Genomic DNA, 144179 nt, shown 5'->3' on the forward strand with positions numbered 1-144179 from the left:
TTTTGTTTTAGTTACGATTACTACTCCCGATGTCATTCTGTTTACATAATGCTTTTGACAGGTTTATTACCATCACCTCTAATCTTCTTTGATTTTTCACAATAGTCTTGTATTGGTATTTCCACTTGACACATGAAAACCATACTTGGTCATTTATTTTAAAGACTGAAGTCAACATTTTGTCTATTTTAATGAGGAGAATTTTTGAGAGTTCAAGATAATTCAAACTATTCTTCTTAATTACATCTCCCCCACTACACACTCTATAGCCAAATCAAACATATTTGGTTAGGTCATGCTTCTATCTGAATACCATACTCCCAGCTGGACATTAAGGCACAGATAGACTCTTAACAGTCTGACTGGTTAGTAGCAAATTTAGCTCAAAGAAGTCGATATAGTTTATAACTAGTCAAATGCATTTCAGATTCTACAGGACTAAGAACCTGAACCAAACACATCTAAGTAGAAATTCAACAATTATCCATTAGTACCTCTTTATGGACAAGGTATTGTGTTAGGCCATGAAAGACTGATAATAAATAAGGTAGTGCTTTTATCTTCAAGATGTTTTACAAACTCATTGAAAGAAATGTATTAATTTATTAAAGCTCACGTAGAACTTTTGCACTGAAACATCATTCTAATGTAAGCATTTTCAGGAAAGATAGAAGTAATTACTACATTCAAAGTTGAATGGAGACCACATGATAAATATGTAGTTATACTATTCTCTAAGTTACAGGATCCAGGATTTGATCATAAAAGACTCATCAGACCCCCAGAAAGAGATCTAAATAATATGTGTAAAAACTTCAAGACAATACAGTGTGTGGGGAAATTAACAAATTAACATGATGGCACCAGTCAGGCTCTCACTCCATGCTCTCACACCCTCTCAAGCCATGTTTTGTAAACAATGACTTTGCATGGTTATGTAACAGCTGAGATTACTTATAGCTCTGTGCATGTGCATCATGAGGTACTTGTTTGGTTGCGGGTTACTTTGTACAGTATGCCTGTATAAGCTTCACTTGGAAAAGCCAGGAAGGGTTGTGTGCATGTACATTATGTCTGCTGCTATGGCTGCTGTGCTAGCCAGAAGAGAATAAATGTGTCTGCAGTTCCTATGGCTCCTTGCATTTCCTTCCAGGCTCTTAGCTCAGCACCTTGCCTACCATGGGTTCAGTGAACAGAGTGCACAGTGAGATACAGTGAGACAGTTGGTGCTGTGAGCAGGATTAGCAATACATGGTAGAATGAGAACAAATTTTTCAAACAGAATACCTGGATCTAATTCTGTTTTTGTCATGAACTAGTTTCATCTTTAGGAGAAGGCAATGGCACCCCACTCCAGTACTCTTGCCTGGAAAATCCCATGGATGGAGGAGCCTGGTGGGCTACAGTCCATGGGGTCGCTAAGAGTCAGACACGGCTGAGCGACTTCACTTTCACTTTTCACTTTCACGCATTGGAGAAGGAAATGGCAACCCACTCCAGTGTTATTGCCTGGAGAATCCCAGGGACAGGGGAGCCTGGTGGGCTGCCGTCTATGGGGTCGCACAGAGTCGGACACGACTGAAGCGACTTAGCAGCAGTAGCAGCAGTTTCATCTTTTGATCTTGAGTAAGTTACTTAACTAATTATCTTTAAAATAGTTGGGATATATATTGAACTAAAGCTGCTTTCACCTTAATCCTTCATTACCTTAAAAACATATTGAATTACTATTAATTACTAAGTATTATCAGATCTATGTATATGCTAGTCCCACTCATGATAAATGACAAATCCACCAGTCACTTTCCACTGTAGAAAGCACAGTGTAAAATTTTCCTAGAAGTATGGCTTGGTTTCTTTAGATTTTCTGAGAGTTCTCTTTTATTTTGGTAATAGGTATGAATGATTGGTTTTCATTATCACATAGATTAGAATGTTGTTATTCAGTCATTCAGTCATGTCTGACTCTTTGCGACCCCATGGACTGCAGCACGCCAGGGTTCCCCATCCTTCACCATCTCCCGGAGCTTGCTCAAACTCATGTCCATTGAGTCAGTGATGCCATCCAACCATCTCACCCTCTATTGTCCCCTTCTCCTCCTGCCTTCAATCTTTCCCAGCATCAGGATCTTTTCTAATGAATTGGCTCTTTGCACCAGGTGGCCAAAGTATTGGAGTTCAGCATCAGTCCTTCTAATGAAATTCAGGATTGATTTCCTTTAGGATTGACTGGTTTGATCTCCTTGCAGTCCAAGGAACTCTCAAGAGTTATCCAACACCACAGCTCAAAAATATCAATTCTTTGGCATTCAGCCTTCTGAACACCTTCAGAATTTAGAATAGATGATACTAGAAATGTTGAAAATCAAAGCAGGGTGGAGAAGTGTAGAGAAATGAAGCTTATAGAAAGACTTTATTTTTCAACTCATAGTGAGATAATTTTAGCCACTTTATTGGTCCTTTTGCACTAAGCTCTTCAATCAGAATAACAAATGCATATGTTCTCATGGAAAATGTCCTGTTAAGAGAAAATTCACCACATTATTTCACTGAATTGGAAGTATAAAAATAGATAACAGTTCAATAAATTAAAACACCATCCTAACAAATATTTACTAAAGACCCATATAGTACTACATCATTATCTAAAATGGCTAATAAGGATTTTCAACTTTGCTCAGCTTAGTTCTTTGTTGGAGGCAAAATGATCATGAAATATCAGCAAGAGCTCTAATATTGGAGCTTGAAGGAGTTTTTATCTCGGTTGCTTTTTGACGGTGTTAGGCGTGCCTATCCAGAGGAATCAAGGTAGAGGATCTTACGAGGATTGACTACTGTTGGGGCCCCAACTAATAATTCCTACTGTGATACACTTCAATGCCAGTCCACAACAAGAAGCTGAGATTGGATTTAGAGCCAATGTAAGCTCTAAATGGAATTTAACTGTGAAACAAAACACCTGTCTTTCATCCCAAGCTAAATTGACAAGCAATAATTTAGTTGTCTAAACTGAGAGCTTTCAGGATTCCCAACTGCATAATGTCAAAAGACAATGTATGAAGTTGCATTTGGAAGGTTCAAAGGTAGAATGCCATGTAGGCAAACACATTAAATAACTGGTCTTTTCCCCTCTCTGTCTAATTCTTTCTTCTGTTCTCTCTCCTTTCCTTTGCTACTTTTCCTATGTGTGTAAGGGGTGGGGAGTGGTGGGATGATGAGAGGGGTGGGCTAGGGTGGAAAGGTTTTAACTAACTATAGAACTTGGATGGGTGTGAAACAAAGGAAATCCTAAATCTAAAAAGCAATTTTCCTTTCTTGTGCTTTCCGCTAGGTGAGCATTTTCAATGATCAGCTGAACTAATCAGAGATTAAAATAGTAGAAAAGCAATAAAGAATCTTTGGGCCATTCAAAAAAAAAAAAAAAAAAGAATATTTGGATGAGATTACTAAATTCCTACACAGCTGCTTATATAAATGCAAAATAATAAAGCCAGGATTTTGTAGTAACTTTTCCCATACAAATTATTCAGATTCCTCTACCTTCCACATCAGCTTTATTTGTTAAAAATCTGAATACCTGGCATCAGAACATCCAGATTTAGACCCCTCCACTTGAGTAGATTTCCCACTTCTCCCACAAAAATTTTAGGATAAGTAGAAGAAATAGCTATAGCGTTTGTTTCCTACAAACTGAGACCACATATGCACACCCTAAGCATTTTCTGTTTGTTTTGTAGGCTCACCTCTCACCTACTATCTCTTCTTCTGTTCTCTTTTCCAGAGAGCAAACAAAAGAAGCAGGGTTGACTAGCAAAATGTAACAGATACTACAAAAGTTGTCAGTTTTCTGCGGAGGTAGCTGATTGGACTCTGCCAGCTGTCAATTAGCATTTCCATGTTTTGTTGATGAAGTGGTATTTACTTTTTTGGACTTCCATTGGCTAAGATGTTTAGTGTAATGAATGCTGAACTGAGCCTAGATAATTTTTTAAATAATAGCTTGGGGCTTAACAGCCCTTTAAATGAATTGTATAAACAAGATAGCCGTTAATTCTTAATCAATGTATCATTAATCATCAAATAGTATTAAAAAATAGAAACTGTCTTTAAAAAGCTCAATAAATTCTATTCAACTTACTGAATTATCCATTCAGGGGCTGTTTTCTCATTCAGAAAGTGTTAGGATTTTAACAGATTTATAATTGAAAATGCGTATTTCTGTGGGCTAGTAACTGGGATATATATATATATATATATATATATATATATTCATATATATATGTCTCATATGTGTCTCATGTGGTGGTTTAATTGCTCAGTCGTGTCTGACTCTTTGTGTCCCATGACTGTAGCCCACCAGGCTCCTCTGTCCATGGGATCCTCCAAGCAAGAATACTGGAGTAGGTTGCCATCTCATTCTCCAGGGGGATCTTCCCCACCCAAGGATTAAACTCCGATCTCCTGCATTGCAGGCAGATTCTTTACCCACATTTGTCTTCATAAATTAACATGGCCTCAAGAAATAAGTTAACTACTATAGCTTTAAATCTGTATTCATTAATAAAATTGGAAAATATATCCCACGGTTGAATCCCATGTGTCTTTAGATTGTCAGCACCCACAACAAGCATTGCACTAATCTCATGTTAGGAAATTGGGTGTGGCAAAATATAGAAATTATGTGTAAGCTTTTCTGTCCTGTAACATACATGCAGCAATTTAAAATCTCATCTACAATTGCATACACTCAACCTTTGGGAAGCAGTCTAATGATTCTAGCTTACCCCATCTTTTTCACTGGACTGTAATTCTGCCTCACATGTTCATGTGATCCTAGCATAGCATCTGGCATTTGTGCATGTTTAGTCTCTCTGTCGTGTCTGATTCTTTGCAACTCCATGGACTGTAGCCTGCCAGGCTCCTCTGCGTATTGGATTTTTTTCCAGGCAAGAATATTTGAGTGGGTTGCCATTTCCTCTTCTAGGGGATGCTCCTGACCCAGGGATCAAACTAGTCTCCTGTGACTCTTGCACTGCAGGCAGACTCTTTATTGCTGAGTCATTTGTTTCATGAATGAAAAAGTGAAGGATGAGGTTGTAAAGTGAGTCAGTTCAGTTCAGTCCAGTTGCTCAGTCGTGTCTGACTCTTTGCAACCTCATGAATTGCAGCATGCCAGGCCTCCCTGTCCATCACCAACTCCCAGAGTTCACTCAAACTCACATCCATTGAGTCGGTGATGCCATCCAGCCATCTCATCCTCTGTCGTCCCCTTTTCCTCCTGCCCCCAATCCCTCCAAGCATCAGAGTCTTTTCCAATGAGTCAACTCTTCGCATGAGGTGGCCAAAGTATTGGAGTTTCAGCTTTAGCATCATTCCTTCCAAAGAACACCCAGGACTGATCTCCTTTAGCATGGACTGGTTGCATCTCCTTGCAGTCCAAGAGTCTTCTCCAACACCACAATTCAAAAGCATCAATTCTTTGGTGCTCAGCTTTCTTTACAGTCCAACTCTCACATCCATACATGACCACTGGAAAAACCATAGCCTTGACTAGATGAACCTTTGTTGGCAAAGTAATGTCTCTGCTTTTGAATATGCTATCTAGGTTGGTCATAACTTTCCCTCCAAGGAGTAAGCGTCTTTTAATTTCACAGCTGCAGTCACCATCTGCAGTGATTTTGGAGCCCCCCAAAATAAAGTCTGACACTGTTTCCACTGTTTCCCCATCTATTTGCCATGAAGTGATGTGACCAGATACCATGATCTTCGTTTTCTGAATGTTGAGCTTTAAGCTAATTTTTTCACTCTCGTCTTTCACTTTCATCAAGAGGCTTTTGAGTTCCTCTTCACTTTCTGCCATAAGGGTAGTGTCATCTGCATATCCGAGGTTATTGATACTTTTCCTGGCAATCTTGATTCCAGCTTGTGCTTCTTCCAGTCCAGTGTTTCTCATGATGTACTCTGCATATAAGTTAAATAAGCAGGGTGACAATATACAGCCTTGACGTACTCCTTTTCCTATTTGGAACCAGTCTGTTGTTCCATGTCCAGTTCTAACTGTTGTTTCCTGACCTGCATATAGGTTTCTCAAGAGGCAAGTCAGGTGGTCTGGTATTCTCATCTCTTTCAGAATTTTCCACAGTTTATTGTGATCCACACAGTCAAAGGCTTTGGCATAGTCAATAAAGCAGAAATAGATGCTTTTCTGGAACTCTCTTGCTTTTTCCATGATCCAGTGGATGTTGGCAATTTGATCTCTGGTTCCTCTGCCTTTTCTAAAACCAGCTTGAATATCAGGAAGTTCACGGTTCACATACTGCTGAAGCCTGGCTTGGAGAATTTTGAGCATTACTTTACTAGTGTGTGAGATGAGTGCAATTGTGCAGTAGTTTGAACATTCTTTGGCATTGCCTTTCTTTGGGATAGGAATGAAAATGGACCTTTTCCAGTCCTGTGGCCACTGCTGCATTTTCCAAATTTGCTGGCATATTGAGTGCAGCACTTTCACAGCATCATCTTTCAGGATTTGAAATAGCTCAACTGGAATGCCATCACCTCCACTAGCTTTGTTTTTAGTGATGCTTTCTAAGGCCCACTTGACTTCACATTCCAGGATGTCTGGCTCTAGGTGAGTTATCACACCATCGTGATTATCTTGGTCATGAAGATCTTTTTTGTACAGTTCTTCTGTGTATTTTTGCCACCTCTTCTTAATATCTTCTGCTTCTGTTAGGTCCATACCATTTCTGTCCTTTATCGAGCCCATCTTTGCATGCAATGTTCCCTTGGTATCTCTAATTTTCTTGAAGAGATCTCTAGTCTTTCCCAGTCTGTTGTTCTCCTGTATTTCTTTGCATTGATCGCTGAGGAAGGCTTTCTTATCTCTTCTTGCTATTCTTTGGAACTCTGCATTTGGATGCTTATATCTTTCCTTTTCTCCTTTGCAAATAGCTGTAAAGTGATGTCAAGGTATAAAACACTTTTTGTCAGCATTAGGCTGTGTTTTTTGTACCTATTAACTTATATAACCCTTATAAAAATGTTACTAGGTGGGTGGTATCATTCTCATATGTATTATTTATTTTGATATGAATTTACCTGCAAATAGATATTTAATATTATTTATACATTAAATTAAAATAAAATAATATATATATATAATGATATTTAATATATCACGACCATATTTTTAGAATTCGAATGACAAAAAGCTTACAATGATAGGTGTTTTTCTTTCTGAGGTCATTTTCTCCAAGGGAGTATTCTTCATTCTCTTTTCTGGACATATTGTGATGCCTGGATGCCTAGAGTAAGTGACAAATTCAACCTGTGGCTTCAGAGTGGAGGTAACAGTAAGAAGTATGTCGAAGGATGGGGCGTCCCAGGCGGTTCAGTGGTAGAGAATCTGGCTGCCAATGCAGGAGATGCAGGAAATGCAGGTGCAATCCCTGGGTCAGGAAGATTCCCCTGGAGGAAGAAATGGCAACCTACTCCAGTATTCTTGCCTGGAAAAATCCCATGGACAGAGGAGTCTGGAAGGTTACAGTCCATGGGGTCTCAAAGAGTCAGAAACAACTGAGCACACATGCCTATTGAAGGATAAATGAGATTTAACCAGCTGGATGCGGATAGAGAGGACACTACTGTAAGTAAAGGAGAAGCAAGTAGAAGGCTTGGAACTGTGGAAGTTGCTGTTGTATTTGTGTAACTGAAAGTGTAAGGTGCCTGTGTGTGTTTGAGTAAATGGAGCAATATAGGCATCAGGAAGCTGGAAATAAAAGCTTGTACTGTGCATAAGGGACTTACACTGCTATGCTGATGAATCTGCATTTTGTCATGTATTTAGAAAGACAAGTGAAAGTTTAAGGAGGCATCAAGTGTGTATTTTAGAAAGACATGGCAACTTTATTGAAAATGGATTGGGGAGGAAAGGAAGCAGGGTTAAGCCAGCTAGTTCAGAGTCTATTGTGGTCATCCATACAGGAAGCAATGAAGACCTGAACTACAACTATGTACTTATTGTGGTCACTGTTAACACCCTGCCCAGCAGCCCAATTCTTACTTTCATCCGTAATGAAATTCCAGTTGTGTTTGCGCATCCACTTCTCAGTGACGCACCCCCCATTTGGGAATAAATCCTGATTAGTTAAGGCATTTGTGGAAAATCCACTTAATTTGCTAGTGACTGACTAAGGGTATATCACGGGACATAATCTGAACAATGGGATGCAAAGAGAATTTTGCTAGGAGTTTTTGAGAAAAATGTTTCTTTCCTTTTATAAAGAGATACTGGGCTGGACAGCTCCTTCCACTAATTATCTTCATGCTCAGATAAGATGTTGCAAAACATCTGACCATGTGGAAGAGCAGAAAGAACCTAGACTTTTTATGACATTGTTGAGCTGCTGAGTTAATTCTTATTTTCCTATTGTAAGAAATAATAAATTTTCATTTATCCAATAGGTACAGCATTTACCCACCTCCTCCCTCTGCTACTGCTGCAAAAAATACCATGTGTTTAGGAAGTTTACCACATACCAAGCACTATCTAAGACAACTACTGAACAAAGTGAATTCCACTGTCATCCCTGTTCCACAGATGTGGACATAAGTTCAGTGAGGTTAAGTCATTTTCTGAAGGTCACACAGCCATTGAAGCATAGGGTCAGGCAGACTTTGAATTCACACTTATATCCAGACTATGAGCTTTTAACCTCAATGTCACATTGCCTCTCAAGATAATAGTCAAGGATGGCAGGGTGGACTTTTGAAAAATATATGAGGTTATATTTATATGTGTAAGCTTAGGGACTTGACATAGTAGATAACAGACAAGCTATAAAAGATAAATACAAGAATTTCTTTTAATTGAGATGAACACTGTTAAGATGAACTGAGGCTTGGACTTAGGGCAGAACTTTGGGGTTAGGAATTAGAAATAAAATGTAGCTGAGTTTGGGACCTGTTAAAAGAATAGTATATGGAATATATTGAATAGGCTGTTGGCAATGTGAGAACAGGATTTTTAGTTACTATTGCATTACCTTGTCTGGGGGAAGGGGGTTGCTTAGTACATGTTTGTGTAATAAAAGCAATTAATACACAAATCACCTTTGAATATGTATATAAGCTGCTCTTTTCCCTACTTTCAACTTCCACCACCTCACTCAGATGGATATATAATCAAAGAAGCAAAGGGAGAATGTAAACTACCTCCACTGGAGCATGGACGATGTATTTCCAAAAGACTCATTGGTTATATTTCTTACCTGTTCAGTTTCAAATAAAAATTCCAAGTCAAATACACATCATAAATGTTTTCATTCTTTCACTGGTATTTTCAGTTATCTAACTAACAATTATATCATCCCACAGTAGTTTTTCAAGTGCTTTGTGTATTTGTTTCCCTGAAAGCATTAACAGCAAGGGGCAGCAGCCCTATGATGGTTTTTGAATGAAAACCAAGTGACAACATATTGCACTGAGGCCTCTCTTGCCATCCATGTGGTTGAGGTGCATGTGGCAGAGATATCAGTGACACAATCAGGCACTATGTTCTTGGACAGGAAAGTGTTTTCTTCTGAGAGCTATTTTTTCTTGCAATTATTACTGCAAAATCAAATTGAGGGAGAAATAGCTAGTTGTAGCAGTTAGACCGGAGAAGGCAATGGCACCCTACTCCAGTACTCTTGCCTGGAAAATCCCATGGCCGGAGGAGCCTGGTAGGCTGCAGGCCATGGGGTCGTGAAGAGTCTGACACGACTGAGCGACTTCCCTTTCACTTTTCACTTTCATGCATTGGAGAAGGAAATGGCAACCCACTCCAGTGTTCTTGCCTGGAGAATCCCAGGGAAGGGGGAGCCTGGTGGGTTGCCATCTATAGGGTTGCACAGGGTCAGACACAACTGAAGCAACTTAGCAGCAGCAGCAGCAGCAGCAGCAGTGAGGCACTTACCAAAGCCTTAAGGGTGACACAGTGAGAATCAACTACTGAAAATAAAACAAAATCTAGTCAGCCAGCTGTTTTGCCCATTTATTAATTTATTCCAGTTATTTATTCCTGCAATATTTATGGATTACCTCCAAGGTGCCAGGCATGCTACTTATGCATGTATTTGTTTCTACAGCTAGACTGAAAACAACTCGAAGACAGGGAGTGTCTGTAGGTCAATTTTACATCCTCAAGGCAAAGGTGAGATGGTTTTTTGAACTGAACTACACAAGACCCAGGTAACAGGATATCAAAAGGAAACATGGTCCATAGGATTCCAGTCTTGCAATGTACAACAGTCTTCATGGGTATGGTCCCTTAGTTGAACAACTTTGATGAACTTGGTTTTCAATGGTGTTCATAGTTTATTCAGGTAATCAATCAATAAAAGACATCCAACCATTGGTGTGACAATCATTTCATTGATTTATTTTAAAGATACCAGGTACCTTTATGATAAGAAAGACCTTTATTTAAATCCTGACTGTACCACTGGACATCTGTGGTTGCACCAGTTACTACTTTTAAGCTTTACTTCTTGTCTTTTAAAATAGTGATTGATATATCACCTAAAAGTGATATTCAAATCAAATAGTAAATATAAAATGCTAAGCATGACATGGAGTACAGGGTAGGTACTCAACTAAAGCTAATTCGTGTAATTAGTTCTTTTTGTCATAATGTTGATGTAATCTAATCTAAACATTGCCTATGTAGTACTTGACCAGGGATTCCTGGTGGCAGCTTACTTTTGTTTTCCTTTTACCTTAGAATGTACTCACAGTTAGCTATCACCAGTGCTGTGGCATATCATCGTTTCTCAGCCATTCCTCTAAACCAGAAAGTACTCTGCAACAAAAAGCTGAAAATTATTGATTAGTACAAGTAAATCCTGGGTGATGAGCTACCTTTGGTGGATACAATCTTTGCTCTGTTCTGCAACCACAGGCAAGACCATCAGCTTTATGCCTTAGTTAGGGAAGTATTCAATGGCAAAAAAGCGAGCAAAGAAAACCTAGCAGCAGACTTAGATAGCCCAAGTTTAGTGCAGTGACTCAGAAATGTCAAAATGGGCACAGGCATTGGTTGTGTCTCTTTATTCTCTGTTATCTTCTGTCTATTGGCTTTGGGACTTGCCTCCTATGGTTGTTATTTTAGGACCAGAAGATGGCTGCCACAGCTCCAAGTCTTGCCTCTGCTTTCCAGAGGGAAGGCTGGCAAAGGTCTTGTCCTTTTGAAGGTTTGTGTTTTTTATTCCAGGAGTATTGTCCTCCTCAGCAGACCTCCAACTTTACCTTGTAGGCCAGAAGCAAATCAGTCATATGCCCATCTTTAGATCATTTGCTGGCAAAGGTAATGAGATTTCAATGATTAATTTGATCAAGAGGATAGACAGGGACATATCTAGTTTTCACCTCCTCTCTGAATTCACAGGGAAGAAACGCAACAAATATCTATTGGAAAGGAAACAGGGCCTTCCACACACTCTTCGTATTTGGGGAGAAATTGTATTTGGTTTAAATGAAGGACAACTGGGGCATTTGCATTACAAACAGGATGACCTTGGGCAAGGTACAGAGCTCCTTGAACTTTATTGTGAAATGGGGAAAATAATATCCATCTGAATGTTTGAAAGCTTCTGGCTCAGTCCCTGGTTGCTAGCAGCTTCCCAATAACTGTTGATCTCACTGAGCTGTTGTCTGAATTTACTGCAAACTCAGTTTCTTTATCAGCAATATGGGTATGATAATAATGAGTTAATTCTTGCAAATCAGGCAACCTAGCTTCAAAATGGGCTCGGTGATTGTTGATAATGACAATGGAAGACAATAAAGATGATGTAGACCGCTCAGTCTATTTGGGTAATGTTCTTTGAGAATATGTATATATATGTATGTATATGAGTGGTCGTGCTGTTACTTCAGTCTTCACCATCTGAGGGAGACTCCAGGGAAGCCCATACATATATATGGTGAGTAGGTAGGTAAAGAATTTGCTTGCAATCCAGGAGATGCAGGAGAAATAGGTTTGATCACTGAGTCAAAGATCCCCCTGGAGAAGGGCATGACAACCCACTCCAGTATTCTTGCCTGGAGAATCCCATGGACAGAGGAGCCTGGCGGGCTACAGTCCATGGGGTCACAAAGAGTCGGACAGGACTGAGTGACTAACACACACACACACATACATCAGTTCAGTTCAGTCGCTCAGTCATGTCCGACTCTTTGCGACCCCATGAATTGCAGCATGCCAAGCCTCCCTGTCCATCACCAACTCCCGGAGTTTACCCAAACTCCTGTCCATCGAGTCAGTGATGCCATCCAGCCATTTCAACCTCTGTCGTCCCCTTCTCCTCCTGCCCCCAATCCCTCCCAGCATCAAGGTCTTTTCCAATGAGTCAACTCTTCACATAAGGTGGCCAAAGTATTGGAGTTTCAGCTTCAGCATAGGTCCTTCCAATGAACACTCAGGACTGATCTCCTTTAGGATGGACTGGTACATACACACAAATAGGCTGAACATACTCACTTTCTTGAAGCTCAGCTCTAAAAGGGAGATTCAGTTGGGCCTTGAGGGATCCTCTATCATTGAGAATTTCTTCATTTAAATTCAAAAGGAGCGCTGATTGTAGGTAGTCCTTAATTGTATTAGCTCTTGTCAGCTAACACTTTAAAAACAATGAGTGAGAAGTATCTGAGTCTTTCTGTATTTATTTACTGGTTTAGTAGGGACAGATATGAAATATCCTTTTTTTCCCTCCCCCTTTCTCTGCCTCTAGATTTAAAAAAATTATTTATAGTTCTTGTCAAACAGACTCCTCCAAATCCAATTTCTCTCTTAGGATTTTAAAAAGTTGTTTCAGTATGGCCAACAGGACTGGCTTCTGCCTCAGGCTAGACAAGCCCACCCAGGAATTGTCAGGGGTTAAGCTTTGGACTGCAAACCCTTCCCAGGGGGAATTCAGCAAGGAGGGGTGAACATCTTGGCCTCCTTTGGAGGCTCTGAGAATTCTTCTCTCACTTGGCAGGAAGCTCTGGAGAGTGTTGTTTCCCTCCTTTAGCCCTGCTCTCCCTTTCCTCACCTAACAATTATGCCATGTTTTAAATATTCCAAATGAAAAGGCCTTTCTCATTCCTCTTAGGGAGATAGATTATCTTACCTTCTTCATGCTTAGTGAAGGATTTCTCTAAGTAAAATCCAGGAATCAGGAGAGATCCCTCAAACTCCAAGACTTCTAAAATAAGAAGAACCAGATGGGATTAAAAAAAAAAAAGTAGCAAGAAAATTGAACTAGTTGGGCTTGCTAATGTCTTAAATCTCATTGTCTTGTGACCCCTATTTTATTTTCTTTACTACTCATCCCTCTCCAAGCTTACAACCCAAACTCAATTGGGTATGTCAATTTCATCCTAGAAAAGTCTCTCTCAAACCCTGTAGTTTTTGCTTCTTGACTGAAACTAACTTTAGTTCAGATATGAAGAGAACCATTGTAGCAGCCTCACTCCCAATCACCACCAGCATCACTCTGCTGTCCAGAGACCACATCCTGTTAGAAGACATTGTTCTCCAGGGGCAATCAGGTTATTTCCCTCCTGCAATCCTTCAGCAGCTCCTCACTGCCTGTGCAATTAAGCCCAAGTTCCTGAGCTCTGCATGTAGGGTACAATATAATATAGATATGGCACTATTCTGCTTCTCTTATTATGCTCATATCCTTCTCTTTCTCCATCTGTGATATTGCAATTTATAAAAAGATGAATATATTTGGTCTTTATCCCCATTTCTGGCACAGAGCTCCTAAGATCCTTGGGATTTCCTAAACGATAAGAAGGATAAAGGTATTTTTGATAATCATGACAACCCCTTTCAACCATACCTGAGTTGATGTTAATGTGAGAACTCCTGGAAGGACCTAAATGGGGATCCTTTGCCAAGGAGTCACAGGATTAGAGGGTTGGAACTTTTAGGCCCACCCCCCAGATCTCTGAGGTGGAGATTGAGATCAGTCACTAACGACCAGTGATTTAATCAATCATGTCTATGAAATGAAGCCTCCATAAAAACCAAAAGGTAGGGTTTTTGAACGCTTCCAGTTTGGGGAACATGGTGATGTGGGGAGACTGGGTTGCTTGGAGAGCGTGTGGAAGCTCCATGTCCCTTTCTTCGTGCCTATCCTCTGCTTCTTTCCTATCTTGCTCTTCCTGAGTTATGTTGTTTGCTAATAACCAGTAATTTAGTAAGTGAACTGTTTTCCTGGGTTCTGTGAGCCACTCTGACAAATTAATTGAGCTCCAGGAGAGGGGTATGAGAACCTTCAGTCTATAGCCAGTTGGTTAGAAGATAGGTGACAACCTGGACTTGCCGTTTGCTTCTGAAATACACGTATGTGCTGGGGGACGGAGGCGGCAGTGAGTAGGGTGCAGTTTTGTGGGAATAACTGAGTTAAATTGTAGGACATCCAGCAGTGACACAGAATTGCTTGATGCAAAAACCTCACACATTTGGTGTCCGAGTGAGGTAGGGTAGTCGAGGAGAATGATGATAAAGGACAGACATAGAGGAATGTGTTTTTCCCTTACACCATCTTATTCCTGGCTGCTGCCATGCTCCTCGTCTCTCTTAATGCTTCCTTCCATTTAGAATTGAGAGCTGGAGGAGAAGGGGGTAACAGAAAATGAGACGGTTGGATAGCATTGCCGACTCAATGGACATGAGTTTGAGCAAACTGTGGGAGAAAGTGAAGAACAGGGAAGCCTGAAATGCTGCAGTCCATGGGGTCGCAAAGAGTTGGACAAAACTTAGTGACTGAATAACAACGGGACAGCCCTCAGTCCAGGGCATAGGCACCAGCTTGTTCATCTGTCAGAACCCACATGGCTCTGCTGGCCTCTTGCTTCTGTGATTGTGCTCAGTCTCTCAGTTATGTCCAACTCTTTTGGACCCATGGGTTGTAGCCTGTCAGGCTTCTCTGCCCATGGGATTTCCCAGGCAAAAATATCAGAATGGCTTTCCATTTCTTCCTCCAAGGATCTTCCTGACCTAGGGATTGAACCTGCATCTCCTGCTTTGGCAGGTGGATTCTTCACCACTGGGCTCCTCTCTTTATTTAACACGCCACACCCCGTCCGTTAGGAAATTAGAACATTTCCTTCAAAACATGTCCAGAATCTGAACTCCTCTCAGCACCTGGTCTTAGGCACCATCACTACTGACCCGGGTTATTGCAAAATGTGCCTAACAAGTCTCCCCACTTCCAGGTTTGTCTTCTAAAGTCTGTTTTCAGTACAATAGCCAGAGCAACGCTTTAACAGTGTCAGATCATGCCACTGCTCTATTCCTCTCCTAAAGGGCTCTGATGGCTCCTTATCCACACTCTGGAGTGAAATCTAGAGATTTCATTAGTGACCTCCCGCTCTCCCCTTGCTCACCCCATCACCCCAGCCACACTAACTTCCTCACTGTTGCTTCAACAGCCTAGACCCTCTCCAACCACCTTAGAACTAGCCTATCATCTGTTTCCTCCCCAACTCCATCCTTCTCCTACACACACACCCCAAATCTGCTTTCTTCCCTCTAGCATCTCCTTCTACTGTTTGATCTAAAGTCTCCTTCTCAATGAGCCTGGCCTGATGATCTCGTTTAAAATTGCAACTCTGTTGCTGCGCCACGTTCCTGATCCCCTTACCCTACTGTACGTGCTCTTGTTTCCATAGCACGTGTGTAACTGCTTGTCTACTACGCTTGCTGTTTGCCGCTGTCTCCTTACCTCCGCATCTTTCATGCCCCCAAACTTGAGACACTATAAACATTTTGAGATTGGGGATCTCTGTGTGGATCTACTGAAGGATTGTCAGAAAAGATTACCTATTCATTTATTTATCTGTACATACTTCTATGGTGATTACCACCTGCCAAACAACTTATTTAACCCAGTAGCACAATTCTTTTGTTATCTTCAGTACACAGGTGAGGAAACCGAGGTGTGCATGCATGCTTAGTCACTTCAGTCGTGTCCAACTCTTTGCGACCTGTGGAATGTAGGCCACCAGGCTCCTCTTTCCATGGGGATTCTCCAGACAAGAATGCTGAATTGCGTTGCCATGCCCTCCTCCAGGGGATCTTCCTTACCCAGGGACTGAACCCACCTCTCTTATGTTTCCTGCATTGGCAGGCAGGTCCTTTACCACCAGTGCCGCCTGGGAAGCCTGGAAACCAAGGCATGTAGAGGTAAATATTCTGTCAGGACACATAGCCAGCCAGTGGCACAGCCAGGATCCAAACACAGGCAGTCAGGCTCCCAGGTTCTTGCTCTTCACTACTGCATCTTTTGGCCACTTATTATGCTATGCTGAATAAATTAATCAATGGCTGTTTTCAGACTCAGCTCCAATTCTAAGCAGCTAAAGCTCTGTTCACTACTCTTTTTTTTCTCAGGAAGAATTAGTTGCTGTGCCTTAGTACTTACCATATGGTATTGTAATGCCCCTCCACTGTAGGCTGTAAATCCCTGGAGAGAGAGAATCTAGCTTAGAACTGACCCACTGAAGAACACCCATCAACATTTGCTGGTCCAGTTGGAGTTGAAAGAGAAGAGTCACGAATTGTTGCTAGAGTTGAATGTTAAAGACTACGGTTTCCAAAATACTCCAAATGTTACTATTAGCCATTTGGAAAGATAGAATGTTACCCGATACTAAAAGAATGATCTTTCTTTGGCCGACAGATCATTTTAAAAACACATTTAATACACATTTCATCACATTTATGGTTTTGAAGTCAAGATCATTGAAACTTGGATACATTTAAATAATGGCATTATCACTGATTAAAGAGATAAAATAGGGGAAAAAAGTAAATCTCTCCAATAGTACACACCTTAAAACTTCTTTTTCTTTTTGTATGTGTTTAGCCATATTAGGTATATATTTGATATTGTAAAGAAACATAACCAGCAGGGCCTAAACATGAAATACACCATGCTCACTCTTTTTTTTTTTTTTTTCCTTCACATTTTCAGCTACCCAGGGTGCTTTGCTGGGCACTGTGAGGAGCACAGAGAAGGTTATGAGACTATATTTAAACAGATAGTCCTTATAGTCCTTTAATGGGGAAGGTGGAATAATAGGAATTGAATAGAGGAAATTCTAGTAATAATATCAATAACAAACTAATACTAGTGGTCATGGCAATAATAACAGTTCAAAACTCTTCTGATTTAACAGGCATTGTGCTAAAAAAGATTCATACAATTTTTTCCATTTAATTTTCACAGTGATCCAACAAAGAGCCTATTAGTGCTCCCATTTTATAGAGGAAAAGACTGAGGTTCTACAGAACTCAAGCAATATAAATAGTCACACAGTTTGTGCCAGAACTGGAAATTGACCCCAAATCTATTGAACACTAGAGTCTACATTCTAGGATTAAATCTAATAATGGAAAATTCAGGAGCTGGAGGGGTAGAAGAATAGTTTCTAGGTCATCCAATATATCTAAGATCTAGGAATTGATAACAGCTGTGAAAGGAATTAGTAGAAATACTCTGTGATTTTTATTATTAATTACATATTCATGGTGGTGATAATGTTGAAATAGTAAACCAGGATTTCTTATATATTTACCTTCATGGAGGAAAGGTGTTTAGTGTCATAGTTGTAGATTATCCTTTTAGATCCTTTTTTATTCTTTCTCTCCAGCTTTTCTTCTTTCCTTCCTTTTGCTGTCTGATATTGATGTATCACAGTTCCATATCAGATCAAAAGCATATGGGATTTTGAACTTATTGACACTGTTCTGTTAAAAATTACATTTAGAAGCATGTTAAAAGGTCACCTCTCTGGTTACTTATTTCTTGACACTTTGCAAGCACAGACTGTAGCCTTGGTTCATTAGTCAAGGATATTAACAGCCAGGGTTCGGCTTTCTGAGGTCACATGATACAGCCCAGGCCCACACATATTTCTAAGGCTTGTTAGAGTCTTTATTCTTTAAGAATTTCCCATTAATCTCTGCCCAAGAAGTGCAATAATAGGTTAGTTAGTCATCAGATACAAATCAGAAGCATTTCTAGAAGTATCTTTAATAGGATTCATTAGTTCTGCACTTATGTTTTAAGGGAATAAAGGTGGGGGAGGCAAATGCCCCCTCTTCAACACAGAACCTTTTCCAGCTTCAAGAGCATCTCATTTGGGAACCATTGAAATTAAGACACTGAGAATGTGCCAAATGATATGCAGACGATGTGCTTTCCTGTGGAAATGAGGGCTCCTACAATCCTGATTTTTTTTTCCCCACATAGAGGCATCATCTTTGATCATTATCAGATTTTACAACTCATTGTTCCCTTCCAGTCCTCAGGGTGAGAGGATCACGTAAATGGACAGGCAAACATTTGGATTATAGGAGGCATCTGATATTAATAATGGCAATAAAAAATGTTTACCTACCTTGGATAGACTGTATGTATAGATAGGATTTGTGTGTGTGTGGCATGTGTGTGTGCGTGTATTCCCCCCCCCCCAACTCAGAAAGGAAATATCAGAAAATCAGGAAATGCATTATAGAGTTTTGTATGCAATATTAGTCCATTTCTTGGCGGAAACCCAAATCTATTGTGGCGAGAAAGTAATAGATGAACTAACTAGGGACTCAGACATACTGGCTAGTGTCCAAGAAACATTAAAAAATTGAGTACTGAACATAATAAGTAGGATGGTGCATGCAAATTTAGATGTCTTATTGAAAACAGCACATTTATTAATATATTAGACTTGTAGACGTGAAGGTATTTTAATACCTACTCAGAAATTACTCATGGGTCAGCTTCACAGAAATATCACTTGCCTAAGTGTAAGTTTACAGAAGTGGTGCCAGGGATGAGTGATCATGGCTGGACTATTCTAAAGAAAACTAGGAAATAGGCAAAATATGTTATTATCATGATCAAGGCATCATCTTTCTTCTTAATTAACTCAGTACTAATTTGTTGAATGCCTACTATGTGCCAGGCCCTATTCTAAGATACTGGGAATTCCCATATTAAAAAAAATGTGTATATATATATACACACACACATATATATATAATTATCACCCAGGAACTTTTTTTAAAAGCCAGAGTTTATTAAAATGGAGTTTATATACAGTTAAATTTATCTTTTTTAAAAGTCCAGTTTGATGAATTCTGATAAAAGTGTACAGGCATATAAACACATCACAACTAATGTGAAGAACATTTCTGTCTTCCCAGAAAGTTTCTTATTGATCCTTTGTTGTCAAAGTCCTGTTCTCATCCCCATCCCCAGGTAACCAGTAATCTAATTTCTTACTCTCTAGTTTTACCTTTTCCAAATGATACATAAATAGCATCAAACAAATTATAACCCTTTGAGTTTGGCTTCTTTCACTTAGCATGATGTTTTTCAGATTTATTCTGTTTTATGTATGACAAGTACATATCTTTTAAATTGCAGAGTAGTATTCCATTTGTTTGTATATTTACTAGTGGATAGATTTTTGTATTGTTTCCAGTTTTGATGATTTTGAGTAAAGCCACTACAACTATTTGTGTATAGGTATCGTCCATTGTGTGGGTGTATATTTTCACTTCTCTTACATAAATATCTAAGACTGTAATCACTCGGTCATATAGTGAGTGAATAGCTTCAAAAGAAATTGCCAAAGAATTTCAAAGTGATTGTACCATATTGTTTTCTCACCACAATGTATGACACTTTTAGTTGATCAACATTCTTTTTTTTTTTTTAATTTTGTTTTCTGTCAAACCTCAACACAAATCAGCCAGTAAGCACTGAGTGTCATCAGTCATTTTTAACAAGTCATTTTAATAGTTGGGTAAAGGTATTTCATTATGGTTTTATCTGAATTTCACTAATGGGTAATAATGTTGAGCTTCTTTGCACCAATATCTCTTCAATAAATTGCCTATTTAAATCTTTTCTCCTTTTTTGTGAAATTGGTTTTTAAAGCTGTTTTGTGAATGTAAATATTCAGTTTCTTCGTCTGTTAAAGGGAGAGCATGCCTACCTCACTGTACTTTCTTGAAAGTAAATGAAATATTGTACATAAAAATATTTAACATAGTTCCTAATATATTGTAGACAAATAACTATTACCCTATTATTATTATTGTCAGACATAATTCCTATCCTAAGGTGCTTGAAGAGTGAAAGCAAAAGCAAAAGTTGCTCAGTTGTGTCCAACTCTTTGAGTGCCCATGGACTATACATACAGTCCATGGAATTCTCCAGGCCAGAATACTGGAGTGGGCAGCCTTTCCTTTCTCCAAAGCAACTTTCCAACCCAGGGATTGAACCCAGGTCTCGTGCATTGCAGGTGGATTCTTTACCAGCTGAGCTGAGGTGCTTGCCATCTGGTTAAAATCAATGCCTTTTACTTTCTTCTAAGTAACATCCCACCTCATCCTATTCATAGTCTCACCCAATCTCATCAATATCTGATGTCAGATAAAATACTACATAATAACTAACATATAGCATGGTAACAGATAATTATATGAACTTCTAGGTTGTCTTCATTGCTTAAAGATAGAAATGTCATCTAAAACTTGGAAGACTGGGGCCATGTTGGTGGAATGACAGATTGATTGGTTAACAGGTTGGTGGACTTGTCTTTTGGTGCATGACAGTTGACTAAATAGTTTGATTCTCAGTTCAGTTCGGTCACTCAATCGTGTCTGACTCATTGTGACCCCATGGACTGCAGCATGCCAGGCCTCCCTGTCCATTGCCAACTCCTGGAGTTTACTCAAACTCATGTCCATTGAGTCCGTAATGCCATCCAACCATCTCATCCTCTGTTGTCCCCTTTTCCTCCTGCCTTCAATCTTTCCAAGAATCAGGGTCTTTTCCAAGGAGTCAACTCTTCACATCATGTGGCCAAAGTATTAGAGCTTCAGCTTCAGCCTTAGTCCTTCCAATGAATATTCAGGACTGATTTCCTTTAGGATTGACTGGTTGGATCTCCTTGCAGTCCAAGGGACTCTCAAGCATCTTCTCCAACACCACAGTTCAAAAGCATCAGTTCTTTGGTGCTCAGCTTTCTTTACAGTCCAACTCTCACATTCATACATGACCACTGGAAAAACCATAGCTTTGACTAGACAGACCTTTGTTGGCAAAGTAATATGCTGTCTAGGTTGATCATAACTTTCCTTCCAAGGAGCAAGCATCTTTTAATTTCATGGCTGCTGTCACCATCTGCAGTGATTTTGGAGCCTAAGAAAATAAAGTCTGACACTGTCTCCACTGTTTCCCCATCTATTTGCCATGAAGTGATGGGACCAGATGCCATGATCTTCGTTTTCTGAATGTTGAGCTTTAAGCCAACTTTTTCACTCTCCTCTTTCACTTTCATCAAGAGTCTTTTGAGTTCTTCTTCACTTTCTGCCATAAGGATGGTGTCATCTGCATACTGAGGTTATTGATATTTCTCCCTGCAATCTTGATTCCAGTTTGTGATTCATCCAGCCCAGCGTTTCTCATGATGTACTCTGCAAATAAGTTAAAAAAGCAGGGTGACAATATACAGCCTTGACGTACTCCTTTTCCTATTTGGAACCAGTCTGTTGTTCCATGTGCAGTTCTAACTGTTGCTTGCTGATCTGCATACAGGTTTCTCAAGAGGCAGGTCAGGTGGTCTGCTATTCCCATCTCTTTCAGAATTTTCCACAGTTTATTGGGATCCACACAGTCAAAGGCTTTGGCATAGTCAATAAAGAGGAAATAGATGTTTTTCTGGAACTCTCTTGCTTTTTCCATGATCCAGCAGATGATAGCAATTTGATCTCTGGTTCCTCTGTCTTTTCTAAATCCAACTTGAACATCTGGAAGTTCATGGTTCACATACTGTTGAAGCCTGGTGGAGAATTTTGAGCATTACTTTACTAGCATGTGAGATGAGTGGAATTGTGTGGAAATTTGAGCATTCTTTGGCATTGCCTTTCTTTGGGATTGGAATGAAAACTGACTTTTTCCAGTCCTGTAACCACTGCTGAGTTTTCTAAATTTGCTGGCATATTGAGTGCAGCACTTTTACAGCATCATCTTCCAGGATTTGAAATAGCTCAACTGGATTTCCATCACCTCCACTAGCTTTGTTTGTAGTGATGTTTTCTAAGGCCCACATGACTTCGCATTCCAGAATGTCTGGCTCTAGGTTGATGATCAAACCATAGTGATTCTCCAGGTCATGAAGATCTTTTTTGTGCAGTTCTTCTGTATATTCTTGCCACCTCTTCTTAATATCTTTGCTTCTATTAGGTTCATACCATTTCTGTCCTTTATTGTTCCCATCTTTGCATGAAATGTTCCCTTGGTGTCTCCAATTTTCTTGAAGAGATCTCTGGTCTTTCCCATTCTATTGTTTTCCTCTATTTCTTTGTATTGGTCACTGAGGAAGCCTTTCTTATCTCTCCTTGATGTTCTTTGGAACTCTGCATTCAAATTGGTATATCTTTCCTTTCCTCCTTTGCCTTTCACTTGTCTTCTACTCACAGCTATTTGTAAGGCCTCCTCAGACAACCATTTTTGACTCTCAACCCTACAGAAGTAATTGCCTTTAAAGGCCACATGCTGAGAAGGCAGAGCCCAAGGCTTTTCTAGGCTTCTTGAGGAGGGCAGTGGAGACTAAGCCAAGGTAATTTCATTCCTCTGAAATTTATAAGACTAGAATGAAAATGGAAGCCCTATTTATCACTGAATAGGGGGGAAATGTTTCCATTAGTGATTAGCAGATGTAAATTATAAAAATAAGGTAATGCCATTTTAAAACTATTAGGCAAAAGCTGAAAGTCTGATAACATCAAGGATCTTGACCACGTAAGAACACTTTTAAAATCATTTTGAGAGAAATTTGGCAATAATGAGAGACATTGAAGATGTCCATTTCCCATCACCCAGCAATGTCACTTTCTGTGTGTGTGTGTGTGTGTGTGTGTGTGTGTTAGTCACTCAGTCATGTTGAACTCTTTACGACCCTATGGCCTGTAGCCCACCAGGCTATTCTGTCCATGGAATTTTGCAGGCAAGAATACGGGAGTGGGTTGCTATTCCATTCTCCAGGGGTTTTTCCCAAGCCAGGGATTCAACTTGGGTCTCCTGCATTGCAGGCAGACTCTTTACTATCTGAGCCACCAGTGGTGGTCACTTCTGTGTGTTTACTTTAGAGAAATATTCTCATACTGTAAAGAGAAATGTTCAAGGATGTTCATTGCAGTGTTATTAACATGCAAAATTTTTCACCTATTTTTCACTCTTAATCAATATTTATATAAGCAACCTCTAATCTTTAATTAGACCTTTAGCTCTTCCTTTTGCTAGGAATTACTAGCAAAAAACCTTTCTCCAGAAAATGTGACACACTGCTGTAATGAACTGGTATTCTTGTCTGTTATATGTTGGGAGCATTGGAATCACACAGAGGTATTTCTACTACCTGAGTAAATTCAGGAATGTGCCCAAGACAGTCTGCACTCTACAGGTAAATATGAAAAGAGCCTGCAAGAAGACTTTAAGGAGCAAATTGGGAAATTTAGATAATTTCTTGCTGAAGTGCTTAATATCTGGTAATATGAGTACTTGAAATGTCTTTGAGATGCCAGTTGGGAAAGGAAAAAATTTCATTTTCTAGAGTAAAACCTTGATTCACTAGAGCCCTCAAATGAGAAGTTTGCACCCTCTGGTTTCTTCTCAGAAAGGGGGAAATAATCATACCATGAGTTCATATTAAGTACAATTTAAAATATAAATCAAAATACCTCCATAAACATTTTCTGTGACTTCTACACTTCCACTAGGAGTATTAGATGATTATTGGTATTTAGTGATTTAAGAGTAAGCTTGAGGTCTTAGAAGCACCTTAAAGATGAAAAATATTTGGTTTTGCTCAAAGTAATGTCTAATTATGAAAAAGAATCAAGCTTTTGATAAAATGATTTTAAACAATTCTAGATTTGGGAGTATAAGCTAAGTTACTAAGAAAATGTATGTGTTCAACTCATATCCGTTTAGCACAACTTCAAAAATTTAATTTTTTTTAAAATGTGCATCAAAGGCAAGGTTACCAAACTAATGCTACACATGGTTGGGACAAAAATACACTGTGAAATATTGTTACCAAATAGAAAGAAATGAACATATTGCTTCACTCAATAATTCTACTCCTATGGCAAAAAATGGACAAGATGTATTCTTCAAAGATGTTTATTGCAATATTACATTAAATATCAAAACATTATAAAGAGTGTGTGTGTGTGTATGTGTGTGTGTGTGTGCACATGTGCATGTGTGCACACGCTCAGACATGTCTGACTCTTTGTGACTGTAGATTGTCAGGCTCCTCTGCCCATGGGATTTCCTAGGCAAGAAAACTGGCATGGGTTGCCATTTCCTCCTCCAAGGGATCTTCCCAACCCAGGGACCAAAACCTCATCTTCTGTGTCTCTTGCACTGGCAGGCAGATTCCTTACCATTGTGCCATCTGGGAAGCCCTATAAAGAATATGCTGCTGCTAAGTTGCTTCAGTCGTGTCTGACTCTGTGCGACCCCATAGATGGCAGCCCACCAGGCTCCTCTGTCCCTGGGATTCTCCAGGCAAGAACACTGGAGTGGGTTGCCATTTATAGTACCCCCCAAATGGAGCTGATTGAGTTACTGAGCAATCCAATTATTTGAATACTCAGCACCTACCCAATATGACAGATTGGAAACAATATATCAACAAAAATGAAAAGCATACTATACATAAAAATACTATTTCTATACTATGATTATACTTATGCCAAATTTATGAATTTCTATGGATAGAAATTTAAAAGAAGATAGCAAATAGTCATTTGTTTTGTTGGCATTTGTGGGTTATAGATGAAATTTTTAACAGTTTATTACTTTTACTTTTATCCTGTTATTTTAAAAGAGAAAAACTTTAACACTTCGTTCCTTAAGTATACTGATTTATTTAGAGCTATGCCTCACCCCTGTAGACAATGGTTAATATTTACATGAATTTTCTGAAGACATTTAAATGAAAAGAAATCCACATTCTTTGCAAAGTGGCAACAGTTCTCCTACATAAATCACATCATTTTTCTTTTTCCCCAAAAGAAGGAATATTTTCCTTCTTTTCCTCTGGGCTCCAGCAGAAGGGATCACCTACATAGGAAGTGTCTGCAGTAACTTATTCCCCTACTGCTTCAGCTAAGCTTTCCCTGAGTTTGTATAATCAGAACACCCTTAAAAAACCAAATAAATAAAAATCAGCAAAACTGGACTTCTGAGATGGAAGAGTTTTCTTAAGCTCTCATGGCTCTAATTGTTACATGCAAATTGTTCAATAAATAACGTTAGCCATAAAAAGAAAAGATATTAATTAAGAAAAGGATTTAGGCTGACTCAGTCTCATACATGAGACAAAAGGTTAAGTAAATGCCAAGGCCGCTGTGCCTCTTCAAACAATGAATATTAGTTTTAGAATCATTAATGTCTGCTTAGAAAACAGAGTCATATTGGAGACTTGTATGCCAAAATAGCCAAGGCTGGAGCTGTTTCTTTCAATATGAAGCAAAATTATTCTACAGTTGAGGGCTAAATGTATGCAATTAAGAGTACTAGGTAAGACAACAGGGACCTGCATTTTTAATATGTAGCCAAATTGAGATCATGTTTTTCCCTGAGTATTGTAACTTCAGCCATTAATATGTATCAGTAAGGTTGTCTGGATCGACTTTGGTGAGGAAAAGCAGGGTTGACTAGTTGTGGGAAGCCATTCCAATCTCTGAAGTGGTTGCAGTGAAGCACAGTCCCAGAGCAGGTCATTAAGGGACAGGAGTAAGGACTTGGTTGGGATAGCTGTCTGCCATGGCTATGCATGCTTCCTTTAAGAGCATAAATATGTAGGCATCTTCAAAGCAAGATATTTTGCAGACTCACCTCAATATCCCCAAATGGTTGAGCTTTTGATAGTTCCTGTGACAATCTGGAAATTTTGCAAGTTAACTTTATTTTGCAGTGAATTTTTTTTTTAATTAGGGCTATTCTTTAACCACTTTTTACCTTCTTGCCAGGTAGGTACTCTGCTGAAATTAAAGTGAGTGGGAAGGAGAGCTTTTAGCACCCATTGTTTTGGTGTAGAGTTTATAAATAAAACTTGTATTTCTTCTATTTTTATTGTTTCCCATATACCTTGTGGATTCCAGTGCCTCTATTAAGCCAAAAGTCTCAACATCAATACTTCCAAACACAGGCATAAATTATCAATATTTATACATCTTGGGAAGTGAAGTATGACAATTCAGATTCTAAAATTTAGAGAGATTTTTCTGTGGTAATTTATTTTATAATTATTGCTAAGATTGATTTATATGGAAAATATATTTAGTATGTAATGTAAAGATTCCCTTTAAATTCCTGCCATGTGAAATATCTGTGGTATTGAAAATTACTGGGCTTCAACAAATGCCTTTTGCCTCAACTCCAATTTTGCTGAATGTCTAAACATAGGTATTTGAAACACAACTCCATCCATTCTATCTCGTGCATTTATCTTTGTGATTTTGGCTTCTAAAATCAGATTTTTGTTTAGCTAAACTTGGAAAATAAAATCCTATAATTCCAGTCTGATCCCAAAATGGATCCCAAAGTACACTTTGAGTTTGGGTGATTTCTAAACTGGAGCAACAAATTTGGATGAAATGTGATGTGGAAGGTGAAGGAGGAGCATTGGTTAGGCGTCAGCTCCCCACATGTTTGATAGAGCAAATTCAGTAAGTAATTTTACCAGGTCCTGTCCTTATTTCTCCACTTTGAAAATTAGATAATACAACCTGCCTTCATTCTACCCTGCTGGTACTTTTCTCAGCTCACAGGAATATATTATGAGATTGAAGAAAATGTGTAAGGAAACAGAGCAACAGTGAAAGAGCCAGTTGGTAGAGATAAAATAATTTAATGTGAGGTGGTGTAAACATCTTTAAAGTATGATAAAATTTCAGAGCATTGTTAGTTTTTATTCTCCAAATAGACAATCATGAATTTGATAGAGACTATTTCTTTTTCTCATTATAAAGCTCTTACTGAATGCTTAACTCAATTATTATAATTTCAAATACAGGAAACATATATATATAAAACATTATGTATACAATGCATATGTGTGTTACGTATGTGTGTATTATATATGTAATACGTATCCATATGAATATTCAATGTGTATATATATATACACTTTAGATATGTTTATTTATATATATGTGCATATGTGTATGTATGTGTGTGCACTTACACAAATAACTACACACATGGATAGAGAGTGAAGTCCCATGCCGTATATATGTATGAATGCATGTATGTATGTTTGTGCGTGTGTGTGTGTGCACATTACAGTCACTATAGGACTAACGAGAAGACTCTTTTCTTTGAAGATGTCTCCAGAGGTAGCTGGCAAACCAAGAATCTCTGTCATAGACAGGACAGCCCAACACCGAGATTTTTTTCTTAAACTCCTCTGGGTTGAAATTCAAAACAAATTGTGCCTGCACTGAATTATCTTTGCAAAAACTGCAGCAGGGAGGTAGACCTGGCTTTGGAGGTGATAGATGGTGGGAATCTTGCGTCTGAGATTGACCTTGCTCATCAGGTCCTGAGCCCTGGATAGAGACAAGGGTGTAAAAAGTGAAGTCTCCTGTCGGTCTTCCTCTATGCTGAAAGCGGTGAGAAGCTTTATGTGAATGTGGCCGAATAAACAGAAAGGTAACATAACGGGATGGGTGAAGGGAGTGGCACAGAATGGGAACAAGCAAGTGAAGTGCAGAGAGGAAAAAATAAAAATGGAGATCGTGTGTATGTAGAGTGAGATAAACAACAGAAGCACAGAAGGTGACAGATGCAGAGGCAGAAACAAACAAACAAAACTAGGGACCCCAATTAAGGAGACAAATGGGCTAAAGCATAAAAATATAGAGAAAGTGGGAACTGAGCCAAAGTTAGAGACTGTGAACTAGGGTGGGGAAAGGAAATACAGAAAGCAAGGAGTGACTGGCTTAAGGTAAAATAAGCATAAAGAAACCATAGCAAATGAGAAAGTAATAAAGACACAGGGAGCTCTGAGAGGGGACTGGAGAGTCTGGAGTGTCTGCAAAGTCATACACAAAGGCACAGAGGCATAGTGAAAGGAGGGAAAAGAGAAGTGACCTGAAGATTAAGACATTCTATTTTTAAAACACAGGTGAAATAATTGTATTAGAAGCCCCCTTTTCCAAGAACGACAGGTGTCCAGAATGTGGTGGAGGCGAGGGGGACAAAATTATTGATATCATATTTCCCTCCCTTTAGGGGAAGTGAAAAATGATTAAACATGAAATAGCTGTGTAATACACAGGAATCAACTATTGAGCAAAAGTACTAAATGTGTGGTAAGGACAGTTAGTGTTATAGCAGTCTGGAGGCAAAGAAGGCCAAGAAGCACAGGTAAAATTTTGATTTAAAAAGTCTTAAACTAGGGCTTAAAGGAGAAGCAATTTTCCACAGTAGTTGAGAACTGTAGAGATGGCTGTCTATTTTGTTCCCTCTAAACCTATAGGTAGATTTGACCTTAGTTAGGGAAGTTTTCGGAGAAGGCAATGGCAACCCACTCTAGTACTCTTGCCTGGAAAATCCCATGGACGGAGGAGCCTGGTGGGCTGCAGTCCATGGGGTCGCGAAGAGTCAGACGCGACTGAGCAACTTCCTTTTCACTTTTCACTTTCACGCATTGGAGAAGGAAATGGCAATCCACTCCAGTGTTCTTGCCTGGAGAATCCCAGAGACGGGGAGCCTGGTGGGTTGCCGTCTATGGGGTTGCACAGAGTTGGACACGACTGAAGTGACGCAGCAGCAGCAGCAGCTGGGAAGTTCTGGGGCTCTGACCACCATCACATATAATGCCTTACATTGCTCTTCTTGGACCTGGACCAACATGAGAAGATGCCACTTCAACTCCAAATGTGTCCCTTTTAGCATTAAGGGCAATAATGTTACTTCCTTCATTTGGTTAATCCATCCTGTTCTACCCTAAAACATCTTCATGCATAAATCATCTATATATTCTTCTAGGCCTAAACCAAACAGCATTTGCTGCTCCTCTAACTAAATGAAATTAAAGTGTTTCAGTTAAAGTTTCTGGGGCCCCCCCCGCCTGAATATGGAAGACCACAAATAGTTGCTAGTTTCCAATTCTCTGGAAGATACAGAGGACTGGACCACTAAGACTTTGTTTCATCTTTCTCAAATTTGAAACATGTTGGAAAACTAAAACTATGTCCCCTGTTTACCTTGCAGTTAGAATTCAGCATAAATTAAGTTCAGTCAAATCTATACCTATGAGATTTACCAGGGAAGAGGTGAAGGCCATGAAAACACCAGGCATTGCTTGTCCATTTTCCAGTTTCCTGAATATGTTGACAGGCACTGAGGTGTTTACAGTGGTACCTCCTTGACCCCAGTTCCTTTCTTAGCTCTACAGGTGGCTTTAGAGGGTATAACTGCTCTAGAGAACCCAAGTCATTCTCAGAAATATTCCTGAAAGCTCAGTGTAGAACCTAGCTTTGACTCTTCTACTATATTTTAAGTACCCAGTTTCCTGTATTTAATTCTACTTAAATTAATTTTATTATCTTCTCTTTCCTTGCTGATAAAATAAATTCTGATATAAACAGCTATAGACATTTGGAAACTCACTTGTAAGCCAGTGATAATATACTGCTGCACATCATAGTTAATTACACATGGCTACATGTGTTTTCTTGCCCATGGTGCTATACACCATGCCATATAGGACAGAACCAAAAGTACAAGGCAGGATAGCCACAAAAATGGATTAAATGACTGTATTCAGTTTTCCAAATAGGGTCCCAGGCAACATGAAAATTACCTAAACTCTTTAATTCTTGTTCCTCTCCTGGGCCACTTGTTTTCTACTCTTCAACCAATAATTTGATAGGGGAACTAAATACACTGACACATCATACCATTTCCAATCTGCCAATATGTTCCTTCTTATTAATGTGCCTTTTAAGGGTTGGGTGGGGTCGAGGGAGGAGCCTTGGTTTGTGTGTGTTTATGGGTTTTCTATTACCCTGAGAGCTTCATTCCAATGACCACAGTAACCTGAAAATGAGATTTCATATATCAGTTTGCTGGAGGAGAAGCCTTTATGCTGATATGAAATAGGTAAGCAAGAATCAGGCTGGTAATTTGATAGTAGTGCCTACACGTGAAGTAATAAGATGATGCCAAAGGATTTTATTGTTGTTGGCCATTTCTGCAAGTCTCATCGTAATTTCTATAATTAAACATGTTTGTATTTGTAGTTAAAATATAAGCCAGTTAATAGGAGATCATAAGCTTGAATTTTGTAAGCTGCTTCTACACACAAGCTTTGGGAATTTTGAGACATTTTAGCTATTTTGTGATGCAGTTATTATCCTCCTCAGGCTTCAACTCACAAATATTAGGTTCATTTTTGGTTTTCTTACCCAATTTGCAAATTATCTAGCTCTTAATCATTATCAATTAGCAAAGAAAGCAGCTAAATATTTTTGTTAGTATTAATTTCCTTTCCTTGTATTACACAGTCCTAATCCGTTCCAAGTACTTGCCTAAAACATGTAAAAATAATGAACAGTGAGAAAGTAAAAAAAAAAAAAAAAAAAACCAAAAAACCGAGGATATCGATTCATTGTTGAAGACCAGCCCTAATCTAAAACAAAAAGAGGAAGCATCATGGTGTATAAAAAGGCCACTCCTCAGTCTTGTATATGGTTTTCAGAATGTATGACTAAGAAATAGTTTTCAGACCCTTCCATTCCACTACCTCCCACTTAGCCCCACTCTGCAAAAGTCCACATGTCATTATATTCCAACATTTAAACAGCTGCCTGGCAAAGATATATTTGGCTTTCCCCCAAATGCCCATACATCCATGTCATGCAGATGCAGATGTTACTGGAAGAAGGTGTGTCATGCATTAAATGCCTGATGGTCTAAGTATATGGACATGTGCTCTTGATGGCACTGTTACTTAACTGGGTTCTTCTTTAGCTCAGACCTAATTTCTAGTCCTGTCCTTTAGTGAGGGTAGTATTGAAATGCACAAGTGTCACCTCCTTTCATTTAGTGAGAAGCTACCATATTTATAATTAAGAAAAAGGAAAGGATCAGGAGGAAGCAACCTTTTCCAGTTGCCTTGTGTTTCTCTCAGAAAGGGGCTGAGCCCATAGAAAGGAAGCCAGATTTTTAACCAAGGGGGTTCTACACCCTACACAGTGAAATAAAATACATATTTCACTCCTTAATTCATTCTTTTACTTTCTGTGTGCTAAACACAAGGATTATTGAGATGAAGAAGTATGATCCCAACCTTCAAGAGCTCACAGTCTCCTGGGGGAGACAAATACATCAAGATATCTGCCCTGCTCAGTGGTACTTCCTGCCTCTCAGGCACCTGCAGTGCACTCTGGGAGGATCGAGCAGGTGCAACCGGAAGAGAAGCCTTGAACATGTTCTCAGTAAATACGTGAACTTCTCTCAAAATGTGTTGCAGTGGCAGTGGAGGACAAGTTGATGTCATTATATTCCTTTTAGAGAGGAAAAAAAAAAAAAACTGGAAGTAAACTTTTCCACAGCCATCATACAGAGCTGAGATTAGAACCGTTTCTGAAAGCACAGTGACTCAGCCCAACAAAATAGATGTGCTGTTCCAAGCATTGCTTGGCAAAACGCCCTCCTTGCCATGAGTAGAAAAGATGCTACATCTTGTTTCATATTCAGAATATGTTATATAACCCAGTTGGAATTCACTGAAACTATGTTCTCATTTCATTCCAGACCCTTTAGGGACACCTGGAAGTGAACTGTGGGCAACAGAGCACCTGTTTCTGTGTTTATAGTTTTTTTTCCCAAAGGCATTTCTTCCTCTTAACCCCCCTTGTTGTGTTAAGGTAGCTACCATTTCCTGTTATGCAAAAGCAAAGGGTTAGAATCAATTGTGACTCTTGTCTTTATTCCTCCTACTCCTATCTACTCATAACCTAAGCTTTACTCATTCTTTCTGAGGGTCACACACCCAGAAATACACTTACCCTTTTTGCTATCCCCTGCCCACCGACTCACATAACAAGACACACCACCTCCTGATTCTGCTCATGGCACCCCTCCTACCTGCCTATCAGCTGTCCTGATTTACACTGTCTGATTTGTCCTCCTACATTTCTCCTGTCATCAATGAATCATCAACCTCATGCCAAAACCTTAAACACTCTCTTCTTCGTACAAGAAGTAATCTTAGCCCAATCCCTATCTGCTTTCCAGACTCATGTTCATTGGTCTCCTTCTCAATTCCTGACCCAATCATTTTCTCGTTCTTGTCCATATTCACCTGGAGTTCCGAGTTCCATTGTGGATCATGCCACTGGCTTTTCCTGGATTACTTTATGTATGTGCGTGTGTGCTCAGTCACATCAGTTGTGTCTGACTCTGTGACTCTATGGACTGTAGCCCACCAGTCTCCTCAGTCGATGGAATTCTCCAGGCAAGAATACTGGGGTAGGTTTTCATGCCTTTCTCCAGGGGAACATCCTGACCCAGAGATTGAACCAGTATTTCCTGCATTACTGGCAGATCCTTTACAGACTGAGCCACTGGGGAAGCCCTGGATTACTTTACATCTAGTACAAAATCCCACTCTTTGACTCTGCCTCAGCCTCTGGAAATCTTTCCTTATTGCTAATTACATTTTCCTTCTACTGTGAGCTCTCAAATGCCTTATAAGCCATACCCTTAATCTGGACTTCACCTTAGCAGGGTTGATTGGGAAATGCTGTCTCTTTACACCTATGCATCAAATATTCCTACTGAGGGCTTAATGTATGCAAGTCATTGTGATAAATGTCTTCCTTATTTCATCTTAATAAAATCTTGCAAAAGTCTCATCAATAAGATAATAAATAAATAAATCCCTGCAGGACTTAGAGCCACACAGCTAGCTAGCATTCTGTCTGGACTGGGAGCTCAGATCTGTCAGACAGTAGGTCCATACAGTTTCCCTTGTGATTTTACACCAAAAGTTGTTTGATTAAAAAAAAAAAAAAAAGATACTATGCCTAGGACCTCTTTAGAACTCACTGGCCATTGAAAGTGAAAGTTACTCAGTCATGAACAACTCTTTGTGACTCCATAGAATTCTCCAGGCTAGAATACTGGAGTGGGTAGTCTTTCCCTTCTCCAGGTGATCTTCCCAACCCAGGGATCGAACCCAGGTCTCTCACATTGTGGGCAGATTCTTTACCAGCTGAGCCACAGGGAAGCCCAAGAATATTGCAGTAGGTAACCTATCCCTTCTCCAGGGGATCTTCCCAACCCAGGAATCGAACCTGGGTCTCCTACATTGCAGGCAGATTCTTTACCCACTGAACTATCAGGGAAGCCCATTAATATAAGGCGTAATATTTTAAGGGTGTTCTGTAACCTCAATTTTGAGAAAGAATCACTGGAGTTTAAGCCAACTATAGGTTTTATAGGATTGGGCTTCCTTGGTGGCTCAGCTGGTAAAGAATCCACCTACAATGCAGGAGACCTGGGTTTGATCCCTAGGTTGGGAAGATACCCTAGAGAAGGGAATGGCTACCCACTCCAGTATTTTGGCTTGGAAAATTCCGTGGACTCTATAGTCCATGAGGTCATGGAGTTGGACATGACTGAGAAACTTTCACCTTCACTATACAGGCTCTAAGTGTCTAGTTACATTTAGAGTCTCAAGAAGTACATACCTGAATCCAAGCCCACTAGAAGTGTACAAATGCAGATTTGGCCATTGTTGGGAGAGGGAAGATCTTAAAAATCACTCCCGTAAGTGAGTAAACAGAAGGTTCAATGTGTCTCCCAGACCTTTCCTCCTTGCCATTAGATTTGAAGTTACGATGCTGAAACATATCCTTCAGTTTATGCTTTGACACAGAGGATAATGACATCAAATTTGTGAATTTATATAGAACTGCTCTTTGTAAACTGGTCCTCTGGGAAAACCTTCTGCCATTTATCTCCAATGCAATTAGGCCATCCCAAGCGGCCCCAGTGAGAAGTAGTGACCAGTTATATTGTCATTGTTCCAGAGAGAGTGGAAAATCCATCTTGAGACAAATTTCCTTCATATGTAGAAAATTCTTCATTATACCAGATCAGAAACAGGAGTATCAAGCATCTGAGGTTCCTTAAAACACTGAGGAGAGATATGATTTGTTTTGAGTTCAAAAAGTTGGTGTCTGCACAGCCAGTGATTAAGGAAGTTTTTTTGTAAAACTCAGAGGTTCTGTGAAGATTCTGGCTACTAAGAATATCAGTCTCTGAGAGGAAAGATAACTAGAGTCAGGTTAAAGAATAATATTTGCATCTTCACTGTGGGTGCATGAAGCTATACACCACTAGAGTTAGCTAATATTATGCAGGCTTTGAAAAGAGACGTTTTGTGACTAGGACAACCTAGGGAGAATAAAAAGTCTGATTTGATGAGAAGCCTGTGGTAAAATTAGAACCTGTTTCTATGCTTATTCACAGAAAATAGAAAGTAATGAAAATTGAAAGAGTGGCAGAGGAATCTTGCAAAAATCTTGACAAGATGGCAATCTAGAATTCAATAGAGCTGATTTTGTCTTTCTCTATAGTTTCTTCAATTTTTTCCCCATCCTTCCCATTTCTTTTTCTTTCTTTCTCTCTCAAATAGAGACACATTTCTCAGTATATTCATTATATGCATAAAAACAGTATTTTCAGAGTGCATATAAGCTTTTAAAGAAGAGACTCTTGCATTGAACAACAGGGAGACTATGCTCATCAACAACCCATCAAAAACATTTATATTCTGGTGTGAACTCTTAACTAAAGGAGCAGAGTAAGGTTCTAGAGAGGGAAAGTGGTTGATTATAGGCAAGATTCAAGGACTAGGCTGTCAGATGGCACTTGTCTGATATCATGATTTAGAAATGGTTTATTATATCAAGAGCCAGGTATAGAACCTGGACACCAGCATGTTTAACAAGGCAGGGTCAAACAGAAGCTGAAGCCAGAGCACAAAGCATGACTGAAGTGTGTTGCCCACAGAGGACAGTTAATATCCATGTCAGGAGACATGGAATTAACCAATTTGAATCAGCACAGCATTCATTAATTGCTTTGATCTAATGGGTGCCATACTATGCTCCACAGGCTTCAGAGTGTAAATACAGCCAGGATCAGATTCCGAAGACCAAAGCACACTCTTAAGTCAAAGATGGGGGTACAAAAGAAGAAATCATGAGAGGAAAGTGAAGTCTTAATCCCAGGTCCTTCAGAAAAACACCTGTAAGTTGCTATTGAATCAACCACAATATGAAGTGGTCTGCTTATTTCAGAGAATCAAGGTCTGATCCCTGGGCATGTTTGGGACAGGCCAGGGGTTCAGTCTGATTCTGCAAGGTAGGAGAAACTCAGGTCAGTGATGACCTTTTCTCTTGTGGCCCACTTTTACATAAGAGAAGAAATAGTATCATGGAAGTGGGTGGGGCTTCTCATAGACGTGTTGTAAGGGGTAGTGGTAATTATACACATGAAGCATGGAGTACACTTCCTGGTGAATAATAAAGTACTCAGATATTCTGAGTATGTGTGGTTGTCAAAGGATGATCTGCTGTACATTAATCCCTTGGGCCCCTGTTTTAGTCTCCATCCCCAATTCTTCTTCACTGTGCCCTTATGCTATATGAAACAAAATCTGTTTTCATAGCAACACAAATACACAAACACACACACATATGGCTTTGCATGTGAAGTTAGATAATTTTTTTAAGTTAATGTTTTATTCTTTTCATGGTCATAAATGTGCTAGGAAGAGCAGGCCCTGATGAAATACTTGTGTTCTGGAAGAAAGCCTTAATGTTCCAATTACTTCTTTTTCCACTCTCAGGGTAGTTTGTTAGAATACCGTTTTTCCCATGTGGTCTGTGTCTTGGCATAGTTTCTTGGAGTCCATCTGATGTTTTCTCACATAGCCTGGGAGTCTTGTGCATGAGCCCATGGCAGCTGTAACAGGTCCTGAAATTCTATCACAGGCCAGGTTTTCTTGGCCACAGTGTAAGCACTTGGGTGTCCAGCTAGAAGAATGAGTAGTTCATTGAAATTGTTAACTACAGATGTATTTTCCACCTATGGGCTACCATGCAACTTCTTGCCTAGAAGTACAATTAATATGTCCTTATAGATGTGTAGAATAGACCTCTCAATCACCATTTATCAAGATGAACTTTTTTTTTTTAATTGTGATACTGATTCAGAGACACTCTTCTGTGTCATCTTTGGCATGATATTTAATCTCTTTCAGCCATAGTGTCCTCATCTATGATACTGGCAAAACAGCAAATTCCTAATATGAATTTTTTCAGACTTAATAAGTATACATGAAAGTGAAAGTTAAGTTGCTCAGTTGTGTCCGACTCTTAGCGACCCCATGGACTGTAACCTACCAGGTTCCTTCATCCATGGGATTTTCCAGGCAAGAATACTGGAGTGGGTTGCCATTTCCTTCTCCAAGAGATCTCTCCAACCCAGGGATTGAATCCGGGTCTCCTGTATTGTAGGCAGACACTTTACCATCTGAGCCACCAGGGAAGTCTACATAAGTTGTCTTAAAAATCAAGGGATCAAAGGGTTACAAGACCAGTAAGTGGGGAAAAGGTAGTTTTCAACATCTATGTGCTGGAAAAACTCAATCCACATGAAAAGGAATGAACCTGGACCCTTATCTAATACCATATAAAAAATTAACTCAAAATGGGTCAGAAACTACAGTGTAAAACCAAAAATCTATAAAAGTCTTAGATATAAATACACGGCAAAATTTCATGACATCATTGGTTTTGGCAATTATTTCTTGCATATGATATGAAAAGCACAAGCAACAGAAGAAGAACAGACAAACTGAATTTCCTGAAACTTTTAGAATTTTGTGTGTCAAAACACTATCAGGAGAATAAAAATTAAATCCACAGAGTGGAGGAAAATTTTGCAAACCATATGTCTGATGAAGAGTAATATCCAGCATATGAAGAGAATCCCTAAAACTCAATAACAAAAAAAGCCCAGTTCATAAATGAGCAAAGGACTCAAAGACATTTCTCCAAAGAAGATATATAAATGACTAATAAGCACATGAAAAGATTCTCAACCTAACTAATCATTAGGAAATTCAAATCAAAACTACTTCCCTGGCAGTTCAGTAGTTAAATCTTAACCCTCCAAAGCAGGCGGCACAGGTTTGATCCCTGGTCAGGGAGCTAAGATCCCACATGCCCTGTGGCCAAAACATAAAAAAAGAAGCAATACTGTATACTAAAATAAATTCAATAAAGACTTTGAAGATGGTCCACATCAAAACAATCTTAAGAAAAACACAGGGATACCAAATCATATTCATATGGTTACTATCAAAAAAATAGAAAAACAAAATGTGTTGATTAGGATGTGAAAAAATTAGAACCCTTGGACACTGTTTGTAGGATTGTAAAATGGTACAGTTGCTGTGGGGAAGAAAAAAAAAAGTTTAGCAGTTCCTCAAAAATTTAAAAATAAAATTACCATATGAACCAGCAATTCTACTTCTGGGTTTGCACCCCACAGAATTGTAAGTAGGGCCTTGAGTAGATATTTGTACACACATGTTCATAGCAGCATTAATAATAGCTAAGATGTGGAAGCAATCAAAGTGTCCATCAATGGAAGAAAGGATAAGCAAAATGTTTTATGCATATGTAATTGAATATTATTCAGTCTTAAAAAAGGAAGGGAATTCTGACATATGCTTCAACATGAAAGAAATTTACAGACCTGCTAAGTGAAATAAGCTAGTCACAAAAAAAGACAAATTTGCATGTTTCCTCTCTTATATGAGATCTTAAAGTAGCCAAAATCAAAGGCATAGAAAGTAGAATGATGGTTGCCAGTGGTTGGCAGGAGGAGGGAATGGGAAGCTTTTATTCAATAGACAGGGAATTTCAGTTTTACAAGATGGAAAGAGTTTTGGAGATGGATGGTGGTGATGATAGTACAAATTATAAATGTACTTAATACCACTGAACTGTAACTTAAAAATTGTTGAGATGATAAGTTCTGTGTTACCACAAAAATTTTAACCCCAGTGGATCCATGAAGTAGCAAGTCACCTCAGAATAAACTGGGGACTTGGGGATTGACTGGATGCATGAGTTTGAGTCTAAGAGCTTTGTAGAATGAGTCCCTTGGTCTCCAGTGGCTCTTGAGTGATCATTGTCCTTTGTCTTATGTTACCTAGAAAACCAAGACATGCAGCATTTTAGGCTCTGTGGAAGGTATGTAATTAGCATAAAACAGCTCTTGTCCTCAATGAGGTTGTAGTTCAGTTGAGGAGAGAAAAATCATACTTCCTTTCTTAGTCCCCTTCAGCTCTTCTGTCTTGTTTAGCTGCCTTAAAGAAAGCCTCATGCCTTGCAAAGTTTGACCTATTTTTCATAGGGAGAAGCCTGCAGATCAGTGGCAGCAACTATTACTCTTGCTAAAATTTCTCATATAATGGAGGAAAATTTAGAGTGTGAAGTAAAACACATCCCAAGCTAAATTGGGAGCCCCAAAGCAAGCCCATGTAAAAGCTTATCCTTTAAGGTTGAGTTCTCAGTCTCCCGCACTGACTCACCAAACAGAACTTACCCTAAAGTGAAGCCTCCTTCCTTTTCCAGTAATCAGCTTTAAAAATCTTCCATTTCTCCCCTCTTGTTTCTGTACTACTTAAAACTCTGATCTCCAAAGCTTTGTTGAGGCTCTGGAAAAATTGGAGATCAATAATTTAGGGACCCAGTGTCTAGTGCTTCTTTCTTTGATTCTAAGTAAGAAGCAGGAAATTTACCTGTAGGAAAGTCAGCACCGAGAACATTGCTATGGGTGCTTATCTTCACGTCCTTTAAAAGAAGGGACTTCACAACATTATATGGCAAACTTCAGAGAAATCAAAGGCAAATGGGTATGCAAACAATGGAGGTTCTCATTGTTGGGGGTCTCTGATTTTGAGAGCTCAAGCCTAGATTAATAAAAAAAAAAAGTGGAGCATTTGTGGAATCAGCAGATAGTTTGGATAGGGAAAGGAATGGGGGCTGGGAAATATGCCTTTTCTATTGCCAGCTCCACAGCTTTTTCTAATTTAATGACCCAGTTTTGTTAACTTTTAGTGGCTTTCATTTCCCACCACACCATTTCTTTTCTTTCCCTTCTCTCCCCCTTCTTTCTTGCTCTTCATGTTGCTTCTGTCTGTAACACCAACAATAATCACTGTGGTATTGTTGGCGTAGGCAGTTTTTAAGAGTCAGAAGTGTGCTGTAATTGAAGAGTTCATTACCAAGATCAGTTGGTTCCCTGATTACAGTGGCAAGGTGAAATATTTATCCTCACCAAAAAGCTCCCCCACAACCATTTCCGAAGTCACCCACTTTTCACTCTTTTTTTTTCATTCGAACCCCAATGAGCTTGTCAGCAAAATTAAAGGTATGTCATTCACATCGTGCCTGCATTGCAAGGACTATAAACCTGCCAACCTCTTTGATGAAATAAAAGGGTTTTATTTATGATTCATGTAGGAATATGAGGTTATTTTTATTCCGTCAGTACACTAATAATCACACTAGGGCTCGGGAAATGAGGAGCCCAACTGACAGGGAAGGTTCTGATAAAGGGGAGCCCTCTAGGGTGTTTGCCCCTCTTTGTAATCTCCTTTCTAGTGTGAGGTTATGAGCATGGCAGAGTGTGAGCCAGATATAAGGCTTGGCTGCAGGAACAAAGACAGTTGCAATCCATCAGGACTTGGGTTGCCATTCGATGAAGGAGAGGAAAGAAAAAAAAAAAACAAAAAAACAAAAAAAAACATGCAGTCCCTTCAACGAAAAAAAGTTTTGCTCTGGCCTCAGGTTAGCAATTTGGAGCCTCCCCAGTTTCCTGTGATGTCTCCAGTTCAAAAGACAGCCAGTCTTCCAGTCTGCACTCCTACTGGGCATTCTAGACAAAGTTAAAAAAAAATAATAGTATAAAAAGATGAGTAAAAGAAAGAGAAAGGAAGAAAAGCCAATTGGCCAGGTTCCTTCCATAATCATTAACCATTTGTTCCTGCCACCCAATGTCCTTGGTTAAGGTGATCTGACTTAAAGGCAAACAAATGTGGCTGAGTCTATTTCAAAGGACACCCTTTTCTTGCGATTTCAAACACTTCCATAATTTGGGGTTCCTTTCATCTTTGTTCCTGCTCTAGGAAGTACTTGGAAGTTATTTTAATTCAAGTTGGGGGTAAATTCTCATTCCTGCCCAGTCCTCCCATTGAGATGACCTCAAGCAATTCTGAATAAAAAGTTATCACTGCATGAACTGGGCAGCATTAAGACCTGTGATTTGTTCAACAGTGACATCTTGGCAGAGAAACACAAAGGCCTACAATCTACTGACGATAAAGTGCAAGGAAGTTCGCTGGAGGAAGGAAAATAATACTAATTCTTTATTCAATAGACAGTGAGTAAAATGAGGTGCTTTTTTTTAAAAGGTTAAGTAAGTGAAAATTAATAGAGGAGGAAGTGGCAACCCACTCTAGTATTCTTGCCTGGAGAATCCCATGGACAGAGAAGCCTGGTGGGCTACAGTTCCTACAGTCGCAAAGAGTTGGACACAACTGAAGTGACTTAGCACACATGCGTGGAAGTGAAAAGTAAATTTAAAATGGCAGTATCTGTTCAAATGAGGCAGGGTTGGTTATCTAAAGGGACCCACTGAAAGAGTCGTTTTAATGGCAAAGTGCCAATCGGTGTTACCTGCAGGTGTTTATGTAAATATATATGTGTGTGTCATTCTAGGGAAGTCACACCAGCAGGGACACTGATTTGAAAATTAGGGGTCCTGGCTGTTCCTTCAGAACTGAGATTTCAGTTCTCCAGTGTTTGTCTTCCTTATTCTACAGGACAGGGCACCGATTCCAAGGATTTGATTGCAGTTGTCGAACCATGGTTTGTGAGATAATGAAATATTCTTCCAGGATGGCCAATTACCTGGAAGTATTATTTCCAGAAGTAAAACTTTGACTGTACCCCAAAGTAACTACAGCTTGGGCTATACTTCCTGTGAGAAGGCATAAACGATGTTTCAGCCCAGGACGTCTGCTTGGGCACTTGGGACAAGTGATTGAAGTTTCACCTGTCACCCTGCACTATTATGAAATCAGAGAAAAATGCTTTTCTTGGGAACTGTCTAGTTAAAATCATTAATCTCTTCAGGGAGCCAATTTTTTCTTTCAGTTTCAATGCATAAGCTAATAAGGGAACCCTTAGTTTAACAGACGTGGCATGTTTGAAAGCAGCCTTTGCTGGAAGCCCAGGAATCCTGTACATCATTCTAGTCTTTGTTCCATGGCTCAACTTCCGTGTGGGCTTTAGCAAGTGGCCTAATATCTGTGTGTGCCTTAAGGTCAGCATCTTCAGAACAGGATTCTCCTACCCTCTTGATTGACTGTTTAAATGACAAATGGGTGTGAGTATTTGGGAAAGGATAAAGCTTGATACGGGCTTCCCTGGTGGCTCAGATGGTAAAGAATCCACCTGCAATGGGGGAGACCTGGGATTGATCCCGTGTTGGGAAGATCCCTTGGAAGAGGGCATAGCAACCCACTCCAGTATTCTTGCCTGGAGAATTCCCATGGACAGAGGTGCCTGGCAGGCTATAGTCCATGGGGTTGCAAACAGTCAGACACGACTGAGTGACAAAGCACACACACACATACAAAGCTTGGTAGGTACAGAGTCAAGCTGTTTCAAGTGTGAAATTCTAGTTCAAAAATGGCTCTATCATAGTGTATGCCAACCAGTCTTACATCTGGGTGCTAGAAAGTGTTCCTCATCTAAAGATAGAAGCTGTCATTTCTCTTGTTGACTTTGGATGGGGAAGAACTATGAATGATGGAGCCCAGATGGGCAACTGTTCCATCTTACACTGTCCCACCCACCCCCCCGCCCCCGCAACCCACAGAATTTATTACAGAAAACAGCTGCCAAGTGGTCACTGTCAGAACAAAGTGGGAGAATTGCTGAGCCCCCAAATATTCTAGAACAATCTAGTTCATGGCGTCCAGAGATTCCAGTTCAGTTCAGTTCAATCGCTCAGTCGTGTCCAACTCTTTGCGACCCCATGGACTGCAACACGCCAGGCCTCCCTGTCCATCACCAACTCCTGGAGTTTACTCAAACTGCTGTCCATTGAGTCGGTGATGCCATGGCCTTCTTTATTTTTATTAAATTTACACAGAAATGATGCATCCTCCATCTTGGTAGCATTAGATAATGGACAAAAACAGTTGCTATGGAAGTATTTAAGAAATCACAGCACTTCTCTAGTCCCAAAGAGTGATCTTTAAATGCAGCCTCTTTCACCCTGGCAGAGAAAATACTGAGATGTCTGAGTAAGTGGCCCCGCACCTTCATTCCCACAGCCAGAAAGAACACCTGCCCCAGTGCCAGGAGGTACAGCAGGTAACTTCTCCATCAGCCCTAGATTTCATTTTCCTGGAGCAGGGAGGTTCATTACACTCCCTTTATCAGCAGTGAGGTTTACAGCTGAATCCATAAGGGATATCCATGCGAAACACGAGCCGAGAGAGAGGCACTGCGTCTCACCATTAATAAGCCCTCTTCTGGGATCCGGCATTAGCAAGATTCAGCGGATCATGGAGCACAGGGGTATCATTTTTACATGATTACTCTAAATTCTTAAACCAGAGGCTTAAGAGAGAGGCTTCTTACAAAAGCAGCCGTGGGAATTGTTGAGTGATTGGTTACAACACTTGCAGTGGGTTAAACCACTTCAGGTAGCTCCACTTGTGGGGCTTACAACCAGGTATTTAGCAACCTGCTTTCTGAAGGAAGGGGTGAGGGTGCAGAAAGAAGGAAAGGGATGTCATGAGGGGAAGGGGAAAGATTTACTCTGTTCGCCTTGGTGGGGAGCCCTCCTCATTCACAGCACCTGCAGCCCTGGTGAGCCCCACTCCCGCCCCTGCTATATTTTCCTGGTTACTCACCAGTTCCAAGTTTGGAATTATCTGCTTTTAGATCACTAATGCCACTGCTTGTCTTTAAAGAGGCTGACACTTGTCTCCATAAATTCACTTCTTCCTTCTCTGAAAAATGAGAGGCCGGGTTAGACTGATTAATTCAGACAACCAGGAAACTGTCCTCTTGGCACATACTGATATTTTCTAAAATAACATTGATCTGCTGAAAAGAAAGACCTGATGCTGTTTCTTTTATTGGTCCAAATACCAATGACTCCTGAAATCTACAGAGAAAACCTTCCCTGAGATGCTGTGCCAAGTGTGCTGGGTGGTACTCCGCTGGACCTCTCTGTCTGGGCATTGACTGAAGCTTGATTCCATCAGCTCAGGTCAGGGGCTACCAGCCTCCAAATAGAAGAAGCCAACACTTAAAACAAGGGCACTTTCTCAGAGGAAATGTGATGCATCTTTCCGCTTTGCCTCTGAATGTAGGAAGTCCTGAGGGCAGGGCCAAAGTTTCATCACACTTTCAGTATTTGAACCCTAAAGATGCAGCTTGTATCTTGCAAGTATATTGTTTGAAGCCTCATCTTACCCTTCATCAGAGTGGGCTTTGTGCTATTCTCTCATTGTTTCAAAGTTGGTGTCACATCCCATATTGAGAGACTAAGCGGTTGAAGGGTCGGGACTGTGCTGTACACTTCTTCTGAACACTTGATGGCTTCTAGCACAGCCCTGGCCATATTTGACATACTAAAACCAGACTGTTTTCAATGGAAATTCAATTTGTGTTTTAGAATCTTTCTCCTGAAGCCTCTGACACTTATTTGAAAAGTGTTTTCAAAATGTTTACATCTATCGGAGATCTAGTTATCTATACTGTTATGGGCTGAATCATAACCTCCCCAAAATTTATAAACTGAAGCCTTAACTCCAATGTGACTGTCTTAAGAGATAAGGCCTTTAAGGAGGAAGATAAGGTTAACGAGGCCATAAGGGTGGAAATCCAATCCAAGAGGACAGGAGTCTTTGCTGGAATTCCAGGAATCCTGTACGTTATTCTAGTCCTTGTTCCACAGCTCGACTTCTGTGTGGGCTTTAGCAAGTGGCCTAACATCTGTGTGCACGTCAGTGTCAGCATGTCTAGAACAAGATTCTCCTAGCCTCTTGACTAAGTAACAAATGAAATATTGGGTGTGAGTATCTTAAGAAGAGGAAGAGACACCAGAGATCATTCTGGGTACAATCTCAGGGGAAATGCCCAAGGAGGATATAACAAGAAGCTGGCTTTCTGCAAGCCAGGAAGACAGACCTCAGCAGAAACCAACTCTGTTGGTACCTTGATCTTGAACTTCTATTCTCCAGAACTGTGGGAAGATACACTTCTGTTGTTTAAGCCACCCAGTCTATGATATCTTGTTATGGCAGCCCAAGCAGACTCACACACACACCTACCCATTTTACAAAGGATTCAGAGAGATGAGTGGTCACACTGTGACAAAGCCAGGGTCAAAACGCACATCTGCTCTCACACTGTGCTCACTTCACTCTCATGTTGCAGTTGAGGAGTGTGGAAAATACTGGGAGGGAATGGAAGGGCATTGAAGTCCACAAACGGAATCTTGGCATTAAACCATACTGGGTTGCTTTTGTTACCTTCTCCTTTGCGTGTCGATTGATGTGAGATACAACAGCCTTTGGAAACCTACTGACCTGCAGATAGTGGGAAGGGATGGCTGGTAGCTTCTTCTGGAAGTCATATACCTTAGCAAATCTCAAAATCAGTTGCAAGAGAAACTTTTCCATGAGCTCGTGTAAGGAAGCACCATCTAAAGAGATATTTTGTTCTGTTTCTCCCAGATCATGCATGTGTATATTCAGATTGCTGTTCAGAACTTTTCTCTCATAAAAATGAGGGGATTGACAGCTGTTAGGACAACAGACTGACAATTTGGAAAATAAAATTAACCTTTAGATCTAAGACGGATTAAAGATCTATGTATTAAATAAGCCATAAATATACTGGAAGAAAATTTAAGTCAGTATTGATTTAATTTTGAAGTAGAAGTCTTTCCACATGTGAAGTTGAAGACAAATTCCAAAATAAAATATATTTTTTTACCTCATAAAAGTCAATATCTGTATAATAACAAATCAAACTATTGATAATTAAAAATCATATTTCAAGAAATGTATTTGAAATACATAGCCATAAAGAGTTAATACACTTAATATGTGAACAGTTCTTAGTTAATAAGAATAAGACAAACGTTGCAAGAATACAATGGGCATAAGCAATTCCTAAAATAGAAAATTCAAAAGGCAAGCATATAGTTAAAAAAGTTCATCTTCTCTATGAGCCAAATAAATGCACAATTAAAAAAGAAAATATTTTTATATCAGAACATATGGGTAATAGTTTTCTAATTATAATATCTGGGTTGGCAAGAATATGTTTCCTCACTTGTATAAAGTGTTACTAAGAGGGAAAATCAAGATACATTTTTGGGGGGACATTTTTAAACTTATCAAAAGCTTTAAAATCTATTACCCTTTAGCTTGACAATTCCACCACTAGAAATTTGTACTAATGAAAATTTGAACAAATAGGCATATACACAGGAATGTTGATCAAAAGATTGTTTATAAGGGTAGAAGTTTTGGGAAAAGCTAAACATTCATCACTAAAGCACTGACTAAATAATCATACATATGGCTAATGGAACAGCCATTAAAATGATAATGAAGATGGTATGGATCTGCCAATATGCAAATGTATTGATGTATGATGGTGTATTGATAAGTGAACAAAACAACCTATAAATTATATATATGTGCTGTGCTTAGTCGCTCAGTTGTGTCCAACTCTTGTGACCCCATATACTGTAGTCCATGGGATTCTCCAAGCAAGAGTACTGGAGTGGATTGCCATTTCCTCCTCCAGTCCAACTCTTTAGGAACCCATAGACTGTAGCCCTCTAGGCTCCTCTGTCCATGGAATTTTCTCGGCAAGAATACTGGAGTGGGTTGCCATTCCCTTCTCCTATATATATATATATATATATATATATAAAATGTGTGTGTATACAAAATTTCTGAAGAATACACAACCAAGGCTAATAGTTTAACATGAGTTTTCTCTCTGGGTATCAGTTCCAATTATGCTATTTAATTTTTCTTTGTATTCTTCCAAATTTCCTAATAATAATCCTGCTTTTCTTGCAAAAAAAAAAAAGAACAGCCACAACAAAAAGGATGAGACAAAAGGACAGAAGACATAATTGGAGAAATACTTTTTGAAGTGGAAGTAATGAGAGAATTCTTACTCTACTGGCTGCTCTCAGTGTTTCTAAAACTGTGGTCTGAGCATCAGGACCATTGGGAGGCCTTGTTAGAAGTGTAAATTCCAGAGTCCTACTCAGACTTATTAAATCTGGATCTCTGGGACAAAGCCTGAGTATCTAACCATTTAATAAGCTCCCCAGGTGGTTTTTATGTACTATAAGGTTTGAGGACTATGGCTGCAGAAATCACCTAGATCCTTTAAGTTTCAGAGTTACTGAATAACGGTCAGTTGCACTGAGTGGCAATCACATGCTAAGTGGCTTCTGGTAGCTCTTATCTGAGCAATGACGGCTGGATGTTCACTAAGCCCGGGAGTGGTGCAGCTCAGGGTATCCTGGATACAAGGAGAAAAGCTCCTCTTCTAGCTTGCACTGATTCTTGCTTTCTCTAGACCTTCCCCTTCCATGATTTGTGGACCACAGAAATCCCTGATCTCTTAAGTCTCTGCAAGTATCAAATGTCTCAGGGTACTTTCAAGAAATGACAAAGTAGACATTATTCTCTGGGAAAGAGCTCCAAGGGCTAGAGAAGAAAGAGGCCACTTAGGAACCTGCCCAAGGAGGCAGAGTTGGAGTGGAGTGAAGAGAGGCATCCAAAGAGACTGAAGTCCTCCCCAGGCTGAGGTTCTGTTAGAGTGGATTGAGGGAAAGAGGAGAAAAGGTTCTTTTTAAAACCAGCCAGTTTTCCAGGGGTGTGAGATGCCAAAACTAAGTTTTCCATAAGTTTAAGCACAGGCTCAGCATCTGTCAGCCCTCCAGACTCTGATGATAAAATGATACCCAAAGAGTGTGGTTGCTCCCAAATGCCACAGCAAGTGCGTCAGTCCACGTCTGGCATTTAATTGCTTTCCTAAATTACCAGCAGGTGGTGCAAGAGTTTCCAAGTCCATGAACTTCCCCTTCACAGGGCTCCTGCTCCAGGGGAGTCTCTGTCAATAGCCTACCCCTCCTTCCTGTGAGTGCCTCTCTAATCTGTACATGGCTCTTTGGTACTCAACTAATCACAAGGGAACAAGAAGAAGCATCTTTAAAAGGCATTTTGTACCTTTTAAAATGTGTTAAATATAAATGTAGAATCAAAGAAACATGCATTCATTATGGAACTGTGTTAAGGAAAAGAGGGGGGAAAATCCCATTACTGGCGCTCTTTCCTCTCTCAGGGACTTTTTTCACAGACCCTTTCCAGGACTACCTTAATGGTTCTGAAATAGCTAACTACTCTAGAAAACTCGTCTATCAAGACTCTGATCAAGACATTAATATGCTGGGTGACTTTGGGCAAGCTTTTGAAACTATATGAGCCATTATGTTTTGAGGCTACAAATGTAGGGTCTCCCACTCATCATGAAAAATTTGATTTTACTCTGAAAACAATGGTTAAAAGGAATATACCATATCTAAATATGGAGAGGGGCATGAAATCAATTTTATTATGTGGATTTGCTGAATCATATTATATACATAAGCCTGTTTGAAAATGCAACTGGAACATTGTTCACTGCTTGAACTTAGGGCTTGTTGTAACAATTCAGGATAGGCCGGTTGTCACTAAAGATGACTGTGGGCACATAATGAAGTGAAATACGTTAGTTGATAGGTAGGTGGAAGTGACGTACGACGGCTAATAAGACAACAGAATGTGTAATTGGAAAATGTACTACCCTGGTAACTGAATTATATCACCATCCATAATTAAGGGATCAAGATTGTACATCAATAGTGAGTCTTCCAACATTAATTCCTGTATAACTACAGTGGCAGAGGTAGGAGCCCAGCAAAATATTGACAAACACACGCTAAAAGAGCAAACAAAAACGTAGGTGAAGGGCTACTTTCTTGTACAAAATGACTTCATTTTCCTAATGTTCTCTCCATTGAAGAGTAGTCTCTTTGGTTTCATTTGACATTTTTACCTTTTTCTTTACAGGGAGAGATATTTCTCCTCTTCAAAAGACTGAATGTTCCTTGAGAATATTTCTCCTCTATAAGCACATACCAGTATCTAACAAATGACATACTTTGCTTATTTTATTTCCTGTCTCTTCCCACTAGAGTGTAAATCACAGTAAGCAAAGATCTTTGCGTATTTTCTCATCACTGTGTCTCTAGTGCCGAAAACAGTGTCAGATACATAGTATGTGCTCAATAAATAATTTTTACACTATCTCTCTAAATCTTTAAACTAAAGGATTTATGTGAAAAGAATAAGATTTCTGCCTCAAAGCTATACTGAAACAACCTCCTCCTTCTTTTTTCTGCCCCCATAAAGTGAGCTGTTCTTGACCAGCTACCTCATTCTTACTATCTAAAGCTATGTTTTATGCAATATAGTTCATTCAAACAGCTTTCTCAAATGTGACTTATGAGGTTAAGGGGTCTTTTTGTGGTCAATACCCTATGTAACCTCTCTGCCACATATAGTTCAGTTCGTTCAGTCGCTCAGTCATGTCCGACTCTTTGTGACCCCATGAATTGCAGCACACCAGGCCTCCCTGTCCATCACCAACATCCGGAGTTCACTCAAACTCATGTCCATTGAGTCCACGATGCCATCCAGCCATCTCATCCTCTGCCATCCCCTTCTCCTCCTGCCCCCAATCCCTCCCAGCATCAGAGTCTTTTCCAATGAGTCAACTCTTCGCATGAGGTGGCTAAAGGACTGGAGTTTCAGCTTCAGCATCATTCCTTCCAAAGAACACCCAGGACTGATCTCCTTTGGAATGGACTGGTTGGATCTCCTTGCAGTCCAAGGGACTCTCAAGAGTCTTCTCCAACACCACAGTTCAAAAGCATCAATTCTTTGGCACTCAGCCTTCTTCACAGTCCAACTCTCACATCCATACATGACCACTGGAAAAACCATAGCCTTGACTAGACGGATCTTTGTTGGCAAAGTCGTGTCTCTGCTTTTCAATATGCTATCTAGGTTGGTCATAACTTTCCATCCAAGGAGTAAGCGTCTTTTAATTTCATGGCTTCAGTCACCATCTGCAGTGATTTTGGAGCCCAGAAAAATAAAGTATGACAGTGTTCCCACTGTTTCCCCATCTATTTCCCATGAAGTGGTGGGACCAGAGCCATGACCTTAGTTTTCTGAATGTTGAGCTTTAAGCCAACTTTTTCACTCTCCTCTTTCACTTTCATCAAGAGGCTTTTTAGTTCCTCTTCATTTTCTGCCATAAGGGTGGTATTATCTACATATCTAAGGTTATTGATATTTCTCCTGGCAATCATGATTCCAGCTTGTGCTTCTTCCAGCCCAGCGTTTCTCATGATGTACTCTGCATATAAGTTAAATAAGCAGGGTGACAATATACAGCCTTGATGTATTCCTTTTCCTATTTGGAACCAGTCTGTTGTTCCATGTCCAGTTCTAACTGTTGCTTCCTGACCTGCATATAGGTTTCTCAAGAGGCAGGTCAGGTGGTCTGGCATGCCCATCTCTTTCAGAATTTTCCACAGTCAAAGGCTTTGGCATAGTCAATAAAGCAGAAATAGATGTTTTTCTGGAGATCTCTTGCTTTTTCAATGATCTGCCACATATAACCCTGATGTTTACTGCCTCCCTCTTGAAATTTCCTTTCTTTCTTGTTCTCTGGCTCTGCATTATCTTGTTTCTTTCCTATTTCTTCAAAGGATCTCTCCCGCATCTCCATAAGCCAAATTGTGTGTATTTAATGATGAGTTGCATGTGTGGTGGGGTGGAAGTGGTGGAGTTTGCTCTCCTTTTTATGTCTCCCAGTTTTCTTTCTTCAAAGTTCTGCTTTCTCTACCATTAGATACAATAAAAAGGGATATAGATATGTAGACAGACAGATAGATTTAATTTTCCACCACATTTGTTATCTATTTGGAGGGATATGTCTGATAGATGACTGTTCATATGATAGTGTACCATTGATTGACTATAGCCCTTGTAGTATTTGTACTGTTTGATTAAGAGTATTAAGATACTTGATATCTCACTTTTTAAAAAATCTCTTACCAATTCAAGAGCAGAATCCAAACAGTGTTTAAACTGATGCGCCCAAACTCTCACAGTTAATAGATAGTAGGAAAAAGTCTTTGTTTGAGCATACAAAACTGTGGTCTATTAAACATTCAAATTAATGTACTTTCCTAGTTCTGACAACCTGTTCAACAGTACACCTTCTGATTATGGTGGTTCCTTTATAGATCTACCATAGGAAGAGGATGGGTCATTCAAGCCAATAGAAGTAATCCTTTTTGTGTGTGACATCTATGGTTCTCACTGAAAACTGAGAATTCTATTTTCTTCATCAGATTCTGTGATCTTCGATAGTACAACCCTCTCCCTAAGGGACAGATGCATTCTTTAAGTGCTAATGATATAAACATTTAAAGCCACAAGGGTGAATGCCAGATTTTAGAAGTGTGGTGACTTTCCAAAAAAAGAAGGAATTTACAATGCTTCTTGATAATGCAAATTGACAAAGCAAACAGACATCATCCTCTCTGGATTTTCACAACTAAGATCAATAATTGTGCAGATTTAACAGGACATGATTAGAAATTAACAAAGTGTATTTTGCGTAACATATAACTGAGAAGATTAAAGTCTATTCTGTGTTTTAGATTAACTTATTGCCTCATGATGGAGTAGAAAATGGCAACCCACTCCAGTATTCTTGCCTGGAAATTTCTATAGCCTGGTGGGCTATAGTCCATGGGGTCGCAAAAAGTCGGAAATGACTGAACTACAGAGTACTGAGCACATTGCCTAAAGGATGGGCTTCTCAGATAGTGCAATGGTGAAGAATCCACCTGCCAATGCAGGAGATGCAAGAGATGCAGGTCTGATCCTAGGTCAGGAAGATCTCATAGAGAAGGAAACGGAAACCCACTCCAGTATTCTTGACTGGAAAATTCCATGCACAGAGGAGGCTGTCCAGCTACAGTCCATGGGGTCACAAAGAGTCAGATACAATGGAGCCACACCTTTAATGATAAGTTTTCTAAGGTATATATATTTTATTAATATGTTAGTAAATTATGTTTTTAATTGTGAATATTTATTTTTAATAAAAATATGTTCCCTGAATCCCTGCTAGGTCACAGTCATCTTTGAAGCCTTTCACTGAGATAGTCACTAAATTGCAGCACACACAGACATCATGTTGGAAAAAGAATTTCTTGATATCCATAATATATATATATATATATATTAAATTAAGTATGTCACAAGAATACAATCCCCAGACTGCTGTGAACTACTTGATAAGGACTTAGGTATTCTTCTAATTCATTAAAACCATGCTAGCACTTTTGGTGCTGATCAAAATGGAGTAAACTTACTATTCCTATCACTCCCACTGATTGCAAACAAAAGTTCTAGACAGCATTTTGTGTCATAGCCAAGAAATCATCATGAGACTTGTATCTAGGAGATTTTCACCATACATTTTTTTCTAGGAGTTTTAGAGTTTCAAGTCTTACATTTGCCTTTAATACAGTTTGAGTCCATTTTTGTGTGTATTGTAAAATATGGTTCCAATTTCAATCTTTGTATCTTGATATCCAGTTTTCTCAATATCATTTATTAAAGACTACCCTTACCCATTACGTATTCCTGATGCCTTTGTTGAAAATTAGTTGATCATGTGTGCTTTGGTTTATTTCTGGACTCTCTATTTTGTTCTACTGGTCTATATGGGAGAAGGAAATGGAAACTCACTCCAGTATTCTTGCCTGGGAAATCCCATGGACAGAGGAGCCTGGCAGGCTACAGTCCATGGGGTGGTGAAACAGTTGAACACAACTTAGCAACTAACAACAACCACACAATGTACCCATACAAATATCATACTGTTTTGATTACAGTAGCTTTGTGGTTTATAATTTGAAATAAGAAGGTGTGATACCCTCAATTCTATTCTTCTTTCTTAAGATTGTTTTGAATGTTTGGGACCTTTTGTGGTTCCACACTAATTTTATAATTGCCTTTTCTATTTCCATGAAATTGCCATTTAAATTTTGAAAGGGATTGCTTTGTTGCTGTTGTTCAGGCACTAAGTTGTGACCCCATAAACTGGAGCATGTCAGGCTTCCCTGTCCTTCACTATCTCCCTGAGTTTGATTAAACTCATGTCCATTGAGTCAGTGATGCTATCTAACCATTTCATCCTCTGCACCACTCCCACTGCCTCTTGCCCTTACCCTTTTCAGCATCAGGGTCTTTTCCAGTGAGTCAGCTCTTTTCATTGGGTAGCCAAAGTATTAGAGCTTCAGCTTCAGCATCAGTCCTTCCATTGAATATTCAGGGTAGATTTCCTTTAGGATTGATTGGCTTGATCTTCTTTCAGTCCAAGGGACTCTCAAAAGTCTTCTCCAGCACTACTGTTCAAAAGCATCAATTCTTCAGTGCTCAGCCTTCTTTATGGTCCAACTCTCACATCTATACATGACTACTGGAAAAATCATAGCTTTGACTATATGAACCTTTGTCTGCAAAGTAATGTCTCTGCTTTTTAATATGTTGTCTATGTTGATCATAGCTTTCCTTCCAAGAAGCAAGCTTTTTATGTTTCCTAGCTATAGTCAGCATCTGCTGTGATTTTGGAGCCCAAGAAAATAAAATCTGTCACAGTTTCCACTTTTTCCCCATCTATTTGCCATGAAGTAATGGGACCAGAGGCCATTATCTTCATTTTTTGAATGTTGGGTTTTAAGCCAGGTTTTTTACTCTCCTTTTTCACCGTTATCAAGAGGTTCTTTAGTTCCTGTTCGATTTCTGCCATTAAAATGGTATCATCTGCATATCTGGGGCTGTTGATATTTCTCCTGGTAATCTCAATTCCAGCTTGTGCTTCATTCAGCCTGGCATTTCATGTGAGGAACTCTGCATATATGTTAAATAAGCAGGGTGACAATATATAGCCTTGACATACTCCTTTCCCAGTTTGGAACCAGTCCATTGTTCCATGTCTGGTTCTAACTGTTGCTTCTTGACCTGAATACAGATTTCTCAGGAGGCGGGTAAGGTGGTCTGATGTTCCCATCTCTTGAAGAGTTTTCCATAGTTTGTTGTGATCCACACAGTCAAAGACTTTAGTGTAGTCAGTGAAGCTGTAGTAGATGTTTTAGATCTGCATATTAGTTTGCTAGTATTTTATTGAAAATTTTTGCATCCATGTTCATCAGATATATTGGCCCATAGTATTCTTTTCTTGCAGCTTCTTTGGCATTGGAATCAGTAAAATGCTTGTCTTATAAAATTAATTTAAAAGTATTTTTTCTAGTACTATTCTTTGGAAGAGTGTAAGAGGATTGGAATTAATTTTTCTTTGAATGTTTGTTAGAATTCACCAATGAAGCCATCTGATTCTGAGCATTTCTTTGTTGGAAATTTTTTTTGAAATTATTTTACTTCAATCTTCATTTTTAAGATTGGTTTATTGAGATTTTCTATTTCTTTTTCATTTAGTCTTGGCAAGTTGTATGTTCCTAGGAATTTATCCATTTCATCTAGTTATTTATCCAATTTGTTCATAAATAATTATTCATAATAGTCCATTATGATCCTTTTTATTTCTGAGATGCCTGTCATAATGTCTCCCTTTTCATTTCAGGTTTTATTTGAATCTTCTTTCTTTTATCTTAGTTAATCTAGCTAAGTGTTTGTGGATTGTTTAATATTTTTAATAACTCTAAGTATTGTGGATTTTTTTCTATCGTTTCTATTCATTTTTTTAATTTCAGTTCTGTTATTTATTATTTTCTTTCTTCTGCTAACTGCAGGTTTAGTTTTTCTTCTTTTTCTTGTTCCTGAGATATATAGTTAGGTTGTTTGTCTGATATCTTTCTTCCTTTTTGTGTAAGCATTCTCAAAGGGAGAATTTTTAAAAAACAATATGAGAATAATTTTCTATCATCCCTGCCACTTCCAGATATCAAGAAACAAGGAGAAAGTATGAAATGAGATCGGACAATCCTCTGTTTAGAACAGCACATTAATGACTCTAAATATGCTAAACCTGGAAATAAAGATTTGGTGCCTATAGAGATCTTTATAAACAATGATTTGTAAAGCTGGTCATTCAAAATGGGAGTCAGAGAAAAAGCTCCATTCAAAGAGAATTTGGACATAAATCCTCAACATCGAGGTATGGGGCGCACCTAAGGTTGATTGTTTAATGGCCACAAATACTTCCAAATCCATTGTGTGCAACTCTTTGCAAGGTGACATTGGCATGCCTCCTATCCACAGTTAGAATCTATTTCTCTATCCCTTTGAGTTGGCTTTCTGACTTGCTTTGTCCAATAAAATATGGCAGAAATCACTTTGTGCAAGTTTTGGAGCTTTGAGCGCATGCATCTTCCATGTTCAATATATTGGAACATTGCCTTGAGAATGTCACAGAGGAAACCAGTCTTGCCTACTTAAGGATAAGAAGCCTACTGGAAGAGAAGAAGGATGCTTTAGACAATAGTCAGGACCAACATATTAGTGAGTCCTTAAATTTTCAACCCAGCCAACCTCCCAGCTATATGCGATTATATGAGTGGATCTAGGCTAAAACCAGAAGGGCAGCCATTCATCTAACTCACCAAGAAACCACTGTTTCTCAAAATTATTATGAAAAGCAGTTAACTGGTGTTTCAAAACACTTAGTTTGGGGCTTATTTGTTATACTGCAAAAGACGATAGATCACAGTAAAACAGAAATATTTAAATTTTTTGAGGTAAACAAAAAATGCAAAAGCCCACTTGTAATCTCTGAAACTCTCTTTCCTAAACACTGAAGACTTAGATATTGGTTATTGAATAGAATCAGAATAATCAAATAGAAAAAATAAAGATGATACAGGCAGGGTAAGAAAGAATGAGCACAGGCTAGAGAGACAAAACAAGGAAATAAAGAGGATCCTTCTTTCACTTATTTTTCTTTTCAGAATAAGTAGTTCTGTGTTCCTCTCTAAATCTTTCAAGATTTTCTTTTACTGGGGATACATTTAATGTGTTCATCTAGAGGAGTAGAAATAGATTATAAATTCTTAGGGGAAGGAAAATAAAAGAGGAAACCAACACTCAGTGAGCATTTACTATATAATAGGAACTTGTTATTGATTAATATCATCGAATCATCACAACATCCCTGTGCCACGCATATTTTTCCTTATTTCATGAAAGAAGAAACTGCAGCTCAGGGAGATTAAGTCACTCTCTCAAGTTCACTGATCTAGTAAGTGGTATTGTTTTATTTGTTTCTGTTCCAAAACCCACACCATTTCTACATCCACATGCTAGCTCCCAGACTCTATTGTATTCATTTTGCAATCAGCACTGCTTAGTTTATTTCCTAGAACAATCTAGGTACTCAAAAGGCTCTCTTTGAGGATATTCAGGTGAATAAATCTCACATGACAGCATTTTCATTAATCTTTTTACTCTAGTGTTATTAACATAAATAGTTCTTTGTACACAGCTTGCTTCCTTTATGTGTTCATTAACTCATAACTGAGACATTCATTAATTCATTTAACAAATATGTACTGAGTACCTCATAAGTCCAGCTTTCTGGGCACTAGAAACCCAGTAATGAGAGGACACACACACACACACACACACACACACACTCGTTATCTCAGAGGTTCTGACTTCCTAATGATGAGTTTTGGTTACTTCTGCATCTTCCCCAGAGATAGGATGGTGGTAGTGTCAGTTCTTTACATCACTAGCCAAGTTGCCTTCTCATTTGTTTCTCGTCTTAGCCTCCTGATAACACAATGAAGGTAAATAACATGATACTATAATGATACACATTTCTTTGATCCTTCTCAGTAAGGAACAATGGAGTGCCTCTTTCCAGGATTTGACCCCTTGTTTACCTTTAGTGGTTACCATGGTTAGAAAATATATTTGCTACCTGTGGAGAACTTACATTTAGTCTGGTTATAATGGTTTTAACATAATCTTAAAAACGGCAATTATTCTATCACACATATCAAAGCCCCTGGCACTTTAACTTAATTGAAATGTGCATCTAAGTCAGACCACAGTCTCCTAAAGTTTCTATGGCAAATTTGTCAAAAGTTGGAGAGTGTCATTTATTCCCAGCTGTTTCTAAGGTTCACAACTTCCACCCCCCATACGTTGTCTGAGATTCTTGGCTGAGAGAGCTGTTTGTTTCTTTATTTAGCAAAAACTAGCACAGCTCTGCTTAGCAGAGGGACAAGCTGGAATTTGCAAGTCTCTGTGATATCACTCAGGCAATTGCCAACTTGTCACAGGTGTACACAACAAGAGCCCTGGGAAGGAGAAATCTATGGACTCGTGTGGACCTGGATCCTGGGGCTCCATCCAACACATCCCACAGTTGTTCCTGCATCTGTTAAGGAAAATCAGCTTTTAGTGATGGGCAGAGGTGAGGGGTACAGGTCCTACTTGCAGCTTGTAAGGTGTTCTGAGTCAGCAGTTATAAGCAGAGCTGTTGACAGAATGCTGCCTGATCATTAAGCCATGAAGAAGGGAATGGCAAGAATAACTGGGAAAAGAAAGAAATACAAAACAGTGAGTTTTCTGAGAAGTAGAGAATAAACTGAGAGATTAGTTTTATTTTTAAAAGCTGCTGAGTTGGTCTCACTTCTTTGCTAAGTCTCTTGATTTTTTTTCCCCCAGAAGACTTGAATACCAGACCTGAAAGGTATTCAGGGGGAAATGCTGAGGCTCAGCATACCGACAGGTGGACAGGTTGGTAGCTGAACAGGTATGGCATTTTGGTCTCAGGTCAGCTTTCTATGGGACTTAATTGAATAATATCACCTCTCACTTTTTTTTTTCTTCCCCCTCATTGATCAAGCTGCTTTTGAGAAAAGTGATACTTTGCATATCTGGCTAAGTGCTGTTAACAGCCTCTGCCTGTGGTTTGTTAAAATTAAAAAAAAAAAAAAAGTGTGATCTTGCCGGAGAAGTAATTTGCTTCTCTCCAACCAATGATGGCTTGTACTTTATGCAAATTGGTATCTAGGGACAACAAATCCCATTTAATACATATGCATAGTTCATAAAAAAAACGACGTGAGAGAAAGAGGAAAAAAAGATAAAGCAACCGAGTCAGCAAAAGAACAGGTTCCGAGGAAATTTATTGTCCCAAATTGGACATTTGTAACAGATGATGTGAACAAGTGTTAACTTTGTTTTCAGCAGCTCTTCACGTACATTCACTAGACATCACACAGATTATGTTTTAAGGATCTGAACTGTAATAAAAAAAAAGTGTCTATGGGCTTTAGAGTGTTGTGTTCCATATGGTTAGGGAAGTACGGAGTTATTGCGACAAGCATCTTGTGAAGCTCATTACGCGCGGTGGTGTTAGATGCGAATTGCCGCGCATAGCTATAGGGTAAGTACATGACATCCCACAGTCAGCAGATAGCAACTGGAAATGAAAGATATGAAGGAACAGAGTACAGCTTCAGGGAACATGTTAGACACAACATCTGCTGGTATCAGAACACTGCATTATCAGATCATTGTGGCCATGAATTTTTTATAAAGATACTTGTTTCCCCCCCAAATTGCAACTTTGAAAGTGACATTTTGTACAAAAAGTTTTTGATTGAAGTGTGATGTCAGGAGGAAGTCCAGTGAAGTGATTCATTGAGGAGAGAACCCACACTGGCTGCCCAAGAAAACTCCCTTCTGCAAATGAGAACGATGCCTACTCACAAAATCCATGCTGTAGTGTGTGTACATGGGAATGCATAAGCAAGAAAGTTTCCTAAGCAGAAACATGACGGAGGTGCTTTGGCCTTTCTTACCACTCAGTGTGGGGAATGGTCCATATTCTAGACAACCATTTAACATTCTCTTTTCTCATGTGGACAGAATGTCGGTTACCAGCTCCCATTAAGCAAGGAGGTCATATTCCATCCACTCGCCTCTGTGCTCTGCTTGTTAATGGCAGCCATTAACAAGCCATTCCTTGTCCCAAGAAATCTTGCCATTTCTGCTCTTGTAAGATATTCCCTCATTTCAGGAAACATGCGTAGATGAAAAACTAGCCAAGTTCTGATCTTTGGGAGTAGTGTGTACATTAGTGTCCCTAGTCCTAGGGAGAGGGTAAGATGATGGCCTGAAGGGAAGGAATGAGTGAGTAGATGGTGCTCGCCTTGAAAAGAGTCAAAGGTCCTGATACTTCAGTCCCATTACAGGCTGTCACGTATTTCATCTTGGGAGATACCAATGTGCTTCTAAAGCATCATGGCTCATGGAAGAACCAGACTATCTACATTCATGTTTCTGTTAATGTAGCTCTGGGAAAAGGCATAATTTCACTGATTCAGACTACCCAAATGATGGGGTAGAGGGATAAACATATTTCTTTTCAAAAGCTAAACAAAAGAGGGAACAGAATTGAAAGACAAGTGGTCAGTCCCTGGAATGGATTCTGAAGAACCAAGAGGATGTCTTTTTCTCCACTGTGCAAACGATATTCAATTTGAATTTTTTTTCCCAGTAAACCACTGGGTTCCTCTTCTAGCCTGTTAAGAGTAGTGACTCTGGATGAGATTAGTGAGAGGCTGGGAAACTCTCAAAAGCCAAATATATTCATAGGAATAGACATGCAAGAATATCTGTAGAGTAACTGGCAATAGTTTCAGATATGGGAGAAATACATAAAAGGTACTCATGAGTGAGTAAACACCAACTACAGAGTCTGATACTTCAGTTTCACCTCTGAGCTGTTTGCTCAGCATCCTATCACTTTTCCCTTTCTCTTTTCTTCTTGTTTCTTATTTTTTCTGTTTCATTTTTTTTAAACCAGATTTTAGGTAGGAAAGAGGGTTCCTCTTTCCTTAATAATTTCTGTTCTGCATTTCTTTATGGAAAAGAGAAAAGCTATGACCAACCTAGACAGCATATTAAAAACCAGAGACATTATTTTGCCCACAAAGGTCCACCTAGTCAAAGCTATGGTTTTTCCAGTAGTCATGTATGGATGTGAGAGCTGGACTGTAAAGAAAGCTGAGTGCCAAAGAATTGATGCTTTTGAACTGTGGTGTTGGAGAAGACTCTTAAGAGTCCCTTGGACTGCAAGGAGATCAAACCAGTCAATTTTAAAGGAAATCAGTCCTGAATATTCGTTGGAAGGACTGATACTGAAGCTGAAACTCCAATACTTTGGCCACCCGATGTGAAGAACTGACTCATCTGAAAAGACCCTGATGCTGGAAGAGATTGAAGGCAGGAGGAGAAGGGGACGACCAAGGATGAGATGATTGGATGGCATTACTGACTCGATGGATATGAGTTTGAGCAGGCTCCTGGAGTTGGAGATGGACAGGGAAGCCTGGTGTGCTGCAGTCCTGGCTGCAAAGAGTCAGACATGACTGAACTGAACCGAACTGCTGCTGCTGCTGCTGCTGCTAAGTTGCTTCAGTCGTGTCCGACTCTGTGCGACCCCAGAGACGGCAGCCCACCAGGCTCCCCTGTCCCTGGGATTCTCCAGGCAAGAACACTGGAGTGGGTTGCCATTTCTTTCTCCAGTGCATGAAAGTGAAAAGTGAAAGTGAAGTTGCTCAGTCCTGTCTGACTCTTTGCAACCCCATGGACTGCAGCCTACCAGGCTCCTCTCTCCATGGGATTTTCCAGGCAAGAGTACTGGAGTGGGGTGCCATTGCCTTACACAAAAATACCCGCTGGGAAAAGGACTTATTCTCTACTATTCTCTGTGAGAGTTTGAATGAACCATCAATAAACACAGGAGGGCCTGAAAAATCATTTATTCATTGATCCACCAAATATTTCTTGAGCACTAGTTACCATGAACAACCCTTCTGCTGAAAACAACTAAATTGTTTTATATCTGTATTCATTTTGAAAAATATTTACAAGCAGCAAATTAATAAGTAAAATTCAGAAGAAAGGAAGAACAAAGAGAGTTAAGTAACCCTGAATCTGTCTTTGTCTTGAGAACATTTGCTGCTCTAAGTAAATTTGGCTTTTGCTTTCTTGATCTTTGAGGGAATGGGGAAAGCAAAGTCTAGGGGTCACCCAGAGTGGGAAATCTAATATAAGACACTCCTACATAGAACCAATCCTTCTGAGGGCCACATATTCAATGTAATATAAAGCACAAGTAAACACATCTCAGTAAAAAGCCCACTGTTGGCCCAAAATCCTTGCAAAAAGAAGACAAGTAAAATTGCATCTCTGGAAACTGCAGAGGATGGAAGAGGGATATTTTCTACTAAAAGTCCTAACTACAAATCAGTTATAACATGATTATGTCAGTCAAAATTCATATTCATACTGTATTGGTGTCCAGAACATGAGTGCATGCGTGTGTGTGCATGCACACACACACACACGTGCGCGCGCACACACACAATGCATGCACAGAGGCACAAGGACTTAGGTAAAAATTCTAGCCCAGTGACAGAAACAGGACAGTTTTCTCTAACAGAATGCATCTTTCATATAGGCCTCCAAGACATCCTTACAAATAAACTATTAAGAAATATGTACAAAAGGCACAAGAAAATAAGATACCATAAGTGCTGCTGCTGCTAAGTCGCTTCAGTCGTGTCCGACTCTGTGCGACCCCAGAGACGGCAGCCCACCAGGCTTCCCCATCCCTGGGATTCTCCAGGCAATAACACTGGAGTGGGTTGCCATTTTCTTCTCCAATGCATGAAAGTGAAAAGTGAAAGTGAAGTTGCTTAGTCGTGTCCGACTCTAGTGACCCCATGGACTGCAGCCTACCAGGCTCCTCCGTCCATGGGATTTTCCAGGCAAAAGTACTGGAGTGGGATGCCGTTGCCTTCTCCATCCATAAATGAGAATCATTAAAATTTTTGGACTATGTAATCAGGAAAAGTCTTCAAAAAGTAAATCTGATATTGAATATAAAATATTTTTCTGTAATAAAAATCTTAGAGAATAGGAGACTGAAATTATCATAAAGGTAAATATTATAAAAATATAAAAGCATATATAAACAAGAAACAAATTGAACTTAATATAAAGAAAAAAAATTCGTGAGCTGAAAGGTATAGCTGAATAGAAGCAAAGAGATGCAAAACATTTAAAAAATTAAATCAAAATGAAGGAGCAAAAAGTTCTAAAATATGCCTAATTGACAAGAGGGAAGGGGGCTCAAGCAGTATTCAAAACTATAGTTTTTTTAGAATTTTCCAGAACATATTTTCAAAATTCTCATATTCATGACCAGATGAATCCTAGCCAGAAAAATATGTACCTAGTTACATGAAACTCAGAAGCACAAAACATAAATATATTAAAATACCAAGAGAAACATTAGAACCATCAATGGTTTAATGAACCGACAGCTAACTTCTCAACAGTGACAATGAAAACCAGAATACAGTGTGATAATATCTTCAGTGTGCTCAGAGAAAATAACTTTCAACCATGATTTTATGCTAATCAAAATAATTTTCATTTTTTTAGCTTTGAGATATAATTGACATATAATGTTGTATAAGTCTAAAGTATACAATGTGGTGATTTGATATATGTATATATTGTGAAATGATTACTGCATTTAAGTTAGTTAACACATCCATTACCTTACCTACTTACAATTTTTGTGTACATGTTGAGAACTTTTGAGATGTACTCTCTGAGCAACTTTCATATATGTGGCACGGTATTGTTAGCTATAGTCACTGTATTGTACATTATATCCCCAGAACCTATTTATATATTAACTAGAAGTTTGTACTTTCAGCCATTCTTCCACCATGCTCCTCTGGTGCCTGACAGCCACCAATCTACTCTATGTCTATCAGCTGAGTTTTTTAGATTCCACATGTAAGTGAGATCGTATAGTATTTGTCCTTCTATGTCTGACTTATTACACATATATAACACATTTTCTTTATCCACTCATCCACTGATAGACATATCAGTTGTTTCCTTGTCTTAGCTATTGAAATAGTGTTGTAATGAGCATGGAGGTACAGATATCTCTTCATGGTAGTGATTTCAGTTCAGTTCAGTCACTCAGTGGATAGTGATTCAATTTCCTTCAAATACGAAATTCCAGAAATGAAATCGCTAGATCATGTTATAGTTCTATGTTTAATTTTTTGAGGAATCTCTATGCTGTTTTCTATAATGGCTGCACCAGTTTACATTCCCACCAAATGTTATTTCCATTTTAAGGTATTATCAACCAATTTCTATTTTAGTAAACTTTTTCCCTAGGAACATTAAATTTTATAGATATCCTTTAGAATCTCTAGGGTGGGTGATCATATGGTTTTTATTATTTATTAATTTGACAAATTATATGAATAGATTTTTTGATATGAAGGACTGTTTTCCTAGCATAAGATCCACTTAGTTAGACAGTATTCTTTTTGAATTTTATTCTGCAGTTTTTTCTGTGAGATTTTATTTAGGATCTTTGCATTGATATTCATGAGATATTGGTTTGGAGTTTCCTTTTTACATGAAATCATTTTCAGTTTTTGGTATTAATATTATATTCAATACATATGAAGAATGTGGAAATATTGGAGTTATCCACTCCTGAAAGCTTTTACTTGTGAACATGTCTAGACTTGGTACTTTATGGAGAGCAATAACGTGAGAACTATGTGGCTTGGACAAATGTAGAAAGAAGACAGACTTTTCATTTTTGTTTTTTAACAGCTTTGTTGAGCTAAAATGTACATGTATATATCATAATGTTCACTCACTTCCTGTGTGCAATTCAATTCAACATTTAAAGTTGTGCAACCATCATCATAATCTAATTGTAGAATATTTTCATTATTCCCTCCCATTCAAAAAACTCAAACCAATTAGTAGTCACTACTCTATTCCACCTTTTGCCCCTACAACCAGTCCTGGACAACCACTTATCTAATTTCTGTCTCTTTAGATTTGCCTATTCTGGACATTAAAAAAAAAATGTTTCATACAACAGGTAGTGCTTCCTTCATAGCCCAGTGCTTTTGAGGTTTGTCCATGTTGTCGTCTTTATCAGTGCTTCATTTCTTAATATTCCAAATTATATCATACTGTATAGATATATCACACTTTATTTATCCAGTCAGTAGTTGATGGGCATTTGAATCGTTTCTACTTGTTTTCACTTTTGACTATCATGGGTAATACTACTATAAATATGTGTACAAACTTCTTGTGGACATATGTTTTCAATTTTCCTTAGGTGTACACTTAGGCAGGTAGAGAGTATTTGTAAGCCTTTGGGAACATTCACTTAGAAATTTAAAAGTTGAGATACTCAAGGGCTAAATAATTGGGAGCTATTTAATATCTAAAGGTTTTTGGCAATACATAGGGAGACATCAGATGGATTACCTGGGCTATATTGTAACTCTATGTTTAACTTTCTGAGGAACTCCTGAACTATTTTCCAAAGCAGCTGCACCATTTTGTATTCCCTTTTGTGTTCAGCAGTGTTTAAGGGTTTTCCGAATTCCTCAAATCCTCATCAATACTTGTCGTTGTTCATCATTTGGATTGCATCCATTCTGATGGGTATGAAGTAGCATCTCATTGTGGATTTGATTTGCCATTTCCTTAATAACTAATGACGTTGAGCATTTCTTCATGTGTTTATTACCATTCATATATCTTCTTTGAAAATAGTCATTTAATTCAACATCATAATGGTTTACCCCTATATATCTTCTAAAAGCTTTATAGTTTTAACTAATTTTATTTCTATGATCCACTTTGAGTTAATTTTTATGTAATGATGTGACATAGTGGTTCAAATTTATTCTTTTGCAAATTTACCCAGGTTTATTCATTTGTCCCAGATATAAACTTTTGAAATTTTGTTTGTATTTAATTGTGTAAATGTATTCAGAAAAATACTTGGATAAGTTAAGAGAAAAGAGGAAAATCCTTCACAAAACAAAATAGAGAATGTCATTATCATAGGAGAATAGATATGACATGTTTTTCCAGAAGCAGATGTCATATTATTCTTTCTTCAAATTCCCCAAACTATCCATTACAAAAAGTGTTATCCAATAAGGTAATTTTTGAAAATAGCTCACAATATGTACAATAGGATATCCTACAATCATTAATAAAGGAGATGTTTATACATGCACAAACAGGGAAATGCTCCAGAATACATTGTGATAAAAGTTGCAGAGAAGTGTTTATATAATGCAAATGTCAGTGTGAAAATTATATAATGCATGTATGCAAATGTATAGAACATTTCTATAAGGACTTACATAGAATAATAGTTATAAAATTAGTAAAGTGCATGCCCTGGATAGAATAATAGATGACCAGGGAGTTGAGAGAGGTGAAAACTTGTTTTACTCAATGCCATTTTGCACTTTGTAGATTGGAAAAATGCATATGTCTTGCATAGTTAAAACTTAATAAAAGTTAATCAACTTGATAGTTATATCCCACTCTGCATCCCCATAGACTGTAGCCCACTAAGCTCCTCTGTCCAAGGAATCTTTCAGATAAGAGTACTGGACTGGGTTGCCATTTCCTCCTCCAGGGGAATTTTCCCAACCCCAGGATTGACCCTGCATCTCTCGCATCTCCTAACTTGCAGGTGGATTCTTTACCACTGCACCTCCTGGGAAGCCCCCAAATTGGCTTATTAGCTTTATTTAATTTTAATAGAGAACATAGTTCTCAAAGTTTTCTCTGAGTTATTGATTGTAGAACTCTAAAATATTTTGTATACACAAATAATTCAGAAAAAGTTAGTGCAAATTCCTTGAGCATCCTAACACTGCAGCCAGAACCCACTCAGTATTGAACAAAACTCAAAAAATACCCAAAGAGATCACATACTCTTCTTAAAGGGAACTTGATGCATCAGAACATTCAAACAGAAACCACACCTTGTGTTTTGAGAGAGGTACAATTTTACAAGCCAAGGAGTCCTGAATCATATTATTCAAGAAGACAGTAATTAAAGTTATGGATTTTATTTACTTCCTTGAAGGGAAGATATGGATGTTTGGGAAAGCATTTTCTAACATTCTTTTGAGGCTAATGCCAGAGAGCAAAACCATTTATCCCCAGTACTATGAGTTACACCTAATACTGTCTCTTTTAGTCAGCTGGGCTAATGGACCCACTGATCTGATCTAACACGGCAGCCTCTAATGCTCTCAAACTAGTTTACAAATGCTGTCTAAATGTTCTCTCCAACATGGCCATTTTCCAAGGTATCTCTGTTACTCCAAAAGAAAGAATGTGTGTATACATATATGTATACACACGTACATTACACACACACACACACACACACACACACACACACACACACATAGACATATCTGTATGTGTTTATTACAATGTCTTAATTGCCTCAGACATTTTAATCTATCTCATGTATTGTACACTTGAAAACCACTATTTTTAGTCTGAATTTTATTTTAAAGTTTACAAATTGTAAGGATAAAATCTTGATGCTAATGAAGAATGTTTGGCTGTATTCTTACATCCTGTTACCAATTTGCTCCAAATTGGTGTATGTATATATATCTATATCTATATCTATATCTATATCTATCTATCTATCTATCTATCTATATATATATAGCAGTGGATATTTAACAGCGAATGACTAATTCCTTTCAATCAGAAGCCTGAACTCTTCAAGCACAGGGTGTGAAAACTTAGGCAGTTAGTTTTAAAGAGCCAAAGAAATTTACAAATGCAGTTACCTGTTGTTAAATCCCATGATTGGGAACAAAGAGAGGACTTCTTTACATATTATTCACCCTACTGCTGAGTATGTCCATCTAAAAGCTGTGACTGATGATGTCACCAAAACAAAGGAGTGCATTTAGTCTAATAAGCCAACTTGAAGAGACATTGAAAGGTTGAAATTATGTATGGCAGAAGACAATTATGCAAACCAAATGATTCTTTAATTAGTAATGAGATCCATCATGGGCAAAAGAGAAAGGATTATAGGATGGAAAGCCTTGTGATTTACTCTGTGTGTGTCCATATATGCTTGCAGTGTATATATTTTGGAATATAAATGATATATGCACGGTGTGAGTGCCATGGCTTCTGAATCTATGAGCTCATGACTGAGCTCATGACTCATTCATCCACTGGGTGGATAAATGTCTAGAATGTAAGGATTGTTTCTTAAGTGATAGAATTCATTGCTTGGTGCCTGAAGCCATATGGTTTTCTTATTATGGTGAAAAATGGCATTTAATTGATTTGCAATCTATATTCCCTTATTTTCAAATATAACTAGTTGCTTTATGCTGGCCTAATTTAATTTTTTAAAATATTAAATCAAACATAGAAGTCCATAAATTTCTTTATGTGTGTAAGGCAATACTCATATATTAACATCAATGTACATGCATAAACTAACAAAATACTATTTGCTGTACTTTTAAATGTTTCCCAGTCTTTGGATGAACAACTGATTTTAACAAGCAAGTTACATTTGTTTCCAAATTTTAGATCTTTTCGATCACAGTGGTTTTCAAACTATGTTTCATAAAACCCACATGCTCAGTGTGACTTCTCCATCTTCCTTCTCCCCTCTTTTTAACTGTGATCAGGCGTGGGAAGTAAAGGAAACAAGGAGACAGGGCTCTAGCCCAGAGAGCTACAGCCTTTGGTGGGGAGGAGGTACGAGGGTTTATTTTATGTCTCTGTTTAAGCAAAAGTGTTCTATGGTTATCAATCATTTTAAAACTACTCTTAAGAAAAAATATGAAATTCTTAACTCATACAAGAAACAAAAAAATAAAACTTATGCTACAGAAGTACAGGAAAGAAATCTTTGGGTAATTTTTAAAATATTTTTCAGTGACTGAAATAAAGCCTGTATCAGAAAAAAAAAATGGCAGACTTAAGAGTATATTAAACTTCTACACATACAAAATAACATTTAAAAATTGTAAATATTCAAAGTAAAACCTTTTAAATGCTAAAGATGGAAATGTTGTAATATTCATTAAAAGACAACATATTATTATTAATATCTACAATAAATAAAGACCTCTTTAACATGTATTCAAGAGCAAGTAACTAGATTTAAAACAGCAAAAGCTATTAACAAGAAATTCACCAGAGAATGAAATCACTCTTCCTGATTTAAAAATATTACAAAGCTACAATGATGAAAACAGTACAGTATTGGCACCAAAACAGAGACACAGACCAGTGGAAAAGGATATAGAGCCTGGAAACAAATCCATACTTATATGATCAACTGATCTCAACAAAGGTGCTGAAAAAAATACCTAAGGAAAGAGCAGTATCGTCAACCTGTGGTGCTGGGAAAACTGGATATCCATATGCAAAGTGGCAACACTCTATCCCTTTTAAGAAAAAATCATTTTGAAATGCAGTAAGACTTAACAAAAAGATCTGAAACTATAAAACTCCTGGAAGAAAAAATAAAGAAAAATCTCATTAACATTGGTCTTGGACATTATTTCTTGGCTATGACACCAAAAGCACAGATAATAAAAGCAAAAACAGACAAGTGAAACTACACCAAACTAAAACCCTGCAGAGCAAAGGAAACAATCAAAAGGGTCAAAAGACAGCCTACAGAGTCAGAGAAGATATTTACAAGCCACCTATCTAAAAAACAGCTTTTGTATTTTTCTGTCCAAAATTTATAAGAAATTTTCTACAACTCAAAAGCAAACAAACAAAACCTGATTTAAAAATGAGCACAAGACTTGAATATATATTTCTCCAAAGAAGACAAACACAAGGCCAGCATGTATACAGAAAGGTACAAAACCAGTAATTATCAGAGAAATGAGAATTAAAAGCACAGTGAGGTACTATCCCCAACCTGTTAGGATGACCATTGTCAAAAACAAAACAAAATGCAATAAATTTTCATAAGGATGTAGAGAAAAGGGAACACTTGTACAGTGTTGGTGGAATGCAAAATGAGAGGAACCTGTGGAAAGCAATGTTGAATTTCCTCAAAAACTCATAAATATACTATTATGCATGTGTAGTCGCTCAATTGTATCTGACTCCTTGCAACCCCATGGACTGTAGGCCACCAGGCTCCTCTGTCCATGGGATTCTCCAGGCAAGAATAATGGAGTGGGTAGCCATTTCCTTCTCCAGGGGATCTTTCCAACCCAGTGATCGAACCCAGGCTTCCCACATTGAAGTCAGATTCTTTACCACCTGAGTCACTGGGGAAGCCCATTTGTTATATAGAAGTAGATAAATAATACGTGATATTTTATGGTAACATTATTTGTAATAGTGAAAAATCAGAAAAAATTTAAATTTCCATCAATAAGTGTATGGTTGAATAAATTGTGATTATACTATGAGATATTACATAATTATTAAATTAACAAGGTAGCTCTGTGTTTTCTAAAATGAAATATTTTTATAGTTCAGTTCAGTTCAGTCGCTCAGTCATGTCCGACTCTTCGAGATCCCGTGAATCACAGCACGCCAGGCCTCCCTGTCCATCACCAACTCCCGGAGTTCACTCAGACTCATGTTCAATGAGTCAGTGATGCCATCCAGTGATTTCATCCTCTGTTGCCCCTTCTCCTCCTGCCCCCAATCCTTCCCAGCATCAGAGTCTTTTCCAATGAGTCAACTCTTCCCATGAGGTGGCCAAAGTACTGGAGTTTCAGCTTTAGCATCATTCCTTCCAAAGAAATCCCAGGGCTGATCTCCTTCAGAGTGGACTGGTTGGATCTCCTTGCAGTCCAAGGGACTCTCAAGAGTCTTCTCCAACACCACAGTCAAAAGCATCAATTCTTCGGTGCTCAGCCTTCTTCACAGTCCAATTCTCACATCCATACATGACCGCAGGAAAAACCATAGCCTTGACTAGAGGGACCTTTGTTGGCAAAGTAATGTCTCTGCTTTTGAATATGCTATCTAGGTTGGTCATAACTTTTCTTACAAGGAGAAGCGTCTTTTAATTTCATGGCTGCAGTCACCATCTGCAGTGATTTTGGAGCCCCCAAAAATAAAGTCTGACACTGTTTCCCCTGTTTCCCCATCTATTTCCCATGAAGTGATGGGACTGATGCCATGATCTTAGTTTTCTGAATGTTGAGCTTTAAGCCAACTTTTTCACTCTCCACTTTCACTTTCATCAAGAGGCTTTTGAGTTCCTCTTCACTTTCTGCCATAAGGGTGGTGTCATCTGCATATCTGAGGTTGTTGATATTTCTCCCGGCAATCTTGATTCCAGCTTGTGTTTCTTCCAGTCCAGCATTTCTCATGAGGTACTCTGCATAGAAGTTAAATAAGCAGGGTGACAAGATACAGCCTTGACATACTCCTTTTCCTATTTGGAACCAGTCTGTTGTTCCATGTCCAGTTCTAACTGTTGCTTCCTGACCTGCATACAGATTTCTCAACAGGCAGGTCAGGTGGTCTGGTATTCCGATCTCTTTCAGAATTTTCCACAGTTTATTGTGATCCACACAGTCAAGGGCTTTGGCATAATCAATAAAGCAGAAATAAATGTTTTAGGAAATATTAAATAATAAAGCTATCAAAATATATAGTACTAATATTGATAGTAAAATACATTTTATACTTATAGTTTACATATACATATATATGTATCTGTATTCTTTTGTCAGTTATCTGTAAAATTACAGATATCTGTAATTTTATATGCTTTCAGAAATCTTTGTAACAGAGGATTGGACTGAAGGAAGTAGCAAGGAGATTTAATTTTATGTACTTCTATATATTTGGAATTTTTTAATAACAAACATGTATATTTTTGAGATTAGTTGTCGGTTGCTTCATTTGCTATTATTTTCTCCCATTCTGAAGGCTGTCTTTTCACCTTGCTGATAGTTTCCTTTGATGTGCAGAAGCTTTTAAGGTTAATTAGGTCCCATTTGTTTATTTTTGCTTTTATTTCCAATATTCTGGGAGGTGGGTCATAGAGGATCCTGCTGTGATGTATGTCAGAGAGTGTTTTGCCTATGTTCTCCTCTAGGAGTTTTATAGTTTCTGGTCTTACATTTAGATCTTTAATCCATTTTGAGTTTATTTTTGTGTATGGTGTTAGAAAGTGGTCTAGTTTCATTCTTTTACAAGTGGTTGACCAGATTTCCCAGCACCACTTGTTAAAGAGATTGTCTTTAATCCATTGTATATTCTTGCCTCCTTTGTCAAAGATAAGGTGTCCATATGTGCGTGGATTTATCTCTGGGCTTTCTATTTTATTCCATTGTTCAATATTTCTGTCTTTGTGCCAGTACCATACTGTCTTGATAACTGTGGCTTTGTAGTAGAGCCTGAAGTCAGGTAGGTTGATTCCTCCAGTTCCATTTTTCTTTCTCAAGATCGCTTTGGCTATTTGAGGTTTTTTGTATTTCCATACAAATTGTGAAATTATTTGTTCCAGCTCTGTGAAGAATACTGTTGGTAGCTTGATAGGGATTGCATTGAATCTATAAATTGCTGTGGGTAGTATACTCATTTTCACTATATTGATTCTTCCAATCCATGAACATGGTATATTTCTCCATCTATTAGTGTCCTCTTTGATTTCTTTCACCAGTGTTTTATAGTTTTCTATATATAGGTCTTTAGTTTCTTTAGGTAGATATATTCCTAAGTATTTTATTCTTTCCGTTGCAATGGTGAATGGAATTGTTTCCTTAATTTCTCTTTCTGTTTTCTCATTATTAGTGTATAGGAATGCAAGGGATTTCTGTGTGTTGATTTTATATCCTGCAACTTTACTATAGTCATTGATTATTTCTAGTAATTTTCTGGTGGAATCTTTAGGGTTTTCTATGTAGAGGATCATGTCATCTGCAAATAGTGAGAGTTTTACTTCTTCTTTTCCAATTTGGATTCCTTTTATTTCTTTTTATGCTCTGATTGCTGTGGCCAAAACTTCCAAAACTATGTTGAATAGTAATAGTGAAAGTGGGCACCCTTGTCTTGTTCCTGACTTTAGAGGAAATGCTTTCAATTTTTCACCATTGAGGATAATGTTTGCTGTGGGTTTGTCATATATAGCTTTTATTATATTGAGGTATGTTCCTTCTATTCCTGCTTTCTGGAGAGTTCTTATCATAAATGGATGTTGAATTTTGTCAAAGGCTTTCTCTGCATCTATTGAGATAATCATATGGTTTTTATTTTTCAATTTGTTAATGTGGTGTATTACATTGATTGTTTTGTGGATATTGAAGAATCCTTGCATCCCTGGGATAAAGCCCACTTGATCATGGTGTATGATCTCAAAACTAATCTCAAAAATATACAAGCAACTCCTACAGCTCAACTCCAGAAAAATAAATGACCCAATCAAAAAATGGGCCAAAGAACTAAATAGACATTTCTCCAAAGAAGACATACAGATGGCTAACAAACACATGAAAAGATGCTCAACATCACTCATTATCAGAGAAATGCAAATCAAAACCACTATGAGGTACCATTTCACACCAGTCAGAATGGCTGCAATCCAAAAGTCTACAAATAATAAATGCTGGAGAGGGTGTGGAGAAAAGGGAACCCTCTTACACTGTTGGTGGGAAAGCAAACTAGTACAGCCACTATGGAGAACAGTGTGGAGATTCCTTAAAAAACTGGAAATAGAACTGCCTTATGATCCAGCAATCCCACTGCTGGGCATACACACTGAGGAAACCAGAATTGAAAGAGACACGTGTACCCCAATGTTCATTGCAGCACTGTTTATAATAGCCAGGACATGGAAGCAACCTAGTTGTCCATCAGCAGATGAATGGATAAGAAAGCAGTGGTACATATACACAATGGAGTATTACTCAGCCATTAAAAAGAATACATTTGAATCAGTTCTAATGAGGTGGATGAAACTGGAGCCTATTATACAGAGTGAAGTAAGCCAGAAGGAAAAACACCAATACAGTATACTAACGCATATATATGGAATTTAGAAAGATGGTAACAATAACCTGGTATACGAGACAGCAAAAGAGACACTGATGTATAGAACAGTCTTATGGACTCTGTGGGAGAGGGAGAGGGTGGGAAGATTTGGGAGAATGACATTGAAACATGTAAAATATCATGTAAGAAACGAGTTGCCAGTCCAGGTTCGATGCACGATACTGGATGCTTGGGGCTAGTGCACTGGGACGACCCAGAGGGATGGTATTGGGAGGGAGGAGGGAGGAGGGTTTAGGATGGGGAACACATGTATACCTGTGGCGGATTCATTTTGATATTTGGCAAAACTAATACAATTATGTAAAGTTTAAAAATAAAATAAAATTAAAAAAAAATAACAAACATGTTTTATGTATCTGTGTTTCCTCATATGACTTCATTTTAAAATTTAAACTCATGAAAAATAAATGAAGTAGTATACTTTTAGGAGCTTTCATTGTTGATATTAACTAATTACTAAGATGTAAAAGACAAGAATATAAAGTCAAAATGCATAGTTTAATTAACTTTTTGGCTTTGAAAAAGCAAGTGAAATGACTGTTAGTATGATTATAAGCCAGGTAGTTTTATGCGTTTCTACAGTTACTGCTTACCTGTCTGTCAAATGGGACTGTGGATCTCAAGAGGTGACCTTGGGAAAAAAAGAGGATGACTTGGCTAAAATACACCAATGAAACTGGACAAAGTTCAGAATCCATACCAAATGCCAGATGGACTATGGGTCGATACTGACATCTTCATGTACAAAGGACAGCACATTAAAGAAGGGGATGAAATAGATGTCTACCTGTGGGAGCTATTGATTAGGTTTAATGCTAGGGCTTTCATCCTGTTATGCTGCATGTAATATGCTGAGGATTTCAGAAAAAAATAATGCATGGGCTATCCCAAGTACTAGAGGTCAAAAGGGAGTGGATAATAGAATTTGAATAAAAAGGAAAAATTGATTAACTGATAGTGATTATTAGGCAAGGTTACAGAAGGCAATGTTACGACTAGCAGAGCATTGCTAAAGGACAATCAGCTCTTAATACAAAGCCACCTGAATCAACCTGAAGATTCAAGTGACCAAGGCAAATTTTAATTGGGATTACAAACATCACTTTGCGAAACATGGCTTAAGTTTTCCTTAGAATGTTTATGCAAACCTTTATGTTTTTCTTTCTAAGGTTTCTTACAAAGAGTTCTAAAAAATTCTTTTATTCCAGTTTATAGATTTTCCTTATTTTAATGTTCTCCTCTCTGGTGTAAGCATATTATAAATGGAATTAACTACATTACTAATGCTTTTAATCTGATTTTACTGGTTCCTAGGGCTGATGACTAGGAATCAGCATGTACATCATTAAAAGAAAAACACAGTTATATGGAGATTAAATTACATATCTAAATAAACACAGTTATCATGTGCCTTGTTCAGTATGCCAATTAACCATAGCAGATAGCCCTGACTAAACCTCTTCAAAAATAAAGTAGCTTGACAACAGTTTTTCTGACCACTGGAATTTTCTTGATGTATGAACTGGAGAGTAGAGCCCATAATTTGATGTATTCTTTGTCTATAATTCCTGAATTTTAGGCTGGAACTATATATTTTGGGGGCACTACATACATTTTTATGACTAATCAGATGTAAGAAATAATTGAGATTTTTTAATTCACTTAAATCAGTTGCTGAGCAATCATGTGGGTTGCTGCAGTCGATTTGATCTGGTAATTCAAGACAAGTGAAGTATTAATACATACTGGGCGCTGTTGATTGAAAGTCCTCTGAGGCCATAACTTTGGACCTGGTGACACATGAAGAAAGAAATGGTAGAGCTTAAGCTGAGAATTTTAAAGAAGGAATTAAAAGGAGAAGATGACATAGCCCAAAAGATGAGAACCAGCTCCTAAAATCACAGTGGACTTCTGCCTCAACTTACCTTTTCTTATATTTACTTTGGAGGAGTTCCAAATTCTGTGCTATGTCATTCATAAATCATCTTATCATGAATGGCCTTCTCTTCCAATCATCTATCAAATATCTTCATCAACTCAGACACACCAGTGACGTGCCCTGAGCACGACTTTGTGAGGAATCCTGTTTGTCTCCTTCCCTCTAATTACAGTATTTCCTGAGCTAGTCAATAGGCAGCAACTCTTTTCTTGGCCATTGCCCTTCTTGTTACTTTGGATTATTATTTACATTTTGTGTTATCATTGACTTTTTTACATTACAAGTACATGAGATGCTTTTGGAGTGCAACTGATTGTGCTTTTGTCTTTTCTTGCTTTTTTGCCCATCCCCACTTCCCTACCACCACTGAGCCTGTCACCATGCCTTAGATTAGGAAATCCTCATCATGTACTTATTGTTCTATAATTTAAAAACCTTGGTATAGTTGCACCCTTTGAGAACTTCACAACTTTGTTGAGGCAGGACTTTATTTGCACCTCGAAAATGTTTTACTACTGTTATAAAGGCAAAGGCAAAAGAAGGGGAAATATGTTTAATTAACAATAATTGAATTTTCATAATACTGTTTAATCTTCTAGATATGCTTATGAAGAGATGGGTATTATTATTTTTTTTCTACTACAGATGAGGAAACCAGCCTGAGAGAGGTCAAGCAATTTGCCTAAACTTGAAATGATTTTAAGTTGTTGGGCTGATTCAAACCTAGGTTAGTAGCCTCTGGGCCATTTCAACAATAAATAACATTAGAGAGACTGCATTAACATCCTGCGAAGTAAGACGACCACTAAGGCACTGAGGAGTGATGAAAGCATATAGCAATGGGTCATGAATCAGGAAAGGCTTCCAGAATGAGGTAACAGAAAATGGAGGAAAAGCGGAGGAATGCAGCACTGAAAAACAGAGGATCCAGTAAATGGAGCACATTAATAAAGAAAAGAAAAGACATTTGCCATTAAGTCTGTAGAAATATTTCCAGTTGGTTTCCAGTCTCCTCATATTTTCTATCCAGCCAAACAGCAATAAAGGTATGTAGTTATATAATATATAACAACATATATATTAAATTGCTAGGAATCAGATTTCTGATTTGATAACACTTGGTATGAAAATAACAATTATTACTCTTCACTTATCTAGCTCTGAAGAGTGTACACAGCACAGTAGAATAAGTAGAATTTATCAGAGCGGGGACAAAATTGGTGCCCCAGGGGCTTTGCGGAGTAGAGGCCCAAGTAGAAACTGTGAGACACTGAAAGTCAGGGCACTGCCATCGCCATACACAGAGAATCATCTTCTCCCTCTAGCTGCCGTTGAAGATGTGGGAGTCTACTTTCAGTGGCATTTTTCTTTTATGGGAGTACATAGAGATTTTCATGTTTGTCTTTTAGAAAGATGTTAATTGGGGTCTTTTTCTAATGTTACGTACCCAACATTATTACATGTAAAAAATCCCAAAACACAAAAACTGTCTTTTGTGTAGTAGGCAATATTCAGTCATGATCCAGGGAGACCCAACATCAGGAACAAAGTGGGGATAGGCAACTTTCTCCTCGGGGACTCAGGAACACAAGTTTGGGGCTCCATAACAAGTAAGTGTATTAGTTACAGCGTACCCATCTGTGCTAGTAAATATAGACACAAAAATGCCTTGGTTAGGCATGGTGGCTCTGATATCCAGAAGACAGCAAAGAGACAGCAACTGAACAAAATGAAAGTCCTTTGCTCAAATCAGAGCACAGGCTCTCATTCAGAGATAGTGAACTTTTATCCTGAAAATGAGTTGAATAAACTTGGTTTTATACTTTGCTAGCTCCAGTGATTTAGCAGCAGCAAATGAGAACTACAAAGAGAAGGCAGAGAGCTGGACAGCAAGAGTGAAGATTGAAACTCTGAAAACTGTGGCCAGGACGTGACGAGGGCACAGAACAGACAATCCTACAACTTAGTGGTCCCTGAGGACATCCATATTTGCATGGGGTTGTAACCCAGAGCGCAGTTTATGCTTGTTTCGGCTGCTATATTTTATGTTATCCATAGTAAAATAATTATATTTTAATTAAAAAAGAAGGTTGATACTGCAAAAACAAACACTGAGTCAACTTCTCCAATTGAAAGAAAAAATATAATTGGAAAAAATAATTTAAAAATAGAGAACTCATGACGAAAGATAAAAGCAATAATTGGACTAATGCTTAAATAATCACCATTAATCATTATGAAAATTTAAGTCATATGTAAAACAAAAATTCTTAAATTGAGGCATAACACAAAATACTAACAATCAATCGGGGTGGGGGAAATCAAGTTATTTCAAATAATTTATGAGATGGACAAAGTTAGAGAGAAAGTAAACTAAAGTCATGTTAAAGTTTAACATTGATTTAACATGTCATTGGTTTAACATTGAATAAGTATTATTGACCCACTATTATGTCTCAGAACCTATACTAGCTGCTAGCTGTGCTGTGCTCAGTCTTGTCCGACTCTGCGACTCTGTGGACTGTAGCCCACAGTCTGCTCTGTTCCTGTGATTTCCCAGGCAAGAATACTGGAGTGGGTGCTATTTCCTACTCCAGGGGATCTTCCTGACCACGGATTGAACCTGTATCTCCTACATTGGCAGGCACATTTTTTACCACTCCTCTACCTGGGAAGCACTTTACTAGCTGCTACTTCAGTTTAGTTCAGTTGCTCAGTCGTGTCCGATTCTTTGTGACCCCATGGATTGCAGCACACCAGGCTTCCCTGTCCATCACCAACTCCTGGAACTTGCTCAAACTCATGTCCATTGATGCCATCCAACCATCTCATCCTCTGTCATGCCCTTCTCCTCCTGCCTTCAATCTTTCCATGAATCAGGGTCTTTTCCAAAGAGTCAGTTCTTCACATCAGGTGGCCAAAGTATTAGAATTTCAGCTTCAGCATCAGTCCTTCCAATGAGTATTCAGGACTGATTTCCTTTAGGATGGACTGGTTGGATCTCTGTGCAGTCCAAGAGACTCTTGAGATTCTTCTCCAACACCACAGTTCAAAAGCATCAATTCTTCAGTGCTCAATTTTCTTTATAGTCCAACTCTCACATCCATAAATGACTTCTGGAAAAATCATAGCTTTGACTAGATGGACCTTTGTGGGCAAAGTAATGTCTCTGGTTTTTAATATGCTGTCTAGGTTGGTCATAGCTTTTCTTTCAAGGAGTGAGCATGTTTTAATTTCATGGCTGCAGTGAACATCTGCAGTCACTTTGGAGCCCCCCAAATAAAGTCTGTCACTTCATTCCCCATCTATTTGCCGTGAAGTAATGGAACCAGATGCCATGATCTTAGTTTTCTGAATGTTGTTAAGCCACCTTTTTCACTCTCCTCTTTCATCTTCATCAAGAGGCTCTTTAGTTCTTCAATTTCTGCCGTACTAGCTGCTAAGGCTTTAGCAAAAAGGGCAAACTAACTTATCTGTAAATTATAATCCAGCATATAAACAGATAATAAATATGTGTACAAATATATAACATAATTTCTGGTTGTGATACATGCAATAAAGAATAAACAGGGTAAGAGTGTCAGGGAAGGGTCAAAGGGAGGGATTGCTACTACTTTAGATATGATGTTCTTGGAAAAAGATCAATCACATTTACACAGAGTCTTGTAGCTCAGTCAGTAAAAAGTGTCTGCGATGCAGGAGACCTGGGTTCGATTGATGGGTCAGGAAGATCCCCTCGAGAAGGAAATGGCAACCCACTCCAGTATTCTTACTTGCCTGGAGAATCTCACAGAGAGAGGAGTCTGGCAGGCCCCAGTCCATGGGGTTGCAAGAATTGGACATGACCTGAAAACAATAAGACCATTTAGAGGAACAGCCTTCTAGGAAAATGCTAGGTGAATGCAAAGGCCCTCATGCAGCATTGACTTTGGTATATTTGAGAAACAGTAAGAAACAGGAAGCATTTCCCTGGTGGCTCAGCATTAAAGAATCAGCCTGCTATGCAGGAGACATGAGTCTGATCCCTGGATTGGGAAGCTCCCTGAAGAAAGAAATGGCAACTCACCCTAGTATTCTTGCCTGGGAAATCCTATGCACAGAGGAGCCTGGCAGGTGACAGTCCAGGGGGTTACAAAAGAGTCAGAGACAACTTAGCAATTAAACCACTACCTCAAGAAAAAGGAGTGAGAAAAGGTAGATGAATTTGAAGACACAGGCAGTATTCTAGAGGAACAGAAGCTGATGGTGAGCTGGATGTGGAGTCAAAGAATTTAGGATCCCCCCACCCACTCTCTCCCTATTACTCTGACATTGAGACACTTGGATAAATGGTAGAGCCAATTACTGTGATGGGCAAGCTGGAAAAGATGCAAATGTGTGAGGGAGTTGAGAGTAGAGAGGCAATAGGAGTTAGCAGATGATCCTGCTGGAGATCTGGAGAGTTTGGACTGAAGACCAATGATTAGGATCCGTCAGAATACAGATGGTATAAAGCTAGGGGATTGACTGAGGAAGCTCAGGCAGTGGGTGTAGACACAGAAGACAGGAGGTCCAAAGACTGGCTCCATGCTAGCATTTATAAATGGACCAGAAGGAGTACACAGAGGAGTAAGGGCTTGAACTCTTGGACTCTTTCTTGGACAAGAAAGCCACAGAGGGTGGAGTCCTGAAAGGGGGGGGTGGGTGAAAAAGGAAAATCTCAAGGGTGAGTATGTAACCGAGTAATCTATTGAGAGGTCAGGTAAATCAGATGAACACTGAGAACTCACCATTAGATATGATGATCAGTGGATCATTCACAACCTAGATGAACTTACAGATTTACATACAATTTTTGACAATGATAGAGGAATGCACAAAGTTAAAGCAAACTCCCTGGTGGCTCAGATGTTAAAGAATCAGTCTGCAATGCAGGATACTTGGGTTCAGTCCCTGAGTTGGGAAGATCCTCTGGAAAAAGGAATGGCAACCCGCTTCAGTGTACTTGCCTGGAGAATTCCATGGACAGAGGAGCCTGGCTGGCTATAGTCCAGGGAGTCACAAGAGTCAGATAGGACTGAGTGACTAACACTTTCACTACTTTTTTTTTTTCAAAGCAAAATCCTGATATAAAAATATGCCAGAGAGGGATCAATTCTTCTACCCTACCCTTCCTGGCCCCCACCCCACCCTCCCTGGGGACCCCTGTTTCTGAAAGGTGCCATATCCTTTGATAGAGTGGGGTACAGAGCAACAGGATGGAACCATTCTTTTTTTTTTATTTTTTTTATTGAAGGATAATTGTTTTACAGAATTTTGTTGTTTTCTGTCAAACTTCAACATGATTCAGCCATAAGTATACATGTATCACCTCCCTTTTGAACCTCCCTCCCATCTCCCTCCCCATCCCACCCCTCTAGATTGATACAGAGCCCCTGTTTGAGTTTCCTAAGCCATACAGCAAATTCCTGTTGGCTATCTATTTTACATATGGTAATATAAGTTTCCATGTTACTCTTTCCTTACATCTCACCATCTCCTCCCCTCTCCCCATGTCCATAAGTCCATTCTCTATGTCTGTTTCTCCATTGCTGCCTTGCAAATAAATTCTTCACTTACCATTTTTCTAGATTCCGTTTAGGTGTGTTATAATACAATAATTACCTTTCTCTTTCTGACTCACTTCACTGTGTATAATAGGTTCTAGGTTCACCCACTTTATCAGAACTGACTCAAATGCATTGCTTTTTATGGCTGAGTAATATTCCATTCTGTATATGTACCACAACTTCTTTATCCATTTATCTGTCAATGGTTGCTTCCATATTCTAGCTATTGTAAATAGTGCTGCAATGAAAAATGGGATACATGTGTCTTTTTCAACCCTGGTTTCCTCAGGATATATGAATAGGAGTGGGATTGCTGGGTCATATGGTGGTTTTATTCCTAGCTTTTTAAGGAGTCTGCATTCTGTTTTCCATAGTGGCTATATCAGTTTACATTTCCACCAACAGGGCATGTTCAGTTCAGTTCAGTCACTCAGTCATGTCCAACTCTTTGTGACTCCATGAACCACAGCATTCCAGGCCTCACTGTCCATCACCAACTCCCGGAGTCCTCCCAAACCCATGTCCATTGAGTCAGTGATGCCATCCAAACATCTCATCCTCTGTCGTCCCCTTCTCCTTCTGCCCTCAATCTTTCCCAGCATCAGGGTCTTTTCAAATGAGTCAGCTCTTTGCCTCAGGTGGCCAAAGTATTGGAGTTTCAGCTTCAACATCAGTCCTTCCAATGAACTGATCTCCTTTAGGATGGACTGGCTGGATCTTCTTGCAGTTCAAGGGACTCTCAAGAGTCTTCTCCAACACCACAGTTCAAAAGCATCAATTTTTTGGCACTCAGCTTTCTTTATAGTCCAACTCTCACATCCATACATGACCACAGGAAAAACCATAGTCTTCACTAGACGGACCTTTGTTGACAAAGTGATTTCAGTGCTTTTTAATATGCTGTCTAGGTTGGTCATAACTTTCCTTCCAAGGAGTAAGCGTCTTTTAATGTCATGGCTGCAATCACCATCTGCAGTGATTTTGGAGCCCAGAAAAATAAAGTCAGCCACTGTTTCCCCATCTATTTGCCACGAAGTTATGGGACTGGTTGCCATGATCTTAGTTTTCTGAATGTTGAGGTTTAACTTTTTCCCTCTCCTTTTTCACTTTCATCAAGAGGACCTTTAGTTCTTCTTCACTTTCTGCCATAAGTGTGGTGTCATCTGCACATCTGAGGCTATTGATATTTCTCCTGGCAATCTTGATTCCAGCTTGTACTTCCTCCAGCCCAGCATTTCTCATGATGTACTCTGCATATAAGTTAAATAAGCAAAAGCGTTCCCTTTTCTCCACACTCTCTCCAGCATTTATTGTTTATAGACTTTTTGATGATGGCCATTCTGACCAGTGTGAGGTGGTAGCTCATTGTGGTTTTGATTTGCATTTCTCTAATAATGAGAGATGTTGAGTACCTTCTCATGTGTTTGTTAACCATCTGTATGTCTTCTTTAGAGAAATGTCTGTTTAGGTCTTTTCCCTACTTTTTGAATGAGTTGTTTGTTTTTCTGGCATTGAGTTGTATGAGCTAATTGTATATTTTGAAATTGATCCTTTTTCTGTTGTTGCATTTGCTATTATTCTCTCCCATTCTGAGGGTTGCCTTTTCACCTTGCTTATAGTTTCCTTAGCTGTGCAAAAGCTTTTAAGTTTAATCAGGTTCATTTTTTACTTTTGTTTTTATTTCAGTGACTCTAGGAGGTGGGTCATAGAGGATCTTGCTTTGATTTATGTCATCGAGTGTTCTGCCTATGTTTTCCTCTAAGAGTTTTATAGTTTCTGATCTTATATTTAGGTCTTGAATCCTTTTGAATTTATCTTTGTGTATGGTTTTAGGAAGTGTTCTACTTTCTTTCTTTTACATGTAGCTGTCCAGTTTCCCAGCACCATTTATTGAAGAGGCTGTCTTTGCCCCATTATATATTCTTACCTCCTTTGTCAAAAACAGGGTATCCATAGGTGCATGTTTTTATTTCTGGGCTTTCTATCTTATTCCATTGGTCTATATTTCTGTGTTTATGCTAGTACCATACTGTCTTAATGACTGTAACTTTGTAGTATAATCTGAAATCAGGAAGGTTGATTCCTCCAGCTCCATTCTTCTTTCTCAAGACTGCTTTGGCTATTCAGGGTCTTTTGTGTTTCCATATGAATTGTGAAATTTTTTCTTCTAATTCTGTGGAAAATGCCATTGGTAATTTGATAGCGATTGCACTGAATCTGTAGATTGCATTTGATAGTATAGTCATTTTCACAAGTTTGATTCTTCCTACCCAGGAACATGGAATATCTCTCCATCTGTTTATGTCATCTTTGATTTCTTTCATCAGTGTCTTATAATTTTCTGTGTACAGTTCTTTTTGTCATTAGGTAAGTTTATTCCTAGATATTTAATTCTTTTTATTGCAATGGTGAATGGAATTGATTCCTTAATTTCTCTTTCTGGTTTTTCTTTTTTTTAATTTTTTTAAAAAATACAAATTTATTTATTTTAATTGGAGGCTAATTACTTTACAATATTGTATTGGTTTTGCCATATATCAACATGAATCTGCCACAGTGTACACATGTTCCCCATCCTGAAGCCCCCTCCCACCTCCCTCCCCATACTGTCCCTCTGGGTCATCCCAGTGCACCAGCCCCAAGCATCCTGTATCATGCATCAAACCTGGACTGGTGATTCATTTCATCTATGATATTATACATGTTTCAATGCCATTCTCCCAAATCATCCCACGCTCTCCCTCTCCCACAGAGTCCAAAAGACTGTTCTATACATCTGTGTCTCTTTTGCTGTCTCGCATACAGGGTTATTGTTACCATCTTTCTAAATTTCAAATATATGTGTTAGTATACTATATTGGTGTTTTTCTTTCTGGCTTACTTCACTCTGTATAATAGGCTCCAGTTTCATCCACCTCAATAGAACTGATTCAAATGTATTCTTTTTAATGGCTGAGTAATACTCCATCGTGTATATGTACCACAGCTTTCTTATCCATTCATCCGCTGATGGACATCTAGGTTGTTTCCATGTCCTGGCTATTATAAACAGTATTGTTAGTATATAGAAATGCAAGTGATTTCTGTGTATTGATTTTGTATCCTGCAACCTTGCTAAATTCACTGATTAGCTCTAGTAATTTTCTGATACTATCTTTAGGGTTTTCTATGTACAGTATCATATCATCTGCAAACAATGAGAGCTTTACTTTTTCTTTTCAGATCTGGATTCATTTTATTTATTTTTCTTCTCTGATCGCTGTATCTAGGACTTCCAGAATGATGTTGAATAACAGTGGTGAAAATGGACACCCTTGTCTTCTTCCTGATCTTAGGGTGAATGCTTTCAATTTTTCACCATTGAGAATAATGTTTGCTGTAGGCTTACCATATATGGCCTTTACTATGGATTATGGAAAAAACAAGAGAGTTCCAGAAAAACATCTATTTCTGCTTTATTGACTATGCCAAAGCCTTTGACTGTGTGGATCACAATAAACTGTGGAAAATTCTGAAAGAGATGGGAATATCAGACCACTCGACCTGCCTCTTAAGAAATCTGTATCCAGATCAGGAAGCAACAGTTAGAACTGGACATGGAAGAACAGACTGGAATATAGTTCCAAATAGGAAAAGGAGTACGTCAAGGCTGTATATCATCACCCTGCTTATTTAACTTCTATGCAGAGTACGTCATGAGAAACGCTAGACTGGAAGAAACACAAGCTGGAATCAAGATTGCTGGGAGAAATATCAGTAACCTCAGATATGCAGATGACACCACCCTTATGGCAGAAAGTGAAGAGGAACTAAAAAGCCTCTTGATGAAAGTGAAAGAGGATAGTGAAAAAGTTGGCTTAAAGATCAAAATTCAGAAAAAGAAGATCATGGCATCCGGTCCCATCACTTCATGGGAAATAGATGGGGAAACAGTGGAAACAGTGTCAGACTTTATTTTTTGGGGCTCCAAAATCGCTGCAGATGGTGACTGCAGCCATGAAATTAAAAGACGCTTACTCGGAAGGAAAGTTATGACCAACCTAGATAGCATATTGAAAAGCAGAGACACGACTTTGCCAACAAAGGTCTGTCTAGTCAAGGCTATGGTTTTTCCTGTGGTCATGTATGGATGTGAGAGTTGGACTGTGAAGAAGGCTGAGTGCTGAAGAATTGATGCTTTTGAACTGTGGTGTTGGAGAAGACTCTTGAGAGTCCCCTGGACTGCAAGGAGATCCAACCAGTCCATTCTGAAGGATTCAGCCCTGGGATTTCTTTGGAAGGAATGATGCTAAAGCTGAAACTCCAGTACTTTGGCCACCTCATGCGAAGGGTTGACTCATTGGAAAAGACTCCGATGCTGGGAGGGATTGGGGGCAAGAGGAGAAGGGGACAACAGAGGATGAGATGGCTGGATGGCATCACTGACTTGATGGACGTGAGTCTGTGTGAACTCTGGGAGTTTGTGATGGACAGGGAGGCCTGGCATGCTGCGATTCATGGGGTCGCAAAGAGTCGGACGCGACTGAGCGACTGAACTGAACTGACCTGATGTTGAGGTAGGTTCCTTCTGTGCCCATTTTTGGAAGAGTTTTAATCATAAATGAGTGCTGAATTTTGTCAAAGGCTTTTTCTGCATCTACTGAGATGATGATATGGTTTTTTATCTTTCAATTTATTAATATGGTGTATCACATTGATTGATCTGTGTATATTGAAGAATCCTTGCATTCCTGGTATAAACCCAACTTGATAATGGTGTATATGCTTTTGGATGTGTTGCTGAATTCTGTTTGATAAAATTTTGTTGAGGGTTTTTGCATCTATGTTCATCAAAGATATTGCCCTGTAGTTTTCTTTTTTTGCATTATCTTTGTCTGGGTTTGGTATGAGAGTGATGGTGGCCTTGTAGAATGAGTTTGGAGTGTTCCTTTCTCTGAAATTTTTTGAAAGAATTTTAGAAGGATAGGCATTAGCTCTTCTCTAAAACTTTGATAGAATTCTCCTGTGAAACCATCTGGTCCTGGGCTTTCATTTTTTGGGAAATTTTTGATCACAGCTTCAATTTCAGTGCTTGTAACTGGGTTGTTCATAATTTCTATTTCTTCCTGGTTCAGTCTTGGAAGATTGAACTTTTCTAAGAATCTGTCCTTTTCTTCCAGGTTATCCATTTTATTGCCATATAGTTGTTCATAATATTCTCTTATAATCTTTTGTATTTCTGCATTGTCAAATGTAACCTCTCCTTTTACATTTATAATTTTTTTTACATGCAATTTTGGCCATTTAAAAAAATTTTAATTGGAGGCTAATTACTTTACACTATTGTGGTGGTTTTTGCCATACATTCACATGAATCAGCCATGGGTGTACATGTGTTCCCCATCCTGACCTTCCCTCCCAGCTACCTCCCTTCCCATCCCTCGGGGTCATCCCAGTACACCAGCCCTGAGCACCCTGTCTCATGCATCGAATCTGGACTGGTGATCTATTTCACATATAATAATATACATGTTTCAATGCTATTCTCTTGAATCACCCCACCCTTGCTTTCTCCCACAGAGACCAACAGTCTGTTCTTTACATCTTTGTCTCTTTTGCTGTCTTGTATATAGGGTCATTGTTACCATCTTTCTAAATTCCATATATATGTGTTAATATACTGTATTGGTGTTTTTCTTTCTGGCTTACTTCGCTCTATACAATAGGCTCCAGTATCAGCCATCTCATTAGAACTGATTCAAATGCATTCTTTTTAATAGCTGAGTAATATTTCATTGTGTATATGTACCACAATTTTCTTATCCATTCATCTGCTGATGGACATCCAGGTTGCTTCCATGTCCTGGCTATTGTAAACAGTGTTACAACGAACATTGGGGTACACGTGTCTCTTTCAATTCTGGTTTCCTTGGTGTGTATACCCAGCAGTGGGTATATATAGCCACTATATATTGCTGGGTCATATAGCAGTTCTATTTCCAGTTTTTTAAGGAATCTCCACACTGTTCTCCATAGTGGTTGTACTAGTTTGCATTCCCACAGTGTAAGAGAGTTCCTTTTTCTCTGCACCATCTCCAGCATTTATTTTTTGTAGACTTTTTGATAGCAGCCATTCTGACTGGCGTGAAATGGTACCTCATTGTGGTTTTGATTTGCGTTTCTCTGACAATGAATGATGTTGAACATCTTTTCATGTGTTTGTTAGCCATCTGTATGTCTTTGTTTTTTTTTTTTTTTTTTTTTTTTTTTTAAAGACATATTCTATTTTTTTAATTTAATTTAATTTTCAATTGAAAGATAATTGCAATATTGTGATGGCTTCTGCCATACATCAACATAAATCAGTCACAGGTATACATATGTCCCTTCCCTCTTAAACCTCCCTCCCTCTTCCCTCCCCATCCCACCCCTCTAGGTCTTCACAGACCACTGACTTTGGGTTCCCTGAATCATACAGCAAATTCCCACAGGCTATCTGTTTTACACATGATAATGTATATGTTTCAATACTACTCTCTCAAGTCTTCTCACCTTCTCCCTCTCCCTGTCCCACTGTTTAAAGAAATTTGTAGATATTTTTAAATTTTGTATTGAAAAAATTAACATAAAAGTCAAAACCAACTATATTTGGAGAAATTATTTGGAGTGCATATGTAAACAAAGTTGATATTTTTTGATACAGGGAGTTGGAATGGAGGTGAATGAGCCAGTGTGCTTTGTGATTCTCAGATACATGTTAATATATTGCCATTCATTTTAGTAGATAAGGAGTATTTCCAGAAATAGGAGCCTTGGGAAAAAGAGAAAGAACAATTCTAGGTGGATAAATGTCTGTTTAGTTCTTTGGCCCATTTTTTGATTGGGTCACTTATTTTTCTGGAATTGAGCTGCAGGAGCTGCTTGTATATTTTTTAGATTAATTCTTTGTCAGTTGCTTCATTTGCTATTATTTTCTCCCGTTCTGGAGGCTGTCTTTTCACCTTGCTTACAGTTTCCTTCGTTGTGCAAATGCTTTTAAGTTTAATTAGGTCCCATTTGTTTATTTTTGCGTTTCTTTCCATTACTTTGGGAGGTGGGTCATAGAGGATCCTGCTATGATTTATGTCAGAGAGGGTTTTACCTTTGTTTTCCTCTAGGAGTTTTATCCTTTCTGGGCTTACATTTAGATCTTTAATCAGTTTTGAGTTTATTTTTGTGTATGGTTTTACAAAGCTGTTCTAGTTTCATTCTTTTACAAATGGTTGACCAGTTTTCCCAGCACCACTTGTTAAAGAGACTGTCTTTTCTCCATTGTATATTCTTGCCTCCTTTGTCAAAGATAAGGTGTCCACAGGTGTGTGGATTTATCTCTGGGCTTTCTATTTTGTTCCATTGATCTATGTTTCTGTCTTTGTGCCAGTACCATACTGTCTTGATGACTGTAGCTTTGTAGTAGAGCCTGAAGTCAGGCAGGTTGATTCCTCCAGTTCCATTCTTCTTTCTCAATATTGCTTTGGCTATTCCAGGTTTTTTGTATTTCCATACAAATTGTGGAATCATTTGTTCTAGTTCTCTGAAAAATAATGCTGGTAGCTTGGTAGGGAATGCAATGAATCTATATATTGCTTTGGGCAGTATACTCATTTTCACTATATTTATTCTTCTGATCCACAAACATGGTATATTTCTCTATTTGTGTCCTCTTTGATTTCTTTCATCAGTGTTTTATAGTTTTATATATATAGGTCTTTTGTTTCTTTAGGTAGATTTATTCCTAAGTATTTTATTCTTTTCATTGCAATGGTGAATGGAATTGTTTCCTTAATTTCTCTTAATTTCTTCTCTGATTGCTGTGTCTAAAACTTCCAAAACTATGTTGAATAGTAGTGGTGAGAGTGGGCATCTTTGTCTTGTTCCTGACTTTAGGGGAAATGCTTTCAATTTTTCACCATTGAGGATAATGTTTGCTGTGGGTTTATCATATATGGCTTTTATTATGTTGAGGTATGCTCCTTCTATGCCTGCTTTCTGGAGGGTTTTTATTATAAATGGATGTTGAATTTTGTCAAAGGCTTTCTCTGCATCTATTGAGATAATCATATGGTTTTTCTCTTTCAATTTGTTAATGTGGTGTATCACATTGATTTGTGAATACTGAAGAATCCTTTCATCCCTGGGATAAAGCCTACTTGGTCATGATGTATGATCTTTTTAATGTGTTGTTGGATTCTGTTTGCTAGAATTTTGTTAAGGATTTTTGCATCTATGTTCATCAATGATATTGGCCTGTAGTTCTCTTTTTTTGTGGCATCTTTGTCTGGTTTTGGTATTAGGGTGATGGTGGCCTGATAGAATGAGTTTGAAAGTCTACCTTCCTCTGCAATTTTCTGGAACAGTTGAGCAGGATAGGTGTTAGCTCTTCTCTAAATTTTTGGTAGAATTCAGCTGTGAAGCCATCTGGTCCTGGGCTTTTGCTTTTTGGAAGATTTCTGATTACAGTTTTGATTTCTGTGCTTGTGATGGGTCTTTTAAGATTTTCGATTTCTTCCTGGTTTGTTATACTTCTCTAAGAATTTGTCCATTTCTTCCAAGTTGTCCCTTTTATTGGCATACAGTTACTGATAGTAGTCTCTTATGATCCTTCGTATTTCTATGTTGTCTGTTGTGATTTCTCCATTTTCATTTCTAATTTTGTTGATTTGATTCTTCTTGCCTTTTTTCTTGATTAGTCTGGCTAATGGTTATTCTATTTTATTTATCTTCTTAAAGAACCAGATTTTAGCTTTGTTGCTTTTGGCTATGGTCTCCTTTGTTTCTTTTGCATTTATTTCTGCCCTAATTTTTATGATTTCTTTCCTTCTACTAACCCTAGAGTGCTTCATTTCTTATTTTTCTAGTTGCTTAAGTGTAGAGTTAGGTTTTTTATTTGATTTCTCTCCTGTTTCTTGAGGTAGGCGTGTATTGCTATGAACCTTCCCCTTAACACTGCTTTTACTGAATCCCATAGGTTTTGAGTTGTTGTGTTTTCATTTTCATTTGTTTCTATGCATATTTTGATTTCTTTTTCGATTTCTTCTGTGATTTGTTGATTATTCAGAAGTGTGTTGTTTAGCCTCCATGTGTTTATATTTTTAATAGTTTTTTTCCTGTACTGCTACTGCTGCTGCTGCTAAGTCGCTTCAGTCATGTCCGACTCTGTGCGACCCCATAGATGGCAGCCCACCAGGTTCCTCCATCCCTGGGATTCTCCAGGCAAGAACACTGGAGTGGGTTGCCATTTCCTTCTCCAATGCATGAAAGTGAAAAGTCAAAGTGAAGTCACTCAGTCGTGTCTGACTAGTTGACATTTAATCTTACCGCATTGTGATCAGGAAAGATGCTTGAGATGATTTCAATTTTTTTGAATTTACCAAGGCTAGATTTACGGTCCAGGATGTGATCTATCCTAGAGAAGGTTCTGTGTGCACTTGAGAAAAAGGTGAAATTCATTGTTTGGGGGTGAAATGCCCTATAGATATCAATTAGGTCTAACTGGTCCAATGTATCATTTAAAGTTTGTGTTTCCTTGCTAATTTTCTGTTTAGTTGATCTATCCATAAGTTTGAGTGGGGTATTAAAGTGTCCTACTATTATTGTGTTACTGTTAATTTCCCCTTTCATACTTGTTAGCATTTGCCTTACATATGGTAGTGCTCCTATGTTGGGTGCATATATATTTATAACTGTTATATCTTCTTCTTGGATTGATCCTTTGATCATTATGTAGTGTCCTTGTTTGTCTCTCTCTCTCTTTTTTTTCTTTTTTGCATTTCTTTTCCATGGGGATGGTCTTGATCCCTGAAGAAACACAAGCTGGAATCAAGATTGCTGGGAGAAATATCAATAACCTCAGATATGCAGATGATACCACCCTTATGGCAGAAAGTGAAGAGGAACTCAAAAGCCTCTTGATGAAAGTGAAAGTGGAGAGTGAAAAAGTTGGCTTAAAGCTCAACATTCAGAAAACGAAGATCATGGCATCCAGTCCCATCACTTCATGGGAAATAGATGGGGAAACAGTGGAAACAGTGTCAGACTTTATTTTTGGGGCTCCAAAATCGCTGCAGATGGTGACTGCAGCCATGAAATTAAAAGACGCTTACTCCTTGGAAGGAAAGTTATGACCAACCTAGATAGCATATTGAAAAGCAGAGACATTACTTTGCCAGCAAAGGTTCGTCTAGTCAAGGCTATGGTTTTTCCTGTGGTCATGTATGGATGTGAGAGTTGGACTGTGAAGAAGGCTGAGCGCTGAAGAATTGATGCTTTTGAACTGTGGTGTTGGAGAAGACTCTTGGGAGTCCCTTGGACTGCAAGGAGATCCAACCAGTACATTCTGAAGGTGATCAGCCCTGGGATTTCTTTGGAAGAAATGATGCTGAAGCTGAAACTCCAGTACTTTGGCCACCTCATGCAGAGTTGACTCATTGGAAAAGACTCTGATGCTGGGAAGGATTGGGGGCAAGAGGAGAAGGAGACGACAGAGGATGAGATGCTGGATGGCATCACTGACTTGATGGATGTGAGTCTGAGTGAACTCTGGGAGTTGTTGATGGACAGGGAGGCCTGGCATGCTGCGATTCATGGGGTCTCAAAGAGTCGGACACGACTGAGCAACTGATCTGATCTGATCTTTGTCTCTTTTCTTGGCCTTTATTTCAAAGTCTATTTTATCTGATATGAGTATTGCTACTCCTGCTTTCTTTTGGTCTTCATTTGCATGATATACCTTTTTCCAGCCCTTCACTTTCAGTGTGTATGTATCCCTAGGTTTGGGGTGGGTCTCTTGTAGACAGCATATCTTGGGGTCTTGTTTTTTATCTATTTAGCCAGTCTTTGTGTTTTGGTTGGGGCATTCAACCCATTTACATTTTTGGTAATTATTGATAAGTATGATCCTGTTGCCATTTACTTTGCTGTTTTGGGTTCGAGTTTATACACCTTTTCTGTGATTCCTGTCTAGAGAAGATCCTTTAGCATTTGTTGAAGAGCTGGTTTGATGGTGCTGAATTTTCTGAGCTTTTGCTTGTCTGTAAAGCTTTTGATTTCTCGTTCATATTTGAATGAGATCCTTGCTGGGACAGTAATCTGAGTTGTAGGTTTTTCTCTTTCATCACTTCAAGTATGTCCTGCCATTCTCTTCTGGCTTGAAGAGTTTCTATTGAAAGATCAACTGTTATCCTTATGGGGTTCCTCTTGTGAATTATTTGTTGCTTTTCCCTTCCTGCTTTTAATATTTGTTGTTTGTGTTTGATCTTCATTAATTTGATTAATATGTGTCTTGGGGTGTTTTGCCTTGGGTTTATTCTGTATGTGACTCTCAGAGTTCCTTGGACTTGGGTGGCTATTTCCTTCCCCATTTTAGGGAAGTTTTCAACTATTATCTCCTCAAGTATTTTTTCATGGCCTTTCTTTTTGTCTTCTGGGACTCCTATGATTTGAATGTTGGGGTGTTTAACATTGTCACAGAGGTCTCTGGGGTTGTCCTCATTTCTTTTCATTCTTTTTTTCTTTTTTCCTCTCTGCTTCATTTATTTCCACCATTCTATCTTCCACCTCACTTATCCTATCTTCTGCCTCAGTTATTCTACTGTTGGTTACCCCTAGAGTGCTTTTGATCTCAGTTATTGCATTATTCATTATTGATTGACTCCTTTTTATTTCTTCTGTGTCCTTGTTAAACTTCGTGCATCTTCTCAATCCTTGTCTCCAGAATATTTATCTATAATTCCATTTTGTTTTCAAGATTTTGGATCATTTTTATTATCATTATTTTGAATTCTTTTTCAGGTAGACTCCTTATCTCCTCCTCTTTTGTTTGGTTTGGTGGGCTTTTATCATGTTCCTTTACCTGCTGAGTATTTCTCTGCCTTTTCATCTTGTTTAGGTTGCTGTGTTTGGGGTGGCCTTTCTGTAGGCTGGAAGTTTGTGGTTCCTCTTTATTGTGGAGGTTCCTCCCTGTGGGTACAGTTGAACGAGTGGCTTGTCAAGGTCCCTGGTTAGGGAAGATTGTGTTGGTCTTCTGGTGGGTAGAGGTGGATCTCTTCTCTCTGGAGTGCAATGAAGTCCAGTAGTGAGTTTTGAGGTGTCTATGGGTTTGGTGTGACTTTTGGCCACCTGTATTTTTGTGCTCAGGGTAATTTAATGCATTGTTGGAGAATTAGTTTGGTATGTCTTGCTCTGAAACTTGTTGGCTCTTGGGTGGAGCTTGGTTTCATTGTAGGTATGGAGGCTTTTGGATGAGCTCTTGTCAATTAATGTTCCCTGAAGTCAGGAGTTTTCTGTTGTTCTCAAGTTTTGGATTTTAACCTCCTTCCTGTGGCTTTCAGTCTTAGTCTTACAGTAGTCTCGAGACTTCTTCATCTATACAGCAGCGATGATAAAACATCTAGGTTAATGGTGAAAAGATTCTCCACAGTAGGAGACACTCAGAGAGGTTCACAGAGTTATATGGAGAAGAGAAGAGGGAGGAGGGAAATAGAGGTGACCAGGAGGACAAGAGTGGGAATCAGAAGGGGAGAGAGCAATCTAGCCAGTAATCAATTCCGTATTTGCTCTCCACAGTCTGGAACACTCAGAAAGGTTCATGGAGTTCCATAGAGAAGAGAAGAGGGAGGAAGGAGATAGAAGTGACCAGGAGGAAAGGAGGGGGAGTCAAAAGGAGAGAGACCAATCTAGCCTGTGGTCAGTTCCCTAAGTGTTCTCCACAGCCTGAAACACCCAAAGAGATTCACAGAGTTATGTAGAGAAGAGAACGGGGAGGGAGGAGTAGAGGTGACCTGGGGGAGAAAAAGGAGAGTCAAAAAGGGAGAGAGCAATCAAGCCAGTAATCACACTCCTAAGTAAAAATGGGTACTGAAGATTGGATTCTGAAAGGTACAGAATTGATAACAAATACCAAAAGGCAAATATTAAAAATCTAGAGTAGAAGTTAGACTCTCAAAAATACAATATTAAAAAAAAAAAAAACACAAAAGTTATAAAAAAATACATATGAAATTTACTTTAAAAATGGGGTCTTTTTTTTTTGTAAGGTACTAGCAGGTTTCAAAAATGAAAATTAAAGGAGTAATAAAGAACCTAAAATAAAAAAATTAAAAATTAAAAAATGATGATAGTAAAATATATCTAGGAATTTCTGTGGAGCTGTTGAGGGTAGTGTGGGGTCAGTTCAGTTTCAGATAGTTCCTTGTTCCAGCTTATACTTCTCCTCAAGGTCTATAGGTCCCTTCCAATGTAGCCGATGCTAGCTACAGGGTTTTAATCTGTTGCACCTGTCACTTCCAAAGTGGTTCACTCTTCTTTGTTTATTTTGGCCTCCTCTATTTGCAAGTCTCTTCAGTATCTAACTTCCACCCTGACACAAGGGGGCAAAGGTGGTCATTTATTTAGGCTCACCTGTTCAGTTGTGCCACGGGGAGGGAGGAACACTGCAAACAAATATCACTGGTGTGTGTGGGGAGTGCTCACAGTGTCTGGGCCACACTGGGTTTGCCCCTGCTCACAGCATGTGTGCTTTCCCCGTCTACACTGCTCAGATTCCTGGTTGCTCTGCAGGGGAGCTGTCTAAGGAGGGCCCTGGGTTGCGTGAACGTCCCAGGTCTAAGCCGCTCAGGTTCAGGTTCTCGGGTATTTCACAAAGGCACAAACTTGGCTGGGCCTGCGTTTTGTGCCCTTCCCAAGTCCTAGCAGCTCAGGCAACCAGGTGCTTGTCCAGCGTACACTCCCCAGGTGGGTGGTGTGTCTTAATCACCTCCCCAGTCCCAATCGCTTGGTTTTTCAGTTGCACCAGGAGAGTGCTGTCTCAGGGGTGCTGTATGTATCCTCTGGGGAGCTGATCTCTGGCTGTGACCCTTCTGGCAGATGTCAACCGTCCAGGATCCCAGGAAGACTTGTTAGCAACTGGGGGCCTGCTCGCAGTTTGGTAGAGGATGCCATCTCTGGGGACGAGTTTACCCCTCTCCCTCTGGCTCTGGCTGTCACCCACCTGCATCCCTGCATCCAGCGGGGGATGGGCCTGTCCGCTACCAAATAGCTGTCCTCTGGTATTCTCTCAGTCCTTTGTTCTGTGAGCAGGCCGGCAGTGCCTTAGGTTAGAGCTTTTCACAGGAAAGTTCTCCTCTCTCTTTCATCTTTTTTTTTAAAAACTCTCTCTGGCTATCCCACAGTTTGGGTTGCTGTCTCATGTTAGCTCCCTCAGATTGCCCTCAGGGCATTCAGGCCCTCTCTTACCGCAAACAATGCAGCCCAGGCCTCCCTGTTCATCAACCCCCTTGCTGGCGGCTGACACAAGCATCTGGCTACTTCTCCACTGGGAGCTGCAGCTAGGCGCGTAATCTGTGGGTTTTATTTATTTATTTTTCCCTCCCAGTTATGTTGCCCTCTGGCATTCCAAAACTCCCCACACACCTGCTTGTGGGAGGGTTTCCTGGTGTTTGGAAACTTCTCTCTTACAACTCCCTCCCCAGGATGGGTCTCTGTACCTAACTCTTTTGTCTCTCTTTTTATCTTTTACATTTTGTCCTACCTCCATTCAAAGACAATGGGCTGCCTCTCTGGGTGCCTGGTGTCCTCCGCCAGTGTACAGAAATTGTTTTGTGGTAGTTGCTCAGCATTCAAGTGATTTTTCAATGAATTTGTGGGAGAGAAAGTGGTCTCCCCATCCTATTCCTCCACCATCTTCCATTTCTAATTTTGTTGATTTGATTCTTCTCTCTTTTTTTCTTAATGAGTCTGGCTAAAGATTTCTCAATCTTGTTTATCTTCTCAAAGAACAAGCTTTTATTTTTCTTAATCTTTACTACTGTTTCTTTCATTTCTTTCTGCTTGGATCTTTATGATTTCTTTCCTTCTACTAATTTGAGAGATTTTTTTTGTTATTTTTCCAGTTGTTTTAGGTGTAAAGTTAGGTTGTCCAATGTTTTTCTTGTTTCTTGAGGTCGGATTGTATTGCTATAAACTTCCCTCTTAGAACTGCTTTTGCTGCATCCCATAGGTTTTGAGTTGTGTTTTCATTATCATTTGTTTTGAGACATTTTTAGATTTATTCAGTAACCTATTGGTTATTTAGAAACACGTTGTTTAATCTCCATATGTTTATGTTTTTTACAGTTTCTTTCTTGTAATTGATATCTAGTCTCATAGCGTTGTGGTCAGAGATGAAGCTTGATACAATTTCAATTTTCTTATATTTACTGAGGTTTGATTTGTGACCCAAGATGTAGTCTATCCTGGAGAATGTTCCACGTGCACTTGAGAAGAAGATGTATTCTTATGCATTTGGATGGAATGGCCTGAAGATATCAATGAGATCCATCTCATCTAATGTATCATTTAAGGCTGCTGCTACTGTTGCTAAGTTGCTTCAGTCATGTCCGACTCTGTGCGACCCCATAGATGGCAGCCCACCAGGCTCTCCCATCCCTGGGATTCTCCAGGCAAGAACACTGGAGTGAGTTGACATTTTCTTCTCCAATTCATGAAAGTGAAAAGTGAAAGTGAAGTCTCTCAGTTGTGTCCAACTCTTAGTGACCCCAAGACTAGTGTTTCCTTATTAATATTCTGTCCATTGGTGTGAGTGGGGTGTTAAGTCTCCTGCTATTATTGTGTTACTGTCAATTTCTCCTTTTATGTCTGTTAGTGTTTGTCTTATGTATTGAGGTGCTCCTATGTTGGGTGCATAGATATTTACAATTGTTATGTCTTCCTCTTGGATTGATCCCTTGATCATTATGCAGTGTCCTTCCTTATCTCTTGTAATCTTCTTTATTTTAAGGTCTATTTTGTCTGATATGAGGACTGCTACTCCAGCTTTGTTTTCCTTCCTATTTGCATGGGATATATTTTCCCATCTTCTCACTTTCAGTCAATATGTGTCTTTAGGTCTGAAGTTCATTTCTTGTGGACAACATATATATGGATCTTGTTTTTATATCCATTCAGCCAGTCTGTGTCTTTTGGTTGGAGCATTTAATCCACTTACATTTAAAGTAATTATTGATATATATGTTCCTATTGCCATTTTCTAAAGGCTTCCCTAGTAGCTCAGATGGTAAAGCATCTGACTGCAATGCAGGAGACCCGGGTTTGATCCCTGGGTTGGGAAGATCCCCTGAAGAAGGAAATGGAAACCCACTCCAGAATCCTTGCCTGGAAAATCCCATGGACAGAAGAGCCTGGCAGGCTGTATAATCCATGAGGTCACAAAGAGTCGGACATGACTGAGCAACTAACATACAAATTGTTTGGGGTTGGTTTTGTAGATCTTTTTTCTTCTCTTGTAGTTCTTGAATTTCTAAGTCCATTTAACATTTGTTGTAAAGCTGGTTTGATGGTGCTGAATTCTCTTAACTTTCGCTTGTATGAAAAGCTTTTTATTTCTCCATCAATTTTGAGTGCAATCTTTGCTGCATACAGTAATTTTGGTTGTAGATTTTTTCCTTTCAGTACATTAAATATACCCTGCCATTCCCTTCTGGCCTTCAGAGTTTCTGCTGAAAGATCAGCTGTTAGGCATATGGGGTTTCCCTTGTATGTTACTTGTTGCTTTTCCGTTGCTGCTTTTAATATTCTTTCTTTGTGTTTAGTCTTTGTTAGTTTGATTAATATTGTCTTGGTGTGTTTCTCCTTGGGTTTATCCTGTATGGGACTCTTTGTGCTTCTTGGACTCTATTGACTATTTCCTTTTCCATGTTGGGGGAATTTTCAAGTATAATCTCTTCAAAAATTTTCTCATACCTGTTCTTTATCTCTTCTTCTTCTGGGACCCCTATAATTTGAATGTTGGTGTGTTTGTCCCAGAGGTCTCTGAGACTATCTGTTCAGTTCTTTTCATTCCTTTTACTTTATTTTGCTCTTCAGAAATTATTTCCACCACTTTATCTTCCAGCTCACTGCTTTGTTCTTCTGCTTCAGATATTCTGCTATTGATTCATTCTGCTGCTGCTGCTGCTAAGTCACTTCAGTATTGTCCGACTCTGTGAGACCCCATAGATGCCAGCCCACCAGGCTCCCCCGTCCCTGGGATTCTCCAGGCAAGAACACCAGAGTGGGATGCCATTTCCTTCTCCAATGCAGGAAAGTGAAAAGTGAAAGTGAAGTCGCTCAGTCGTGTCCAACTCTTAGCGACCCCATGGACTGTAGCCTACCATGCTTCTCTGTCCATGGGATTTTTCCAGGCAAGAGTACTGGAGTGGGGTGCCATTGCCTTCTCCAATTGATTCATTCTAGAGTATTTTTAATTTCAGTAACTGTGTTGTTTGTCTCTGTATGTTTATTCTTTAATTCTTCTTTGTTAATTGATTCTTGCATTTTCTCTATTTTGTTTTCAAGGTTTTTGATCATCTTTACCATCATTATTCTGAATTCTTTTTCAGGTAGTTGCCTATTTCCTCTTCATTTACTTGAACTTCTGTGTTTCTAGTTTGTCCCTTCATTTGTGTAGTATTTCTTGCCTTTTCATTAAATATATATATATATACATATATATATATATATATATATATATATATATACATACATACATATTCGTGCCTGGAAAATCCCATGGATGGAGGTCCATGGGGTAGCAAAGAGTCGGACACAACTGAGTGACTTCACACACACACATATATTTTAACTTACTGTGTTTGAGGTCTCCTTTTCCCAGCCTAGGGTTGAATTCTTTCTTCCTTTTGGTTCCTGCCCTCCTAAGGTTTGTTCAGTGGTTTGTGTAAGCTTCTTATAGGGTGAGATTTGTGCTGAGTTTTTGTTTGTTTGTTTGTTTTTCCTCTGATGGGCAAGGCTGAGTCCTGTCTGCTGATGATTAGGTTTGTATTTTGGTTTTGTTTGTTGTTTAGATGAGGCGTCCTGCCCAGGGTACTACTGGTGGTTGGGTGATACCAGGCCTTGTATTCCAGTGGTTTCCTTTGTGTGAGTTCTCACTATTTAATAACCCCTTAGGGTTAGCTCTCTGGTAGTCCAGGGTCTTGGAGTCAGTGCTCCCACTCCAAAGGCTCAGGGGTTTGTTTTGCTGTAGAAGTTGTCTATCCAAGAGAGGCATAGCAGGCTCTGGTGGCTCAGCAGCTCCTTGCCTGCTCTGTCAAATAGGAAACCCAACCCTTATCGTACAACGAAGGAGGGAGGCCATGGGAGGTGGGCCCTGCAGGCCAAAGTTGCCAATGCTGGGTGGAGGCAAGGGGAAGTCTAGAATCATTCATTTTTGTACAGTGAGTCATACCCAAGAGATTAAATCACCTATGAATAGAGGAATGCCAATCCAAACAATCTAAAGTCAGGGAAAAGTTAAGAATCTCTCAGTGAATCTACTAGACTGAGTGAAAAGGGGTAGGTGATTGTGTGTGTGTGTGTGTGTGTGGTGGTGGGGGCGAGGGGGTTGTCCCTCAGTAGTCCAACAATGACCTGACTTAGAGAGAAAACTAATTCTAATAAATAACTTTTTAATTTTATTGTTTTGGTTTGTGTGTCTTACTTTTCCTGTCTACATCAAGTAAAATTAAATAGCAGATAAACTATATTTTTCAACTATTTGGAATTTTGCAGGAAAAAAAAAGAGGAAAGGGACATGGCACTTGCGGACTAACGAATACAGTGGGGACGGCTCCTACATGGGGAATAATATTTCCTCTACAATTATAAAAATTTGATATAATTGCTAGTTGGGAGAAAATATAACCATCAGCACCATATTTTTTTTTTCTTATAAACACCTATATTTTATTGTATGTAGTTGTGGAACTGATGTATGGTAATATTCCTTTTTTTCTTTTTTCAGTACTTCATGAAGGAAAAAAGAAAAATTCCATTGTGATAGTGCAGCAGTGGAGATTTAAAGGTTGTACTGGACTTACAATTGAAATGCAAATCACTCTTTGCAAACAGCTTCCCACTGAGGCCCAGATTTTTACAGATCAGGTTCTGCTGTCCTGATGAGGAATCATTGAATGGCATTTCCCAGGATTCACAAATTAGTTGCCGTCTAAGGTATCATTTTCTACGTTATAATTGTAACTTACCAGAGGAAACTTTGTCACAAAAGACAGTACCCTGTGCTTCCATTATTTTTCCAGCTGCACTGCCACTAAGGATTCTTTCACACACAATAAAAACACACACATCACGACCTCCCTCTCTGAAATACACACTCCTTGAATATAAACATTTTGAGAATATTGGTGTGCTTTTCTTCCCCTTCTTTTTTAGATGTGCAGGTGGTAAAATACTGGCTGCCGTGAACTGCAGACAATAAATAAAAATTACCAGTTCTTCTGGCTGCTTGATAGAAATGTGCCAGCCTGGAAAAGCCTGATTCTCCAGGCACAGTGATCTCCTGGGCAAAGAAGGCCCTGCATATGCAAGTCCACATCCTGGTGGCTCCTTAATGGGCAGGTTAGGCTTGTCCACTTCAGCCAGGCTTAGCTTCCCTCAGAAACAAGGAAGCTGCTTAGAACACTGAAAGGTTTCCATTCCCTCCCCAAGTTAAAAAGGCTATAACTCAAAGAGGCAGCATTGCAACCAGGACAGAGAACACAAAAGGCTAGGGTTTAAAAGCTGAAGTTGAGACACAGAAATAATTCCCAAAGGTATGGTTGTATGTTGGGAACATCACTCGCTAGTACCCTTAAACTTGATCATGTCACAGACCTTTGTCAGTTATCCGAGGCAGATTGTAGCATGTCTGTGGATGTCCACCTCTACATGGGTCAGTGTTTTGGATCAACGATTTCTCAAAGAGAAATCCAGAATCCCTTGCCCCAGAGGCAAACAGGGATCTTGTTCTATAAGGAGTGTCTGGGGATTCATCCCCAGAGATTCTGATTTATTATACTCAGTATACTTTCCAACAGTTTGTCATTTTAACAAGTTCCTCTAGATGATTTGAATGCACACTGAATTTGAGAACCACTGCATTAGATGAACCCTGAAACTCCTTCCAGACTTAAGATTTGAGAAATCAATAAGTTAGTCAAGCATACCTGCCATGAAGTCTGGGTCCCTTAACCAGAAAAAAAAAAAAAAAAAATCACAAGAGAAACTGAAGGCAAAAGTCTCCTCCACATAAGGTTAATATCTATATTTAGATAGAAGCCACTAGATATCCCTCTCCTCAACTGTGTGTTCAGCAGCCCCACTAGGAGGGCAAGCTATAAATGTGATGAGATCCCAGGAATCACCTTCCACATGCTCTGGCCACTGAAAAGAGATGATTCTCATAGATGCCATCTTCCTGACAGAGCAGGAGAGTCTCCTGGGGAAGACTGAGGAGTGGAAGGAGGACATGGTCCTGTCTCCAGCCACCGTGGTTTGAGGAGGAGGCAAAACTGAGGAATGTGGACAAGAGAGCTCTTCCACTACCCGGGTTTCCTACATAAAGTAGGAGGCAGAGAAACATATTGTGAGTGAGAAGGTGTTGAGAAGAACAAAACATTATGAAGGGTTGGAACTTTTATTGATGAGAATGGGTGTGAAATATAAGCAAAGTCAAGGGAAAGGTGTGGTGAGTTTTTGAGTCTCAACTAGCGTGAGGCTTCTGGGATTCTATTATTGTTAATCAACTTGATTGTGGGATTATTCATAGCAACATTTAATATTTTGAAAAACAGGGATAGGGATACTGGATATATTTTCATATCTTTGTTGGTTATATGTTTTATATGGTGAGCTATCTATTCATAATCTTTGTTCATATATTTTGTTTTTTCTTCTTTTATAATTTTTGTATTTATTAAAATAAGGACTGGAAAAGGTCAGTTTTTATTCCAATCCTAAAGAAAGGCAATGTCAAAGAATCTTCAAACTACCACACAATAGCACTCATCTCGCATGCTAGGACTTCCCTGTAGCTCAAGTGGTAAAGAATCTGCCTGTGATGCAAGAGACCAGGGTTCAATCCCTGGGTCAGGAAGATCCTCTGGAGAACGGAATGGCAATCCATTCCAGTATTCTTGCCTGGAGAATTCCATGGACAGAGAAGCCTGGTGGGTTATAGTTCATGGGGTTGCAAAGAGTCGGACACGACTGAGTGACTCACACACACACACACACACACACACACACACACACTAGTGAAGTAATGCTCAAAATTCTCCAAGCCAGGCGTCAACAGTGCATGAACCATGAATTTCCAGATGTTCAAGCTGGATTTAGGAAAGGCAGAGGAACCAGAGATCAAATTGCCAACATCCATTGAATCATAGAAAAAGCAAGAGAATTCCAGAAAAACACCTACGTCTGCTTCATTGACTACGCTAAACCTTTGACTGTGTGGATCACAACAAACTATGGAAAATTCTTCAAGAGATGGGAATACCAGACCACCTTACCTGACTCCTGTATGCAGGTCAAGAAGCAACAGTTAAAACTGGATATGGAAAACCAGACTGGTTCCAAATTGGAAAAGGAGTATGTCAAGGCTGTATATTGTCACCCTGCTTATTTAACTTATATGCAGAGTACATCATGTGTATGCCGGGCTGGATGAATCACAAGCTGGAATAAAGATTTCTGGGAGAAATATCAATAACCTCAGATATGCAGATGACACCACCTTTAGGACAGAAAGCAAAGAAGAGCTAAAAAGCCTCTTGATGAAAGTGAAAGAGGAGAGTGAAAAAGCTGCCTAAAACTCAACATTCTAAAATTAAGATCATGGCATCTGATCCCATCACATCATAGCAAATAGATGGGGAAACAATGGAAACAGTGAGAGACTTTATTATTTGGGGCTCCAAAATCATTGCAGATAGTGACTGCAGCCATGAAATTAAAAGACACTTGCTCCTTGGAAGAAAAGCTATGACCAACTTAGACAGCATATTAAAAAAGCAGAGACATTACTTTGCCAACAAAGGTCCGTCTAGTCAAAGCTATGGTTTTTCTAGTAGTCATGCATGCATGTGAGAGTTGGGACCATAAAGAAAGCTGAGCACTGAAAAATTGATGCTTTTGAACTGTGGTATTGAAGAAGACTCTTGAGAGTCCCTTGGACAGCAAGGAGATCAAACCAATCAATCCTAAAGGAAATCAGTCATGAATATTCATTGGAAGGACTGATGCTGAGGCTGAAACTCCAATACTTTGGTGACCTGATGTGAAGAACTGACTCCTTGGAGAAGACCCTGATTCTTGGAAAGATTGAAGGCAGGAGGAGAAGGGGATGACAGAGGATGAGATGGTTGGATGGCATCACTGACTTAAGGGACATGAGTTTGAGCAAGTTTCAGGAGTTGGTGATGGAAAGGGAAGCCTGGCATACTGCAGTCCATGGGGTCTCAAAGAGTCAGACATGACTGAGTGACTGAACTGAACTGAGAATAATTGTTCAATGGAGGTGCTATAGTTTTCATCTTTTTGTGTTTATCTTCATGCCTCTTCAATGCACACAAATGTACATTTGTATTTATCCAAATATACTGAATTTTCTCTTTATATATATTCTTCCATATATTTTGAACTTACTGTCTATACTGTTGAAGAGTCTCAACTATTTCCAAGAGTCTCCATTTTACCTCCACCTGATTTTTTTTTCTGCAGTACCAGTTTTATTCTTTATGTCTTTCAAATGGCTAAAAAGTTGTGTATCCAACTTTCAATTATAATTTAAGGTGAGTGACATAACATGCATGGCTATAATGCTACTAATAATTCCCCCAATTACTACATCAAATAACCTTTTTTATTTCAACAAACTCTATCCAAAGGATCAGCTCATAATGATAACACTTGTTTTTACAAAAAGAAAAACCTTGTTTCTTTAGGTGACTCTTTTATTGGGCCTTTGTCTCCTTACCTACAATAAAAGATATTTGTTTCAGGTGATTTTCAAAGTCTTTCTCAACTTTGAAATTGTGTTATTTTTCTGAGCAGTGAACATCTATCTGTCATTGTGCTAGCTAGACCTGTCTTCCTTGAAAAGGTACTCCAGACTATAGTCCTCAGGCCATATCTGGCCATTGACCAGTTTCTATAAGGCACTTGAGCTAAGAATGGTTTTCATATTTTCAAAAAGTAATTAAACAACAATGACAAAAGGGATATTTGGCAGAGATCCATAGATCTTTTAAGGTCCTCAAAGCCTAAAATAGTCTCTATGTGACCCTCTGTAGAATCAGCTCACTGACTCCTGCTATAGTGTGAGCAGTCAGATCTTTTATTATCACAGGCACCTCTCCAAAATACCATTGACAGAAAACATAACAAGTACCATGTTTCCTTTTCTTATGGGCACAAACTTAGAACACATTTCCCAGTCTCCCTGTGGTTAGGGCTGACCATTATCTGAGTCTTATATAATGGGGTGTTGGTGGATATGATATACACCACTTCCAGACCTCTGCTAAATCTGCCCCATGCTGGAGCTCCATATCCCTCTTATGTACACCAGTTGGATATAGAGAATCTGGTAGAAGACACTTTAGGAGATGATGGAATCATACAGTGAAGGTAACACAAGTGCCTGACTGACCTGGTGGTAGGTTCTACATCAGAAAAGAACCTCACAGTGAACTTCATCTGGACAGAGGAGCCTGGTGGGCTACAGTTCATGGGGTCACAAGGAGTCAGACATGAATGAGTGACTAACACTTTCACTTGAGTAAAAACATAAACTTGTGTTGGTTAGGACAATAAATCGAGAAATTCATTATAGCTGCTAGTATCTATCCCAATTAAGGCAGTGATTCTCCTCCACAGCTCAGCTAGTGTGTTGCTTCTGTCTGTTTTGAGTGGGAAACCAGAGGACCAAGACTGTTGACAAGCGAAATAGTAACACCGAGGAAATAGTAACTCAGTTTCTCGATAAAAGGAAAAAATGCTATGACATCAATTCAGAATACAGATCTTGGTAGATCAGTGACCTTTGTCTCTTAGTCAGGTTTGGATTATTATTTCTGAGAGACAACTCCACCCAAGCGAGTGGAGTATCTGACCATCACGTCTAGCTGTGTTGAGGCTTCCTTTTTCCCACTTCCCGTGGGAATTGAAGTGAGTATTAAGTGCATTTTACCTTCAGTTCTGAAGATACATGAAGAAGAATTATATTCTTTGGATATTGATATTGCCTGGGAAAACTTGCAGAAAAAATTCTAAATAAATGTCCAAATCAGAGACCATCCAATAACAGCATGGGAAATGCTACATCCAGAATATTTACATATAATAACAACAAGTAGATGTCACTATTCAGACAAATTGCCATCTAGTGGGAGAGTTAAGGGCATAACTGAATTTAGTAAGCCTGGGTGTGCATGCTTGCTGCACCAGTTATTAACTGTTTGACTTTTTAAGATCTCAATCTTTCTGTTATTCTGTACTCTCACTTTTAAATGGGGGGACATGATAAAATGATACCTGCTTATTAGGGTTGTAATAAAGATTAAAAGAATTATTATCTTTAACTTAAAATAGTACTGACACATAATATGCATTCATTCATTCATTCAAATTATTACATGATTCAAAATAAGGGAATTCACCCAAAATACAAGGTCTACTGTGATATTTCCAAAATCTCCGCATCCTGTCCTCTCATTTATGCATTTCTGTAAATGTTTTCCTGATAGTTTGCTTTTGTCTCAGTTATGCAGTTATTCCTTCTTACCTAGATTTTGAGATCAAGTTTGAGTTACAAGTAAGTTGCAACAAGTGGACAGAATGTGGAGGGCAGTCCACTTATATGTAATAACACAGAGGTAGGAAAAGATGCAGCATATTTGATTAGTATATGCAGTATATTTGGTAGTCCTATTTTATAAAAGTGAGACTTAGAGACCAAAAGCATCTTCCTGTCTTCTCTAGAGAAAAGAAATATCTATCTTCTCTTTCAAAACATTGTTAAGATCTATGTATATATGAGGCCTCTTTTTGAGTTGGAAGAAAAGAAACAAAGAAACTTCACAATCAGAAGAGCAAAACACAGTCCTTTTGGAGAAAATCTTCAAGTTGCTATTGGATATATATGTGTGTATGTTGTTGTGTGTGTGTGTGTGTGTTTGTATGTGTGTATATATAAGTGTACATGTGTGTGTGTGTGTGTGTGTATTTAATTGCTTACGAACGAACAAAATTCTGCACTTGGATTATCCTGAGAATCTGGATCTTTGCACATTTCATTTTTTATCACTGTGCCTGGTTTTCACTTGTTAAACTTTATAGTTTGTCAGAGCAAAGCATAAAGAACTATATTCTTATTCAGTGCAGTTTGAAAGCTTGCTGTGTTTTCTTAAAGGAGGAAGAGATACTTTTGTCATAAGGTTTGCAGTCGCCTTGTCTACAGTCTCCTAAACAAAGAGCGATACTTTATCACGAAGAAGTAATACTCTAATCATGGAGAAAAATAAATTCGCATACCATATGAACACGCTAGTTTCTGCTACTAATTCAGAATTCTTACTCCATCCTGCATCTTTTATTGCCTAACATGGTGATATGAAAGGAATTTTATATATTTTAGTTCTGTCCCTCTGCTGGCAGTGGAAGTAAATCCCAAAGTATTTCAGCAGGTGCTATTAATATGCAAATAACAGAGAATACACTATTTCTAATAGACCTCCCAACTGCATGGGAGGCGTCGCTGCTGGAGCAAATTAGCTTTCTGTAATTTGCATGCTTTTCACAACCTCCTGGGATTATATTTTAGATCAGAGACAATAAAAGCATATACAGTTAGCTTAAAATGTAACTAATTTTAGACTTTGAAACAATTTTAACCTAACTTCTTTGTGGTGTTAAACAGCTATTTGCAAAGAAACTTTTATAACAGTCTATAATTTTCATAGCATTGATTTACCATTAATGGCTCCATCTCTATAGCATGAAAACAAATGAGGGAGCAGACCAGGTGTATGGGTTTCCCAAATGACTAAAAAGACACAGTAAGGTGGTAGACTGAAGACCTGAGAGTATGCATTGTTTGACCTATTACAAAGATAGTATGAATCAAGAGAAAACATGAAATTGGCCCCAAAAGAGTGATCAGCCAATTTGATTCATAACAAGAAGAACCAGCCAGAAAGATAAAGCAAATTTACTTAACCCACCAAGTAAGCTTTACAATATCTAAATAAAATGATATCTAAATAAGTGAATAAACAATATTAAATAAACTAATTTTAATTATTCCAACTTACATCTTACAAATAATATGTTTTTAGAATTATTATTCCATGTCCTAGAAATTAGGAAAATTCCTCAAAAATATACATCCAGTCTGGCAGTAACTAGAGTCATAAGTGATTGGGAAATTTAACATAATTTACTAGGATTATGCTTTTTTGTTGTTGTTGATCTTTCAGTGAGAAGGTGAAAATTCACCAACTGGTGTACATTTTGTTGAAAAAGTAATTTATTTTGATTGCTTCCTGGACTGGATATGATAGGGATTTTGAAAAAAAAAAAGATAATTTTTTAGCTTTTTGCTGTCTTAAATCCACACATGAAAATTAAGTTGAAGAAATGACATAATTAGATGTTTGAAGCTTAGATGTCACCTTTGAGTATGTGGTTTTAATTTGGAGCCCAAATCAACTAATGATTGAATTATTCTGCATTTCCTTTTGTTTCTGTAGTCATGGCTGCATCATAAGTTTAAAATATATAACATGAAAAAATGTCATAAATGAGAGCTATTTAAGATTTCCTATCTAAATGTGTTTCTTATTCATTAGTTCAGTAACTAGTAGCTGACCATAGATAAAACAGATGGCTTGAAGGAAAAGAAGAAAAACAAAAGATAACTTTATTCTGAAGAAAGAATATGCTTATATAATGGTCATTCCAATATTTTTGGTTACATTATGGACAGGTTTCAAGTCAAGTAATTTTTGCCTCATGAATCTTACTGAAATATATAAATCAACTTGCAATAAATAATTTGGTCATTTGACATACTTTGGATCTGGAGGGAAAAGTAATTAATTTAAATATAATAAATTCAACTAAGTAAATAATCAGGCATACGAATATATTTATATGGGGTAAAATAACATTTTTTTATCAATGATTTCAAGATGCTTTAAAGTTAAAATTTTTACTCAGTGATCACACTTTGAAAAACTAGTCTTATAAGCCAAATGGAAAGAGAACCCATGTATGGCATATTCAAGTTAAGCTACACACTATAGAAAGAAAGTTTTTGAACATAAAAAACAATACTGAGAATGATATAATTTTGTAATAAAATTGAGATCATGTATCCCAAGTAAATATAATTTCATGATAATGTGTATATAACTATATATATATCATAAATTTATATAGTTAATCTCAACTATAGCATGCTCTATATTTGATATACCATTTCTCCAGTACTTTTCCTTCCATACTAACCTCCATAGAGCTTTGTCCTCTGTCCATATTTTTTTTCTTCCTTTTATAATGTTATAACCCAATGCATGGTTATCTTTTTACTTCTCTGCTACAATTTTCAAGTGATGTCTTCCACTCTGTCGATTTTGTTTTTTCTTGTAAGCTGAAGATCTAAATTCAGTGCCCCCCAGGTATCCTTCAAAGTCTGGTTCAAATATGGGCTCCACTGTGAATGCTTCAATGATGTTTCTGGCTCAAACCTAACTCTCTTTTTCTCAGAAGTCTCATTGCCTTTAAATCATTTTATTCTTAATACACAGAACTTCCTAAGTTTTTAATTTACATTGGAAATGCATTATTTCCTCTGACTAAACTGTGTGCTTCCTGAAGGCAATTCTTTAAATAAAGCAGATACTTCGGAAATAGGTATTGAATATTCATAAAGTTTCTATCAGTTCAGTTCAGTCACTCAGTCGTGTCCAACTCTTAGTATGCCAGGCCTCCCTGTCCATCACTAACTCCTGGAGTATACTCAAACTCATGTCCATTGAGTCAGTGATGCCATCCAATCAACTCATCCTCTGTCATCCCCTTCTCCTCCTGCCTTCAATCTTTCCCAGCTGGGAAAGCTTCTATAAGCATTGTTTCCTCATATTTTCTTTAGCTATGGTAAGAAGTTTATCTTTTGCTTTCCTTTGCTCAGTTTTTGAAAAGGTATTTACTCTTCTCACTCCGAGTGATTATAGAAACTCACTATACATTTTCAGACTAAACCGGTTTTGCTCTGCTTTTATGTGACCTTACATACACCATTTATCCCCGTCATGTCTCAGCCTTCCTATTGTAAAATATTAAAGGCTCAATCCCTCAACCCTTCTGAGTTGCTGTGAGAATTACCCAGCGCAACACATCTTGCGTGAGCATATTCTGAAGATAGGTTTTTATTTGGAGACTCTGGCAGCTCTCACTATTCCAATTCTACCCAGTGTTGCTCTGAGCCTTGAAGTGCCTGAGAGTGGCTGAGAGCCTTGGCCACTTGCTCGATATCTGAATGTCCTCGTCTCTAGTTATTTGGCTGGCACCTTCATGAAAATAAAAGCCCTTTATGGTTTCTGCTTTTCTCATGGACTGGATGTTTGGACATGATCTCCCTACTGGCTGACTTCAAGTCAAGGAGAACTTTTTTGGCAACTGATGTGAAATAAATTCTGGTCAGACATGTTTAGGGCCTCAAGTCACAGATCTGTGTTTATTTTTTATTGAGAAAAAGCAGAGCAGGGAGATGTGGCCCCATGGCCTTTATTTGAGTAGCACACAAGAGCAGAGTTCCAAGTCCAGCAGTTTCTCCAGAGAGAAAGTGGTTTCAGATATTTTAACCAAAGACTATGTGACTGTTAGTTTTCATTCTGGGCAACTAAAAGTTGCTCTTCTATATATGCCACACAAATATAAGGCAGAGAATAGAGTTATTCTTCAAGAAAATGCAACATTTGCTACTCATAAAAATATCCCAACCACATCCCAGTTTAAATAATCAGATTACTTTTGCCTTTCTCTAAAAATCATTGACTCTACCCCTCCCCCACCATGTCCCATTCTTAACACTTGTCTTAACACTTAACACTTGTCTTTTCAATGATGTTTTGAGAAATGATAGTGCTGAATATAAGTTCCTTTAGTGAACTTCCCACACCATTTTCCCTTTCGTATCTTCACGGACTAACTTTGATACCTCTGATTAATACTGGAAATTCCCTTCTTTGTCACAAGAAATGAATCCTCTTACATTAACTTCCCTAAGGCCCTGTCCATGCACTGAAATTCTTAATTGTCCTGGAAGGAAAGGATCACATTTGTATGGCAAACATCATCTGTGAAGTAGCCACTATGGTAGGGACTTTATATTGTCTTTCTTAATCTTCACAACCATACTTAGAGGTAGATAACATTACACTCATCTTAAGGATGCAAAAATTACATCTCCAAAACACTCACAGTAAAACTGCTAGATAGTGGCAGAGTCGATATTTATATTCAGGGCAGGCTGATTGCAGTTTCCATGTTATTTCCACTATACAACTAAAAATGAATAAATCAATACGTAAATAAATATAACTACACACACCAAACATACATATATAGACAGAATACTCATTGCTGATGGTTCACAACACCCAAAATCATCTTTGCTGCTGCTAAGTCGCTTCAGTCGTGTCTGACTCTGTGAGACCTCATAGACGGCAGCCCACCAGGCTCCCCTGTCCCTGGGATTCGCCAGGCAAGAACACTGGAGTGGGTTGCCATTTCCTTCTCCAATGCAGGAAAGTGAAAAGTGAAAGTGAAGTCGCTCAGTCGTGTCCGACTCTGTGCGACCCCATAGATGGCAGCCCACCAGGCTCCTCCGTCCATGGAATTTTCCAGGCAAGAGTACTGGAGTGGGGTGCCATTGCCTTCAAAACCAATTAATCATTTCAGTTATAAATAGGTGAATAGGTACTATCAGAAGAGTACATTTGTCACATTGTAAACAGTTGTTTTAGAATGTTATAGGTACAGATGCATACATAGAAATATTACCACATCTCCCATATACAGAAGAAGACTTGGTGAGCTAGAATAACTCTTTCCCCAAATCAGTCTGTTGATTTAATCTCATCCTTTCATAACAAGTTCCCTGGTGGCTCGGACAGTAAAGAATCTGCCTGCAATGCAGGAGACCCAGGTTTGATCCCTGGGTGGGGAAGATCCCCTGGAAAAGGAAATGGCAACCCACTCCAGTATCCTAGCCTGGAAAATTCCATGGACAGGGGAGACTGGTGGGCTACAGTCTATGGGTAGCAAAGAGCTGGACACGACTGAATGACTAACACTTTCACTTTGTTTTCGTAGCAACAGATGACACTGATCCAGCAGCCTCTGTCACTAAAAGGGCGTGCTGACAGATGCTAAAATAGACATAGGTATTTCGGCTGGAAGGGGCTTGAGCAACCATTTGGAATGACGGTGGGGTGACATGTAGTTATCACCTGAAAAAGAAGACGATAAAGACTCAGATTGCAGATGTGGGGCCCTGGTTCAGAGCAGAGCTAGCAGCCAGCCTGGTCTGAGGCTCAGATGCTGATGGACTGGCCCACCGTACCTGGTAAGCCCTAAACACAGCAGGTACTGTTTCTACAGTTTGTACCAGAACTGAGCCTAGAAATGGGTTAAATACTCAAAGCTTCAAAGATTAGAAGAGTTAAAGAGACAGAGAGCGACCCAAGTTACCCCCACTCTTTTCTTTCCTTTCTGTGTCTTAGTCTTCTTTTTTAAGCTTTCTAGAGCATGATTACTCTTCAGCAGACCATGGTAATGTGTGTCGGGAAAAAATGAAATTAAACTAGTGCTTCAGGAATTCTTTCATAATGTAATCTGAACCAGTCCTTATTAATGAGGCCAAAGTATTTCCCATCCAAGTGAAGTCCTGCAATTATTTAAATGTGTAAGTGAAACCATTCTTTATACCTTCATTCACAGTCCATTTAAGTCAGAAACTGAATTTACTTGGTTTACTAACTGGGCATTAAGCACCATTTGAACAGTTAAAGAACTATCAACAGTCGCAATGGCCCGTAATAAATATATATACAATTATTTCTATATAGATTGTCCTTTATAGTTGAAAATGACATTGCAAATAGTTACTAATTGCCTACCTGTCACTACACAGCTAGTATTTCAGTGTATATCTGCATAGGGATTTTCCATGTATAGAGCATTCACATTCTCTTATTTATTTATTTATTAATATAAACCATTATTATTAACAATAATATTAATATGATTTATTATTAAGGGAATAAAATTAAAAGTTGTTGAATAACCCAAGATGGCTAAAACCAGAAAGTGAGAGACTAAAGTGCCCCGCGTACTGTGCACCTGCATATCACAAATAAGCATGACTCTTCTTTCATAGTTCCTGTTCAAAATTCTATGTTCCTTGTTATATTTAAATATTGGCCATTTATATGAAATACAAAACCTGTTTATAAGGAAGAATAACTATTTGTTTAAATTCATTTGTTGCTAAATCTTATCTTCTTTCAGTAATTTCTTCACCCCATTCATTGGGGTATTTCAATTACTTGGAATATTCAAATTAGTTATATTTGCAAATATTATAGAACTTCACAGCAAAGAACATGAAAATAATATTCTCCAAGACAAATTCTACTTTTTAGTTATAATGTAATCATGTATTTAATTTAAAATATATCATACAGTGCATATACATTGTTAGATTTTTCTTTAATTCTCAATATATTAAAAGTCAGCAGTTTAAGTACAGTTGACCCTTGAACAGCAAAAGTTTCAGCTGTGTGTGTCCCCTTGTATGTGGATTTTTTTCAATAAATATATTGGAAACATTTTTGAAGATTTGCAACAATTTGTAAAAAAACTTGCAAATGAACTATGTAGCCTAGCAATGCTGAAAAAGAAATGTTTGTTATGTCATGAAAGTATCAAATATATGTATGGTTGTGGTGGTTTACATGCTAAGTTCTGTTAGACTCTTGAGAACCCCATGGACTGTAGCCAGCCAGATTCCCTCTGTCCATGGAATTCTCCAGGCAAGGATACTGGAAGTGGGTAGCCATTCCCTTCTCCAAGGGATATTCCCAACCCAGGGATCGAATCTGCATCTCCAACATTGCAGGTGGATTCCTTACCACTGAGTCATTAGGGAAGCCAAAATCATATGTACATATAGATGTAGCATACAAAATATGTATTAATAGATTGCTTATGTTACTGGTAAGGCTTCTGATCAATACTAGGCTATTTGTAGTTAAATTTGGGGAGAATCAAATGTTATATGGGGATTTTTGACTACAAGGGGGTCAGTGCTTTTAATCCCTGTATTGTTCTCAAGTCAACTGTATATTCTTAGAGGTTAGGAAAAAGACTAGAAAACTTTAACAATATAATTTCATACTTTGGAGGCTTGTTTTGTTTGATTTTCACCAGTATGAGGTAAAGCTCATGAAAGAGAAGGAAAAAGGATTTTACTTGATCATTAGTTTCAAGTCAATTTGCTCTGAAAATACTCCTTAAAGGATTACTCAGAATTAATATGGAGAAAGGAGTAGTAGAATCTGACTAGATTTTCCTAATGCAGCCTCTCCCTAAGTCCCAATAAGTATCCATAAAGGTCTACAAAAAGGTGAAATTTTCAAAAAACCTTCAAAAGTGACAATGAACCTATTGCTAAAAAGTTGGGAAAATATCACCCTATTTACAAAACCTACATAGTTGAGTGAAATAGTACAATTAGCAACCATGCATATGTTGGTAAAACAAGGAATCATATTGGCCTGAAAAAGAGAAAGACTATAATTTCTTCTCCATCATTGTCTGTCTTTGAAGCAGAGACGCCTTCCATTCATGCCATGAGAAAACTTTTCTGTGTGGGTTGTTGTTTAGTTGTTAAGTCATGTCCAACTCTCTGTGACCCCATGGACTGCAACATGCCAGGCTTCCCTGTCCTTCATTATCTCCTGGAGTTTGCTCAAATTCATGTCTATTGAGTTGGTGATGCCATCTAACCTTCTCAACTTCTGTTCCCTCTTTGCTCTTGATCTCAATCTTCCCCAGATCAGGGTCTTTTCCAGTGATTGATTCATCACATCAGGTAGGCAAAGAATTGGACCTTTAGCATCAGTCCTTCTAATAAATATTCAGAGTTGGCTTTCTTTAAGGTTGACTGGTTTGATCTCCTTGCTGTCCAAAGGACTCTCAAGAATCTTCTCCAGCACCACAACTCAAAAGCTTTAATTCTTTGGTGTTCAGCCTTATTCATGATCCAGTTCTCACATCTGTACATGACTACTGGAAAAACCATAGCTTTGACCTTTGTCAGACCTTTGTTGGCAAAGTGATATTTCTGCTATTTAAGACACTGTCTACGTTTGCCATTGCTTTTCTTCCAAGAAGCAAGCGCTATGGACTAAATATTTGTGCTTTCCCTAAATTCATAGGTTGTAACCTAGTGTGGTGGTGTTAGGAAGTGGGGCCTTTGGGAAGTCATTAGGTCATGAAGATGGGGCCATTGTAATGGGATCAGTGACCTTATAGGAAGAGATGTGAGAAAGATGATTTCTTGTTTGACCATGTGACAAAAGACAGTGAGATGGCCAGGAAGAGGACTTTCACCAGAATCCAACCATGTTGGGACCCTAATCTTGGGCTTCCAGTCTCCAGAATTGTAAGAAATAAATGTTTGTTGTTTATGCTACCCAGTCTATGGTGTTTTTATAGCAGCCCAAGTTGACTACTTTGGTCACTTGATGTGCAGAGCTGACTCATTAGAAAAGACCCTGATGCTGGGAGAGAATGAAGGCTGGAGGAGAAGGGGACAGCAGAGGATGAGATGATTGGATGGCATTACCAACTCAATGGACATAAGTTTGAGCAAACTCCAGGAGATGGTGAAGGACAGGCAAGTCCGGTTTGATGCATTCCATGGGGTTGCCAAGAGTCAAACACGACTGAGCGACTGAACAACAACAAATTCACTAAGACAATGTGTTTTTATTTTAATGCACAGATTACTGATTCTCTTTTTCTACCTTTAAATTTCTCCTACAGTTCATACACTGAAATACTCAGAAAGCAAAAGGTTAGGAAATATGAAAATACTAACTGGATTTCTCGTTTATCTTTGAGACATATAGCCACAAAAATGTAACTATGAATGGGAGCAGTGACAGGAGAATGGTTGTTAGTGGGACATGCTGATAATTGTAGGTTATTTGAACTTAATTGGTCCATTGTCAGTGAGTCATACAATGAATGCTGGAGATAATCTTAGCTCAATGTGGAAGAGACATGCTTACAATCTGCTATACAGAAATGAATTGAGACTAGAACCTTAGTGATACTTGGGATATAAACTCAGTGACACTAAGAATAAGTGATATGGAGCAAGTCATAAATATCAACTACTAGAAAAATACTGAGTATGCTTATATTTCTTTCAATTCAGAACAGTAGAAAACATTAAACTACTGACATTCAAATAGTAAGCAAAAACATGTGATTCCTGTCAACCAGGAGAACAAAATGTCATATCATATCATACTGAGTTGTAAAAAACAAAACCATAGGTACAACATGAGATGGGTAACATAAAAGATAATAATTACACCAAAATTAACTATAATAAAAATAAAATTTTAGCTGTGGAAAATAAAAAATTGAATTAGTATGTAGAAATATAGAAAAGTGAAAGTGTTAGTTGCTCTATCTTGACCAATTCTTTGCAACCCTATGGACTATAGCCCACCAGGCTCCTCTCTCCATGGAATTCTCCAGGATACTGGAGTGGGTTGCCATTTCCTGCTCCAGGGAATCTTCCTGACCCAGGGATTGAACCCCAGTCTCTTGCATTCAATGCAGATTGTTTACCTTCTGAGCCACCAGGGAAGCCAGAGGGAAGACTTTAAAAGTTCTCCCAGGAGAGGGGGAGAGGGTGAGATATATGGAAAGAGTAACATGGAAACTCATATTATCATATGTAAAATAGATAGCCAACCGGAATTTGCTGTATGGCTCAGGAAACTCAAACAAGGGCTCTGTATCAACCTAGAGGGGTGAGATGAGGAGGGAGAAGAGAGGGAGCTTCAAAAGGGAGAGGATGTATGTATACCTATGGCTGATTCATGTTGAGGTTTGACAGAGAACAACAAAATTCTGTAAAGCAATTATCCTTCAATAAAAAATAAATAAATTAAAAAAAAAAAAGAACTGAAGCTAGGTACCCCTCGGGGTAGGGGGGGGAGAGTTCTCCCAGAATAATAAAGAAATAAAAAATTATGAGAGGATTTAATGAAAAAAAGATGACACAACTATGGAAAACTGGTATTTTAGAGAAAGACTGGAGAAGACAATGGCACCCACTCCAGTACTCTTGCCTGGAAAATCCCATGGACAGAGGAGCCTGGTGGGCTGCAGTCCATGGGGTTGCTAAGAGTCGGACACGACTGAGAGACTTCACTTTCATGCATTGGAGAAGGAAATGGCAACCCACTCCAATGCTCTTGCCTGGAGAATCCCAGGGATGGGGGAGCCCGGTGGGCTGCTGTCTATGGGGTCGCATAGAGTCGGACACAACTGAAGTGACTTAGCAGCAGCAGCAGCAGAGAAAGACTAGGGGGAAAATACAACAGAAGCAAAATAAAGAACTAAAAAAAGAAAAGAGAAACATTTTGAATTAGAAGTTTAAACACCTGCAAACATTCAAGCATTATATATAGGCTACCTCCAGTAAACAAAATTAAGTCTGGCCTGAGACTTTTTCTTCACATCAATGAACAAGATGAGACTATGCAGTAATAGCCTGTGAACATCTTAAAGGAAACATTTATTATTAAAATGTGTAAAATAGAATTTCAAATTTCTGCAAGGAGATCCAACCAGTCCATTCTGAAGGAGATCAGCCCTGGGATTTCTTTGGAAGAAATGATGCTGAAGCTGAAACTCCAGTACTTTGGCCACCTCATGCGAAGAGTTGACTCATTGGAAAAGACTCTGATGCTGGGAAGGATTGGGGGCAAGAAGAGAAGGGGACGACAGAGGATGAGATGGCTGGATGGCATCACTGACTTGATGGACGTGAGTCTGAGTGAACTCTGGGAGTTGGTGATGGACAGGGAGGCCTGGCGTGCTGCGATTCTTGGGGTCGCAAAGAGTCGGACTTGACTGAGCGACTGATCTGATCTGATCTGATCTGAAAATAGTCATTCCAGATATGTATGGGAAGACAAATTTAGCATCCATTTTCATTCTTAAAAATTATTTAAAGACTTATTAGTGACCTATTCCTGGCAATTGAGAAATAAATCAAGATACCAAGTCAAAAAAGGGAAATATAATATTGGATAATATGTTCAAATGTTAACATTATAAACATTGAAACTAGTATCGCAACCAATATGTGTTGAAAAATAATTTGTGTGAGTATAACCAAATACAAAATATAATGTACAAGTCAGATATAGATATTAGAAAGAAAATATAATGCAAAATATAATTGGGGCAGACTTAAGATAAATTATTTGTTTATTTTCTTCATAGGATCACAGTCTTGCTCTGCTTTTCTGAAAACGTTACTTCATATATTTTGTCTAGTTTTTTGTTTATTGTGAGAAATTAAATTTGGACCTTGTTACTCTAAGTTAGAAATCAGAAGCTGATATCAATTAAATTTTAGTTGAATAGAGACTGTAACTATTTGTAAATTTAAGGAAGCAACTATTAGAATAAAAATGGGAAACAGAATTTCCAATCTGCTCAAAGAAATAAAATTCTTTATTCTTATTCAGAGAAATTTAAAAAAAGAAAAAAATTCAACAAAATTAGAAATAATCATGAAATGCAAATAACAAAATAAGTAGACAAAAGCAGCGATCACAATAAGTGTGGAATGAATGAATTATCTTGACAAGACAAAATTCTTAAACTGGATTTAAAAAATCCAACTACAGCCTGTTTATATTATTTGTGTGTGCTAAGTCTCTTCAGTCATGTCCAACTCTTTGCGTCCTTATGAACTGTAGCCCTCCAGGCTCCTATGTCCACAGGATTCTCCAGGCAAGAAAACGGGAATGGGTTGCCATACCCTCCTCTAGGGGATCTTCTCAATCCAGGATCGAACCAGTGTCTATTATGTCTCCTGCATTGGCAGGTAGGTTCTTTACCAATAGTTCACTTAGGAAGCCCATAATATTATAGATATAATTAAAATGTTAATTAAAAAATTTGGAACTAAATGCTGAGGGACAACATTCTTGGTTTTGCTACTTTGAAAATATAGTTTAATGTTATTTAAAAGACAAACATTAAATTGAACAAAACTCAAGGTAGAACAAATAATATTTTTGGAGAAAATACAAAGCAAATGAAATAGCTCTCATAATAAAATAAAACTCTCATCTCTGTAAAATAAAGGAAAACTTATTAAATTAAAAATATTAAAATTATAAGAGGAATATGAAACACGTTAATTATCAAAATAAGTGTAAACGGATAAAACTAAAAACATCTCTGGTTGGCACTATTAAAAAGCCCTGTACTAACTATACCTACCTAAAATATGTCATGGTAATTAGAGAGCATAAAAGAATATTGGGTAAAGATGTACTAGGCAAATTTTAAGTTTTGAATGTCAATATTAATGTCAGTAATATAGAATTTTTGAAAAAAGCCAGAACAATGATGATGACTTTGTGTTGAGAAAAGATATTCAGTGTTGTATTGCTGGTTATGAGAGTCAGTTTTATGTATACATATATATATATATATATATATATGTATATAATATATATATTACCAACTTCAAATTCATTGATATCACATAGGTAGTTTGAAATTGGCCATGGCAGTAGTATTTAATCCTTAGAATTTGGTAAATGTTTCAAATCAGCTCTTGTCTTCCCGCCCCTCCCCACCCCTAGAGACCTGATTGTTAAACATTTGCTAGCAAACCACTGAACATAATCCAAAATGAATATGTAACAGTCATGACTTTGTAGGACCCAACAGCATAGCTTAGAAATGTAGGGCACAAACCTATTAGAAATTCAAAGACAAAATGACAGAAGCTCAATATTTGTGGGAGAGATTAATACATCTCTGTCAGCCTTTGATGACTCAAATAAGCACACACCAAAAAATGCAATAAAATAGGTGATTTGGATTATATCAAGATCATTAATAAGATTACTTGAAATGTGGGTTGCAGTCACCAAAGAGTATATTTTATTTTGTTGTACATATGAAACTCTTTAAAAGCATACTATATCAGGCAGAAAATCTCAATAATTGCCAAAACATTCAAATAATTAGGTGCACAGCCCTGGGCTTCAGTAGTTTGTAGTAGCTAACAAAAAGTTAACTAACATGATTAATAATAAAATTTCCTCTCTCCCTTCAACAAAAAAACATTCTAAAGAACTAAGGTGAATTTGGAATCAGTTATATAATTGAACATACTATAAAAAATTCAAACTATGACCTTTGCATTAAAAACATTAGAACTTATAAATTCATGACATCTTCTGAATGAAACATAAACTTAGTGAAAATAAGAAGAAAGCAAAATAATACATGCATAAACCAACAAACTGTCTAATTTCTATAGTATAAGTTTCTAAGTTACTAAGAAGATAAAGAGGTTATTCTTTACAGAGTGAATGAGACACACAAAATCAAAACACATAAAACACAATATTTAACTTTGAACAAATTTGTTGTAAAAGTAAGAATAAAAATTCTATATATGATGGAATGGATGTTTCCAAATAATGGGCCTCTTAAGTGTGAAAACACTATGGAAAATGATCTACAAATATGGAGATTATAGAAACCATTACAATAGCTAATATATTTGAGTTCTTATCTAGTGCGAGACGGTGTTCTAAAGACCTTTAAATATATTACAATATTTTGTTCTCAGATACAACTATATGATAAGTAGGGTAGTTCACACATAAGGAAAGTGAGACATTGAGAAGTTAGGTAATTTAACCAAGGTTAACATGGAAAAACAGACTGGTTCCAAATAGGAAAAGGAGTACGTCAAGGCTGTATATCGTCACCCTGCTTATTTAACTTATATGCAGAGTACATCATGAGAAACGCTAGACTGGAAGAAACACAAGCTGGAATCAAGATTGCCGGGAGAAATATCAATAACCTCAGATATGCAGATGACACCACCCTTATGGCAGAAAGTGAAGAGGAACTAAAAAGCTTCTTGATGAAAATGAAAGTGGAGAGTGAAAAAGTGGGCTTAAAGCTCAACATTCAGAAAACGAAGATCATGGCATCCGGTCCCATCACTTCATGGGAAATAGATGGGGAAACAGTGGAAACAGTGTCAGACTTTATTTTTTTGGACTCCAAAATCACTGCAGATGGTGATTGCAGCCATGAAATTAAAAGACGCTTACTCCTTGGAAGGAAAGTTATGACCAACCTAGATAGCATATTCAAAAGCAGAGACATTACTTTGCCAACAAAGGTTCGTCTAGTCAAGGCTATGGTTTTTCCTGTGGTCATGTATGGATGTGAGAGTTGGACTATGAAGAAGGCTGAGCACTGAAGAATTGATGCTTTTGAACTGTGGTGTTGGAGAAGACTTTGAGAGTCCCTTGGACTGCAAGGAGATCCAAACAGTCCATTCTGAAGGAGATCAGCCCTGGGATTTCTTTGGAAGGAATGATGCTAAAGCTGAAACTCCAGTACTTTGGCCACCTCATGCGAAGAGTTGACTCATTGGAAAAGACTCTGATGCTGGGAGGGATTGGGGGCAGGAGGAGAAGGGGACGACAGAGGATGAAATGGCTGGATGGCATCACTGACTCAATGGACGTGAGTCTGAGTGAACTCTGGGAGTTGGTGATGGACAGGGAGGCCTGGTGTGCTGCGATTCATGGGGTCGCAAAGAGTCGTACATGACTGAGAGACTGAACTGAACTGAAACAGCTGGTAAATGGCAAACCTGGGATTAGAAGATGTGGCTTCAGAGTTCCTGTTCCTTACCACCACACTGCACTACCTCTCAGAAGATTTTATGTAAAACTAAGTGAAATAAAAAATAGAAACCAACCCAATTGCTCAGAAAACAATGTGAAACTGTCTTGGGTTAACTTTAAAATCAGAAAAATTTTACAAATGATTTCTTTTTTCAGACTTTCAAGACATTACTATTATGTGATTGAAAATTAAACTAGCAAATAGAGAAAAATAGCACTATGGTGGGGGAAGGAAAGCAAGGAAGGAGGAGACAGGGAAGAAGGAAAGAAGGAAGGAAGGGAGGGAGGAGGGTGGGAGAGAGGAAGTCAGGGAGAGAGGGAAGGCAAGATCTCCACTCAGAATAGCTAATTTTTAGTGGCTGTAGACTTTGTTCCTGAAACATAGGGGACAAAGTTGATAAAGATTTTGGAAATGTAGAAGAAATACATTAATGATACAACAGGGAAATAATTTTACTAGAATAAAGGACAGATGTAACCAAACTCAGAATTTCTCCTCAATATTTATGTTTTATAAGTATATGTTTATAATCATATAACTATCATGAATAATCCTTCAGGGTAGAAAACATTCATTTAACTCTGCAATTGTTTAGCCACAAACGACTTATTTTTTGTTGAGATAACTGAATCTATAAGATTATGTTTCTTCTTCTTTTTTTTTTTCAGGTTTCCTGTTCGCTCTCATTATTACATTCCGTGTCCATTTTTCTCAGTGATAGGCTGTGTGCTTTACTGATCATAGCAAACCCCTCTTCCAACGATACAAGAGATGACTTCACACATGAACATCACCAGATGGTCAATAACAAAATAAGATTGATTATATTTTCAGCTGAAGATGGAGAAGCTCTATACAGTCAGCAAAAATAAGACCTGCAGCAGACTGTTGGCTAGATCATCAACAACTTATTGTGAAACTCAGGATTAAATTGAGGAAAGTAGGGAAAACTACTCGACCATTCAGGTATGACCTAAATCAAATCTCATGATTATACAGCAGAGGTGACCAATAGATTCAAGGGATTTGATTTGGTAGACCGAGTGCCTGAAAAACTGTGGACAGAGGTTTGTAAAATTGTACAGGAGGTGGTGACCAAAACCTTCCTGAAGAAAAAGAAATGCAAGAAGGCAAAGTGGTTGTCTGAGGAGGCCTTACAAATAGCTGAGAAAAGAAGAGAAAGGAAATGCAAAAGAGAAAGGGAATCATATACCCAACTGAATGCAGAATTCCAGAGAATAGCAAGGACAGATAAGAAAGCCTTCTTAAATGAACAGTGCAAAGAAATGGAAGAAAACAATAGAAAGGGAAAGGCTAGATATCTCTGTAAGAAAATTAGAGATACCAAGGGACTATTTCATGCAAAGATGGGCAAGAGGAGAAGGGGGCAGCTGAGGATAAGATGGTTAGATAGCATCACTGACTTAATGGACATGAGTTTGAGTAAACTCTGGGAGATAGTGAAGAACGAGGAAGCTTGGCGTGCTGCAGTTCATGGGGTTGCAAAAAGTCAGATATGACATAGTGACTGAACAACAATTGTGGGAATACTTTTAAGAAACTTAGGGAAAGACCAAAAGGAAATTGACTCACTTGGTAGAAAACCATGTCAGTAGTGTATCTGGGATGATCCACTTTACTAGCTTGGAGTACAAACATAATCACCACATTTTGATTTATTCAGTTTATTGCTTGAGCACCCACCTGCCCACAGTGACAGGAAAGTGAAGTCGCTCAGTCGTGTCTGACTCTTTGCAACCCCATGGACTGTAGCCTACCAGGCTCCTCCATCCATGGGATTTTCCAGGTAAGAATACTGGAGTGGGTTACCATTTCCTTCTCCAGGAGATCTTCATGACCCAGGGTTTGAACCTGGGTCTACCGAATTGTAGGTAGATGCTTTACCGTCTGAGCCACCAGGGAAGTCTCTAGTGACAGTGACAGGAGGTCCCCCTATTTCCCAAAACCTCCCCCAACTACCCTCCTTGGGCAGGAATACTATTGAATTAGTGCAAAGAAGACCAGTCCTGCTATAGGAAATCAGGAAGAGAGAGAAAACGGGAAGCATGACCAGTACACTAATACTGTGGCTTGAGTCTCTGCCATGTGAAGTTACAGGTGGTCCTGAACATTCTGATGGGGGAAATTTGTCCATGGCTGCTACGATGCTTTTATTGACTCAGTTCCTTCCTTCCCATCACACCAACAGCATTCCTCTGAGTTCTGAGGACTTTCTTCTTTTAGATCACACTCATATGCTCAGCTATTTCTCCCTAAGTTTTAGCACAGTGCCAGGTGGGCCACACTAAGGAAGAACCCAGCCACACCTCCTAAGGTGTTAGAATAAGTTTTGCCCATGGAGCCAGGTTCTCTCCCCCTGCATGGGACCGTATCTCTATATCCCAACAAGGGATCTCCCCATTGCACACAAAGTGGAAATGCAAATGTTGCTAAGCAGCAAATACACACCCATTTAACATATCTACACCTACACACAAGCTTTCACTGGCAAGGATTGCCTTAAATTTTTTAACTTAGAGGGTCTTTTAAATCTTTCTCTACAATGAAGCATATTCTCCAAGGCAGTGGTCCCCAACCTTTTTGGCACCAGGGACTGACTTTGTGGAAGATAGTTTTTCCAATGACCAGGGGTCGGGAGGATGGTTTGGGGATGACTCAAACACATTAGATTTATTGTACATTTTATTTCAAATCTAATGCTGCCACTGATCTAACAGGAGGTCCATGGCCCAGAGGTTGGGGACCACTGCTCCATGGGACTGTCTTGGCTATACAGTAGAGTGGCACCTCATTCCCATACTAATTTTTCACAAACGAAAATCTCCTCCAAGACTATGCCTATTGAGTGAGGCCAAGTAATTATTGCTCAGGGTTTGAATGCTCAGGATGGAGGGGAGAGTTAATCAGCCATTTGCATCTCTCCTAGCATCTGGTAATTTTACCCAGCATTAACTTATTTTTGATTTGTAACACATGTAATTGCAAAAGATTAATATCCAAACTTTATAAAGAATGCCAATGGTCAAGAAAGAAAGTGTAGTAGAAAAATAGCTATTTCACACAAAGGAAATCTAAATGTCTAATAAGCCTTATTAGTTACCTTGGAAATACATATGAAAACTATGAGATCCATTTCACACCCACCAAGGATAAAAAAAACAGAAATTGGACAAAACCATGTGCTGACGGAATGTGGAGGAATGGAGATGCCAGTGGAAGAGTTAGTCACCTCATCTCTTTGGGAAGTCAGTGGTGATCACAGGCTACTGCACTGCTCAAACAGCCCCATGTGTGGGCAGGTCTGTGAGTTCATCCAATGGGCGTCTGCAGCAGGGGAGAAGCTAGGCCTTTCCAGGACTGGCTGATGTGAGCAGCCCATTGCCTCGAAGGAGGCTTCATGCCACCAACACTGACAAATCTCAAAAACCTTCCTGAACCCCTGCAACAGGGATGTGAGCTCAGGGAGAAGCTAGTGCTTCCTCACTGTGACTGGTACGGTCAGCAGCCTCATGCTGGTTCTAGTGAGCCTGCCCTGTTGGCAGTTAGCACCCTGGTCGTTTCTCCCAGGTCGAGTGAGGCACACTTGTGCAATGACACAGGTGTATTTGGAGGCACGGGGACTTTCTCCTGGCTCCTGTGGACCACTTGCTGTGTGTTTGGGCCTGGCTGCCATATTGTAAGGACACTCCAGTGGTCCCCTGGGGTACCACACAAGCCTTGGCCAAATCCTACTGCAGCGTCACAAAGAACAAAGCTGGAGCCACCGGATGAGATTTCACCTTACCCTGAGAAACAGTGTGATGTCATAAATATTTACTGGTTTTAGCATCTGGGACTTCTCCGGTGACTCAGATGGTAAAGCGTCAGCCTATAATGTGGGAGACCCGGATTTGATCCCTGGGTCGGGAAGATCCCCTGGAGAAGCAAATGGCAACCCACTTCAGTATTCTTGCCTGGAAAATCCCATGGATGGAGGAGCCTGGTAGGCTACAGTCCATGGGGTCGCAAAGAGTCAGACACAACTGAGCAAATTCACTTCACTTTTAGCATCTGGAGCGATTTGTTTTGTAGTTGCAGATAATTGAGAACCTTGCCAAATGTGGATTCTCTAACAATAATCTGCTGCAACTGCCAAGGACCTAGGATTTGGCACTTTCAACAAGATCCAGGTGATTCCAATGGATACCCATGTGGTCTACAAGGAGGAGGCAGATCGGGTCCCACCCTGCTATAGGGAGAGGCAGTCATGCAAACCAGCTCTTCCTCAGCAGCATCTGTGCCTGGCAGCCTCAGAGGGGTACCAGAGCAGCCAGCCTGCCAGAACGGAGGGGCAAGGACAGTCCTGCCCAGCGACAGGGACAACCTGAGCACCAAACGTGGCGGGGAGGGGAAGCGTGGTGGACTCCCAAAGGTTCTGTGAGCCTGGAGCCTCCTGGTGAGTTCTGGTTCCATTTAATTCAGAGTTTGCTGCATGGATGCCAGAAAATTCTGTGAGCTTTGGTTCTGTTTAATTCTGAGTTTGCTGCATGGGCTCTGGAAGGTTCTGTGTTACGGTTCCATTTAATTCTGAGTTTGCTGTGTGGACTCCAGAAGGTTCTGTGAGCCTGGGGCCTTCTGGTGAAGTTCTGGTTCTGTTTAATTCAGAGTTTGCTGAGTGGGCTCTGGAAGGTTCTGTGAGCTGTGACTCTGTTTAATTCAGAGTTTGCTGAGTGGGCTCTGGAAGGTTCTGTGAGCTGTGACTCCGTTTAATTCAGAGTTTGAAATCATATTCTTAAGAAAGCAGTTGTATTCTAGCAGAACCAAGGTGTATAGAACTAACACAAATAAGACTATCTGAAACTAACAGTATAGTACAGATGAATAAATACTAAATAAATTCATCAAAGGATTTTGTTGAGGGGAAGAAAAAGGTTTGACCGCTGCTTCCACTATTTGTTTTTTCTGAAAATTGTGGGTAATGCAAGAAAATTAAAAACAGGATTTAGAGGTGTAATCAATGGTAGAACACAACATTACGTTTCTGTTATTCATAGATGTCATCCTTATGACATAGAAAACCAATAAAAACAAATGAAACTTTGTTATATTAGAAAATGACCAGATTAAAGATAGGCGCACATAGAAAGATTCTGAATAACCAACTGGATGATGTTTTTTTTCCCTCAAAAAACTTTCTGTGTATGTATATATTTTTATGTATGTATGCTTGTCTATGCTTGAGTATTTGTATCCAGAAATAACAGAAATACTATTTAAATAAAATGTCTTTCCTCACAATCACTGTTTACCTTTTAATTTTTCTTAAAGCATATAAGAAAAATTATATAAGAAAAATTATTTCTTATATAATTATGAAAAAAAATTATAATATCTGTCCCTCAAGACTGATGAGAGCAGGGTCCTGATTTTTGACTGCTGCCCTTCGTGAACACAATGAATAATTGTGGTGGAAGTATAGAAGGGGTGAGTGAAACCTGACAAATGAAAACAGATGTGTTCATCATTATCTTATTTGAATAATCTGAATATTGCAAAGATACCAACCTAATATATCTAAAGCATAATTTATTCAAGCCCCAATGGATATGTAGTTTTGCAGACTAATAACCAAATTTGATACTAAGATTAGAAAAAGGCAGTAAGAAGGAATTACTAAGAATGCACTGATGAGAGAGGACTGAGACTTGCCCTAGAAGGTTGTAAAGTAATGTTTTCATTTATGCTAACATTTAGTAGCTGCATCAATGAGACCTAATAAACAGCTCTAAATCTGATCTTGATAGTGGTGAGAGTGGGCACCCTTGTCTTATTCCTGATATTAGAGGAAATGTTTTCAGTTTTTCTCTGTTGAGAATAATGTTTGCTGACAAATAATGTTTGTCATGTATGGCCTTTAAAATGTTGAGGTATGATCCTTCTATGCCTAATTTTTGGAGATTTTTTAAAAATCATAAATCGGTGTTGAATTTTGTTGAAAGCTTTATTTGCATCTATTGAGATGTTCATATGGTTTTTATCTTTCAATTTGTTAATATGGTGTATAGCATTGATTGATTTGTGTATATTGAATCCTTGCAACCCTGGGATAAAGCCCACTTGATCATGATGTATGATCCTTTTAATGTATTATTGGTTTCTGTTTGCTAGAATTTTGTTGAGGATTTTTGCCCTATGTTCATCAGTGATAGTGGCCTGTAGTTGTCTTCTTTTTGTGACATCTTCATCTGGTTTCGGTATCAGGGTGATGGTGGCCTCGTGGAGTAAGTTCAGGACTTTTCCTTCCTCTGCAGTTTTCTGAAAGAGTTTGAGCAGTATAGGTGTTAGCTCTTCTCTAAACTTTTGGTAGGATTTGCCTGTGAAGCCATCTGGCCCTGGGATTTTGCTTGTTGGAAGAATTTTTTATTACAGTTTTGATTTTTGTGCTTGTGAATGGTCTGTTCATATGTTCTGTTTCTTACTGGTTTAGTTTTGGAAGGTTATACTTAGTCAAAATAAGAATTTGGCTAATGAAAAAAGAAACATCACAGAATAACAAGGGTAGAATTAGTCAATAAATTGGATTAGAAAAAATGGGTATTAGTGAAAATATGTATAAAAAACACCTGGGTATGCTGAGACATTAAACACAGAAATGATTACCACATAAGAGAAGATAGATGAATGAATATTTAACTACTTGTGGATTAGGAAAATGCACATTCAAAAAGGCAGAAACATTATATCAAAAATACATAAATGTTACACAACAAAGAGAAACTGGTAGAAATGTTTTCAACAAATATTAACAAGAAGTTACTATGCCCCATGTTTTAAAAAAGCTCTTGCAAATTAATAAAATAAGCATTATAACCCTAATAAAAATGTGGATGAATAGAAATAATTTTCATGCAAAAAAGAAATTAAATTATCCAATAAGTATATGAAAAATTGCTCTGCAATGACATGCTACTTTTAATTTTCCAAGGAATAAATGATTTTTAGCATTATTAATACTCAGTGATGGTGTGGATGTGGAATGTGGGAGGCATAAGTAGCATGCTGTTTAACAACTGGTTCTCTGGATTTAGTTCTCACATGAATATTGATATTTGTTGATATTTAAATTTTATGTTGAGACAAAAGGAAACAAAAGGGACAAGAACAAAAGTCAGCATGTCACTCATTCTTCAGTAAGAACTTCCTTGCTACATACGATAACTGACTTCTTGAATAGTGTGAGAATTACTTCTTCGGTGTTGTCACTATTCATAATATAAGCATTATAAACATGGTATATTTTAAAAAACTTGTATCATTAATGTTTTCTCCATTACTTCATTACCTCTTGAAAGGAAACAGGACAATAATTCCAGCACTGGTTTGTAGTATTTTTTTCATAGCTGTGTTGAAATAATCTCACCAAACTGATATCAAGATTTCAGAGTTGGGTTACAAAGAGATACACAGTAACACATCATATATAGTATTTCTACCAAACAGATATGAAAATTAGAGATGAGTTCATATGATGTTATGGTAAAAAATATATTGTACGTAAATTATAGAAAGTTTATGTAGAAAGGCAGAGAAACCAGAGATCAAATGGCCAACATCCACTGGATCATCAAAAAAGCAAGAGAGTTCCAGAAAAACATCTATTTCTGCTTTATTGACCTATGCCAAAGCCTTTGATTGTGTGGATCACAATAAACTGTGGAAAATTCTGAAAGAGATGGGAATAACAGACCACCTGACCTGCCTCTTGAGAAATCTATACATGGGGTCAGGAAGCAACAATTAGAACTGGACATGGAACAACAGACTGGTTCCAAATAGGAAAAGGAGTATGTCAAGGCTGTACATTGTCACCGTGCTTATTTAACTTATATGCAGAGTACATCATGAGAGACGCTGGGCTGGAGGAAGCACAAGCTGGAATCAAGATTGCCGGGAGAAATATCAATAACCTCAGATATGCAGATGATACCACACTTATGGCAGAAAGTGAAGAAGAACTGAAGAGTCTCTTGATGAAGGTTAAAGAGGAGAGTGAAAAAGTGGGCTTAAAGCTCAACATTCAGAAAACTAAGATCATGGTATCTGGTTCCATCACTTCATGGCAAATAGATGGGCAAACAGTGGAAACAGTGGCTGACTTTATTTTTCTTGGCTCCAAAATCACTGCAGATGGTGATTACAGCCATGAAATTAAAAAACGCTTACTACTTGGAAGGAAAGTTATGACCAACCTAGACAGCATATTAAAAAGCAGAGACATTACTTTGCCAACAAAGATCTGTCTAGTCAAGACTATGGTTTTTCCAGTTGTCATGTTTGGATGTGAGAGTTGGACTATAAAGAAAGCTGAGCACAGAAGAATTGATGCTTTTGAACTGTGGTGTTGGAGAAGACTCCTGAGAGTCCCTTGGACTGCAAGGAGATCCAACTAGTCCATCATAAAGGAGATCAGTATGGGTGTTCATTGGAAGGACTGATGTTGAAGCTGAAACTCCAATATTTTGGCCACCTGATGTAAAGAGCTGATGCATTTGAAAAGACTCTGATGTTGGGAATGATTGAAAGTGGGAGGAGAAGGGAACGACAGAGAATGAGATGGTTCAGTGGCATCATTGACTCAATGGACATGGGTTTGGGTGGACTCTGGGAGTTGGTGATGGACAGGGAGGCCTGGCGTGTTGAGGTTCATGGGGTTGCAAAGAGTCGGACACAACTGAGCGACTGAACTGAACTATGTATTTTGATTTTTGTAAAATCTGTGTGTATGAATACCTGTATTTACATGCATTTTTAGGTATATATAAACGTTTGTATTTCATCTGGGCAGTATATTTATAGATAATCTGTATTATATTATCTCGAGGATAATATTTTTCAGATTTTTCTACTCTTAACAGTTTCTGTTGGATCATATTCTGCTTCATGTCTTCCAGGATTTAAAAGGGAGAAAATAAAGATACAAAAAAAAGAAAAGAAAAATAGGCTATGGTTCAAAAGATCAAGTCCTGTGGAGTTTGTACATTATAGCATAACTTCATACACCCTAAACAGATTATAAATTCAATTTAAATAGCATTCTATGTCCAGTGTAGGCTCTTGAATTTTTTTCAAAACCATGTTTTTAGGTCTTGAAAACAAATTTCAGTCAGTTCAGTCGCTCAGTCGTGTCCAACTCTTTGTGACCCCATGAATCGCAGCATGTCAGGCCTCCCAGTCAATCACCAACTCCCGTAGTTCACTCAAACTCATATCCATCGAGTCGGTGATGCCATTCAGCCATCTCATCCTTTGTCCCCTTCTCCTCTTGCCCCCAATCCCTCCCAGCATCAGGTCTTTTCCAATGAGTCAACTCTTTGCATGAGGTGGCCAAAGTATTGGAGTTTCAGCTTTAGCATCAGTCCTTCCAATGAACACCTAGGACTGATCTCCTTTAGAATGGACTGGTTGGATCTCCTTGCAGTCCAAGGGACTCTCAAGAGTCTTCTCCAACACCACAGTTCAAAAGCATCAATTCTTCGGTGCTCAGCTTCCTTCACAGTCCAACTCTCACATCCATGCATCACCATTGGGAAAACCATAGCCTTGACTAGATGGACCTTTGTTGGCAAAGTAATGTCTCTGCTTTTTAATATGCTGTCTAGGTTGGTCATAACTTTCCTTCCAAGAAGTAAGCGTCTTTTAATTTCATGGCTGCAGTCACCATCTGCAGTGATTTTGGAGCCCCCCAAAATAAAGTCTGACACTGTTTCCACTGTTTGCCCATCTATTTGCCATGAAATGATGGGACCAGATGCCATGATCTTAGTTTTCTGAATATTGAGCTTTAAGCCAAATTTTCATTCTCCTCTTTCACTTTCATCAAGAGGCTTTTTAGTTCCTCTTCACTTTCTGCAAATTAGAAATGTCCTTGAACTGCTCATTTGAGGTTCTTGCATTAAAGTGAATGCTGTCCTACACATCATTATCCCCCAAAATGATTCAGTGTGTATCTGAGTTGGTATTTCTATAAACATTGTCTATATTGTTGTTTGTAGAGAATGTGGCAAGTTCTGTTTTGATTCACTAGTTCAGTCAGAAATGTTCAGAATTAATCCACATAATTCACAGAACTTAAGAAAGTATATGTCTAACTCATAATGCTCCAAATCTATTGCTTATGGTAGTAACTTAAGCATATTATGACCAGTTTGCCATAGCACAGTTGTTTAAAAATAGAGGCATATTGTTTCTATAATTTACCAATGTAAGAATTGATTTACAATAATATTTTTGTCATGCACCTAATATACAATTTTGTGGTTGTTTGCCATGCAATTGTATTTGCAGACTGTAGTAGTAGAGGTATCAGTACTTTTCTATAAAGTATAACTTGAACTATGTTTTTAAGTTTAAAACAGTCAACCTAAAAAAATACACATAAGTCAGTATGTGTTTGTGTGTGTGTGTATCATGTGTGTGCCCTTTCACATGACTAATTTTTACCAAATGGCAGAACTCAGGTTTGTTTATTTTTAAAAGTGAAAGAGGTTGAATTTAAGTTCTTTTGCAGAATGGGTAAATATGCCACTTCTCCACAAGCAGATAAATTTCCAGACCCCCTCTGATTATGCTACTACTACGTTGTCAAAATTGCTGCAAATACATGGTCTTTAGTTCATTACCACTGACAACTAGTTAGTTCCTCTGATATTTAATATAAATAGGAAGTTGTTAATAAGTATATTGGTGTACAACCTGTTCCTTGAGGAGGTCTTATTATGGTCAGATTTGTCCATTTTAGAATCACAAGTCAAAACCCATTATAGTTTTAAAAATAGCTTTTTCAGTAGAATTGCTCTGCCCTCAAAATTCAAATTTAGTTGGCCAATGCTATCTTATATAATTACACACTAACCGGAGTATTCTTGATCATTGTATATCCCTCTTTAGTTATCAGTGTTTGATCAATATATGTGTAATTTTCATGTTCTCTTCTACAGATTAGTATAGCAGAAAGATTTTTTCAGGAAGAACCTATTCTGCTATTGGATATTTATATGTTACCTCTAGATGTGTTTTCTATATTAACTCTGAAAAGCAAGTGATGTAGGAGAATTGTGACAGATAAGACTTCTACAAAATGACAAATATGAGGGTATGTCTCAAACAGATAAAATTAGGTACGCTCATTTTCCACTAAGGCTTAACCCTTTGATGTTGGACAAAGGCTCTACCTGCCTAAAAACTAAGTTAATTTTGTCAAAAGTTAATAGAATTTTTTCAAAAGTCAAGGTTGCTTATTTGGAAATAAGTAAATAAAATAGGATCAAATAGGCCAATCCCAATACTGTGGCCAGAGCTAATGGTTTCCTTGAAAGTTTAACATTCCCACTGGAAATGAAATGTATCTAGCAGCTCTGTGGTTTGAATCCCCTGGTTAATTCCATACCAGTTATTATTTCATAGCATTTTATAGCAGGGAAATCATGTGGTGACTACCAAATGTATGACCCAGAGTTAAATGTGTTTTCAAGTTAACAGATGACACAAGCCAAAATAAACTGAAAAGGCAGAAAGTTCAACTGAGTACCAGTCATTTAATTGAGTAACATCTATGAGTGAGAAATTTGTTTTTTATGGTACTCATTTTTAAAGTCCTGGTAACAGAGAGACATCTAATCTACTAAATGTGAAATCATCACATGTTATCTTATGTTGCCTTTTCAAGCAGCAGGCAGAATCGTTCCATTATTGTTTAATTCAGGTCTGAGATAAAGAAAAATGTGGGATATGAAGAGTCTAGGAAATGACCCCCCTTCCAGTTTTCATATTGTATCTGAATCAAATGGAGGCAAAATGAAGAATTGGAAAGAGAATGGAGCATTTGACCAAACAACTAGTTTGTGTTTTAAAGAAAGGCAGGGAATAAAAGGGATCAAAAGAAAGCGCTTTTTTTTTTTTTAATGTAAAAAATACTTCATAGGTAAGAGAACAACCAAAGGAGCACCAGGTTAGAGAATTAAAATATAAAAGGATAAATTCAACATGATAAATGACAAATTTGAAGTGTCCACAGAACATTGAAGTAACAATGTGTAGAAGGTATTTGACAATTTGAGAGAGAAGCTTGGGTAGATTCTCAAGTACAAGATGTAAGTGAGGGATGAATCCAGATAGTAGAGATAAATTGAAGTCTGTAAGTTTATTAAGAGTGATAAGCTAAAGCTAATAATAGCAGAGACATTATCCCAACCATCCCACTTCCAAGAACTTACAGGCTCACCCCTATATGTCCAAATTGACATATGCTATCAATTAGAGTGATTTTTTTTTTAACAAAGCAAGTATTCATCAGGAGGGGAGTGGCTAGGTAAACTAAGATATATCAGTAAAATGAAATATTATATAACTATTGAAAAGCTGTAGTAATATGCAAAGATTAATAATATATATTAAGTAAAAAACACACGGTTCAGAACAGTCTATAAAGAGTACCATCCTCTGTGTAAAAACATATGGAAAAGTAGAATATATATTTTAAATAAATATTTATTTGAATATTAAAAAACACTAAAACATTCAAAATTGATCAAGGTGATCATGTATGGTGGCAAGGAAAATAAGGACCAAGTGAAAGGGAATCTTGTCAGTATATACCTTGTGCTATTGTTTTGATTTTTGAAACATGAGAATGTATTAACTATTCAAAACAAATAACAAAAGGAATTGTCTTAAACTCATTAAAACAGAGAGGACAGGCAGAGGGCAAGGGTATTTTTTTGGATCAAAAAAATAATTAAAAATAAAGCATGGAGACAAGATGCATATCACACAAAACTGAGAGAAAAGAAAATGTCAACAAGGTAAGTGGAAAGAGAAGAAGGTGGACAATATCTTCAAATGCTGCCAAAGGATGTAGATGAGGAGACCTAAATAGACCAATGACAAGCATTTTTCTTCCTATAGATAACAGTGCTGATGCCCTGTACAGGATAGCCTGAACAGTGCATCGACGTCTCTGTTGTTTTTAGCAGGTAAATGTATAAGACATAGAAAGCCTTCTTCAGAGTTGTCACAGGCCTCTGATCTTCCCCCTTTTATTTTAATCAAAAATACCCATTTTAAAGCTATAGAACCAAAGAATAAAACTAACAATTAGAAAATTATCCTCATAAATAACATCCAGCATTCACTGTAACATTTTTTTAAAGAACAGCTGTGTGTTTGGTTAAAGAAAAATTTTTCAGTGGATTTTTCTTCTAAAAAGGGTGCAGTTTTTTTAGGAGTAAAAAAAAAAAATGGGTGGAGTCTTGAGGTCTGAAAGTTGAAATAGTAATTTTATGATGGAATTCCCTGGAAAAGTGAATATTATGGTTTAATAGTGATCAAAAGAGGAGAGGGGAATTATTTGAAAACTGGAAAAACTTTGGATTTTTAAATGGGTAAACTAAGAAATGCGACTGAAAAGCCTCTTGATGAGTCAAAGAGGTGGTTGAAAAAGCTGGTTTAAAACTCAACATTCAAAAAATTAAGATCATGGCATCCATCCCCAACACTTCATGGCAAATAGATGGGGATACAATTGAAATAGTGACAGACTTTATTTTCCTGGGCTCCAAAATCACTGTAGATGGTGACTCCAGCCATGAAATTAAAAGACACTTGCTCCTTGGAAGAAAAGCTATGACCAACCTAGTTAGCATATTAAAAGGCAGAGACATTGCTTTGCTAGCAAATGTCCATCTAGTCAAAGCTACGGTTTTTCCAGTAGTCACGTATGGATGTGAGAGTTGAACCATAAAGAAAGCTGAGCACTGAAAAATTGATGCTTTTGAACTGTGGCATTGGAGAAGACTCTTGAGAGTCCCTTGGACTGCAAGGAGAGCAAACCAGTCAATCCTAAAGGAAGTCATTCCTGAATATTCATTGGAAGGACTGATGCTGAAGCTGAAGCTCCAATACTTTGACCACCTGATGCAAAGAACTGACTCATTTGAAAAGAATCTGATGCTGGGAAAGATTGAAGGCAGGAGGAGAATGGGATGAGGGAGGATGAGATGGTTGGATGGGATCGCTGACTCGATGAATATGAGTTTGAGCAAGCTCTGGGAGTTAGTGATGGACAGGGAGGCCTGGTGTGCTGCAGTCCATGGGGTCACAAAGAGTTGCACATGACTGAGCTATTGAATTGAAACTAAGAAAAGTGGGCAGTGAGTCAAACTTGGTTTTCTTTTTTTCTGAAAAATTATTGGAAAATGCAAGTCCCTCCAAATTAAGATTATGATCCCTCAATTGAGTGATCTATGTGGTTTTTTTTTTTTGCAATGATTTTTTTTAAACTTTATTTATTTATAACTTTTTCAAGTTTTTTTTTGTGGGCAGGCTTTCCTTTTGAAATCTCAAATCTCCTTCAATGCAAGTGTTCCCTACAGCATGTTTTGTTAAGTGGTGGAGGCATTCACTAGCCAGAATAAAAGTACTATGTAAAAGATTTTTTAATAAAATTTTCCAGGCAATCTTCCTTTTATACCAAATAACTAGGACTATTCCAAACTTCACCTCCAAAGGCAGGGATTTAAGAAACCAGGAAAGTAGTTGCATAATACTTACATTTATATTATTAAATTGCTTTTAACTTTATTTTTAAACTTTAAGCTAAAATACTTATCTGGGTCCCTTGAACACTATATTTTCTGCATTTTAAAAAATGACATTTTAGGCCTTTTACCCACTTAGATCCTTGGGGTCAAAACTGTCTAGCAGAATTGGGTGAGGTTACAGAAGCTCCACGGGCTTCCCTGGTAACTCAGTGCAAAAGAATCTGCCTGCCAGTGCGGGAGACACAGGTTCAATGCCTGGGTCAGGAAGATCCCCTGGAGAAGGAAATAGCAACCCACTCCAGTATTCTTGCCTGGAAAATTCCATGGACAGAGGGGCCTGGCTGGCTATATATAGTCCATGGGGTTGCAAAAGAGGTGAACATAACTTAATGACTAAACAACCATGAAAACATAGAAGTCTCAGATATATCCTGTAATAATTCTGGTTTGCTATTTCTGCCCTTCTTATACTGTCTTCTCTGTAGAATGACCATTTATTCAACAAGTAGGTAGGTAGATGTGCAATGAAGAGGGGAGAGAGCTGGTATAGATTTACAGAGAGGGAGAGATCTGAAATAGTCAGTAGGAAAATGGATGATCTAAGGAAACGTAGTAGCATGAAGGGCCCAACCGAGTGTAGTGACAAATAGAAACCCCTATTCGATTCCCCTGCCAGTCTCTGCATGTCATCTCTCAGCTGCACAGTGTCCTTGCCTTTGTCCCAAGTGCCCTATAACTTACACTAGGGTTCTTCCAATGAAGGCCTCTAGTCTTCTTTTTATAACCTAAACTTAGATTTTATGATTCCTTTGTTATAAGTTCTCCTAAAGAACAAATTAATGGATTAATTGAATAGTTCTCAGATATGAGTAGCTTTTACTGGTTGAACTCTTTTTCAAAGTAGCTGAGCATTGTTCACACTAGAGAAAAGAAAAAAATAATCTGACATTTGGAAGATTCAGGTATCATATGAGATCTTGAGAGGGAGAAACAATGTTTTGGAATAGGCATTAGTTCTTACCTGTGGGAAGTCACGCTTAAGTCCAGACCTTCAGTCAGTTCAGTCATGTCTGACTCTTTGGGACCCCGTGGACTGCAGCATGCCTGGCCTCCCTGTTCATTGCCAACTCCTGGAGTTTACTCAAATTCATGTCCATTGAGTTAGTGATGTCATCCAACCATCTCATCCTCTTTCATCCCCTTCCCCTCCTGCCTTCAGTCTTTCTCAGCATAAGGGTCTTTTCAAATGAGTCAGTTCTTCACATCAGGTGGCCAAAGTATTGGAGTTTCAGCTTCAGCATCAGTTCTTCCAATGAATATTCAGGACTGATTTCCTTTAGGATAGGCTAGTTGGATCTCCTTGCAGTCCAAGGAACTCTGAAGAGTCTTCTCCAACACCACAGTTCAAAAGCATCAATTCTTTGGTGCTCAGCTTTCTTTATAGTCCAACTCTTACATCCATGGGATGATATTAAATCAGCATTTGGTAGGTCTTCAGCTTCCAGGAAACAGACACATTTTTTTTTTCTTTTTCTTCACTCTAAATACAGTTCAACCCTGGACAATACATTGGGTTGGCCAATAAGTTCATTCTGTTTTTTCTGCAACATCTTACAGAAAAGCCTGAATGAACTTTTTGACCAATCCAATATATAAAACAAATATCAAAAGAGTATTTAATAATATCAGTAACAACAACAACAAAAGACTCTTAGAGAAGAAGAAAGCCATAATAAATCATGGGCTTACCCCACGCATGTCAGCAAAAGCTATGTTGGAAACTCAGACTTTCACCCCTTTTGGATAGTTACAACCCCCCACCAAAGTGATATCAGTTGAGACCACATGGCCTAGAATTCCATATCTCCTTGAAAATAAGGAGCCATCCAATCCCTCCTCATTTCTCCATTGGAGAGGTGTCAGAGCAGACATAGTGGAAAGTCATGACTTTCATCCTGCTGCAATGAGTTTCCTTTCCCTACTACCTGCTCTGTGTCCATGGAAATAATATGGGAGGCAGTAATCAGGCATTCCAACCCCTCTCATCCAGGAAGTTATCAGTGAAGGCCTAGTGGGGAGCCAAAACTCCTACCACACCCAGAAGTAATAAGGAGTACTGCCTGCCTTGGGTGTAGTACAAAGAAAGGCAAGCAGTGAACCTGAATTCCTATCCAAGCCTAATAGTGATGAGGTGACACCCTCATTCCCTTGCTCAAGAAGTGTCAGAAGAAGTCAGCTAAAAGAAATTTAAATAAAATGTAGACTTTCAAAATATAATAACTAAAATGTCAAAGATTCAATTGAAAGTCACTCATCATATCAAGAATCTAGAAGGTGTCAAATTAGATAAAAATGAAAATGAATATATTCCAACCCAGGGATGACAGAGACTCAAGAAACTAGAAGGTATCAAATGAGATTTAAAAAAAAGAAAAGAATAGATTCCAAAACAGATGATCGACTTTAGAATTACTTGACAAAGCTGTCATCATAAAAATGCTTCAGTAAGCAATTACAAACAAAAAACCCAATGAAAATATACCAACAGCAAATTATCAGATGTCTTGGTCAACAATATATAGGAGAATCTTGTGGAAATTTTAAAACTAAAAATATAACTGAAATAAAAACTTAGTGATGAACTCAACAATAGGATGGAAGAAACAGAGTAAAGAATCACTGAACTGAAGGATAGGACAATACCAGTGACTCAGTCTGAACAGAGAGAAAGAAAACTGAAAATTTAAAATAAATAGAGCCTCAGGGACCTACAGAACTATAGCAAAATGTCTTAACGCTCGTGTCATCAGAGTTCCAGGAGGAGAGGAAAAAGAGTTCCCGTATACCCCCTGTCTCCACACATGCATAACACCGCCCCCCCCCCCCCACCATATAGACGTCCTTGATAATATTCCTTATGTGCTTGAGAAGAATGTGCATTGTGTTGCTGTTGGATGACATGCTCTCAATGAGTTTCTTAGTTCCACTTGGTCTAAAGTATGTTTCAAATCTAACATTTCCTTGTTAATTTTCTGTCTGGATGATCTACCCATTATTGAAAGTGGGTATTGAACTCTCTCCTACTATTATTGTATTGTTGTCTATTTCTTCCTTCAGATCTGTAAGTGTTCAAAATACTGAGATGGTCCAAAGTAGGGTATATGTATATTTACAATTATTATATCTTCTTAATTAATTGACCCAGTTATATTATAATGGTCATTTTTATCTCTTGTTATCATTTTTGGCTTCAGGTCCATTTCATATGATGCAAGTGTAGCTATCTCTGATCTCTTTTCCTTCTACTTACATGGAGTATCTTTTACTATCTTTTCATTTTGAGCCTATGTGTGTCCTGAAAGCTAAAGTGAGTTAGTTTCTTGTAGGCTGCATATAGTTGAGACTTTTTTTTTCTTTTAGTCTATCCAGCCATTATATATCTTTTGACTGGAGAATGTAATCCATTAACATTAAATAATTATTGACATGTAAGGACTTATCAATACCATTTGGTTTTTTTCTTGATATTTTGTACTTCCATTTTTGTTTTCTTCCTTTCTTGCTGTCTTCCTTTATAAATTGATGCTTTTCCATAGTGATATCCTTTGATTCCATTCTGCTTTTCTTTTCACGTATCTATCACAAGGCAAGATTTTGCCTTGTGATTCCCATGAGACTTACATAAAATGTCTTAGGCATGTAATGTCTACTTTACACTGATGATAACTTCTATCACATATACAGACTCTATCCTTTTATTCCCCTCTTTTATAATTTTAATGTCAGTAGTTATACCTTTTAATATTGTGTATCCATTAACACACTGTTGAAGCTATAGCTCTTTTTAACACTTTTTAAAAATTTTCCACTAGGATAAGAAATTAACACATCACCATATTATAATATTAATGTATTCTGCAATTATTCTTGTTTTTTTTTTTTTGTTCCACAATGTTGCTAGAACTTCCTAAGTAAACTCTAGAGTCTCCTAGCGCTGATTTTGTTCATGGATAGCTGTTCAATCATTGCTCTTTGTGGTGAGATGGGGGGACTGGGTTCTCCTACTTCAGCATTTTTCCACAATCTGGAAGTTTCTATTGGCATATCTTCAAGCTCAGATTCTGTCTTCAGACATGTCTGGCCTGCTAATAAGCCCATCAAAGGCAGTCTCCATTTCTGTGACAGTGCTTTCTTATCTCTAGCATTTCTTTTTGACTTTTCTCTTAGAATTTTCATTTGTTTATATTGTCTGTTCTTGAATGTTGTATACTTTTTAAATTAAAGCCTTTAGTATACCAATCATAGTTTTTAAAAATTTCTGGTCTGATAATTCCAACATTTCTGCCATATCTGACTTTGGTTCCAATGCTCATTCAGTCTCTACAGATTTTGTTTTTTGCCTTTTAGTATGCCTTGTAATTTTTAATTGAAAAGTAGACATGATATACTGGGTAAAATAAACTGCAGTGAATAGGCCTTTAATAATGTAATGGTATGGTGGGTGGGGAAGTGTGCCTTGATGATTAGGTATCAGTCTGTTTGTAAGACTGTGCTCCTGGACTGTCAGTTTCACTAGTGTCTTTCAGGCCAGGCAGGAGGAGGAAGCTGAAGGTATCTACCTTCCCCAACGTAGAAAACTAGAGAAAGCTGAATCTGATTGTTTCCCTTCCCTTCTGTTTAAGTAAGCTCAGATGAAACCCCAATAGTATCTAGTGAAATAGTTTCTCCTGAAAGTGGCTTTGTTAAGAAGAACCAAATGCTCTGGTATATTTAAAAATGGTTCCTTTTCCTCTGCCCTTCTGGAAGCTTGAGAGGGTTTTTCTCTGACATTTACTAGGACTATTAGAGATCTTGGAGGCAAAATCACAGATGTGTGGAGCTCCCCCATGACTGGGTCTCCCTGAAGTTTTTAACTTTCAGATTTGTCCACAATGAGCTTCCGACAAATTGTCGATTATACTTTTGGTTGTCCTACAATAGCACTGGCTCCCAGAGAGGGTTCTGCTTGAGTTTCTGTTCTGCTAAATTGTAATTTTCTGTATTTTCTTTCTGTCTCTCCAATTTGGGGGAATGAAATTTGCCCTGTAACCTCACTTTTCTGATAAATTTCTAAGTTATTGATTTTCAGTTTGTTCAGATTCATTAGGACAGAGTGGTGACTTTTAAATTCCTTACAGAATGTATGGAACCTGGAGTGCTAGCTGGTGTTTTTTTACAAACGTGCAAAAGCCTTCAACAGAAGCAAGATAGACTTTTCAACAAAGGGTGCTGAGGCAACTGAACAATCATTGTCAAAAAGTGAACCATAACCGAAGTCTCACATCTAATTAAAAAAACAAAACTGAAAATGGTTCACAGAATTTATTTAAAATTATAAAATTTTCAAAAAAAAAAACATGGTAGAAAATTTTCACTCTAGGAACAGGTAAAGAGCTTTTTGACCTAATAGAAAAATCACAACCAAATTAGCAAAAAATCAACTCATTAGACTATAAAATTAAAACTTTTCCCCTGTGAAAGATATTTTATAAGGATGAAAAGGCAAGTTACAGACCAGGAGAAAATTTTTTCAAACCTCCTATTTGACAAAAGACTAATATCTAGAATATTTAGTGAACTCTCAAAATTCAATATAAAAAATTCTATTAGAAAATAGGATAAACAGAAGAAAAGAATATATTGATGGCAAGTAAACACACAAAAAGACATTGAACATCATAAGCCATTAAGGAAATGCAAATTAAACCACAAGATATTGCTATTACCTCAGAGTAGCTAAAACAACAAAAAAATAATAGTGATAATACTAAATGCTGGAGAGAATGTGGAAAAACCAGACCACTCACACACTGCTGCTAAGAATAAACAATGGTGCAGTCACAGTAAAAAACATTTTGGACTTTTCTTCAAAAAAAAATAAATAAATAAGCCTGTGACTACTATGTAGCCCAGCAATTACACTTCTGGAAATTTATCCCCCCAAAAATGAAAACCTATGTTCACTCAGAAATATATATATATATGCTATGCTAAGTCACTTCAGTCGTGTCTGACTCTGTGTGACCCCATAGACGGCAGCCCACCAAGCTCCCCTGTCCCTGGGATTCTCCAGGCAAGAATACTGGAGTGGGTTGCCATTTCCTTCTCCAATGCATGAAAGTGAAAAGTGAAAATGAAGTTGCTCAGTCGTCCCCGACTCTTAGCGACACCAAGGATTGCAGCCTACCAGGCTCCTCCATCCATGGGATTTTCCAGGCAAGAGTACTGGAGTGGGGTGCCATTGCCTTCTCTGATATATATATATCAGATATATATATATATATATATATAGACATATTTATGGTAATGTTATTTGTAATAGCCCCAAACTAGACACTATCTTGATATCCTTCATCAGGTGAATGGTTAAATGAACTGTGGCACATCCATACCAAAAAATATTACTCTGCAATGGAAAAGAACAAACTATTGATACACATAGAATGACTCTCCACAGAATTATTCTGAATGAAAAAACCCAGCCCCATGATTCTACATATGTAATATTTTTGAAATCACGGAATCAGAGAAATGGAAAAGATTAGTGATTTCAGGGTCCCAGGACGGTAGGGATGGAAAGTAAGTGTGGGGATGGCTATAAAAGGGCAATCAAGGGATACTTGTGTTGATGGAAGCCTCTATGTCTTTACTAAATCAATATCACTCTCTGGTTATCATATTGTACTATGGGTTCGTAAGACATTACCATTGGAGAAATCTGGTTAAGAAGTGTGTGTGATCTTGTTACATGATTTCTTACAGGTTCATATGAATCTCTAGTCATCTCAAAATAGTTTATTTAAGAACAGAAGAGAGGGAAGCATACTGAAAAAAAAAAAAGAGAGAGAGAGAAAACAAACAACAGAGCAGAAAAGATTTCCTAAGAGGCTTCAGTGTGGAGGACAGTAAACCCCTTCATCGATTGCAATCTGATTCTGATTTCTTACATACAGATGATGTAGACTTTAGAAATCCCTGGCAAGCCTGAGATACTTTTCTTTTAGGACCGTGCAACCTCACTCTGTGATAGCACTCCTGGAGTTCGTCTCTGAACAGGTCAACAATTTTTCTGTATTCACATTTTGACGTGTCCTTTTAGGACGATGAGCAAGCTACTTGGGCTTCCTACTATTCCAGTATCCCACTTGTAAAACAGTCAGCAACATGCCCAGATCTACTGAGAGCATGCCCTTGTCAACCTTCCAAGTTTATTGATATTTACATTTATGATACAAGTTTTTTGAGAGCCTCTTTTTCTGCTCCCTGGTGTTTGCTTCCACAGGAGAAAGGCCAGACAATTGAGAGGAAAGCAGGCAGCACTCATGCTGGATTTATTGGCACAGCACACTGAAGAGCAAGCAAACCACCAAACAGAGGATATTGATAAGGAGACTAAATTCATTTGAAATCACTAAGACTCAGTTAGGGGCATATTGTATTAAGTGAAATGCCATTACTGAAGGGCCCAGGGAAAGATTGTATGCCAAGTCATGAGAGCTTTTCAGCTCACTGGATGGCTGCCATTGCACCCACGCACTACATTTGATGGTTTGAAAGTAGAGATAATTTCTGCATAGATCATAAAGGGACTTGAAAATAGCTCAGTCCCTAGGAGCACAGGAAAGAGCTGAATTGTCTGCGAGTGAGAACATTCAAGAAAGAATCCCTCTGCAGTTAGAAAAAGAAAAGAAAAAATATACCAAGTGGGTATGAATCCCCACTTTTCATAAAGGCTTCCTTTCATCACAATGGTGGTATGTTAGCGTATTTTAAAAACTTCACACTGAGGACCATCATTCGTGTCTGTGATGGCTTTTCTGCAAAACATCTTACTTTTTCTAGAGAATACGGCAATGGAACTGAGATTTATTTAATACAGTTTAACCATTTTTAGTTAGAACGTTCTCCCAGCTGAAAGTTCCCCACTCAGGTCATAAGAGCAGCTTAGGGTCTTTTCTTGCTGCAAGAACGAGTTTGTTGCCTGCGAGGAATCACAGAGAAGATTCAGAAAATCTGTTTTCTTCTAAGCAGCTTCCTAGCACTTCCTCAAAGGTTGTTTGAGGTTTCCTTGCTTGATGTCTCTCACACTGCCCTTGCACTGTTAATCCTGGGGAGCAAGGACATACTGTAAACATGAGTCCATTTCAGTGATGTGTATAAATCTTGTTCAGGTTATTCAGACTAAGGCAGCCCCTTATCTAACAAGCACCAGAGCAGACTTTTGAAAACACTTTTCACCTGTGACAGTAACAGCCCAGTTTTGTCCTCGCCAACAATGGAATAAATGCAATATCTCATGTCAGCTAACTCCATGTCTTATTTATGCCAAATTCTTTTGGGTTCAGTACTTTAAGACTGGCTTTGCATTAGAATTTTATTCCAGGGCAGACTCCTAGAATAGCATTGCCCTGAAAAGAAAGGAGAGATTTTTCTTTTAAGTAAAATTCTATAATGACCAAAGTAGACAGATTTGTCTTTGCTGTGTTATTTTACCTTAACTACATTGTATGTTAATCTGGAGAAATCATGCTTTGAAGCTATAAGTATGTTGAAAACTACCAGAATTATGCCAAAACAGTACGAGATGATTCAGGTAGTAAGCAAACAGGACTAATTGCTGGTTGGGGAAAGATCAAGGGTTATTCACTGCCCACTGAGTGTTTCTGCCTAAAAATAAGCTTCTTGACAAGTTCAGTTCAGTCGCTCAGTCATGTCCGACTCTTTGCGACCCCATGAATCACAGCATGCCAGGCCTCCCTGTCTATCACCATTGCCTGGAGTCCTCCCAAACCCATGTCTATTGAGTCGGTGATGCCATCCAACCATCTCATCCTCTGTCATCCCCTTCTCCTCCCGCCCTCAATCTTTCCCAGCATCAGGGTCTTTTCAAATGAGTCAGCTCTTCGCATCAGGTGGCCAAAGTATTGGAATTTCAGCTTCAACATGTCCTTCCAATGAACACCCAGGACTGATTTCCTTTAGGATGGACTGGTTGGATCTCCTTGCAGTCCAAGGGACTCTCAAGGGTTTTCTCTAACACCACAGGTCAAAAGCATCAATTCTTCTGTGCTCAGTTTTCTTTATAGTCCAACTCTCATATCCATACACGACCACTGGGAAAACCATAGCCTTGACTAGACGGACCTTTGTTGGCAAAGTAATGTCTCTGCTTTTTAATATGCTGTCTAGGTTGGTCATAACTTTCCTTCCAAGGAGTAAGTATGTGCATGCTAATGTGAGGTCCTACTAGAATCATGGAGACATTTCCTTCTCTGTGGCCACAAATGCACATGGCTAATCTTTTGGCAACCGGATCATATATTTTTTTCTTGATACCTCTGAAGCACCAAAAGGAACTTTATTCTACTGAACTGCCTATTTCAAAATAGATTACAATTTGCAAATGTTTGTAAAACTATCAGAGACCTGATTTGCAAGTAGGTGTTTCAGTATATCAAATTAATAGCAAATGTATCAATTTCAAAATACCTACATACACGTTCATTAATTGTGAAACTTTATTTTGAGGAAGAAGGCGCAAGTTTTGGAAAAAGAGAGAAAAGCCTGGAATGACTTGTACTTATTCCTCTAATTTATGCTCTACATAATATCTCAGTGAATTTTCATCATTGAGATCTGATTATATTACTCTCTTGGCAGAACTCTTCAATTGCTGCCCACTTCCTTAAGGATTAAAGCTAATCTCCTTTGAGTAGTAATCTTGTATACCCATTAGGGTCTGATTTC

Source organism: Bos indicus x Bos taurus, chromosome 11 (genome assembly GCF_003369695.1).
Source record: "Bos indicus x Bos taurus breed Angus x Brahman F1 hybrid chromosome 11, Bos_hybrid_MaternalHap_v2.0, whole genome shotgun sequence".
NCBI classification, from domain to species: Eukaryota; Metazoa; Chordata; class Mammalia; order Artiodactyla; family Bovidae; genus Bos; species Bos indicus x Bos taurus.